The sequence below is a fragment of the Rhinolophus sinicus genome, chromosome 12 (assembly GCF_057876585.1).
Source record: "Rhinolophus sinicus isolate RSI-liver-muscle chromosome 12, RSI-T2T, whole genome shotgun sequence".
Taxonomy (NCBI): Eukaryota; Metazoa; Chordata; class Mammalia; order Chiroptera; family Rhinolophidae; genus Rhinolophus; species Rhinolophus sinicus.
In genome coordinates this window covers 334,884-456,779 of record NC_142512.1, presented here as the reverse complement: position 1 = coordinate 456,779, position 121,896 = coordinate 334,884, and the positions used below count along the sequence as shown (strand labels likewise).

At 61.0% G+C, this 121,896-nt stretch overlaps 1 long non-coding RNA gene, 1 other non-coding gene and 26 pseudogenes across 2 annotated transcripts; 26 read left to right on the top strand and 2 right to left on the bottom strand.

Moving 5' to 3' along the window:
• Window positions 1-1,592: 1,592 nt before the first annotated feature.
• Window positions 1,593-1,712, top strand: LOC148756134 (5S ribosomal RNA; annotated as a pseudogene).
• Window positions 1,713-3,135: 1,423 nt separating this feature from the next.
• Window positions 3,136-3,255, top strand: LOC148756133 (5S ribosomal RNA; annotated as a pseudogene).
• Window positions 3,256-8,002: 4,747 nt separating this feature from the next.
• On the top strand, window positions 8,003-8,122 carry LOC148756132 (5S ribosomal RNA; annotated as a pseudogene).
• A 1,422-nt stretch (window positions 8,123-9,544) lies between these two features.
• Window positions 9,545-9,664, top strand: LOC148756131 (5S ribosomal RNA; annotated as a pseudogene).
• A 4,706-nt stretch (window positions 9,665-14,370) lies between these two features.
• Window positions 14,371-14,490, top strand: LOC148756130 (5S ribosomal RNA; annotated as a pseudogene).
• A 1,429-nt stretch (window positions 14,491-15,919) lies between these two features.
• Window positions 15,920-16,039, top strand: LOC148756129 (5S ribosomal RNA; annotated as a pseudogene).
• Window positions 16,040-21,638: 5,599 nt separating this feature from the next.
• LOC148756128 (5S ribosomal RNA) lies at window positions 21,639-21,758 on the top strand (annotated as a pseudogene).
• A 1,422-nt stretch (window positions 21,759-23,180) lies between these two features.
• LOC148756127 (5S ribosomal RNA) lies at window positions 23,181-23,300 on the top strand (annotated as a pseudogene).
• Window positions 23,301-27,656: 4,356 nt separating this feature from the next.
• On the top strand, window positions 27,657-27,776 carry LOC148756126 (5S ribosomal RNA; annotated as a pseudogene).
• Window positions 27,777-29,197: 1,421 nt separating this feature from the next.
• LOC148756125 (5S ribosomal RNA) lies at window positions 29,198-29,317 on the top strand (annotated as a pseudogene).
• A 4,702-nt stretch (window positions 29,318-34,019) lies between these two features.
• Window positions 34,020-34,139, top strand: LOC148756124 (5S ribosomal RNA; annotated as a pseudogene).
• Window positions 34,140-35,563: 1,424 nt separating this feature from the next.
• On the top strand, window positions 35,564-35,683 carry LOC148756123 (5S ribosomal RNA; annotated as a pseudogene).
• Window positions 35,684-40,386: 4,703 nt separating this feature from the next.
• LOC148756122 (5S ribosomal RNA) lies at window positions 40,387-40,506 on the top strand (annotated as a pseudogene).
• Window positions 40,507-41,740: 1,234 nt separating this feature from the next.
• LOC148756121 (5S ribosomal RNA) lies at window positions 41,741-41,860 on the top strand (annotated as a pseudogene).
• Window positions 41,861-46,566: 4,706 nt separating this feature from the next.
• LOC148756120 (5S ribosomal RNA) lies at window positions 46,567-46,686 on the top strand (annotated as a pseudogene).
• A 1,225-nt stretch (window positions 46,687-47,911) lies between these two features.
• On the top strand, window positions 47,912-48,031 carry LOC148756119 (5S ribosomal RNA; annotated as a pseudogene).
• A 4,706-nt stretch (window positions 48,032-52,737) lies between these two features.
• Window positions 52,738-52,857, top strand: LOC148756118 (5S ribosomal RNA; annotated as a pseudogene).
• Window positions 52,858-54,091: 1,234 nt separating this feature from the next.
• On the top strand, window positions 54,092-54,211 carry LOC148756117 (5S ribosomal RNA; annotated as a pseudogene).
• Window positions 54,212-58,895: 4,684 nt separating this feature from the next.
• On the top strand, window positions 58,896-59,015 carry LOC148756116 (5S ribosomal RNA; annotated as a pseudogene).
• A 1,390-nt stretch (window positions 59,016-60,405) lies between these two features.
• LOC148756115 (5S ribosomal RNA) lies at window positions 60,406-60,525 on the top strand (annotated as a pseudogene).
• Window positions 60,526-66,374: 5,849 nt separating this feature from the next.
• On the top strand, window positions 66,375-66,494 carry LOC148756114 (5S ribosomal RNA; annotated as a pseudogene).
• Window positions 66,495-67,723: 1,229 nt separating this feature from the next.
• LOC148756113 (5S ribosomal RNA) lies at window positions 67,724-67,843 on the top strand (annotated as a pseudogene).
• A 4,703-nt stretch (window positions 67,844-72,546) lies between these two features.
• Window positions 72,547-72,666, top strand: LOC148756112 (5S ribosomal RNA; annotated as a pseudogene).
• A 1,235-nt stretch (window positions 72,667-73,901) lies between these two features.
• LOC148756111 (5S ribosomal RNA) lies at window positions 73,902-74,021 on the top strand (annotated as a pseudogene).
• A 4,697-nt stretch (window positions 74,022-78,718) lies between these two features.
• Window positions 78,719-78,838, top strand: LOC148756110 (5S ribosomal RNA; annotated as a pseudogene).
• A 5,515-nt stretch (window positions 78,839-84,353) lies between these two features.
• LOC141569869 (U5 spliceosomal RNA) lies at window positions 84,354-84,475 on the bottom strand. Its single transcript, XR_016018104.1, has one exon. It is a non-coding gene; the product is annotated as a U5 spliceosomal RNA (small nuclear RNA).
• Window positions 84,476-84,578: 103 nt separating this feature from the next.
• Window positions 84,579-95,450, bottom strand: LOC148756109 (uncharacterized). The gene is made up of 3 exons (XR_016018069.1): window positions 95,315-95,450; window positions 87,055-87,234; window positions 84,579-85,844 (listed from the first exon to the last, which is right to left on the bottom strand). It is a non-coding gene; the product is annotated as an uncharacterized LOC148756109 (long non-coding RNA).
• A 14,433-nt stretch (window positions 95,451-109,883) lies between these two features.
• Window positions 109,884-110,003, top strand: LOC148756108 (5S ribosomal RNA; annotated as a pseudogene).
• Window positions 110,004-121,896: the final 11,893 nt, after the last annotated feature.

The following is a 121,896-nucleotide window of genomic DNA, read 5'->3' as shown; positions in this document are numbered from 1 at the left end:
CCAATCCCCCAGTCCCCCAGTCTCCCTGTCCCCCAATTCCCCGGTCTCCCTTTCCCCTGGTACCGTGTCCCCCCATCTCCCGGTCCCCCCGTCCCCTGGTCCCACTGTCTCCCAGTACCCAGTCCCCCTGTCCCCCCGGTCCCCCGGTCCCCTTGTCCCCCCATCCCCCAGTCCCCCCGTCCCCCCGGCCCTCTCGTACTCCCGTCCCCCCATCTTCCGGTCACCCCTTCCCCCCGTCCCACATGCCCCCGTCTCCCAGACCCCCCGTCCCCCGGTTCTCCCAGTTCCAACGGTCTCCCTGTCCCCCTGCCCCCCTTCCCCCATCTCCTGGTACCCCGTCCCCCGGTACCCCCGCCCCGGGTTCCTACAGTCCCACCGTTCTCCCTGTCCCCCCCCTTACACCCGTCTCCTGGTCCCCTGTCCCCCGGTCCTCCCGTCCCCCGGTCCCCCTGTCCCCCCGTTCTGTCTGTCGGTCCCTGTCCTGCGGGGACTCTAGTCCCTCTGCCCGCACAAGAACCCAGGATTTGGCGAGGCCAAGAAGGAACACCAACAGAGCCACGGATAGGGGGCTCATAGCACCATGTCTCACGGGCGGCTGGCTTGGAGACACGGCAAGCCGGAGCCGCCCGATTCCCAACCTGCCTGCCGATTCTCTGCCAACCAACAGACCCACCAAGCCGGCCCACTGCAGTCCGCGCCCCTCTGCAATTTGCAGTCCACCATCCGCGCTTCCTAGCTTGGCCACCGCAGCTCTGCCAGTGGCCAATGGCCAACTGGCAACAGCTGATGGCCAAGCGGTAACAGCTGATGTCCGTGCAGCCCCCACGCAGCACCCCTCCACGCGAGGCCCAGAGCCTGGAAAGTGCTCTCTGCAAGTCTGTCCCCACAGTCCCCGTCTGTCTCTCTCCGCCTACCTCTTGCTCCGTCTCTGGCCTTCTCTCATCCTCTCTCTCAACACCCTGGGTCAGGAGAGGTGATGTGTAGCCAGTGAAGTGACCAGTGATCGGGCGGGACGCCGGTCGCTGATGAGGGGCGAGGGCCCAGACAGAAGGCTGTGTGACGAAGGGTGGCGGCAGTCTGGAGGTGCTGCCCCCTGGTCGCGGGTGGCTCTCCCTGGCTTTGGGCCAGTGGGTGGGGCCGGCCAGGGCCAGGGCCTGGGTTGCACGTCCCTAGGGTGGAGGGGACTGAGAGGACCCTGCGACCCCCTCGGTGGCCCTGAGTGGTGGGGACAGCACAGCAGCAAGGGGGGTGTGCGGTTGTGGGGCTGGGGGGGGATGAGAGGGGTTGGGGTAGGGGGGCGTGGTAAAAGCCATTCCGGGCGTGGGGAGTCCCAGGATGCCAGGGCGCCCAGACATATGTCACAGTCAGGGAAGTGACAGAGGCCTGTGGAGCCACTGGGGGGCGCGAAGGGGCCTCGCTGCGGGCCAGGAGTAGCCCGTCGCCCACACCAGCGGCGACCGGAGGAGGCGGGGAGCGGGCGGGAGTCACTCGGGCAGACATGCTCGCCACCCGAGCGGCCCAGCAGCATGGCGCGTGCGCTCAGGAGGCAAGTCGGGAGCAGGCTCTTGGAGTGCCGGGAGCCGGGTCCCAGTGCCTAAGGCCATACCACCCTGAACGCAGCAGATCTCGTCTGATCTCGGAAGCGAAGCAGGGTCTGTCCTGGTTAGTACTTGGATGGGAGACCGCCTGGGAATACCTGTTGGCTTTTGCTAGCGTCTCCTTTTGCATCGCCGCTCCGGCGTGGATCCCTCCGAACCCCTGCCGCCCCTTGCCCCTCTGCAGCCTCCCAGCCAGCCGCAGGTCCCCCTGACCAGCAGAGGGTCAGCCGCCCGGCACTACAAGCTGGCAGCCCCGGCAGCACACCAGGCCCGTGGGCCAGGGCTCCCCCCCCACACCCTCCTCTCAGTCCTCTTCGGTCCCGCAGGCCGTCATCGCGAATCCTTCGCCGACGCGCGGTCGCCGCCACCGCCGCCTGCGCCAAAGCCACCGCCACCACCGGGCTCCCCACACCCCCCCCCCAGCGCTGCCCTCGCCCCCGCCCCTGTCCCCGCCCCCGCCGCCGCCACCGCCAAACTCCCTCAAACTCCCTCCTGTGCTCTCCCCACCTCGGCCGCCAGCACCGCGCTCCCCATCTCCGCCACCAGTGCTGCCCTCTCCCCCACCCCCGACCCTGCCGCCGCCATATCCGTACTCCCTTAATTCCCTCCTCCGCTCTCCCCGCCTCCAGCACCGCCATCTCCCCCGCCCCCGCCCCAGACCCCCGCATCCACCATCGCCATACTCCCTCAGTCTCCCGCCTCTGCTCTCCCGGCCTCCGCCGCCAGCACCGCCCTCACGCCCTCCCCCGCCCCCGCTGCCGCCATTGCCGCACTCCCTCAATTCCCTCCTCTGCTCTCCCCGCCTCCAGCACCGCCATCTTCCCCGACCCCGCCCCAGCCCCCGCCACCACCAATGCCATACTCGCTCAGTCTCCCGCCTCTGTTCTCCCGGCCTCCGCCGCCAGCACCGCCCTCACGCCCTCCCCAGCCCCCGCCGCCACCGCCGCCGCCATCGGCCCCCGTGTCCCAGCGCCCACCGTCAAAGCCCCATTGTCGCCGCCGCCATCGCCGCCCTGGCGCCATCCACGCGGTTGCCATCGCCTACCTCGCCACCCTCCCCTGCCTCCGCCGCCGCCGCCGCCGCCGCCGCCGCCGCCGCCGCAGCCGCCCCCGCCGCCGCCGCGGGGTCCTCCCACAACTCCCAGGCCCAGGGTTGCCTGCTGGTGCAGGCCTCCACCAGCCTTGGGGCTGCGGTTGGGGGTAAACCTGGTGGCGGTAGGGGGGCGGGTTGTATGCCGGTCTGGGTGCGGGGAGTCCCAGGATGCCAGAGTTCCACGACTTCTGGCACCATCAGGGAAGTGGCAGTGTCCCATGGAGCCCCGGGTGGCGCGAAGGGGCCTCGCTGTCGGCCAGGAGTAGCCCGCCGCCCACGCCAGGGGCATTAGGAAGAGGCGGGGAGCCGGACTGGGGGGGGACGCGGTGCTGGCAGAGCCGGCCCGCGGGTCGATGCTCGCCACCGGAGCGGCTCATCTGCATGGCGGGCGCTCACGAGACAGGCCGGGAGCAGGCTCTTGGGGCGCGGGAGCCGGGTCCCAGCGTCTACGGCCATACCACCCTGAACGCGCCCGATCTCCTCTGATCTCGGGAGCTAAGCAGGGAGGGGCCTGGTTAGTACTTGCATGGGAGACCGCCTGGGAATACCTGTAGGCTTTTGCTCGCCTCTCCTTTTGCGCCGCCGCCCCGGCGTGCCTCCCTCCGAATCCCTGCCGCCCCTTGCCCCTCTGCAACCCCTGCAGCCGCCCAGCCAGCCGAAGGTCCCCCTGGCCAGAGGAGGGACAGCCGCCCAGCACTACAAGCTCGCATCCCCGGCCGCACACCAGGCCTGTCGGCCAGGGCTCCCCCCCTCTCCCTCTTCTTAGTGCTCTTCGCCGAGGCAGGCCGTCAGCCTGCAGCAGCCAGCCGCGTCTAGGTCGCCGCCGCCGCCACCGCCATCGCAGGGCTCCCTCTCGCTCCCCGACCCTGCCGCCGCCGCAACCCCCAACGCCCAAGCCCAGGGCTGCCTGCCGGCGCAGGCTTCCACCAGGCTCTCTCCATCCCAGGACGTGCCGGTCCTTTGCACCTCGGCCCGAGCCCAGGGGACGCCCATCCCTGCGCCTGCCCCTGGGCCCCGAGACACAGGATCGGCGTGTCCTCGGGCAAACGGGACGCCCACCCGCCCCGCCCCACCGGAGTCTTCTGTCTCCGCGGGCAGGCACCTCTCCCCACACCCCCGCGCGTCCCCTCCCGTCTCCCACAAGAGCCAGGAGCCCTCCCTTCCCGCCGGCCACGGTGTCCCCGACACAAAGGTCACAAAGAGCCGGGACAAACCAGGGGACGGCGGGAGCAGCACCCCAACACACCACGCGCCATCGACTCCAGGGGAGACCGCCACAAGGGAAGAGCAGGCACGCAGGCACACAATCCTCACAACCAGGGTGCCTGGGGGCTGCCACTCTCCTCCCGCGGGCGGGTCCCTGGGCGGGGCTCAGAGCCCACTGGCCCTCCGGAGACCCTGGCGGCCCGCCCCGGGGGCTTCAATGGTGACTGCCAACGCCAGGGCAATGCCTCCTTGGCGGAGCCCAGCCCCGGGCACGACCACACTCCGGTGGAGAAGCCACCACTTCAACACAGCCTCAGTGCGTCTGTCCCAGTCCGTGTGCCCGAATGTGCGTCCCTCCCACCCTCCCCCACCCCATGTCTGTCTGGCTCTGTGACGTGCCTGTTGGGTTCTGGCTCTGGCTCAGGAGCTCTCTCCCCGCGTGCCTGCCCCCTCTTTCTCTGTCTCTGTCCATGTCTCTCTGTATGTCTAGACACATACACGTACATATACGTGTATATTTCCATCTCGCTCCCTCTTACTCCTCCTCCCGTTCTGTCTGTCTGTCCCTGTCCTGCGGGGACTCTAGTCCCTCTGCCCGCACAAGAACGCAGGATTTGGCGAGGCCAAGAAGGAACACCCACAGAGCCACGGATAGGGGGCTCATAGCACCATGTCTCACGGGCGGCTGGCTTGGAGACACGGCAAGCCGGAGCCGCCCGATCCCCCACCTGCTGGCCGATTCTCTGCCAACCAACAGACCCACCAAGCCGGCCCACTGCAGTCCGCGCCCCTCTGCAATTTGCAGTCCACCATCCGCGCTTCCTAGCTTGGCCACCGCAGCTCTGCCGGTGTCCAATGGCCAACTGGCAACAGCTGAAGGCCAAGCGGTAACAGCTGATGTCAGTGCAGCCCCACGCAGTACCCCCGTCCCCCGGTACCCCCGTCTCCCCGTCACCCCTTTCTCCGTTCCCCCGGTTCCCCGTCTTCCTGTCCCCCGTCTCCCGGGTCCCCCGTCCCCACGTTCCACCATCCCCCCTATTCCGGTCCCCCCCGTCCCCTGTTCCCCCCGTCCCCTGATCCCCCTGTTCCCCCGTACCCCCATCCACCCTCTCCCAGTCCACCCGTCCCCCGGTGCCCCCGTCCCCCCAGTGCCCCATCCCCCGTCCCCCGCTCCCCCGTCCCCCCAGTCCCCCCACGCCCCTGGTCCACCCGTCCCCCATTCCCTCGTCTCCCGGTCCCCCCCTCCCCGGGTCCCCCGACCCCCGTTCCCCCGTCTCCCGGTCCTCCGTCTCGCGGTCCACCTGTCCCCCGGTCCCCCAGTCCCAACGTCTCCCCGTCCCCCCGTCCCTCCTTCGCCTGGTCCCCCCGTCCCCCCATACCCCCGGTCTCCCGTTCCCCGGTCCCCCGTCGCCTCCTGGTCCCCCGGTCCCCCGGTTCCCCCGGCGCCCAGGCGCCCTTCTACCGGTCCCCCCGTTCCCCGGTCGCCCCGTCTCCCGGTCCCCAGTCTCCCGGTCCCCTGTCTCCCGGTCGCCCGGTCTTCCGGTCCCCCGGTCCTCCGTCCAGTGTTACCCCCTTCCCCCGGTCCCCCGGTCCCCCCATCTCCCTGTCCCTCTGTCTCCCGGTCCGGCCGCACACCCATCCCCCCGTCTCCCGGTCCCCCGTCTCCCGGTCGCCCGGTCCCCAGGTCCCCCGTCTCCCGGTCCCCTCATCCCCTGGACCCCCAACCCCCGGTCCCTGGTCCCCCGGTCCCCCAGTCCCCCGGTTCCCCCATCGCCCTGGCCCCCGTCTACCGATCCCCCAGTTCTCCGTTCGCCCCGTCTTCCGGTCCTCCCGTCCCACAGTCTCCCGTCTCCCGGTGTCCCATCTCGCGGTCACCCCGACCCCGGTCCCCCGTCTCGCGGTCCCCCGTCTCCTAGTCGCCCCGTTCCCCGGTACCCGATCTCCCGGTCCCCTCATCCCCCAGTCCCCCAACCCCCGGTCCCCCGTTCCCCCCGTCCCCCGGTCCCCGGTCCCCCGGTCCCCCCATCTCCCGGTCCACTGGTACCCCCGTCCCCCCAGTCCATTCATGCCCCTGGTCACCCCGTCGCCCGGTCCCCTATCCCCCGGTCCCCCCAACCTCCGGTCCCCCGGTCCGCGGGTCCCCTGGTCCCCCCATCCGCCGTTCCCCCGGTCCCCCCCGTCTCCGTTGCCCCGGTCCCCCCGTCCCCCAGTCCCCCCGTCCCCCGGTCGCCCCGACCCTCCAGTCCCCCTGTCCCTCTGTCTCCCGGTCCCCCCGTCACCCCGTCCCCCCGGCCCCAGGTCCCCCATCTCCCGGTCCCCCGTCACCCCGTCCCCCCGGCCCCAGGTCCCCCATCTCCCGGTCCCCCCGTCTCACGGTCCCCCGTTCCCCCGTTTCCCGGTCCCCCCCTCCCCATGTCCCTCGTCCCCCAGTACCCTCGTACTCCTGTCCCTCCATCCACCGGTCTCCTGGTCCCTCCGTCCCACCGTCCGCCAGTCCCACCGTCCTCTCATTCCCCCAATCCCCCAGTCCCCAGTCTCCCTGTCCCCCAATTCCCCGGTCTCCCTTTCCCCTGGTACCGTGTCCCCCCATCTCCCGGTCCCCCGTCCCCTGGTCCCACTGTCTCCCAGTACCCAGTCCCCCTGTCCCCCCGGTCCCCCGGTCCCCTTGTCCCCCCATCCCCCAGTCCCCCCGTCACCCCGGCCCTCTCGTACTCCCGTCCCCCCATCTTCCGGTCACCCCTTCCCCCCGTCCCACATGCCCCCGTCTCCCAGACCCCCCGTCCCCCGGTTCTCCCAGTTCCAACGGTCTCCCTGTCCCCCTGCCCCCCTTCCCCCATCTCCTGGTACCCCGTCCCCCGGTACCCCCGCCCCGGGTTCCTACAGTCCCACCGTTCTCCCTGTCCCACCCCTTACACCCGTCTCCCGGTCCCCTGTCCCCCGGTCCTCCCGTCCCCAGGTCCCCCTGTCCCCCCGTTCTGTCTGTCGGTCCCTGTCCTGCGGGGACTCTAGTCCCTCTGCCCGCACAAGAACCCAGGATTTGGCGAGGCCAAGAAGGAACACCAACAGAGCCACGGATAAGGGGCTCATAGCACCATGTCTCACGGGCAGCTGGCTTGGAGACACGGCAAGCCGGAGCCGCCCGATCCCCAACCTGCCGGCCGATTCTCTGCCAACCAACAGACCCACCAAGCCGGCCCACTGCAGTCCACGCCCCTCTGCAATTTGCAGTCCACCATCCGTGCTTCCTAGCTTGGCCACCGCAGCTCTGCCAGTGGCCAATGGCCAACTGGCAACAGCTGATGGCCAAGCGGTAACAGCTGATGTCCGTGCAGCCCCCACGCAGCACCCCTCCACGCGAGGCCCAGAGCCTGGAAAGTGCTCTCTGCAAGTCTGTCCCCACAGTCCCCGTCTGTCTCTCTCCGCCTACCTCTTGCTCCGTCTCTGTCCTTCTCTCATCCTCTCTCTCAACACCCTGGGTCAGGAGAGGTGATGTGTAGCCAGTGAAGTGACCAGTGATCGGGCGGGACGCCGGTCGCTGATGAGGGGCGAGGGCCCAGACAGAAGGCTGTGTGACGAAGGGTGGCGGCAGTCTGGAGGTGCTGCCCCCTGGTCGCGGGTGGCTCTCCCTGGCTTTGGGCCAGTGGGTGGGGCCGGCCAGGGCCAGGGCCTGGGTTGCACGTCCCTAGGGTGGAGGGGACTGAGAGGACCCTGCGACCCCCTCGGTGGCCCTGAGTGGTGGGGACAGCACAGCAGCAAGGGGGGTGTGCGGTTGTGGGGCTGGGGGGGGATGAGAGGGGTTGGGGTAGGGGGGCGTGGTAAAAGCCATTCCGGGCGTGGGGAGTCCCAGGATGCCAGGGCGCCCAGACATATGTCACAGTCAGGGAAGTGACAGAGGCCTGTGGAGCCACTGGGGGGCGCGAAGGGGCCTCGCTGCGGGCCAGGAGTAGCCCGTCGCCCACACCAGCGGCGATCGGAGGAGGCGGGGAGCGGGCGGGAGGCACTCGGGCAGACATGCTCGCCACCCGAGCGGCCCAGCAGCATGGCGCGTGCGCTCAGGAGGCAAGTCGGGAGCAGGCTCTTGGAGTGCCGGGAGCCGGGTCCCAGTGCCTAAGGCCATACCACCCTGAACGCAGCAGATCTCGTCTGATCTCGGAAGCGAAGCAGGGTCTGTCCTGGTTAGTACTTGGATGGGAGACCGCCTGGGAATACCTGTTGGCTTTTGCTAGCGTCTCCTTTTGCATCGCCGCTCCGGCGTGGCTCCCTCCGAACCCCTGCCGCCCCTTGCCCCTCTGCAGCCTCCCAGCCAGCCGCAGGTCCCCCTGACCAGCAGAGGGTCAGCCGCCCGGCACTACAAGCTGGCAGCCCCGGCCGCACACCAGGCCCGTGGGCCAGGGCTCCCCCCCCACACCCTCCTCTCAGTCCTCTTCGGTCCCGCAGGCCGTCATCGCGAATCCTTCGCCGACGCGCGGTCGCCGCCACCGCCGCCTGCGCCAAAGCCACCGCCACCACCGGGCTCCCCACCCCCCCCCCCCCCCCCGCCAGCGCTGCCCTCGCCCCCGCCCCTGTCCCCGCCCCCGCCGCCGCCACCGCCAAACTCCCTCAAACTCCCTCCTGTGCTCTCCCCACCTCGGCCGCCAGCACCGCGCTCCCCATCTCCGCCACCAGTGCTGCCCTCTCCCCCACCCCCGCCCCCGCCGCCGCCATATCCGTACTCCCTCAATTCCCTCCTCCGCTCTCCCCGCCTCCAGCACCGCCATCTCCCCCGCCCCCGCCCCAGACCCCCGCATCCACCATCGCCATACTCCCTCAGTCTCCCGCCTCTGCTCTCCCGGCCTCCGCCGCCAGCACCGCCCTCACGCCCTCCCCCGCCCCCGCTGCCGCCATTGCCGCACTCCCTCAATTCCCTCCTCTGCTCTCCCCGCCTCCAGCACCGCCATCTTCCCCGCCCCCGCCCCAGCCCCCGCCACCACCAATGCCATACTCGCTCAGTCTCCCGCCTCTGCTCTCCTGGCCTCCGCCGCCAGAACCGCCCTCACGCCCTCCCCAGCCCCCGCCGCCACCGCCGCCGCCATCGGCCCCCGTGTCCCAGCGCCCACCGTCAAAGCCCCCATTGTCGCCGCCGCCATCGCCGCCCTGGCGCCATCCACGCGGTTGCCATCGCCTACCTCGCCACCCTCCCCTGCCTCCGCCGCCGCCGCCGCCGCCGCCGCCGCAGCCGCCCCCGCCGCCGCCGCGGGGTCCTCCCACAACTCCCAGGCCCAGGGTTGCCTGCTGGTGCAGGCCTCCACCAGCCTTGGGGCTGCGGTTGGGGGTAAACCTGGTGGCGGTAGGGGGGCGGGTTGTATGCCGGTCTGGGTGCGGGGAGTCCCAGGATGCCAGAGTTCCACGACTTCTGGCACCATCAGGGAAGTGGCAGTGTCCCATGGAGCCCCGGGTGGCGCGAAGGGGCCTCGCTGTCGGCCAGGAGTAGCCCGCCGCCCACGCCAGGGGCATTAGGAAGAGGCGGGGAGCCGGACTGGGGGGGACGCGGTGCTGGCAGAGCCGGCCCGCGGGTCGATGCTCGCCACCGGAGCGGCTCATCTGCATGGCGGGCGCTCACGAGACAGGCCGGGAGCAGGCTCTTGGGGCGCGGGAGCCGGGTCCCAGCGTCTACGGCCATACCACCCTGAACGCACCCGATCTCCTCTGATCTCGGGAGCTAAGCAGGGAGGGGCCTGGTTAGTACTTGCATGGGAGACCGCCTGGGAATACCTGTAGGCTTTTGCTCGCCTCTCCTTTTGCGCCGCCGCCCCGGCGTGCCTCCCTCCGAATCCCTGCCGCCCCTTGCCCCTCTGCAACCCCTGCAGCCGCCCAGCCAGCCGAAGGTCCCCCTGGCCAGAGGAGGGACAGCCGCCCAGCACTACAAGCTCGCATCCCCAGCCGCACACCAGGCCTGTCGGCCAGGGCTCCCCCCCTCTCCCTCTTCTTAGTGCTCTTCGCCGAGGCAGGCCGTCAGCCTGCAGCAGCCAGCCGCGTCTAGGTCGCCGCCGCCGCCACCGCCATCGCAGGGCTCCCTCTCGCTCCCCGACCCTGCCGCCGCCGCAACCCCCAACGCCCAAGCCCAGGGCTGCCTGCCGGCGCAGGCTTCCACCAGGCTCTCTCCATCCCAGGACGTGCCGGTCCTTTGCACCTCGGCCCGAGCCCAGGGGACGCCCATCCCTGCGCCTGCCCCTGGGCCCCGAGACACAGATTCGGCGTGTCCTCGGGCAAACGGGACGCCCACCCGCCCCGCCCCACCGGAGTCTTCTGTCTCCGCGGGCAGGCACCTCTCCCCACACCCCCGCGCGTCCCCTCCCGTCTCCCACAAGAGCCAGGAGCCCTCCCTTCCCGCCGGCCACGGTGTCCCCGACACAAAGGGCACAAAGAGCCGGGACAAACCAGGGGACGGCGGGAGCAGCACCCCAACACACCACGCGCCATCGACTCCAGGGGAGACCGCCACAAGGGAAGAGCAGGCACGCAGGCACACAATCCTCACAACCAGGGTGCCTGGGGGCTGCCACTCTCCTCCCGCGGGCGGGTCCCTGGGCGGGGCTCAGAGCCCACTGGCCCTCCGGAGACCCTGGCGGCCCGCCCCGGGGGCTTCAATGGTGACTGCCAACGCCAGGGCAATGCCTCCTTGGCGGAGCCCAGCCCCGGGCACGACCACACTCCGGTGGAGAAGCCACCACTTCAACACAGCCTCAGTGCGTCTGTCCCAGTCCGTGTGCCCGAATGTGCGTCCCTCCCACCCTCCCCCACCCCATGTCTGTCTGGCTCTGTGACGTGCCTGTTGGGTTCTGGCTCTGGCTCAGGAGCTCTCTCCCCGCGTGCCAGCCCCCTCTTTCTCTGTCTCTGTCCATGTCTCTCTGTATGTCTAGACACATACACGTACATATACGTGTATATTTCCATCTCGCTCCCTCTTACTCCTCCTCCCGTTCTGTCTGTCTGTCCCTGTCCTGCGGGGACTCTAGTCCCTCTGCCCGCACAAGAACGCAGGATTTGGCGAGGCCAAGAAGGAACACCCACAGAGCCACGGATAGGGGGCTCATAGCACCATGTCTCACGGGCGGCTGGCTTGGAGACACGGCAAGCCGGAGCCGCCCGATCCCCCACCTGCTGGCCGATTCTCTGCCAACCAACAGACCCACCAAGCCGGCCCACTGCAGTCCGCGCCCCTCTGCAATTTGCAGTCCACCATCCGCGCTTCCTAGCTTGGCCACCGCAGCTCTGCCGGTGTCCAATGGCCAACTGGCAACAGCTGAAGGCCAAGCGGTAACAGCTGATGTCAGTGCAGCCCCACGCAGTACCCCCGTCCCCCGGTACCCCCGTCTCCCCGTCACCCCTGTCTCCGTTCCCCCGGTTCCCCGTCTTCCTGTCCCCCGTCTCCCGGGTCCCCCGTCCCCACGTTCCACCATCCCCCCTATTCCGGTCCCCCCCGTCCCCTGTTCCCCCCGTCCCCTGATCCCCCTGTTCCCCCGTACCCCCATCCACCCTCTCCCAGTCCACCCGTCCCCCGGTGCCCCCGTCCCCCCAGTGCCCCATCCCCCGTCCCCCGCTCCCCCGTCCCCCCAGTCCCCCCACGCCCCTGGTCCACCCGTCCCCCATTCCCTCGTCTCCCGGTCCCCCCCTCCCCGGGTCCCCCGACCCCCGTTCCCCCGTCTCCCGGTCCTCCGTCTCGCGGTCCACCTGTCCCCCGGTCCCCCAGTCCCAACGTCTCCCCGTCCCCCCATCCCTCCTTCGCCTGGTCCCCCCGTCCCCCCATACCCCCGGTCTGCCGTTCCCCGGTCCCCCGTCGCCTCCTGGTCCCCCGGTCCCCCGGTTCCCCCGGCGCCCAGGCGCCCTTCTACCGGTCCCCCCGTTCCCCGGTCGCCCCGTCTCCCGGTCCCCAGTCTCCCGGTCCCCTGTCTCCCGGTCGCCCGGTCTTCCGGTCCCCCGGTCCTCCGTCCAGTGTTACCCCCTTCCCCCGGTCCCCCGGTCCCCCCATCTCCCTGTCCCTCTGTCTCCCGGTCCGGCCGCACACCCATCCCCCCGTCTCCCGGTCCCCCGTCTCCCGGTCGCCCGGTCCCCAGGTCCCCCGTCTCCCGGTCCCCTCATCCCCTGGACCCCCAACCCCCGGTCCCTGGTCCCCCGGTCCCCCAGTCCCCCGGTTCCCCCATCGCCCTGGCCCCCGTCTACCGATCCCCCAGTTCTCCGTTCGCCCCGTCTTCCGGTCCTCCCGTCCCACAGTCTCCCGTCTCCCGGTGTCCCATCTCCCGGTCACCCCGTCCCCGGTCCCCCGTCTCGCGGTCCCCCGTCTCCTAGTCGCCCCGTTCCCCGGTACCCGATCTCCCGGTCCCCTCATCCCCCAGTCCCCCAACCCCCGGTCCCCCGTTCCCCCCGTCCCCCGGTCCCCGGTCCCCCGGTCCCCCCATCTCCCGGTCCACTGGTACCCCCGTCCCCCCAGTCCATTCATGCCCCTGGTCACCCCGTCGCCCGGTCCCCTATCCCCCGGTCCCCCCAACCTCCGGTCCCCCGGTCCGCGGGTCCCCTGGTCCCCCCATCCGCCGTTCCCCCGGTCCCCCCCTCCGTCTCCGTTACCCCGGTCCCCCCGTCCCCCGGTCCCCCCGTCCCCCGGTCCCCCCGACCCTCCAGTCCCCCTGTCCCTCTGTCTCCCGGTCCCCCCGTCACCCCGTCCCCCCGGCCCCAGGTCCCCCATCTCCCGGTCCCCCCGTCTCACGGTCCCCCGTTCCCCCGTTTCCCGGTCCCCCCCTCCCCATGTCCCTCGTCCCCCAGTACCCTCGTACTCCTGTCCCTCCATCCACCGGTCTCCTGGTCCCTCCGTCCCACCGTCCGCCAGTCCCACCGTCCTCTCATTCCCCCAATCCCCCAGTCCCCCAGTCTCCCTGTCCCCCAATTCCCCGGTCTCCCTTTCCCCTGGTACCGTGTCCCCCCATCTCCCGGTCCCCCCGTCCCCTGGTCCCACTGTCTCCCAGTACCCAGTCCCCCTGTCCCCCCGGTCCCCCGGTCCCCTTGTCCCCCCATCCCCCAGTCCCCCCGTCCCCCCGGCCCTCTCGTACTCCCGTCCCCCCATCTTCCGGTCACCCCTTCCCCCCGTCCCACATGCCCCCGTCTCCCAGACCCCCCGTCCCCCGGTTCTCCCAGTTCCAACGGTCTCCCTGTCCCCCTGCCCCCCTTCCCCCATCTCCTGGTACCCCGTCCCCCGGTACCCCCGCCCCGGGTTCCTACAGTCCCACCGTTCTCCCTGTCCCCCCCCTTACACCCGTCTCCCGGTCCCCTGTCCCCCGGTCCTCCCGTCCCCCGGTCCCCCTGTCCCCCCGTTCTGTCTGTCGGTCCCTGTCCTGCGGGGACTCTAGTCCCTCTGCCCGCACAAGAACCCAGGATTTGGCGAGGCCAAGAAGGAACACCAACAGAGCCACGGATAGGGGGCTCATAGCACCATGTCTCACGGGCGGCTGGCTTGGAGACACGGCAAGCCGGAGCCGCCCGATCCCCAACCTGCCTGCCGATTCTCTGCCAACCAACAGACCCACCAAGCCGGCCCACTGCAGTCCGCGCCCCTCTGCAATTTGCAGTCCACCATCCGCGCTTCCTAGCTTGGCCACCGCAGCTCTGCCAGTGGCCAATGGCCAACTGGCAACAGCTGATGGCCAAGCGGTAACAGCTGATGTCCGTGCAGCCCCCACGCAGCACCCCTCCACGCGAGGCCCAGAGCCTGGAAAGTGCTCTCTGCAAGTCTGTCCCCACAGTCCCCGTCTGTCTCTCTCCGCCTACCTCTTGCTCCGTCTCTGGCCTTCTCTCATCCTCTCTCTCAACACCCTGGGTCAGGAGAGGTGATGTGTAGCCAGTGAAGTGACCAGTGATCGGGCGGGACGCCGGTCGCTGATGAGGGGCGAGGGCCCAGACAGAAGGCTGTGTGACGAAGGGTGGCGGCAGTCTGGAGGTGCTGCCCCCTGGTCGCGGTTGGCTCTCCCTGGCTTTGGGCCAGTGGGTGGGGCCGGCCAGGGCCAGGGCCTGGGTTGCACGTCCCTAGGGTGGAGGGGACTGAGAGGACCCTGCGACCCCCTCGGTGGCCCTGAGTGGTGGGGACAGCACAGCAGCAAGGGGGGTGTGCGGTTGTGGGGCTGGGGGGGGATGAGAGGGGTTGGGGTAGGGGGGCGTGGTAAAAGCCATTCCGGGCGTGGGGAGTCCCAGGATGCCAGGGCGCCCAGACATATGTCACAGTCAGGGAAGTGACAGAGGCCTGTGGAGCCACTGGGGGGCGCGAAGGGGCCTCGCTGCGGGCCAGGAGTAGCCCGTCGCCCACACCAGCGGCGACCGGAGGAGGCGGGGAGCGGGCGGGAGGCACTCGGGCAGACATGCTCGCCACCCGAGCGGCCCAGCAGCATGGCGCGTGCGCTCAGGAGGCAAGTCGGGAGCAGGCTCTTGGAGTGCCGGGAGCCGGGTCCCAGTGCCTAAGGCCATACCACCCTGAACGCAGCAGATCTCGTCTGATCTCGGAAGCGAAGCAGGGTCTGTCCTGGTTAGTACTTGGATGGGAGACCGCCTGGGAATACCTGTTGGCTTTTGCTAGCGTCTCCTTTTGCATCGCCGCTCCGGCGTGGATCCCTCCGAACCCCTGCCGCCCCTTGCCCCTCTGCAGCCTCCCAGCCAGCCGCAGGTCCCCCTGACCAGCAGAGGGTCAGCCGCCCGGCACTACAAGCTGGCAGCCCCGGCCGCACACCAGGCCCGTGGGCCAGGGCTCCCCCCCCACACCCTCCTCTCAGTCCTCTTCGGTCCCGCAGGCCGTCATCGCGAATCCTTCGCCGACGCGCGGTCGCCGCCACCGCCGCCTGCGCCAAAGCCACCGCCACCACCGGGCTCCCCACACCCCCCCCCCCCCCCCCCCCCCGCCAGCGCTGCCCTCGCCCCCGCCCCTGTCCCCGCCCCCGCCGCCGCCACCGCCAAACTCCCTCAAACTCCCTCCTGTGCTCTCCCCACCTCGGCCGCCAGCACCGCGCTCCCCATCTCCGCCACCAGTGCTGCCCTCTCCCCCACCCCCGCCCCCGCCGCCGCCATATCCGTACTCCCTCAATTCCCTCCTCCGCTCTCCCCGCCTCCAGCACCGCCATCTCCCCCGCCCCCGCCCCAGACCCCCGCATCCACCATCGCCATACTCCCTCAGTCTCCCGCCTCTGCTCTCCCGGCCTCCGCCGCCAGCACCGCCCTCACGCCCTCCCCCGCCCCCGCTGCCGCCATTGCCGCACTCCCTCAATTCCCTCCTCTGCTCTCCCCGCCTCCAGCACCGCCATCTTCCCCGCCCCCGCCCCAGCCCCCGCCACCACCAATGCCATACTCGCTCAGTCTCCCGCCTCTGCTCTCCTGGCCTCCGCCGCCAGAACCGCCCTCACGCCCTCCCCAGCCCCCGCCGCCACCGCCGCCGCCATCGGCCCCCGTGTCCCAGCGCCCACCGTCAAAGCCCCCATTGTCGCCGCCGCCATCGCCGCCCTGGCGCCATCCACGCGGTTGCCATCGCCTACCTCGCCACCCTCCCCTGCCTCCGCCGCCGCCGCCGCCGCCGCCGCCGCAGCCGCCCCCGCCGCCGCCGCGGGGTCCTCCCACAACTCCCAGGCCCAGGGTTGCCTGCTGGTGCAGGCCTCCACCAGCCTTGGGGCTGCGGTTGGGGGTAAACCTGGTGGCGGTAGGGGGGCGGGTTGTATGCCGGTCTGGGTGCGGGGAGTCCCAGGATGCCAGAGTTCCACGACTTCTGGCACCATCAGGGAAGTGGCAGTGTCCCATGGAGCCCCGGGTGGCGCGAAGGGGCCTCGCTGTCGGCCAGGAGTAGCCCGCCGCCCACGCCAGGGGCATTAGGAAGAGGCGGGGAGCCGGACTGGGGGGGACGCGGTGCTGGCAGAGCCGGCCCGCGGGTCGATGCTCGCCACCGGAGCGGCTCATCTGCATGGCGGGCGCTCACGAGACAGGCCGGGAGCAGGCTCTTGGGGCGCGGGAGCCGGGTCCCAGCGTCTACGGCCATACCACCCTGAACGCGCCCGATCTCCTCTGATCTCGGGAGCTAAGCAGGGAGGGGCCTGGTTAGTACTTGCATGGGAGACCGCCTGGGAATACCTGTAGGCTTTTGCTCGCCTCTCCTTTTGCGCCGCCGCCCCGGCGTGCCTCCCTCCGAATCCCTGCCGCCCCTTGCCCCTCTGCAACCCCTGCAGCCGCCCAGCCAGCCGAAGGTCCCCCTGGCCAGAGGAGGGACAGCCGCCCAGCACTACAAGCTCGCATCCCCGGCCGCACACCAGGCCTGTCGGCCAGGGCTCCCCCCCTCTCCCTCTTCTTAGTGCTCTTCGCCGAGGCAGGCCGTCAGCCTGCAGCAGCCAGCCGCGTCTAGGTCGCCGCCGCCGCCACCGCCATCGCAGGGCTCCCTCTCGCTCCCCGACCCTGCCGCCGCCGCAACCCCCAACGCCCAAGCCCAGGGCTGCCTGCCGGCGCAGGCTTCCACCAGGCTCTCTCCATCCCAGGACGTGCCGGTCCTTTGCACCTCGGCCCGAGCCCAGGGGACGCCCATCCCTGCGCCTGCCCCTGGGCCCCGAGACACAGGATCCGCGTGTCCTCGGGCAAACGGGACGCCCACCCGCCCCGCCCCACCGGAGTCTTCTGTCTCCGCGGGCAGGCACCTCTCCCCACACCCCCGCGCGTCCCCTCCCGTCTCCCACAAGAGCCAGGAGCCCTCCCTTCCCGCCGGCCACGGTGTCCCCGACACAAAGGGCACAAAGAGCCGGGACAAACCAGGGGACGGCGGGAGCAGCACCCCAACACACCACGCGCCATCGACTCCAGGGGAGACCGCCACAAGGGAAGAGCAGGCACGCAGGCACACAATCCTCACAACCAGGGTGCCTGGGGGCTGCCACTCTCCTCCCGCGGGCGGGTCCCTGGGCGGGGCTCAGAGCCCACTGGCCCTCCGGAGACCCTGGCGGCCCGCCCCGGGGGCTTCAATGGTGACTGCCAACGCCAGGGCAATGCCTCCTTGGCGGAGCCCAGCCCCGGGCACGACCACACTCCGGTGGAGAAGCCACCACTTCAACACAGCCTCAGTGCGTCTGTCCCAGTCCGTGTGCCCGAATGTGCGTCCCTCCCACCCTCCCCCACCCCATGTCTGTCTGGCTCTGTGACGTGCCTGTTGGGTTCTGGCTCTGGCTCAGGAGCTCTCTCCCCGCGTGCCTGCCCCCTCTTTCTCTGTCTCTGTCCATGTCTCTCTGTATGTCTAGACACATACACGTACATATACGTGTATATTTCCATCTCGCTCCCTCTTACTCCTCCTCCCGTTCTGTCTGTCTGTCCCTGTCCTGCGGGGACTCTAGTCCCTCTGCCCGCACAAGAACGCAGGATTTGGCGAGGCCAAGAAGGAACACCCACAGAGCCACGGATAGGGGGCTCATAGCACCATGTCTCACGGGCGGCTGGCTTGGAGACACGGCAAGCCGGAGCCGCCCGATCCCCCACCTGCTGGCCGATTCTCTGCCAACCAACAGACCCACCAAGCCGGCCCACTGCAGTCCGCGCCCCTCTGCAATTTGCAGTCCACCATCCGCGCTTCCTAGCTTGGCCACCGCAGCTCTGCCGGTGTCCAATGGCCAACTGGCAACAGCTGAAGGCCAAGCGGTAACAGCTGATGTCAGTGCAGCCCCACGCAGTACCCCCGTCCCCCGGTACCCCCGTCTCCCCGTCACCCCTGTCTCCGTTCCCCCGGTTCCCCGTCTTCCTGTCCCCCGTCTCCCGGGTCCCCCGTCCCCACGTTCCACCATCCCCCCTATTCCGGTCCCCCCCGTCCCCTGTTCCCCCCGTCCCCTGATCCCCCTGTTCCCCCGTACCCCCATCCACCCTCTCCCAGTCCACCCGTCCCCCGGTGCCCCGGTCCCCCCAGTGCCCCATCCCCCGTCCCCCGCTCCCCCGTCCCCCCAGTCCCCCCACGCCCCTGGTCCACCCGTCCCCCATTCCCTCGTCTCCCGGTCCCCCCCTCCCCGGGTCCCCCGACCCCCGTTCCCCCGTCTCCCGGTCCTCCGTCTCGCGGTCCACCTGTCCCCCGGTCCCCCAGTCCCAACGTCTCCCCGTCCCCCTGTCCCTCCTTCGCCTGGTCCCCCCGTCCCCCCATACCCCCGGTCTCCCGTTCCCCGGTCCCCCGTCGCCTCCTGGTCCCCCGGTCCCCCGGTTCCCCCGGCGCCCAGGCGCCCTTCTACCGGTCCCCCCGTTCCCCGGTCGCCCCGTCTCCCGGTCCCCAGTCTCCCGGTCCCCTGTCTCCCGGTCGCCCGGTCTTCCGGTCCCACGGTCCTCCGTCCAGTGTTACCCCCTTCCCCCGGTCCCCCGGTCCCCCCATCTCCCTGTCCCTCTGTCTCCCTGTCCGGCCGCACACCCATCCCCCCGTCTCCCGGTCCCCCGTCTCCCGGTCCCCTCATCCCCTGGACCCCCAACCCCCGGTCCCTGGTCCCCCGGTCCCCCAGTCCCCCGGTTCCCCCATCGCCCTGGCCCCCGTCTACCGATCCCCCAGTTCTCCGTTCGCCCCGTCTTCCGGTCCTCCCGTCCCACAGTCTCCCGTCTCCCGGTGTCCCATCTCCCGGTCACCCCGTCCCCGGTCCCCCGTCTCGCGGTCCCCCGTCTCCTAGTCGCCCCGTTCCCCGGTACCCGATCTCCCGGTCCCCTCATCCCCCAGTCCCCCAACCCCCGGTCCCCCGGTCCCCCCGTCCCCCGGTCCCCGGTCCCCCGGTCCCCCCATCTCCCGGTCCACTGGTACCCCCGTCCCCCCAGTCCATTCATGCCCCTGGTCACCCCGTCGCCCGGTCCCCTATCCCCCGGTCCCCCCAACCTCCGGTCCCCCGGTCCGCGGGTCCCCTGGTCCCCCCATCCGCCGTTCCCCCGGTCCCCCCCGTCTGCGTTGCCCCGGTCCCCCCGTCCCCCGGTCCCCCCGTCCCCCGGTCCCCCCGACCCTCCAGTCCCCCTGTCCCTCTGTCTCCCGGTCCCCCCGTCACCCCGTCACCCCGGCCCCAGGTCCCCCATCTCCCGGTCCCCCCATCTCACGGTCCCCCGTTCCCCCGTTTCCCGGTCCCCCCCTCCCCATGTCCCTCGTCCCCCAGTACCCTCGTACTCCTGTCCCTCCATCCACCGGTCTCCTGGTCCCTCCGTCCCACCGTCCGCCAGTCCCACCGTCCTCTCATTCCCCCAATCCCCCAGTCCCCCAGTCTCCCTGTCCCCCAATTCCCCGGTCTCCCTTTCCCCTGGTACCGTGTCCCCCCATCTCCCGGTCCCCCCGTCCCCTGGTCCCACTGTCTCCCAGTACCCAGTCCCCCTGTCCCCCCGGTCCCCCGGTCCCCTTGTCCCCCCATCCCCCAGTCCCCCCGTCCCCCCGGCCCTCTCGTACTCCCGTCCCCCCATCTTCCGGTCACCCCTTCCTCCCGTCCCACATGCCCCCGTCTCCCAGATCCCCCGTCCCCCGGTTCTCCCAGTTCCAACGGTCTCCCTGTCCCCCTGCCCCCCTTCCCCCATCTCTTGGTACCCCGTCCCCCGGTACCCCCGCCCCGGGTTCCTACAGTCCCACCGTTCTCCCTGTCCCCCCCCTTACACCCATCTCCCGGTCCCCTCATCCCCCAGTCCCCCAACCCCCGGTCCCCCCGTCCCCCGGTCCCCGGTCCCCCGGTCCCCCCATCTCCCGGTCCACTGGTACCCCCGTCCCCCCAGTCCATTCATGCCCCTGGTCACCCCGTCGCCCGGTCCCCTATCCCCCGGTCCCCCCAACCTCCGGTCCCCCGGTCCGCGGGTCCCCTGGTCCCCCCATCCGCCGTTCCCCCGGTCCCCCCCGTCTCCGTTGCCCCGGTCCCCCCGTCCCCAGGTCCCCCCGTCCCCCGGTCCCCCCGACCCTCCAGTCCCCCTGTCCCTCTGTCTCCTGGTCCCCCCGTCACCCCGTCCCCCCGGCCCCAGGTCCCCCATCTCCCGGTCCCCCCGTCTCACGGTCCCCCGTTCCCCCGTTTCCCGGTCCCCCCCTCCCCATGTCCCTCGTCCCCCAGTACCCTCGTACTCCTGTCCCTCCATCCACCGGTCTCCTGGTCCCTCCGTCCCACCGTCCGCCAGTCCCACCGTCCTCTCATTCCCCCAATCCCCCAGTCCCCCAGTCTCCCTGTCCCCCAATTCCCCGGTCTCCCTTTCCCCTGGTACCGTGTCCCCCCATCTCCCGGTCCCCCCGTCCCCTGGTCCCACTGTCTCCCAGTACCCAGTCCCCCTGTCCCCCCGGTCCCCCGGTCCCCTTGTCCCCCCATCCCCCAGTCCCCCCGTCCCCCCGGCCCTCTCGTACTCCCGTCCCCCCATCTTCCGGTCACCCCTTCCCCCCGTCCCACATGCCCCCATCTCCCAGACCCCCCGTCCCCCGGTTCTCCCAGTTCCAACGGTCTCCCTGTCCCCTTGCCCCCCTTCCGCCATCTCCTGGTACCCCGTCCCCCGGTACCCCCGCCCCGGGTTCCTACAGTCCCACCGTTCTCCCTGTCCCCCCCCTTACACCCGTCTCCCGGTCCCCTGTCCCCCGGTCCTCCCGTCCCCCGGTCCCCCTGTCCCCCCGTTCTGTCTGTCGGTCCCTGTCCTGCGGGGACTCTAGTCCCTCTGCCCGCACAAGAACCCAGGATTTGGCGAGGCCAAGAAGGAACACCAACAGAGCCACGGATAGGGGGCTCATAGCACCATGTCTCACGGGCAGCTGGCTTGGAGACACGGCAAGCCGGAGCCGCCCGATCCCCAACCTGCCGGCCGATTCTCTGCCAACCAACAGACCCACCAAGCCGGCCCACTGCAGTCCGCGCCCCTCTGCAATTTGCAGTCCACCATCCGCGCTTCCTAGCTTGGCCACCGCAGCTCTGCCAGTGGCCAATGGCCAACTGGCAACAGCTGATGGCCAAGCGGTAACAGCTGATGTCCGTGCAGCCCCCACGCAGCACCCCTCCACGCGAGGCCCAGAGCCTGGAAAGTGCTCTCTGCAAGTCTGTCCCCACAGTCCCCGTCTGTCTCTCTCCGCCTACCTCTTGCTCCGTCTCTGGCCTTCTCTCATCCTCTCTCTCAACACCCTGGGTCAGGAGAGGTGATGTGTAGCCAGTGAAGTGACCAGTGATCGGGCGGGACGCCGGTCGCTGATGAGGGGCGAGGGCCCAGACAGAAGGCTGTGTGACGAAGGGTGGCGGCAGTCTGGAGGTGCTGCCCCCTGGTCGCGGGTGGCTCTCCCTGGCTTTGGGCCAGTGGGTGGGGCCGGCCAGGGCCAGGGCCTGGGTTGCACGTCCCTAGGGTGGAGGGGACTGAGAGGACCCTGCGACCCCCTCGGTGGCCCTGAGTGGTGGGGACAGCACAGCAGCAAGGGGGGTGTGCGGTTGTGGGGCTGGGGGGGGATGAGAGGGGTTGGGGTAGGGGGGCGTGGTAAAAGCCATTCCGGGCATGGGGAGTCCCAGGATGCCAGGGCGCCCAGACATATGTCACAGTCAGGGAAGTGACAGAGGCCTGTGGAGCCACTGGGGGGCGCGAAGGGGCCTCGCTGCGGGCCAGGAGTAGCCCGTCGCCCACACCAGCGGCGATCGGAGGAGGCGGGGAGCGGGCGGGAGGCACTCGGGCAGACATGCTCGCCACCCGAGCGGCCCAGCAGCATGGCGCGTGCGCTCAGGAGGCAAGTCGGGAGCAGGCTCTTGGAGTGCCGGGAGCCGGGTCCCAGTGCCTAAGGCCATACCACCCTGAACGCAGCAGATCTCGTCTGATCTCGGAAGCGAAGCAGGGTCTGTCCTGGTTAGTACTTGGATGGGAGACCGCCTGGGAATACCTGTTGGCTTTTGCTAGCGTCTCCTTTTGCATCGCCGCTCCGGCGTGGCTCCCTCCGAACCCCTGCCGCCCCTTGCCCCTCTGCAGCCTCCCAGCCAGCCGCAGGTCCCCCTGACCAGCAGAGGGTCAGCCGCCCGGCACTACAAGCTGGCAGCCCCGGCCGCACACCAGGCCCGTGGGCCAGGGCTCCCCCCCCACACCCTCCTCTCAGTCCTCTTCGGTCCCGCAGGCCGTCATCGCGAATCCTTCGCCGACGCGCGGTCGCCGCCACCGCCGCCTGCGCCAAAGCCACCGCCACCACCGGGCTCCCCACCCCCCCCCCCCCCCCCGCCAGCGCTGCCCTCGCCCCCGCCCCTGTCCCCGCCCCCGCCGCCGCCACCGCCAAACTCCCTCAAACTCCCTCCTGTGCTCTCCCCACCTCGGCCGCCAGCACCGCGCTCCCCATCTCCGCCACCAGTGCTGCCCTCTCCCCCACCCCCGCCCCCGCCGCCGCCATATCCGTACTCCCTCAATTCCCTCCTCCGCTCTCCCCGCCTCCAGCACCGCCATCTCCCCCGCCCCCGCCCCAGACCCCCGCATCCACCATCGCCATACTCCCTCAGTCTCCCGCCTCTGCTCTCCCGGCCTCCGCCGCCAGCACCGCCCTCACGCCCTCCCCCGCCCCCGCTGCCGCCATTGCCGCACTCCCTCAATTCCCTCCTCTGCTCTCCCCGCCTCCAGCACCGCCATCTTCCCCGCCCCCGCCCCAGCCCCCGCCACCACCAATGCCATACTCGCTCAGTCTCCCGCCTCTGCTCTCCTGGCCTCCGCCGCCAGAACCGCCCTCACGCCCTCCCCAGCCCCCGCCGCCACCGCCGCCGCCATCGGCCCCCGTGTCCCAGCGCCCACCGTCAAAGCCCCCATTGTCGCCGCCGCCATCGCCGCCCTGGCGCCATCCACGCGGTTGCCATCGCCTACCTCGCCACCCTCCCCTGCCTCCGCCGCCGCCGCCGCCGCCGCCGCCGCAGCCGCCCCCGCCGCCGCCGCGGGGTCCTCCCACAACTCCCAGGCCCAGGGTTGCCTGCTGGTGCAGGCCTCCACCAGCCTTGGGGCTGCGGTTGGGGGTAAACCTGGTGGCGGTAGGGGGGCGGGTTGTATGCCGGTCTGGGTGCGGGGAGTCCCAGGATGCCAGAGTTCCACGACTTCTGGCACCATCAGGGAAGTGGCAGTGTCCCATGGAGCCCCGGGTGGCGCGAAGGGGCCTCGCTGTCGGCCAGGAGTAGCCCGCCGCCCACGCCAGGGGCATTAGGAAGAGGCGGGGAGCCGGACTGGGGGGGACGCGGTGCTGGCAGAGCCGGCCCGCGGGTCGATGCTCGCCACCGGAGCGGCTCATCTGCATGGCGGGCGCTCACGAGACAGGCCGGGAGCAGGCTCTTGGGGCGCGGGAGCCGGGTCCCAGCGTCTACGGCCATACCACCCTGAACGCACCCGATCTCCTCTGATCTCGGGAGCTAAGCAGGGAGGGGCCTGGTTAGTACTTGCATGGGAGACCGCCTGGGAATACCTGTAGGCTTTTGCTCGCCTCTCCTTTTGCGCCGCCGCCCCGGCGTGCCTCCCTCCGAATCCCTGCCGCCCCTTGCCCCTCTGCAACCCCTGCAGCCGCCCAGCCAGCCGAAGGTCCCCCTGGCCAGAGGAGGGACAGCCGCCCAGCACTACAAGCTCGCATCCCCGGCCGCACACCAGGCCTGTCGGCCAGGGCTCCCCCCCTCTCCCTCTTCTTAGTGCTCTTCGCCGAGGCAGGCCGTCAGCCTGCAGCAGCCAGCCGCGTCTAGGTCGCCGCCGCCGCCACCGCCATCGCAGGGCTCCCTCTCGCTCCCCGACCCTGCCGCCGCCGCAACCCCCAACGCCCAAGCCCAGGGCTGCCTGCCGGCGCAGGCTTCCACCAGGCTCTCTCCATCCCAGGACGTGCCGGTCCTTTGCACCTCGGCCCGAGCCCAGGGGACGCCCATCCCTGCGCCTGCCCCTGGGCCCCGAGACACAGATTCGGCGTGTCCTCGGGCAAACGGGACGCCCACCCGCCCCGCCCCACCGGAGTCTTCTGTCTCCGCGGGCAGGCACCTCTCCCCACACCCCCGCGCGTCCCCTCCCGTCTCCCACAAGAGCCAGGAGCCCTCCCTTCCCGCCGGCCACGGTGTCCCCGACACAAAGGGCACAAAGAGCCGGGACAAACCAGGGGACGGCGGGAGCAGCACCCCAACACACCACGCGCCATCGACTCCAGGGGAGACCGCCACAAGGGAAGAGCAGGCACGCAGGCACACAATCCTCACAACCAGGGTGCCTGGGGGCTGCCACTCTCCTCCCGCGGGCGGGTCCCTGGGCGGGGCTCAGAGCCCACTGGCCCTCCGGAGACCCTGGCGGCCCGCCCCGGGGGCTTCAATGGTGACTGCCAACGCCAGGGCAATGCCTCCTTGGCGGAGCCCAGCCCCGGGCACGACCACACTCCGGTGGAGAAGCCACCACTTCAACACAGCCTCAGAGCGTCTGTCCCAGTCCGTGTGCCCGAATGTGCGTCCCTCCCACCCTCCCCCACCCCATGTCTGTCTGGCTCTGTGACGTGCCTGTTGGGTTCTGGCTCTGGCTCAGGAGCTCTCTCCCCGCGTGCCAGCCCCCTCTTTCTCTGTCTCTGTCCATGTCTCTCTCTATGTCTAGACACATACACGTACATATACGTGTATATTTCCATCTCGCTCCCTCTTACTCCTCCTCCCGTTCTGTCTGTCTGTCCCTGTCCTGCGGGGACTCTAGTCCCTCTGCCCGCACAAGAACGCAGGATTTGGCGAGGCCAAGAAGGAACACCCACAGAGCCACGGATAGGGGGCTCATAGCACCATGTCTCACGGGCGGCTGGCTTGGAGACACGGCAAGCCGGAGCCGCCCGATCCCCCACCTGCTGGCCGATTCTCTGCCAACCAACAGACCCACCAAGCCGGCCCACTGCAGTCCGCGCCCCTCTGCAATTTGCAGTCCACCATCCGCGCTTCCTAGCTTGGCCACCGCAGCTCTGCCGGTGTCCAATGGCCAACTGGCAACAGCTGAAGGCCAAGCGGTAACAGCTGATGTCAGTGCAGCCCCACGCAGTACCCCCGTCCCCCGGTACCCCCGTCTCCCCGTCACCCCTGTCTCCGTTCCCCCGGTTCCCCGTCTTCCTGTCCCCCGTCTCCCGGGTCCCCCGTCCCCACGTTCCACCATCCCCCCTATTCCGGTCCCCCCCGTCCCCTGTTCCCCCCGTCCCCTGATCCCCCTGTTCCCCCGTACCCCCATCCACCCTCTCCCAGTCCACCCGTCCCCCGGTGCCCCCGTCCCCCCAGTGCCCCATCCCCCGTCCCCCGCTCCCCCGTCCCCCCAGTCCCCCCACGCCCCTGGTCCACCCGTCCCCCATTCCCTCGTCTCCCGGTCCCCCCCTCCCCGGGTCCCCCGACCCCCGTTCCCCCGTCTCCCGGTCCTCCGTGCAGTGTTACCCCCTTCCCCCGGTCCCCCGGTCCCCCCATCTCCCTGTCCCTCTGTCTCCCGGTCCGGCCGCACACCCATCCCCCCCTCTCCCGGTCCCCCGTCTCCCGGTCGCCCGATCCCCAGGTCCCCCGTCTCCCGGTCCCCTCATCCCCTGGACCCCCAACCCCCGGTCCCTGGTCCCCCGGTCCCCCAGTCCCCCGGTTCCCCCATCGCCCTGGCCCCCGTCTACCGATCCCCCAGTTCTCCGTTCGCCCCGTCTTCCGGTCCTCCCGTCCCACAGTCTCCCGTCTCCCGGTGTCCCATCTCCCGGTCACCCCGTCCCCGGTCCCCCGTCTCGCGGTCCCCCGTCTCCTAGTCGCCCCGTCCCCCGGTCCCCGGTCCCCCGGTCCCCCCATCTCCCGGTCCACTGGTACCCCCGTCCCCCCAGTCCATTCATGCCCCTGGTCACCCCGTCGCCCGGTCCCCTATCCCCCGGTCCCCCCAACCTCCGGTCCCCCGGTCCGCGGGTCCCCTGGTCCCCCCATCCGCCGTTCCCCCGGTCCCCCCCGTCTCCGTTGCCCCGGTCCCCCCGTCCCCCGGTCCCCCCGTCCCCCGGTCCCCCCGACCCTCCAGTCCCCCTGTCCCTCTGTCTCCCGGTCCCCCCGTCACCCCGTCCCCCCGGCCCCAGGTCCCCCATCTCCCGGTCCCCCCGTCTCACGGTCCCCCGTTCCCCCGTTTCCCGGTCCCCCCCTCCCCATGTCCCTCGTCCCCCAGTACCCTCGTACTCCTGTCCCTCCATCCACCGGTCTCCTGGTCCCTCCGTCCCACCGTCCGCCAGTCCCACCGTCCTCTCATTCCCCCAATCCCCCAGTCTCCCTGTCCCCCAATTCCCCGGTCTCCCTTTCCCCTGGTACCGTGTCCCCCCATCTCCCGGTCCCCCCGTCCCCTGGTCCCCACTGTCTCCCAGTACCCAGTCCCCCTGTCCCCCCGGTCCCCCGGTCCCCTTGTCCCCCCATCCCCCAGTCCCCCCGTCCCCCCGGCCCTCTCGTACTCCCGTCCCCCCATCTTCCGGTCACCCCTTCCCCCCGTCCCACATGCCCCCGTCTCCCAGACCCCCCGTCCCCCGGTTCTCCCAGTTCCAACGGTCTCCCTGTCCCCCTGCCCCCCTTCCCCCATCTCCTGGTACCCCGTCCCCCGGTACCCCCGCCCCGGGTTCCTACAGTCCCACCGTTCTCCCTGTCCCACCCCTTACAACCGTCTCCCGGTCCCCTGTCCCCCGGTCCTCCCGTCCCCCGGTCCCCCTGTCCCCCCGTTCTGTCTGTCGGTCCCTGTCCTGCGGGGACTCTAGTCCCTCTGCCCGCACAAGAACCCAGGATTTGGCGAGGCCAAGAAGGAACACCAACAGAGCCACGGATAGGGGGCTCATAGCACCATGTCTCACGGGCAGCTGGCTTGGAGACACGGCAAGCCGGAGCCGCCCGATCCCCAACCTGCCGGCCGATTCTCTGCCAACCAACAGACCCACCAAGCCGGCCCACTGCAGTCCGCGCCCCTCTGCAATTTGCAGTCCACCATCCGCGCTTCCTAGCTTGGCCACCGCAGCTCTGCCAGTGGCCAATGGCCAACTGGCAACAGCTGATGGCCAAGCGGTAACAGCTGATGTCCGTGCAGCCCCCACGCAGCACCCCTCCACGCGAGGCCCAGAGCCTGGAAAGTGCTCTCTGCAAGTCTGTCCCCACAGTCCCCGTCTGTCTCTCTCCGCCTACCTCTTGCTCCGTCTCTGGCCTTCTCTCATCCTCTCTCTCAACACCCTGGGTCAGGAGAGGTGATGTGTAGCCAGTGAAGTGACCAGTGATCGGGCGGGACGCCGGTCGCTGATGAGGGGCGAGGGCCCAGACAGAAGGCTGTGTGACGAAGGGTGGCGGCAGTCTGGAGGTGCTGCCCCCTGGTCGCGGGTGGCTCTCCCTGGCTTTGGGCCAGTGGGTGGGGCCGGCCAGGGCCAGGGCCTGGGTTGCACGTCCCTAGGGTGGAGGGGACTGAGAGGACCCTGCGACCCCCTCGGTGGCCCTGAGTGGTGGGGACAGCACAGCAGCAAGGGGGGTGTGCGGTTGTGGGGCTGGGGGGGGATGAGAGGGGTTGGGGTAGGGGGGCGTGGTAAAAGCCATTCCGGGCGTGGGGAGTCCCAGGATGCCAGGGCGCCCAGACATATGTCACAGTCAGGGAAGTGACAGAGGCCTGTGGAGCCACTGGGGGGCGCGAAGGGGCCTCGCTGCGGGCCAGGAGTAGCCCGTCGCCCACACCAGCGGCGATCGGAGGAGGCGGGGAGCGGGCGGGAGGCACTCGGGCAGACATGCTCGCCACCCGAGCGGCCCAGCAGCATGGCGCGTGCGCTCAGGAGGCAAGTCGGGAGCAGGCTCTTGGAGTGCCGGGAGCCGGGTCCCAGTGCCTAAGGCCATACCACCCTGAACGCAGCAGATCTCGTCTGATCTCGGAAGCGAAGCAGGGTCTGTCCTGGTTAGTACTTGGATGGGAGACCGCCTGGGAATACCTGTTGGCTTTTGCTAGCGTCTCCTTTTGCATCGCCGCTCCGGCGTGGCTCCCTCCGAACCCCTGCCGCCCCTTGCCCCTCTGCAGCCTCCCAGCCAGCCGCAGGTCCCCCTGACCAGCAGAGGGTCAGCCGCCCGGCACTACAAGCTGGCAGCCCCGGCCGCACACCAGGCCCGTGGGCCAGGGCTCCCCCCCACACCCTCCTCTCAGTCCTCTTCGGTCCCGCAGGCCGTCATCGCGAATCCTTCGCCGACGCGCGGTCGCCGCCACCGCCGCCTGCGCCAAAGCCACCGCCACCACCGGGCTCCCCACCCCCCCCCCCCCCCCCGCCAGCGCTGCCCTCGCCCCCGCCCCTGTCCCCGCCCCCGCCGCCGCCACCGCCAAACTCCCTCAAACTCCCTCCTGTGCTCTCCCCACCTCGGCCGCCAGCACCGCGCTCCCCATCTCCGCCACCAGTGCTGCCCTCTCCCCCACCCCCGCCCCCGCCGCCGCCATATCCGTACTCCCTCAATTCCCTCCTCCGCTCTCCCCGCCTCCAGCACCGCCATCTCCCCCGCCCCCGCCCCAGACCCCCGCATCCACCATCGCCATACTCCCTCAGTCTCCCGCCTCTGCTCTCCCGGCCTCCGCCGCCAGCACCGCCCTCACGCCCACCCCCGCCCCCGCTGCCGCCATTGCCGCACTCCCTCAATTCCCTCCTCTGCTCTCCCCGCCTCCAGCACCGCCATCTTCCCCGCCCCCGCCCCAGCCCCCGCCACCACCAATGCCATACTCGCTCAGTCTCCCGCCTCTGCTCTCCTGGCCTCCGCCGCCAGAACCGCCCTCACGCCCTCCCCAGCCCCCGCCGCCACCGCCGCCGCCATCGGCCCCCGTGTCCCAGCGCCCACCGTCAAAGCCCCCATTGTCGCCGCCGCCATCGCCGCCCTGGCGCCATCCACGCGGTTGCCATCGCCTACCTCGCCACCCTCCCCTGCCTCCGCCGCCGCCGCCGCCGCCGCCGCCGCAGCCGCCCCCGCCGCCGCCGCGGGGTCCTCCCACAACTCCCAGGCCCAGGGTTGCCTGCTGGTGCAGGCCTCCACCAGCCTTGGGGCTGCGGTTGGGGGTAAACCTGGTGGCGGTAGGGGGGCGGGTTGTATGCCGGTCTGGGTGCGGGGAGTCCCAGGATGCCAGAGTTCCACGACTTCTGGCACCATCAGGGAAGTGGCAGTGTCCCATGGAGCCCCGGGTGGCGCGAAGGGGCCTCGCTGTCGGCCAGGAGTAGCCCGCCGCCCACGCCAGGGGCATTAGGAAGAGGCGGGGAGCCGGACTGGGGGGGACGCGGTGCTGGCAGAGCCGGCCCGCGGGTCGATGCTCGCCACCGGAGCGGCTCATCTGCATGGCGGGCGCTCACGAGACAGGCCGGGAGCAGGCTCTTGGGGCGCGGGAGCCGGGTCCCAGCGTCTACGGCCATACCACCCTGAACGCACCCGATCTCCTCTGATCTCGGGAGCTAAGCAGGGAGGGGCCTGGTTAGTACTTGCATGGGAGACCGCCTGGGAATACCTGTAGGCTTTTGCTCGCCTCTCCTTTTGCGCCGCCGCCCCGGCGTGCCTCCCTCCGAATCCCTGCCGCCCCTTGCCCCTCTGCAACCCCTGCAGCCGCCCAGCCAGCCGAAGGTCCCCCTGGCCAGAGGAGGGACAGCCGCCCAGCACTACAAGCTCGCATCCCCGGCCGCACACCAGGCCTGTCGGCCAGGGCTCCCCCCCTCTCCCTCTTCTTAGTGCTCTTCGCCGAGGCAGGCCGTCAGCCTGCAGCAGCCAGCCGCGTCTAGGTCGCCGCCGCCGCCACCGCCATCGCAGGGCTCCCTCTCGCTCCCCGACCCTGCCGCCGCCGCAACCCCCAACGCCCAAGCCCAGGGCTGCCTGCCGGCGCAGGCTTCCACCAGGCTCTCTCCATCCCAGGACGTGCCGGTCCTTTGCACCTCGGCCCGAGCCCAGGGGACGCCCATCCCTGCGCCTGCCCCTGGGCCCCGAGACACAGATTCGGCGTGTCCTCGGGCAAACGGGACGCCCACCCGCCCCGCCCCACCGGAGTCTTCTGTCTCCGCGGGCAGGCACCTCTCCCCACACCCCCGCGCGTCCCCTCCCGTCTCCCACAAGAGCCAGGAGCCCTCCCTTCCCGCCGGCCACGGTGTCCCCGACACAAAGGGCACAAAGAGCCGGGACAAACCAGGGGACGGCGGGAGCAGCACCCCAACACACCACGCGCCATCGACTCCAGGGGAGACCGCCACAAGGGAAGAGCAGGCACGCAGGCACACAATCCTCACAACCAGGGTGCCTGGGGGCTGCCACTCTCCTCCCGCGGGCGGGTCCCTGGGCGGGGCTCAGAGCCCACTGGCCCTCCGGAGACCCTGGCGGCCCGCCCCGGGGGCTTCAATGGTGACTGCCAACGCCAGGGCAATGCCTCCTTGGCGGAGCCCAGCCCCGGGCACGACCACACTCCGGTGGAGAAGCCACCACTTCAACACAGCCTCAGAGCGTCTGTCCCAGTCCGTGTGCCCGAATGTGCGTCCCTCCCACCCTCCCCCACCCCATGTCTGTCTGGCTCTGTGACGTGCCTGTTGGGTTCTGGCTCTGGCTCAGGAGCTCTCTCCCCGCGTGCCAGCCCCCTCTTTCTCTGTCTCTGTCCATGTCTCTCTGTATGTCTAGACACATACACGTACATATACGTGTATATTTCCATCTCGCTCCCTCTTACTCCTCCTCCCGTTCTGTCTGTCTGTCCCTGTCCTGCGGGGACTCTAGTCCCTCTGCCCGCACAAGAACGCAGGATTTGGCGAGGCCAAGAAGGAACACCCACAGAGCCACGGATAGGGGGCTCATAGCACCATGTCTCACGGGCGGCTGGCTTGGAGACACGGCAAGCCGGAGCCGCCCGATCCCCCACCTGCTGGCCGATTCTCTGCCAACCAACAGACCCACCAAGCCGGCCCACTGCAGTCCGCGCCCCTCTGCAATTTGCAGTCCACCATCCGCGCTTCCTAGCTTGGCCACCGCAGCTCTGCCGGTGTCCAATGGCCAACTGGCAACAGCTGAAGGCCAAGCGGTAACAGCTGATGTCAGTGCAGCCCCACGCAGTACCCCCGTCCCCCGGTACCCCCGTCTCCCCGTCACCCCTGTCTCCGTTCCCCCGGTTCCCCGTCTTCCTGTCCCCCGTCTCCCGGGTCCCCCGTCCCCACGTTCCACCATCCCCCCTATTCCGGTCCCCCCCGTCCCCTGTTCCCCCCGTCCCCTGATCCCCCTGTTCCCCCGTACCCCCATCCACCCTCTCCCAGTCCACCCGTCCCCCGGTGCCCCCGTCCCCCCAGTGCCCCATCCCCCGTCCCCCGCTCCCCCGTCCCCCCAGTCCCCCCACGCCCCTGGTCCACCCGTCCCCCATTCCCTCGTCTCCCGGTCCCCCCCTCCCCGGGTCCCCCGACCCCCGTTCCCCCGTCTCCCGGTCCTCCGTCTCGCGGTCCACCTGTCCCCCGGTCCCCCAGTCCCAACGTCTCCCCGTCCCCCCATCCCTCCTTCGCCTGGTCCCCCCGTCCCCCCATACCCCCGGTCTCCCGTTCCCCGGTCCCCCGTCGCCTCCTGGTCCCCCGGTCCCCCGGTTCCCCCGGCGCCCAGGCGCCCTTCTACCGGTCCCCCCGTTCCCCGGTCGCCCCGTCTCCCGGTCCCCAGTCTCCCGGTCCCCTGTCTCCCGGTCGCCCGGTCTTCCGGTCCCCCGGTCCTCCGTCCAGTGTTACCCCCTTCCCCCGGTCCCCCGGTCCCCCCATCTCCCTGTCCCTCTGTCTCCCGGTCCGGCCGCACACCCATCCCCCCCTCTCCCGGTCCCCCGTCTCCCGGTCGCCCGGTCCCCAGGTCCCCCGTCTCCCGGTCCCCTCATCCCCTGGACCCCCAACCCCCGGTCCCTGGTCCCCCGGTCCCCCAGTCCCCCGGTTCCCCCATCGCCCTGGCCCCCGTCTACCGATCCCCCAGTTCTCCGTTCGCCCCGTCTTCCGGTCCTCCCGTCCCACAGTCTCCCGTCTCCCGGTGTCCCATCTCCCGGTCACCCCGTCCCCGGTCCCCCGTCTCGCGGTCCCCCGTCTCCTAGTCGCCCCGTTCCCCGGTACCCGATCTCCCGGTCCCCTCATCCCCCAGTCCCCCAACCCCCGGTCCCCCGGTCCCCCCGTCCCCCGGTCCCCGGTCCCCCGGTCCCCCCATCTCCCGGTCCACTGGTACCCCCGTCCCCCCAGTCCATTCATGCCCCTGGTCACCCCGTCGCCCGGTCCCCTATCCCCCGGTCCCCCCAACCTCCGGTCCCCCGGTCCGCGGGTCCCCTGGTCCCCCATCCGCCGTTCCCCCGGTCCCCCCCGTCTCCGTTGCCCCGGTCCCCCCGTCCCCCGGTCCCCCCGTCCCCCAGTCCCCCCGACCCTCCAGTCCCCCTGTCCCTCTGTCTCCCGGTCCCCCCGTCACCCCGTCCCCCCGGCCCCAGGTCCCCCATCTCCCGGTCCCCCCGTCTCACGGTCCCCCGTTCCCCCGTTTCCCGGTCCCCCCCTCCCCATGTCCCTCGTCCCCCAGTACCCTCGTACTCCTGTCCCTCCATCCACCGGTCTCCTGGTCCCTCCGTCCCACCGTCCGCCAGTCCCACCGTCCTCTCATTCCCCCAATCCCCCAGTCCCCCAGTCTCCCTGTCCCCCAATTCCCCGGTCTCCCTTTCCCCTGGTACCGTGTCCCCCCATCTCCCGGTCCCCCCGTCCCCTGGTCCCACTGTCTCCCAGTACCCAGTCCCCCTGTCCCCCCGGTACCCCGGTCCCCTTGTCCCCCCATCCCCCAGTCCCCCCGTCCCCCCGGCCCTCTCGTACTCCCGTCCCCCCATCTTCCGGTCACCCCTTCCCCCCGTCCCACATGCCCCCGTCTCCCAGACCCCCCGTCCCCCGGTTCTCCCAGTTCCAACGGTCTCCCTGTCCCCCTGCCCCCCTTCCCCCATCTCCTGGTACCCCGTCCCCCGGTACCCCCGCCCCGGGTTCCTACAGTCCCACCGTTCTCCCTGTCCCACCCCTTACACCCGTCTCCCGGTCCCCTGTCCCCCGGTCCTCCCGTCCCCCGGTCCCCCTGTCCCCCCGTTCTGTCTGTCGGTCCCTGTCCTGCGGGGACTCTAGTCCCTCTGCCCGCACAAGAACCCAGGATTTGGCGAGGCCAAGAAGGAACACCAACAGAGCCACGGATAGGGGGCTCATAGCACCATGTCTCACGGGCAGCTGGCTTGGAGACACGGCAAGCCGGAGCCGCCCGATCCCCAACCTGCCGGCCGATTCTCTGCCAACCAACAGACCCACCAAGCCGGCCCACTGCAGTCCGCGCCCCTCTGCAATTTGCAGTCCACCATCCGCGCTTCCTAGCTTGGCCACCGCAGCTCTGCCAGTGGCCAATGGCCAACTGGCAACAGCTGATGGCCAAGCGGTAACAGCTGATGTCCGTGCAGCCCCCACGCAGCACCCCTCCACGCGAGGCCCAGAGCCTGGAAAGTGCTCTCTGCAAGTCTGTCCCCACAGTCCCCGTCTGTCTCTCTCCGCCTACCTCTTGCTCCGTCTCTGGCCTTCTCTCATCCTCTCTCTCAACACCCTGGGTCAGGAGAGGTGATGTGTAGCCAGTGAAGTGACCAGTGATCGGGCGGGACGCCGGTCGCTGATGAGGGGCGAGGGCCCAGACAGAAGGCTGTGTGACGAAGGGTGGCGGCAGTCTGGAGGTGCTGCCCCCTGGTCGCGGGTGGCTCTCCCTGGCTTTGGGCCAGTGGGTGGGGCCGGCCAGGGCCAGGGCCTGGGTTGCACGTCCCTAGGGTGGAGGGGACTGAGAGGACCCTGCGACCCCCTCGGTGGCCCTGAGTGGTGGGGACAGCACAGCAGCAAGGGGGGTGTGCGGTTGTGGGGCTGGGGGGGGATGAGAGGGGTTGGGGTAGGGGGGCGTGGTAAAAGCCATTCCGGGCGTGGGGAGTCCCAGGATGCCAGGGCGCCCAGACATATGTCACAGTCAGGGAAGTGACAGAGGCCTGTGGAGCCACTGGGGGGCGCGAAGGGGCCTCGCTGCGGGCCAGGAGTAGCCCGTCGCCCACACCAGCGGCGATCGGAGGAGGCGGGGAGCGGGCGGGAGGCACTCGGGCAGACATGCTCGCCACCCGAGCGGCCCAGCAGCATGGCGCGTGCGCTCAGGAGGCAAGTCGGGAGCAGGCTCTTGGAGTGCCGGGAGCCGGGTCCCAGTGCCTAAGGCCATACCACCCTGAACGCAGCAGATCTCGTCTGATCTCGGAAGCGAAGCAGGGTCTGTCCTGGTTAGTACTTGGATGGGAGACCGCCTGGGAATACCTGTTGGCTTTTGCTAGCGTCTCCTTTTGCATCGCCGCTCCGGCGTGGCTCCCTCCGAACCCCTGCCGCCCCTTGCCCCTCTGCAGCCTCCCAGCCAGCCGCAGGTCCCCCTGACCAGCAGAGGGTCAGCCGCCCGGCACTACAAGCTGGCAGCCCCGGCCGCACACCAGGCCCGTGGGCCAGGGCTCCCCCCCCACACCCTCCTCTCAGTCCTCTTCGGTCCCGCAGGCCGTCATCGCGAATCCTTCGCCGACGCGCGGTCGCCGCCACCGCCGCCTGCGCCAAAGCCACCGCCACCACCGGGCTCCCCACCCCCCCCCCCCCCCCCCCGCCAGCGCTGCCCTCGCCCCCGCCCCTGTCCCCGCCCCCGCCGCCGCCACCGCCAAACTCCCTCAAACTCCCTCCTGTGCTCTCCCCACCTCGGCCGCCAGCACCGCGCTCCCCATCTCCGCCACCAGTGCTGCCCTCACCCCCACCCCCGCCCCCGCCGCCGCCATATCCGTACTCCCTCAATTCCCTCCTCCGCTCTCCCCGCCTCCAGCACCGCCATCTCCCCCGCCCCCGCCCCAGACCCCCGCATCCACCATCGCCATACTCCCTCAGTCTCCCGCCTCTGCTCTCCCGGCCTCCGCCGCCAGCACCGCCCTCACGCCCTCCCCCGCCCCCGCTGCCGCCATTGCCGCACTCCCTCAATTCCCTCCTCTGCTCTCCCCGCCTCCAGCACCGCCATCTTCCCCGCCCCCGCCCCAGCCCCCGCCACCACCAATGCCATACTCGCTCAGTCTCCCGCCTCTGCTCTCCTGGCCTCCGCCGCCAGAACCGCCCTCACGCCCTCCCCAGCCCCCGCCGCCACCGCCGCCGCCATCGGCCCCCGTGTCCCAGCGCCCACCGTCAAAGCCCCCATTGTCGCCGCCGCCATCGCCGCCCTGGCGCCATCCACGCGGTTGCCATCGCCTACCTCGCCACCCTCCCCTGCCTCCGCCGCCGCCGCCGCCGCCGCCGCCGCAGCCGCCCCCGCCGCCGCCGCGGGGTCCTCCCACAACTCCCAGGCCCAGGGTTGCCTGCTGGTGCAGGCCTCCACCAGCCTTGGGGCTGCGGTTGGGGGTAAACCTGGTGGCGGTAGGGGGGCGGGTTGTATGCCGGTCTGGGTGCGGGGAGTCCCAGGATGCCAGAGTTCCACGACTTCTGGCACCATCAGGGAAGTGGCAGTGTCCCATGGAGCCCCGGGTGGCGCGAAGGGGCCTCGCTGTCGGCCAGGAGTAGCCCGCCGCCCACGCCAGGGGCATTAGGAAGAGGCGGGGAGCCGGACTGGGGGGGACGCGGTGCTGGCAGAGCCGGCCCGCGGGTCGATGCTCGCCACCGGAGCGGCTCATCTGCATGGCGGGCGCTCACGAGACAGGCCGGGAGCAGGCTCTTGGGGCGCGGGAGCCGGGTCCCAGCGTCTACGGCCATACCACCCTGAACGCACCCGATCTCCTCTGATCTCGGGAGCTAAGCAGGGAGGGGCCTGGTTAGTACTTGCATGGGAGACCGCCTGGGAATACCTGTAGGCTTTTGCTCGCCTCTCCTTTTGCGCCGCCGCCCCGGCGTGCCTCCCTCCGAATCCCTGCCGCCCCTTGCCCCTCTGCAACCCCTGCAGCCGCCCAGCCAGCCGAAGGTCCCCCTGGCCAGAGGAGGGACAGCCGCCCAGCACTACAAGCTCGCATCCCCGGCCGCACACCAGGCCTGTCGGCCAGGGCTCCCCCCTTCTCCCTCTTCTTAGTGCTCTTCGCCGAGGCAGGCCGTCAGCCTGCAGCAGCCAGCCGCGTCTAGGTCGCCGCCGCCGCCACCGCCATCGCAGGGCTCCCTCTCGCTCCCCGACCCTGCCGCCGCCGCAACCCCCAACGCCCAAGCCCAGGGCTGCCTGCCGGCGCAGGCTTCCACCAGGCTCTCTCCATCCCAGGACGTGCCGGTCCTTTGCACCTCGGCCCGAGCCCAGGGGACGCCCATCCCTGCGCCTGCCCCTGGGCCCCGAGACACAGATTCGGCGTGTCCTCGGGCAAACGGGACGCCCACCCGCCCCGCCCCACCGGAGTCTTCTGTCTCCGCGGGCAGGCACCTCTCCCCACACCCCCGCGCGTCCCCTCCCGTCTCCCACAAGAGCCAGGAGCCCTCCCTTCCCGCCGGCCACGGTGTCCCCGACACAAAGGGCACAAAGAGCCGGGACAAACCAGGGGACGGCGGGAGCAGCACCCCAACACACCACGCGCCATCGACTCCAGGGGAGACCGCCACAAGGGAAGAGCAGGCACGCAGGCACACAATCCTCACAACCAGGGTGCCTGGGGGCTGCCACTCTCCTCCCGCGGGCGGGTCCCTGGGCGGGGCTCAGAGCCCACTGGCCCTCCGGAGACCCTGGCGGCCCGCCCCGGGGGCTTCAATGGTGACTGCCAACGCCAGGGCAATGCCTCCTTGGCGGAGCCCAGCCCCGGGCACGACCACACTCCGGTGGAGAAGCCACCACTTCAACACAGCCTCAGTGCGTCTGTCCCAGTCCGTGTGCCCGAATGTGCGTCCCTCCCACCCTCCCCCACCCCATGTCTGTCTGGCTCTGTGACGTGCCTGTTGGGTTCTGGCTCTGGCTCAGGAGCTCTCTCCCCGCGTGCCAGCCCCCTCTTTCTCTGTCTCTGTCCATGTCTCTCTGTATGTCTAGACACATACACGTACATATACGTGTATATTTCCATCTCGCTCCCTCTTACTCCTCCTCCCGTTCTGTCTGTCTGTCCCTGTCCTGCGGGGACTCTAGTCCCTCTGCCCGCACAAGAACGCAGGATTTGGCGAGGCCAAGAAGGAACACCCACAGAGCCACGGATAGGGGGCTCATAGCACCATGTCTCACGGGCGGCTGGCTTGGAGACACGGCAAGCCGGAGCCGCCCGATCCCCCACCTGCTGGCCGATTCTCTGCCAACCAACAGACCCACCAAGCCGGCCCACTGCAGTCCGCGCCCCTCTGCAATTTGCAGTCCACCATCCGCGCTTCCTAGCTTGGCCACCGCAGCTCTGCCGGTGTCCAATGGCCAACTGGCAACAGCTGAAGGCCAAGCGGTAACAGCTGATGTCAGTGCAGCCCCACGCAGTACCCCCGTCCCCCGGTACCCCCGTCTCCCCGTCACCCCTGTCTCCGTTCCCCCGGTTCCCCGTCTTCCTGTCCCCCGTCTCCCGGGTCCCCCGTCCCCACGTTCCACCATCCCCCCTATTCCGGTCCCCCCCGTCCCCTGTTCCCCCCGTCCCCTGATCCCCCTGTTCCCCCGTACCCCCATCCACCCTCTCCCAGTCCACCCGTCCCCCGGTGCCCCCGTCCCCCCAGTGCCCCATCCCCCGTCCCCCGCTCCCCCGTCCCCCCAGTCCCCCCACGCCCCTGGTCCACCCGTCCCCCATTCCCTCGTCTCCCGGTCCCCCCCTCCCCGGGTCCCCCGACCCCCGTTCCCCCGTCTCCCGGTCCTCCGTCTCGCGGTCCACCTGTCCCCCGGTCCCCCAGTCCCAACGTCTCCCCGTCCCCCCATCCCTCCTTCGCCTGGTCCCCCCGTCCCCCCATACCCCCGGTCTCCCGTTCCCCGGTCCCCCGTCGCCTCCTGGTCCCCCGGTCCCCCGGTTCCCCCGGCGCCCAGGCGCCCTTCTACCGGTCCCCCCGTTCCCCGGTCGCCCCGTCTCCCGGTCCCCAGTCTCCCGGTCCCCTGTCTCCCGGTCGCCCGGTCTTCCGGTCCCCCGGTCCTCCGTCCAGTGTTACCCCCTTCCCCCGGTCCCCCGGTCCCCCCATCTCCCTGTCCCTCTGTCTCCCGGTCCGGCCGCACACCCATCCCCCCCTCTCCCGGTCCCCCGTCTCCCGGTCGCCCGGTCCCCAGGTCCCCCGTCTCCCGGTCCCCTCATCCCCTGGACCCCCAACCCCCGGTCCCTGGTCCCCCGGTCCCCCAGTCCCCCGGTTCCCCCATCGCCCTGGCCCCCGTCTACCGATCCCCCAGTTCTCCGTTCGCCCCGTCTTCCGGTCCTCCCGTCCCACAGTCTCCCGTCTCCCGGTGTCCCATCTCCCGGTCACCCCGTCCCCGGTCCCCCGTCTCGCGGTCCCCCGTCTCCTAGTCGCCCCGTTCCCCGGTACCCGATCTCCCGGTCCCCTCATCCCCCAGTCCCCCAACCCCCGGTCCCCCGGTCCCCCCGTCCCCCGGTCCCCGGTCCCCCGGTCCCCCCATCTCCCGGTCCACTGGTACCCCCGTCCCCCCAGTCCATTCATGCCCCTGGTCACCCCGTCGCCTGGTCCCCTATCCCCCGGTCCCCCCAACCTCCGGTCCCCCGGTCCGCGGGTCCCCTGGTCCCCCCATCCGCCGTTCCCCCGGTCCCCCCCGTCTCCGTTGCCCCGGTCCCCCCGTCCCCCGGTCCCCCCGTCCCCCAGTCCCCCCGACCCTCCAGTCCCCCTGTCCCTCTGTCTCCCGGTCCCCCCGTCACCCCGTCCCCCCGGCCCCAGGTCCCCCATCTCCCGGTCCCCCCGTCTCACGGTCCCCCGTTCCCCCGTTTCCCGGTCCCCCCCTCCCCATGTCCCTCGTCCCCCAGTACCCTCGTACTCCTGTCCCTCCATCCACCGGTCTCCTGGTCCCTCCGTCCCACCGTCCGCCAGTCCCACCGTCCTCTCATTCCCCCAATCCCCCAGTCCCCCAGTCTCCCTGTCCCCCAATTCCCCGGTCTCCCTTTCCCCTGGTACCGTGTCCCCCCATCTCCCGGTCCCCCCGTCCCCTGGTCCCACTGTCTCCCAGTACCCAGTCCCCCTGTCCCCCCGGTCCCCCGGTCCCCTTGTCCCCCCATCCCCCAGTCCCCCCGTCCCCCCGGCCCTCTCGTACTCCCGTCCCCCCATCTTCCGGTCACCCCTTCCCCCCGTCCCACATGCCCCCGTCTCCCAGACCCCCCGTCCCCCGGTTCTCCCAGTTCCAACGGTCTCCCTGTCCCCCTGCCCCCCTTCCCCCATCTCCTGGTACCCCGTCCCCCGGTACCCCCGCCCCGGGTTCCTACAGTCCCACCGTTCTCCCTGTCCCACCCCTTACACCCGTCTCCCGGTCCCCTGTCCCCCGGTCCTCCCGTCCCCCGGTCCCCCTGTCCCCCCGTTCTGTCTGTCGGTCCCTGTCCTGCGGGGACTCTAGTCCCTCTGCCCGCACAAGAACCCAGGATTTGGCGAGGCCAAGAAGGAACACCAACAGAGCCACGGATAGGGGGCTCATAGCACCATGTCTCACGGGCAGCTGGCTTGGAGACACGGCAAGCCGGAGCCGCCCGATCCCCAACCTGCCGGCCGATTCTCTGCCAACCAACAGACCCACCAAGCCGGCCCACTGCAGTCCGCGCCCCTCTGCAATTTGCAGTCCACCATCCGCGCTTCCTAGCTTGGCCACCGCAGCTCTGCCAGTGGCCAATGGCCAACTGGCAACAGCTGATGGCCAAGCGGTAACAGCTGATGTCCGTGCAGCCCCCACGCAGCACCCCTCCACGCGAGGCCCAGAGCCTGGAAAGTGCTCTCTGCAAGTCTGTCCCCACAGTCCCCGTCTGTCTCTCTCCGCCTACCTCTTGCTCCGTCTCTGGCCTTCTCTCATCCTCTCTCTCAACACCCTGGGTCAGGAGAGGTGATGTGTAGCCAGTGAAGTGACCAGTGATCGGGCGGGACGCCGGTCGCTGATGAGGGGCGAGGGCCCAGACAGAAGGCTGTGTGACGAAGGGTGGCGGCAGTCTGGAGGTGCTGCCCCCTGGTCGCGGGTGGCTCTCCCTGGCTTTGGGCCAGTGGGTGGGGCCGGCCAGGGCCAGGGCCTGGGTTGCACGTCCCTAGGGTGGAGGGGACTGAGAGGACCCTGCGACCCCCTCGGTGGCCCTGAGTGGTGGGGACAGCACAGCAGCAAGGGGGGTGTGCGGTTGTGGGGCTGGGGGGGGATGAGAGGGGTTGGGGTAGGGGGGCGTGGTAAAAGCCATTCCGGGCGTGGGGAGTCCCAGGATGCCAGGGCGCCCAGACATATGTCACAGTCAGGGAAGTGACAGAGGCCTGTGGAGCCACTGGGGGGCGCGAAGGGGCCTCGCTGCGGGCCAGGAGTAGCCCGTCGCCCACACCAGCGGCGACCGGAGGAGGCGGGGAGCGGGCGGGAGGCACTCAGGCAGACATGCTCGCCACCCGAGCGGCCCAGCAGCATGGCGCGTGCGCTCAGGAGGCAAGTCGGGAGCAGGCTCTTGGAGTGCCGGGAGCCGGGTCCCAGTGCCTAAGGCCATACCACCCTGAACGCAGCAGATCTCGTCTGATCTCGGAAGCGAAGCAGGGTCTGTCCTGGTTAGTACTTGGATGGGAGACCGCCTGGGAATACCTGTTGGCTTTTGCTAGCGTCTCCTTTTGCATCGCCGCTCCGGCGTGGCTCCCTCCGAACCCCTGCCGCCCCTTGCCCCTCTGCAGCCTCCCAGCCAGCCGCAGGTCCCCCTGACCAGCAGAGGGTCAGCCGCCCGGCACTACAAGCTGGCAGCCCCGGCCGCACACCAGGCCCGTGGGCCAGGGCTCCCCCCCCACACCCTCCTCTCAGTCCTCTTCGGTCCCGCAGGCCGTCATCGCGAATCCTTCGCCGACGCGCGGTCGCCGCCACCGCCGCCTGCGCCAAAGCCACCGCCACCACCGGGCTCCCCACACCCCCCCCCCAGCGCTGCCCTCGCCCCCGCCCCTGTCCCCGCCCCCGCCGCCGCCACCGCCAAACTCCCTCAAACTCCCTCCTGTGCTCTCCCCACCTCGGCCGCCAGCACCGCGCTCCCCATCTCCGCCACCAGTGCTGCCCTCTCCCCCTCCCCCGCCCCCGCTGCCGCCATTGCCGCACTCCCTCAATTCCCTCCTCTGCTCTCCCCGCCTCCAGCACCGCCATCTTCCCCGCCCCCGCCCCAGCCCCCGCCACCACCAATGCCATACTCGCTCAGTCTCCCGCCTCTGCTCTCCCGGCCTCCGCCGCCAGCACCGCCCTCACGCCCTCCCCAGCCCCCGCCGCCACCGCCGCCGCCATCGGCCCCGTGTCCCAGCGCCCACCGTCAAAGCCCCCATTGTCGCCGCCGCCATCGCCGCCCTGGCGCCATCCACGCGGTTGCCATCGCCTACCTCGCCACCCTCCCGTGCCTCCGCCGCCGCCGCCGCAGCCGGCGCCGCAGCCACCCCCGCCGCCGCCGCGGGGTCCTCCCACAACTCCCAGGCCCAGGGTTGCCTGCTGGTGCAGGCCTCCACCAGCCTTGGGGCTGCGGTTGGGGGTAAACCTGGTGGCGGTAGGGGGGCGGGTTGTATGCCGGTCTGGGTGCGGGGAGTCCCAGGATGCCAGAGTTCCACGACTTCAGGCACCATCAGGGAAGTGGCAGTGTCCCATGGAGCCCCGGGTGGCGCGAAGGGGCCTCGCTGTCGGCCAGGAGTAGCCCGCCGCCCACGCCAGGGGCATTAGGAAGAGGCGGGGAGCCGGACTGGGGGGGGACGCGGTGCTGGCAGAGCCGGCCCGCGGGTCGATGCTCGCCACCGGAGCGGCTCATCTGCATGGCGGGCGCTCACGAGACAGGCCGGGAGCAGGCTCTTGGGGCGCGGGAGCCGGGTCCCTGCGTCTACGGCCATACCACCCTGAACGCGCCCGATCTCCTCTGATCTCGGGAGCTAAGCAGGGAGGGGCCTGGTTAGTACTTGCATGGGAGACCGCCTGGGAATACCTGTAGGCTTTTGCTCGCCTCTCCTTTTGCGCCGCCGCCCCGGCGTGCCTCCCTCCGAATCCCTGCCGCCCCTTGCCCCTCTGCAACCCCTGCAGCCGCCCAGCCAGCCGAAGGTCCCCCTGGCCAGAGGAGGGACAGCCGCCCAGCACTACAAGCTCGCATCCCCGGCCGCACACCAAGCCTGTCGGCCAGGGCTCCCCCCCTCTCCCTCTTCTTAGTGCTCTTCGCCGAGGCAGGCCGTCAGCCTGCAGCAGCCAGCCGCGTCTAGGTCGCCGCCGCCGCCACCGCCATCGCAGGGCTCCCTGTCGCTCCCCGACCCTGCCGCCGCCGCAACCCCCAACGCCCAAGCCCAGGGCTGCCTGCCGGCGCAGGCTTCCACCAGGCTCTCTCCATCCCAGGACGTGCCGGTCCTTTGCACCTCGGCCCGAGCCCAGGGGACGCCCATCCCTGCGCCTGCCCCTGGGCCCCGAGACACAGGATCGGCGTGTCCTCGGGCAAACGGGACGCCCACCCGCCCCGCCCCACCGGAGTCTTCTGTCTCCGCGGGCAGGCACCTCTCCCCACACCCCCGCGCGTCCCCTCCCGTCTCCCACAAGAGCCAGGAGCCCTCCCTTCCCGCCGGCCACGGTGTCCCCGACACAAAGGGCACAAAGAGCCGGGACAAACCAGGGGACGGCGGGAGCAGCACCCCAACACACCACGCGCCATCGACTCCAGGGGAGACCGCCACAAGGGAAGAGCAGGCACGCAGGCACACAATCCTCACAACCAGGGTGCCTGGGGGCTGCCACTCTCCTCCCGCGGGCGGGTCCCTGGGCGGGGCTCAGAGCCCACTGGCCCTCCGGAGACCCTGGCGGCCCGCCCCGGGGGCTTCAATGGTGACTGCCAACGCCAGGGCAATGCCTCCTTGGCGGAGCCCAGCCCCGGGCACGACCACACTCCGGTGGAGAAGCCACCACTTCAACACAGCCTCAGTGCGTCTGTCCCAGTCCGTGTGCCCGAATGTGCGTCCCTCCCACCCTCCCCCACCCCATGTCTGTCTGGCTCTGTGACGTGCCTGTTGGGTTCTGGCTCTGGCTCAGGAGCTCTCTCCCCGCGTGCCTGCCCCCTCTTTCTCTGTCTCTGTCCATGTCTCTCTGTATGTCTAGACACATACACGTACATATACGTGTATATTTCCATCTCGCTCCCTCTTACTCCTCCTCCCGTTCTGTCTGTCTGTCCCTGTCGTGCGGGGACTCTAGTCCCTCTGCCCGCACAAGAACGCAGGATTTGGCGAGGCCAAGAAGGAACACCCACAGAGCCACGGATAGGGGGCTCATAGCACCATGTCTCACGGGCGGCTGGCTTGGAGACACGGCAAGCCGGAGCCGCCCGATCCCCCACCTGCTGGCCGATTCTCTGCCAACCAACAGACCCACCAAGCCGGCCCACTGCAGTCCGCGCCCCTCTGCAATTTGCAGTCCACCATCCGCGCTTCCTAGCTTGGCCACCGCAGCTCTGCCGGTGTCCAATGGCCAACTGGCAACAGCTGAAGGCCAAGCGGTAACAGCTGATGTCAGTGCAGCCCCACGCAGTACCCCCGTCCCCCGGTACCCCCGTCTCCCCGTCACCCCTGTCTCCGTTCCCCCGGTTCCCCGTCTTCCTGTCCCCCGTCTCCCGGGTCCCCCGTCCCCACGTTCCACCATCCCCCCTATTCCGGTCCCCCCCGTCCCCTGTTCCCCCCGTCCCCTGATCCCCCTGTTCCCCCGTACCCCCATCCACCCTCTCCCAGTCCACCCGTCCCCCGGTGCCCCCGTCCCCCCAGTGCCCCATCCCCCGTCCCCCGCTCCCCCGTCCCCCCAGTCCCCCCACGCCCCTGGTCCACCCGTCCCCCATTCCCTCGTCTCCCGGTCCCCCCCTCCCCGGGTCCCCCGACCCCCGTTCCCCCGTCTCCCGGTCCTCCGTCTCGCGGTCCACCTGTCCCCCGGTCCCCCAGTCCCAACGTCTCCCCGTCCCCCCGTCCCTCCTTCGCCTGGTCCCCCCGTCCCCCCATACCCCCGGTCTCCCGTTCCCCGGTCCCCCGTCGCCTCCTGGTCCCCCGGTCCCCCGGTTCCCCCGGCGCCCAGGCGCCCTTCTACCGGTCCCCCCGTTCCCCGGTCGCCCCGTCTCCCGGTCCCCAGTCTCCCGGTCCCCTGTCTCCCGGTCGCCCGGTCTTCCGGTCCCCCGGTCCTCCGTCCAGTGTTACCCCCTTCCCCCGGTCCCCCGGTCCCCCCATCTCCCTGTCCCTCTGTCTCCCGGTCCGGCCGCACACCCATCCCCCCGTCTCCCGGTCCCCCGTCTCCCGGTCGCCCGGTCCCCAGGTCCCCCGTCTCCCGGTCCCCTCATCCCCTGGACCCCCAACCCCCGGTCCCTGGTCCCCCGGTCCCCCAGTCCCCCGGTTCCCCCATCGCCCTGGCCCCCGTCTACCGATCCCCCAGTTCTCCGTTCGCCCCGTCTTCCGGTCCTCCCGTCCCACAGTCTCCCGTCTCCCGGTGTCCCATCTCCCGGTCACCCCGTCCCCGGTCCCCCGTCTCGCGGTCCCCCGTCTCCTAGTCGCCCCGTTCCCCGGTACCCGATCTCCCGGTCCCCTCATCCCCCAGTCCCCCAACCCCCGGTCCCCCGTTCCCCCCGTCCCCCGGTCCCCGGTCCCCCGGTCCCCCCATCTCCCGGTCCACTGGTACCCCCGTCCCCCCAGTCCATTCATGCCCCTGGTCACCCCGTCGCCCGGTCCCCTATCCCCCGGTCCCCCCAACCTCCGGTCCCCCGGTCCGCGGGTCCCCTGGTCCCCCCATCCGCCGTTCCCCCGGTCCCCCCCTCCGTCTCCGTTGCCCCGGTCCCCCCGTCCCCCGGTCCCCCCGTCCCCCGGTCCCCCCGACCCTCCAGTCCCCCTGTCCCTCTGTCTCCCGGTCCCCCCGTCACCCCGTCCCCCCGGCCCCAGGTCCCCCATCTCCCGGTCCCCCCGTCTCACGGTCCCCCGTTCCCCCGTTTCCCGGTCCCCCCCTCCCCATGTCCCTCGTCCCCCAGTACCCTCGTACTCCTGTCCCTCCATCCACCGGTCTCCTGGTCCCTCCGTCCCACCGTCCGCCAGTCCCACCGTCCTCTCATTCCCCCAATCCCCCAGTCCCCCAGTCTCCCTGTCCCCCAATTCCCCGGTCTCCCTTTCCCCTGGTACCGTGTCCCCCCATCTCCCGGTCCCCCCGTCCCCTGGTCCCACTGTCTCCCAGTACCCAGTCCCCCTGTCCCCCCGGTCCCCCGGTCCCCTTGTCCCCCCATCCCCCAGTCCCCCCGTCCCCCCGGCCCTCTCGTACTCCCGTCCCCCCATCTTCCGGTCACCCCTTCCCCCCGTCCCACATGCCCCCGTCTCCCAGACCCCCCGTCCCCCGGTTCTCCCAGTTCCAACGGTCTCCCTGTCCCCCTGCCCCCCTTCCCCCATCTCCTGGTACCCCGTCCCCCGGTACCCCCGCCCCGGGTTCCTACAGTCCCACCGTTCTCCCTGTCCCCCCCCTTACACCCGTCTCCCGGTCCCCTGTCCCCCGGTCCTCCCGTCCCCCGGTCCCCCTGTCCCCCCGTTCTGTCTGTCGGTCCTTGTCCTGCGGGGACTCTAGTCCCTCTGCCCGCACAAGAACCCAGGATTTGGCGAGGCCAAGAAGGAACACCAACAGAGCCACGGATAGGGGGCTCATAGCACCATGTCTCACGGGCGGCTGGCTTGGAGACACGGCAAGCCGGAGCCGCCCGATCCCCAACCTGCCTGCCGATTCTCTGCCAACCAACAGACCCACCAAGCCGGCCCACTGCAGTCCGCGCCCCTCTGCAATTTGCAGTCCACCATCCGCGCTTCCTAGCTTGGCCACCGCAGCTCTGCCAGTGGCCAATGGCCAACTGGCAACAGCTGATGGCCAAGCGGTAACAGCTGATGTCCGTGCAGCCCCCACGCAGCACCCCTCCACGCGAGGCCCAGAGCCTGGAAAGTGCTCTCTGCAAGTCTGTCCCCACAGTCCCCGTCTGTCTCTCTCCGCCTACCTCTTGCTCCGTCTCTGGCCTTCTCTCATCCTCTCTCTCAACACCCTGGGTCAGGAGAGGTGATGTGTAGCCAGTGAAGTGACCAGTGATCGGGCGGGACGCCGGTCGCTGATGAGGGGCGAGGGCCCAGACAGAAGGCTGTGTGACGAAGGGTGGCGGCAGTCTGGAGGTGCTGCCCCCTGGTCGCGGGTGGCTCTCCCTGGCTTTGGGCCAGTGGGTGGGGCCGGCCAGGGCCAGGGCCTGGGTTGCACGTCCCTAGGGTGGAGGGGACTGAGAGGACCCTGCGACCCCCTCGGTGGCCCTGAGTGGTGGGGACAGCACAGCAGCAAGGGGGGTGTGCGGTTGTGGGGCTGGGGGGGGATGAGAGGGGTTGGGGTAGGGGGGCGTGGTAAAAGCCATTCCGGGCGTGGGGAGTCCCAGGATGCCAGGGCGCCCAGACATATGTCACAGTCAGGGAAGTGACAGAGGCCTGTGGAGCCACTGGGGGGCGCGAAGGGGCCTCGCTGCGGGCCAGGAGTAGCCCGTCGCCCACACCAGCGGCGACCGGAGGAGGCGGGGAGCGGGCGGGAGGCACTCGGGCAGACATGCTCGCCACCCGAGCGGCCCAGCAGCATGGCGCGTGCGCTCAGGAGGCAAGTCGGGAGCAGGCTCTTGGAGTGCCGGGAGCCGGGTCCCAGTGCCTAAGGCCATACCACCCTGAACGCAGCAGATCTCGTCTGATCTCGGAAGCGAAGCAGGGTCTGTCCTGGTTAGTACTTGGATGGGAGACCGCCTGGGAATACCTGTTGGCTTTTGCTAGCGTCTCCTTTTGCATCGCCGCTCCGGCGTGGATCCCTCCGAACCCCTGCCGCCCCTTGCCCCTCTGCAGCCTCCCAGCCAGCCGCAGGTCCCCCTGACCAGCAGAGGGTCAGCCGCCCGGCACTACAAGCTGGCAGCCCCGGCCGCACACCAGGCCCGTGGGCCAGGGCTCCCCCCCCACACCCTCCTCTCAGTCCTCTTCGGTCCCGCAGGCCGTCATCGCGAATCCTTCGCCGACGCGCGGTCGCCGCCACCGCCGCCTGCGCCAAAGCCACCGCCACCACCGGGCTCCCCACACCCCCCCCCCAGCGCTGCCCTCGCCCCCGCCCCTGTCCCCGCCCCCGCCGCCGCCACCGCCAAACTCCCTCAAACTCCCTCCTGTGCTCTCCCCACCTCGGCCGCCAGCACCGCGCTCCCCATCTCCGCCACCAGTGCTGCCCTCTCCCCCTCCCCCGCCCCCGTTGCCTCCATTGCCACACTCCCTCAATTCCCTCCTCTGCTCTCCCCGCCTCCAGCACCGCCATCTTCCCCGCCCCCGCCCCAGCCCCCGCCGCCACCAATGCCATACTCCCTCAGTCTCCCGCCTCTGCTCTCCCGGCCTCCGCCGCCAGCACCGCCCTCACGCCCTCCCCAGCCCCCGCCGCCACCGCCGCCGCCATCGGCCCCCGTGTCCCAGCGCCCACCGTCAAAGCCCCCATTGTCGCCGCCGCCATCGCCGCCCTGGCGCCATCCACGCGGTTGCCATCGCCTACCTCGCCACCCTCCCCTGCCTCCGCCGCCGCCGCCGCAGCCGCCCCCGCCGCCGCCGCCGCGGGGTCCTCCCACAACTCCCAAGCCCAGGGTTGCCTGCTGGTGCAGGCCTCCACCAGCCTTGGGGCTGCGGTTGGGGGTAAACCTGGTGGCGGTAGGGGGGCGGGTTGTATGCCGGTCTGGGTGCGGGGAGTCCCAGGATGCCAGAGTTCCACGACTTCTGGCACCATCAGGGAAGTGGCAGTGTCCCATGGAGCCCCGGGTGGCGCGAAGGGGCCTCGCTGTCGGCCAGGAGTAGCCCGCCGCCCACGCCAGGGGCATTAGGAAGAGGCGGGGAGCCGGACTGGGGGGGGACGCGGTGCTGGCAGAGCCGGCCCGCGGGTCGATGCTCGCCACCGGAGCGGCTCATCTGCATGGCGGGCGCTCACGAGACAGGCCGGGAGCAGGCTTTGGGGCGCGGGAGCCGGGTCCCAGCGTCTACGGCCATACCACCCTGAACGCGCCCGATCTCCTCTGATCTCGGGAGCTAAGCAGGGAGGGGCCTGGTTAGTACTTGCATGGGAGACCGCCTGGGAATACCTGTAGGCTTTTGCTCGCCTCTCCTTTTGCGCCGCCGCCCCGGCGTGCCTCCCTCCGAATCCCTGCCGCCCCTTGCCCCTCTGCAACCCCTGCAGCCGCCCAGCCAGCCGAAGGTCCCCCTGGCCAGAGGAGGGACAGCCGCCCAGCACTACAAGCTCGCATCCCCGGCCGCACACCAGGCCTGTCGGCCAGGGCTCCCCCCCTCTCCCTCTTCTTAGTGCTCTTCGCCGAGGCAGGCCGTCAGCCTGCAGCAGCCAGCCGCGTCTAGGTCGCCGCCGCCGCCACCGCCATCGCAGGGCTCCCTCTCGCTCCCCGACCCTGCCGCCGCCGCAACCCCCAACGCCCAAGCCCAGGGCTGCCTGCCGGCGCAGGCTTCCACCAGGCTCTCTCCATCCCAGGACGTGCCGGTCCTTTGCACCTCGGCCCGAGCCCAGGGGACGCCCATCCCTGCGCCTGCCCCTGGGCCCCGAGACACAGGATCGGCGTGTCCTCGGGCAAACGGGACGCCCACCCGCCCCGCCCCACCGGAGTCTTCTGTCTCCGCGGGCAGGCACCTCTCCCCACACCCCCGCGCGTCCCCTCCCGTCTCCCACAAGAGCCAGGAGCCCTCCCTTCCCGCCGGCCACGGTGTCCCCGACACAAAGGGCACAAAGAGCCGGGACAAACCAGGGGACGGCGGGAGCAGCACCCCAACACACCACGCGCCATCGACTCCAGGGGAGACCGCCACAAGGGAAGAGCAGGCACGCAGGCACACAATCCTCACAACCAGGGTGCCTGGGGGCTGCCACTCTCCTCCCGCGGGCGGGTCCCTGGGCGGGGCTCAGAGCCCACTGGCCCTCCGGAGACCCTGGCGGCCCGCCCCGGGGGCTTCAATGGTGACTGCCAACGCCAGGGCAATGCCTCCTTGGCGGAGCCCAGCCCCGGGCACGACCACACTCCGGTGGAGAAGCCACCACTTCAACACAGCCTCAGTGCGTCTGTCCCAGTCCGTGTGCCCGAATGTGCGTCCCTCCCACCCTCCCCCACCCCATGTCTGTCTGGCTCTGTGACGTGCCTGTTGGGTTCTGGCTCTGGCTCAGGAGCTCTCTCCCCGCGTGCCTGCCCCCTCTTTCTCTGTCTCTGTCCATGTCTCTCTGTATGTCTAGACACATACATGTACATATACGTGTATATTTCCATCTCGCTCCCTCTTACTCCTCCTCCCGTTCTGTCTGTCTGTCCCTGTCCTGCGGGGACTCTAGTCCCTCTGCCCGCACAAGAACGCAGGATTTGGCGAGGCCAAGAAGGAACACCCACAGAGCCACGGATAGGGGGCTCATAGCACCATGTCTCACGGGCGGCTGGCTTGGAGACACGGCAAGCCGGAGCCGCCCGATCCCCCACCTGCTGGCCGATTCTCTGCCAACCAACAGACCCACCAAGCCGGCCCACTGCAGTCCGCGCCCCTCTGCAATTTGCAGTCCACCATCCGCGCTTCCTAGCTTGGCCACCGCAGCTCTGCCGGTGTCCAATGGCCAACTGGCAACAGCTGAAGGCCAAGCGGTAACAGCTGATGTCAGTGCAGCCCCACGCAGTACCCCCGTCCCCCGGTACCCCCGTCTCCCCGTCACCCCTGTCTCCGTTCCCCCGGTTCCCCGTCTTCCTGTCCCCCGTCTCCCGGGTCCCCCGTCCCCACGTTCCACCATCCCCCCTATTCCGGTCCCCCCCGTCCCCTGTTCCCCCCGTCCCCTGATCCCCCTGTTCCCCCGTACCCCCATCCACCCTCTCCCAGTCCACCCGTCCCCCGGTGCCCCCGTCCCCCCAGTGCCCCATCCCCCGTCCCCCGCTCCCCCGTCCCCCCAGTCCCCCCACGCCCCTGGTCCACCCGTCCCCCATTCCCTCGTCTCCCGGTCCCCCCCTCCCCGGGTCCCCCGACCCCCGTTCCCCCGTCTCCCGGTCCTCCGTCTCGCGGTCCACCTGTCCCCCGGTCCCCCAGTCCCAACGTCTCCCCGTCCCCCCATCCCTCCTTCGCCTGGTCCCCCCGTCCCCCCATACCCCCGGTCTGCCGTTCCCCGGTCCCCCGTCGCCTCCTGGTCCCCCGGTCCCCCGGTTCCCCCGGCGCCCAGGCGCCCTTCTACCGGTCCCCCCGTTCCCCGGTCGCCCCGTCTCCCGGTCCCCAGTCTCCCGGTCCCCTGTCTCCCGGTCGCCCGGTCTTCCGGTCCCCCGGTCCTCCGTCCAGTGTTACCCCCTTCCCCCGGTCCCCCGGTCCCCCCATCTCCCTGTCCCTCTGTCTCCCGGTCCGGCCGCACACCCATCCCCCCGTCTCCCGGTCCCCCGTCTCCCGGTCGCCCGGTCCCCAGGTCCCCCGTCTCCCGGTCCCCTCATCCCCTGGACCCCCAACCCCCGGTCCCTGGTCCCCCGGTCCCCCAGTCCCCCGGTTCCCCCATCGCCCTGGCCCCCGTCTACCGATCCCCCAGTTCTCCGTTCGCCCCGTCTTCCGGTCCTCCCGTCCCACAGTCTCCCGTCTCCCGGTGTCCCATCTCCCGGTCACCCCGTCCCCGGTCCCCCGTCTCGCGGTCCCCCGTCTCCTAGTCGCCCCGTTCCCCGGTACCCGATCTCCCGGTCCCCTCATCCCCCAGTCCCCCAACCCCCGGTCCCCCGTTCCCCCCGTCCCCCGGTCCCCGGTCCCCCGGTCCCCCCATCTCCCGGTCCACTGGTACCCCCGTCCCCCCAGTCCATTCATGCCCCTGGTCACCCCGTCGCCCGGTCCCCTATCCCCCGGTCCCCCCAACCTCCGGTCCCCCGGTCCGCGGGTCCCCTGGTCCCCCCATCCGCCGTTCCCCCGGTCCCCCCCTCCGTCTCCGTTGCCCCGGTCCCCCCGTCCCCCGGTCCCCCCGTCCCCCGGTCCCCCCGACCCTCCAGTCCCCCTGTCCCTCTGTCTCCCGGTCCCCCCGTCACCCCGTCCCCCCGGCCCCAGGTCCCCCATCTCCCGGTCCCCCCGTCTCACGGTCCCCCGTTCCCCCGTTTCCCGGTCCCCCCCTCCCCATGTCCCTCGTCCCCCAGTACCCTCGTACTCCTGTCCCTCCATCCACCGGTCTCCTGGTCCCTCCGTCCCACCGTCCGCCAGTCCCACCGTCCTCTCATTCCCCCAATCCCCCAGTCCCCCAGTCTCCCTGTCCCCCAATTCCCCGGTCTCCCTTTCCCCTGGTACCGTGTCCCCCCATCTCCCGGTCCCCCCGTCCCCTGGTCCCACTGTCTCCCAGTACCCAGTCCCCCTGTCCCCCCGGTCCCCCGGTCCCCTTGTCCCCCCATCCCCCAGTCCCCCCGTCCCCCCGGCCCTCTCGTACTCCCGTCCCCCCATCTTCCGGTCACCCCTTCCCCCCGTCCCACATGCCCCCGTCTCCCAGACCCCCCGTCCCCCGGTTCTCCCAGTTCCAACGGTCTCCCTGTCCCCCTGCCCCCCTTCCCCCATCTCCTGGTACCCCGTCCCCCGGTACCCCCGCCCCGGGTTCCTACAGTCCCACCGTTCTCCCTGTCCCCCCCCTTACACCCGTCTCCCGGTCCCCTGTCCCCCGGTCCTCCCGTCCCCCGGTCCCCCTGTCCCCCCGTTCTGTCTGTCGGTCCCTGTCCTGCGGGGACTCTAGTCCCTCTGCCCGCACAAGAACCCAGGATTTGGCGAGGCCAAGAAGGAACACCAACAGAGCCATGGATAGGGGGCTCATAGCACCATGTCTCACGGGCGGCTGGCTTGGAGACACGGCAAGCCGGAGCCGCCCGATCCCCAACCTGCCTGCCGATTCTCTGCCAACCAACAGACCCACCAAGCCGGCCCACTGCAGTCCGCGCCCCTCTGCAATTTGCAGTCCACCATCCGCGCTTCCTAGCTTGGCCACCGCAGCTCTGCCAGTGGCCAATGGCCAACTGGCAACAGCTGATGGCCAAGCGGTAACAGCTGATGTCCGTGCAGCCCCCACGCAGCACCCCTCCACGCGAGGCCCAGAGCCTGGAAAGTGCTCTCTGCAAGTCTGTCCCCACAGTCCCCGTCTGTCTCTCTCCGCCTACCTCTTGCTCCGTCTCTGGCCTTCTCTCATCCTCTCTCTCAACACCCTGGGTCAGGAGAGGTGATGTGTAGCCAGTGAAGTGACCAGTGATCGGGCGGGACGCCGGTCGCTGATGAGGGGCGAGGGCCCAGACAGAAGGCTGTGTGACGAAGGGTGGCGGCAGTCTGGAGGTGCTGCCCCCTGGTCGCGGTTGGCTCTCCCTGGCTTTGGGCCAGTGGGTGGGGCCGGCCAGGGCCAGGGCCTGGGTTGCACGTCCCTAGGGTGGAGGGGACTGAGAGGACCCTGCGACCCCCTCGGTGGCCCTGAGTGGTGGGGACAGCACAGCAGCAAGGGGGGTGTGCGGTTGTGGGGCTGGGGGGGGATGAGAGGGGTTGGGGTAGGGGGGCGTGGTAAAAGCCATTCCGGGCGTGGGGAGTCCCAGGATGCCAGGGCGCCCAGACATATGTCACAGTCAGGGAAGTGACAGAGGCCTGTGGAGCCACTGGGGGGCGCGAAGGGGCCTCGCTGCGGGCCAGGAGTAGCCCGTCGCCCACACCAGCGGCGACCGGAGGAGGCGGGGAGCGGGCGGGAGGCACTCGGGCAGACATGCTCGCCACCCGAGCGGCCCAGCAGCATGGCGCGTGCGCTCAGGAGGCAAGTCGGGAGCAGGCTCTTGGAGTGCCGGGAGCCGGGTCCCAGTGCCTAAGGCCATACCACCCTGAACGCAGCAGATCTCGTCTGATCTCGGAAGCGAAGCAGGGTCTGTCCTGGTTAGTACTTGGATGGGAGACCGCCTGGGAATACCTGTTGGCTTTTGCTAGCGTCTCCTTTTGCATCGCCGCTCCGGCGTGGATCCCTCCGAACCCCTGCCGCCCCTTGCCCCTCTGCAGCCTCCCAGCCAGCCGCAGGTCCCCCTGACCAGCAGAGGGTCAGCCGCCCGGCACTACAAGCTGGCAGCCCCGGCCGCACACCAGGCCCGTGGGCCAGGGCTCCCCCCCCACACCCTCCTCTCAGTCCTCTTCGGTCCCGCAGGCCGTCATCGCGAATCCTTCGCCGACGCGCGGTCGCCGCCACCGCCGCCTGCGCCAAAGCCACCGCCACCACCGGGCTCCCCACACCCCCCCCCCAGCGCTGCCCTCGCCCCCGCCCCTGTCCCCGCCCCCGCCGCCGCCACCGCCAAACTCCCTCAAACTCCCTCCTGTGCTCTCCCCACCTCGGCCGCCAGCACCGCGCTCCCCATCTCCGCCACCAGTGCTGCCCTCTCCCCCTCCCCCGCCCCCGTTGCCTCCATTGCCGCACTCCCTCAATTCCCTCCTCTGCTCTCCCCGCCTCCAGCACCGCCATCTTCCCCGCCCCCGCCCCAGCCCCCGCCGCCACCAATGCCATACTCCCTCAGTCTCCCGCCTCTGCTCTCCCGGCCTCCGCCGCCAGCACCGCCCTCACGCCCTCCCCAGCCCCCGCCGCCACCGCCGCCGCCATCGGCCCCGTGTCCCAGCGCCCACCGTCAAAGCCCCCATTGTCGCCGCCGCCATCGCCGCCCTGGCGCCATCCACGCGGTTGCCATCGCCTACCTCGCCACCCTCCCGTGCCTCCGCCGCCGCCGCCGCAGCCGGCGCCGCAGCCGCCCCCGCCGCCGCCGCGGGGTCCTCCCACAACTCCCAGGCCCAGGGTTGCCTGCTGGTGCAGGCCTCCACCAGCCTTGGGGCTGCGGTTGGGGGTAAACCTGGTGGCGGTAGGGGGGCGGGTTGTATGCCGGTCTGGGTGCGGGGAGTCCCAGGATGCCAGAGTTCCACGACTTCAGGCACCATCAGGGAAGTGGCAGTGTCCCATGGAGCCCCGGGTGGCGCGAAGGGGCCTCGCTGTCGGCCAGGAGTAGCCCGCCGCCCACGCCAGGGGCATTAGGAAGAGGCGGGGAGCCGGACTGGGGGGGGACGCGGTGCTGGCAGAGCCGGCCCGCGGGTCGATGCTCGCCACCGGAGCGGCTCATCTGCATGGCGGGCGCTCACGAGACAGGCCGGGAGCAGGCTCTTGGGGCGCGGGAGCCGGGTCCCAGCGTCTACGGCCATACCACCCTGAACGCGCCCGATCTCCTCTGATCTCGGGAGCTAAGCAGGGAGGGGCCTGGTTAGTACTTGGATGGGAGACCGCCTGGGAATAGCTGCAGGCTTTTGCTCGCCTCTCCTTTTGCGCCGCCGCCCCGGCGTGCCTCCCTCCGAATCCCTGCCGCCCCTTGCCCCTCTGCAACCCCTGCAGCCGCCCAGCCAGCCGAAGGTCCCCCTGGCCAGAGGAGGGACAGCCGCCCAGCACTACAAGCTCGCATCCCCGGCCGCACACCAGGCCTGTCGGCCAGGGCTCCCCCCCTCTCCCTCTTCTTAGTGCTCTTCGCCGAGGCAGGCCGTCAGCCTGCAGCAGCCAGCCGCGTCTAGGTCGCCGCCGCCGCCACCGCCATCGCAGGGCTCCCTCTCGCTCCCCGACCCTGCCGCCGCCGCAACCCCCAACGCCCAAGCCCAGGGCTGCCTGCCGGCGCAGGCTTCCACCAGGCTCTCTCCATCCCAGGACGTGCCGGTCCTTTGCACCTCGGCCCGAGCCCAGGGGACGCCCATCCCTGCGCCTGCCCCTGGGCCCCGAGACACAGGATCGGCGTGTCCTCGGGCAAACGGGACGCCCACCCGCCCCGCCCCACCGGAGTCTTCTGTCTCCGCGGGCAGGCACCTCTCCCCACACCCCCGCGCGTCCCCTCCCGTCTCCCACAAGAGCCAGGAGCCCTCCCTTCCCGCCGGCCACGGTGTCCCCGACACAAAGGGCACAAAGAGCCGGGACAAACCAGGGGACGGCGGGAGCAGCACCCCAACACACCACGCGCCATCGACTCCAGGGGAGACCGCCACAAGGGAAGAGCAGGCACGCAGGCACACAATCCTCACAACCAGGGTGCCTGGGGGCTGCCACTCTCCTCCCGCGGGCGGGTCCCTGGGCGGGGCTCAGAGCCCACTGGCCCTCCGGAGACCCTGGCGGCCCGCCCCGGGGGCTTCAATGGTGACTGCCAACGCCAGGGCAATGCCTCCTTGGCGGAGCCCAGCCCCGGGCACGACCACACTCCGGTGGAGAAGCCACCACTTCAACACAGCCTCAGTGCGTCTGTCCCAGTCCGTGTGCCCGAATGTGCGTCCCTCCCACCCTCCCCCACCCCATGTCTGTCTGGCTCTGTGACGTGCCTGTTGGGTTCTGGCTCTGGCTCAGGAGCTCTCTCCCCGCGTGCCTGCCCCCTCTTTCTCTGTCTCTGTCCATGTCTCTCTGTATGTCTAGACACATACATGTACATATACGTGTATATTTCCATCTCGCTCCCTCTTACTCCTCCTCCCGTTCTGTCTGTCTGTCCCTGTCCTGCGGGGACTCTAGTCCCTCTGCCCGCACAAGAACGCAGGATTTGGCGAGGCCAAGAAGGAACACCCACAGAGCCACGGATAGGGGGCTCATAGCACCATGTCTCACGGGCGGCTGGCTTGGAGACACGGCAAGCCGGAGCCGCCCGATCCCCCACCTGCTGGCCGATTCTCTGCCAACCAACAGACCCACCAAGCCGGCCCACTGCAGTCCGCGCCCCTCTGCAATTTGCAGTCCACCATCCGCGCTTCCTAGCTTGGCCACCGCAGCTCTGCCGGTGTCCAATGGCCAACTGGCAACAGCTGAAGGCCAAGCGGTAACAGCTGATGTCAGTGCAGCCCCACGCAGTACCCCCGTCCCCCGGTACCCCCGTCTCCCCGTCACCCCTGTCTCCGTTCCCCCGGTTCCCCGTCTTCCTGTCCCCCGTCTCCCGGGTCCCCCGTCCCCACGTTCCACCATCCCCCCTATTCCGGTCCCCCCCGTCCCCTGTTCCCCCCGTCCCCTGATCCCCCTGTTCCCCCGTACCCCCATCCACCCTCTCCCAGTCCACCCGTCCCCCGGTGCCCCCGTCCCCCCAGTGCCCCATCCCCCGTCCCCCGCTCCCCCGTCCCCCCAGTCCCCCCACGCCCCTGGTCCACCCGTCCCCCATTCCCTCGTCTCCCGGTCCCCCCCTCCCCGGGTCCCCCGACCCCCGTTCCCCCGTCTCCCGGTCCTCCGTCTCGCGGTCCACCTGTCCCCCGGTCCCCCAGTCCCAACGTCTCCCCGTCCCCCCATCCCTCCTTCGCCTGGTCCCCCCGTCCCCCCATACCCCCGGTCTGCCGTTCCCCGGTCCCCCGTCGCCTCCTGGTCCCCCGGTCCCCCGGTTCCCCCGGCGCCCAGGCGCCCTTCTACCGGTCCCCCCGTTCCCCGGTCGCCCCGTCTCCCGGTCCCCAGTCTCCCGGTCCCCTGTCTCCCGGTCGCCCGGTCTTCCGGTCCCCCGGTCCTCCGTCCAGTGTTACCCCCTTCCCCCGGTCCCCCGGTCCCCCCATCTCCCTGTCCCTCTGTCTCCCGGTCCGGCCGCACACCCATCCCCCCGTCTCCCGGTCCCCCGTCTCCCGGTCGCCCGGTCCCCAGGTCCCCCGTCTCCCGGTCCCCTCATCCCCTGGACCCCCAACCCCCGGTCCCTGGTCCCCCGGTCCCCCAGTCCCCCGGTTCCCCCATCGCCCTGGCCCCCGTCTACCGATCCCCCAGTTCTCCGTTCGCCCCGTCTTCCGGTCCTCCCGTCCCACAGTCTCCCGTCTCCCGGTGTCCCATCTCCCGGTCACCCCGTCCCCGGTCCCCCGTCTCGCGGTCCCCCGTCTCCTAGTCGCCCCGTTCCCCGGTACCCGATCTCCCGGTCCCCTCATCCCCCAGTCCCCCAACCCCCGGTCCCCCGTTCCCCCCGTCCCCCGGTCCCCGGTCCCCCGGTCCCCCCATCTCCCGGTCCACTGGTACCCCCGTCCCCCCAGTCCATTCATGCCCCTGGTCACCCCGTCGCCCGGTCCCCTATCCCCCGGTCCCCCCAACCTCCGGTCCCCCGGTCCGCGGGTCCCCTGGTCCCCCCATCCGCCGTTCCCCCGGTCCCCCCCCCCCCGTCTCCGTTGCCCCGGTCCCCCCGTCCCCCGGTCCCCCCGTCCCCCGGTCCCCCCGACCCTCCAGTCCCCCTGTCCCTCTGTCTCCCGGTCCCCCCGTCACCCCGTCCCCCCGGCCCCAGGTCCCCCATCTCCCGGTCCCCCCGTCTCACGGTCCCCCGTTCCCCCGTTTCCCGGTCCCCCCCTCCCCATGTCCCTCGTCCCCCAGTACCCTCGTACTCCTGTCCCTCCATCCACCGGTCTCCTGGTCCCTCCGTCCCACCGTCCGCCAGTCCCACCGTCCTCTCATTCCCCCAATCCCCCAGTCCCCCAGTCTCCCTGTCCCCCAATTCCCCGGTCTCCCTTTCCCCTGGTACCGTGTCCCCCCATCTCCCGGTCCCCCCGTCCCCTGGTCCCACTGTCTCCCAGTACCCAGTCCCCCTGTCCCCCCGGTCCCCCGGTCCCCTTGTCCCCCCATCCCCCAGTCCCCCCGTCCCCCCGGCCCTCTCGTACTCCCGTCCCCCCATCTTCCGGTCACCCCTTCCCCCCGTCCCACATGCCCCCGTCTCCCAGACCCCCCGTCCCCCGGTTCTCCCAGTTCCAACGGTCTCCCTGTCCCCCTGCCCCCCTTCCCCCATCTCCTGGTACCCCGTCCCCCGGTACCCCCGCCCCGGGTTCCTACAGTCCCACCGTTCTCCCTGTCCCCCCCCTTACACCCGTCTCCCGGTCCCCTGTCCCCCTGTCCCCCCGTTCTGTCTGTCGGTCCCTGTCCTGCGGGGACTCTAGTCCCTCTGCCCGCACAAGAACCCAGGATTTGGCGAGGCCAAGAAGGAACACCAACAGAGCCACGGATAGGGGCCTCATAGCACCATGTCTCACGGGCAGCTGGCTTGGAGACACGGCAAGCCGGAGCCGCCCGATCCCCAACCTGCCGGCCGATTCTCTGCCAACCAACAGACCCACCAAGCCAGCCCACTGCAGTCCGCGCCCCTCTGCAATTTGCAGTCCACCATCCGCGCTTCCTAGCTTGGCCACCGCAGCTCTGCCAGTGGCCAATGGCCAACTGGCAACAGCTGATGGCCAAGCGGTAACAGCTGATGTCCGTGCAGCCCCCACGCAGCACCCCTCCACGCGAGGCCCAGAGCCTGGAAAGTGCTCTCTGCAAGTCTGTCCCCACAGTCCCCGTCTGTCTCTCTCCGCCTACCTCTTGCTCCGTCTCTGGCCTTCTCTCATCCTCTCTCTCAACACCCTGGGTCAGGAGAGGTGATGTGTAGCCAGTGAAGTGACCAGTGATCGGGCGGGACGCCGGTCGCTGATGAGGGGCGAGGGCCCAGACAGAAGGCTGTGTGACGAAGGGTGGCGGCAGTCTGGAGGTGCTGCCCCCTGGTCGCGGGTGGCTCTCCCTGGCTTTGGGCCAGTGGGTGGGGCCGGCCAGGGCCAGGGCCTGGGTTGCACGTCCCTAGGGTGGAGGGGACTGAGAGGACCCTGCGACCCCCTCGGTGGCCCTGAGTGGTGGGGACAGCACAGCAGCAAGGGGGGTGTGCGGTTGTGGGGCTGGGGGGGGATGAGAGGGGTTGGGGTAGGGGGGCGTGGTAAAAGCCATTCCGGGCGTGGGGAGTCCCAGGATGCCAGGGCGCCCAGACATATGTCACAGTCAGGGAAGTGACAGAGGCCTGTGGAGCCACTGGGGGGCGCGAAGGGGCCTCGCTGCGGGCCAGGAGTAGCCCGTCGCCCACACCAGCGGCGACCGGAGGAGGCGGGGAGCGGGCGGGAGTCACTCGGGCAGACATGCTCGCCACCCGAGCGGCCCAGCAGCATGGCGCGTGCGCTCAGGAGGCAAGTCGGGAGCAGGCTCTTGGAGTGCCGGGAGCCGGGTCCCAGTGCCTAAGGCCATACCACCCTGAACGCAGCAGATCTCGTCTGATCTCGGAAGCGAAGCAGGGTCTGTCCTGGTTAGTACTTGGATGGGAGACCGCCTGGGAATACCTGTTGGCTTTTGCTAGCGTCTCCTTTTGCATCGCCGCTCCGGCGTGGATCCCTCCGAACCCCTGCCGCCCCTTGCCCCTCTGCAGCCTCCCAGCCAGCCGCAGGTCCCCCTGACCAGCAGAGGGTCAGCCGCCCGGCACTACAAGCTGGCAGCCCCGGCCGCACACCAGGCCCGTGGGCCAGGGCTCCCCCCCCACACCCTCCTCTCAGTCCTCTTCGGTCCCGCAGGCCGTCATCGCGAATCCTTCGCCGACGCGCGGTCGCCGCCACCGCCGCCTGCGCCAAAGCCACCGCCACCACCGGGCTCCCCACACCCCCCCACACCCCCCCGCCAGCGCTGCCCTCGCCCCCGCCCCTGTCCCCGCCCCCGCCGCCGCCACCGCCAAACTCCCTCAAACTCCCTCCTGTGCTCTCCCCACCTCGGCCGCCAGCACCGCGCTCCCCATCTCCGCCACCAGTGCTGCCCTCTCCCCCACCCCGCCCCCGCCGCCGCCATATCCGTACTCCCTCAATTCCCTCCTCCGATCTCCCCGCCTCCAGCACCGCCATCTCCCCGCCCCCGCCCCAGACCCCCGCAGCCACCATCGCCATACTCCCTCAGTCTCCCGCCTCTGCTCTCCCGGCCTCCGCAGCCAGCACCGCCCTCACGCCCTCCCCCGCCCCCGGTGCCGCCATTGCTGCACTCCCTCAATTCCCTCCTCTGCTCTCCCCGCCTCCAGCACCGCCATCTTCCCCGCCCCCGCCCCAGCCCCCGCCGCCACCAATGCCATACTCGCTCAGTCTCCTGCCTCTGCTCTCCCGGCCTCCGCCGCCAGCACCGCCCTCATGCCCTCCCCAGGCCCCGCCGCCACCGCCGCCGCCATCGGCCCCCGTGTCCCAGCGCCCACCGTCAAAGCCCCCATTGTCGCCGCCGCCATCGCCGCCCTGGCGCCATCCACGCGGTTGCCATCGCCTACCTTGCCACCCTCCCCTGCCTCCGCCGCCGCCGCCGCGGGGTCCTCCCACAACTCCCAGGCCCAGGGTTGCCTGCTGGTGCAGGCCTCCACCAGCCTTGGGGCTGCGGTTGGGGGTAAACCTGGTGGCGGTAGGGGGGCGGGTTGTATGCCGGTCTGGGTGCGGGGAGTCCCAGGATGCCAGAGTTCCACGACTTCTGGCACCATCAGGGAAGTGGCAGTGTCCCATGGAGCCCCGGGTGGCGCGAAGGGGCCTCGCTGTCGGCCAGGAGTAGCCCGCCGCCCACGCCAGGGGCATTAGGAAGAGGCGGGGAGCCGGACTGGGGGGGGACGCGGTGCTGGCAGAGCCGGCCCGCGGGTCGATGCTCGCCACCGGAGCGGCTCATCTGCATGGCGGGCGCTCACGAGACAGGCCGGGAGCAGGCTCTTGGGGCGCGGGAGCCGGGTCCCAGCGTCTACGGCCATACCACCCTGAACGCGCCCGATCTCCTCTGATCTCGGGAGCTAAGCAGGGAGGGGCCTGGTTAGTACTTGCATGGGAGACCGCCTGGGAATACCTGTAGGCTTTTGCTCGCCTCTCCTTTTGCGCCGCCGCCCCGGCGTGCCTCCCTCCGAATCCCTGCCGCCCCTTGCCCCTCTGCAACCCCTGCAGCCGCCCAGCCAGCCGAAGGTCCCCCTGGCCAGAGGAGGGACAGCCGCCCAGCACTACAAGCTCGCATCCCCGGCCGCACACCAGGCCTGTCGGCCAGGGCTCCCCCCCTCTCCCTCTTCTTAGTGCTCTTCGCCGAGGCAGGCCGTCAGCCTGCAGCAGTCAGCCGCGTCTAGGTCGCCGCCGCCGCCACCGCCATCGCAGGGCTCCCTGTCGCTCCCCGACCCTGCCGCCGCCGCAACCCCCAACGCCCAAGCCCAGGGCTGCCTGCCGGCGCAGGCTTCCACCAGGCTCTCTCCATCCCAGGACGTGCCGGTCCTTTGCACCTCGGCCCGAGCCCAGGGGACGCCCATCCCTGCGCCTGCCCCTGGGCCCCGAGACACAGGATCGGCGTGTCCTCGGGCAAACGGGACGCCCACCCGCCCCGCCCCACCGGAGTCTTCTGTCTCCGCGGGCAGGCACCTCTCCCCACACCCCCGCGCGTCCCCTCCCGTCTCCCACAAGAGCCAGGAGCCCTCCCTTCCCGCCGGCCACGGTGTCCCCGACACAAAGGGCACAAAGAGCCGGGACAAACCAGGGGACGGCGGGAGCAGCACCCCAACACACCACGCGCCATCGACTCCAGGGGAGACCGCCACAAGGGAAGAGCAGGCACGCAGGCACACAATCCTCACAACCAGGGTGCCTGGGGGCTGCCACTCTCCTCCCGCGGGCGGGTCCCTGGGCGGGGCTCAGAGCCCACTGGCCCTCCGGAGACCCTGGCGGCCCGCCCCGGGGGCTTCAATGGTGACTGCCAACGCCAGGGCAATGCCTCCTTGGCGGAGCCCAGCCCCGGGCACGACCACACTCCGGTGGAGAAGCCACCACTTCAACACAGCCTCAGTGCGTCTGTCCCAGTCCGTGTGCCCGAATGTGCGTCCCTCCCACCCTCCCCCACCCCATGTCTGTCTGGCTCTGTGACGTGCCTGTTGGGTTCTGGCTCTGGCTCAGGAGCTCTCTCCCCGCGTGCCTGCCCCCTCTTTCTCTGTCTCTGTCCATGTCTCTCTGTATGTCTAGACACATACATGTACATATACGTGTATATTTCCATCTCGCTCCCTCTTACTCCTCCTCCCGTTCTGTCTGTCTGTCCCTGTCCTGCGGGGACTCTAGTCCCTCTGCCCGCACAAGAACGCAGGATTTGGCGAGGCCAAGAAGGAACACCCACAGAGCCACGGATAGGGGGCTCATAGCACCATGTCTCACGGGCGGCTGGCTTGGAGACACGGCAAGCCGGAGCCGCCCGATCCCCCACCTGCTGGCCGATTCTCTGCCAACCAACAGACCCACCAAGCCGGCCCACTGCAGTCCGCGCCCCTCTGCAATTTGCAGTCCACCATCCGCGCTTCCTAGCTTGGCCACCGCAGCTCTGCCGGTGTCCAATGGCCAACTGGCAACAGCTGAAGGCCAAGCGGTAACAGCTGATGTCAGTGCAGCCCCACGCAGTACCCCCGTCCCCCGGTACCCCCGTCTCCCCGTCACCCCTGTCTCCGTTCCCCCGGTTCCCCGTCTTCCTGTCCCCCGTCTCCCGGGTCCCCCGTCCCCACGTTCCACCATCCCCACTATTCCGGTCCCCCCCGTCCCCTGTTCCCCCCGTCCCCTGATCCCCCTGTTCCCCCGTACCCCCATCCACCCTCTCCCAGTCCACCCATCCCCCGGTGCCCCCGTCCCCCCAGTGCCCCATCCCCCATCCCCCGCTCCCCCGTCCCCCCAGTCCCCCCACGCCCCTGGTCCACCCGTCCCCCATTCCCTCGTCTCCCGGTCCCCCCCTCCCCGGGTCCCCCGACCCCCGTTCCCCCGTCTCCCGGTCCTCCGTCTCGCGGTCCTCCTGTCCCCCGGTCCCCCAGTCCCAACGTCTCCCCGTCCCCCCGTCCCTCCTTCGCCTGGTCCCCCCGTCCCCCCATACCCCCGGTCTCCCGTTCCCCGGTCCCCCGTCTCCTGGTCCCCCGTTCCCCCGGTTTCCCCGGCGCCCAGGCGCCCTTCTACCGGTCCCCCCGTTCCCCGGTCGCCCCGTCTCCCGGTCCCCACTCTCCCGGTCCCCTGTCTCCCGGTCGCCCGGTCTTCCGGTCCCCCGGTCCTCCGTCCAGTGTTACCCCCTTCCCCCGGTCCCCCGGTCCCCCCATCTCCCTGTCCCTCTGTCTCCCGGTCCGGCCGCACACCCATCCCCCCGTCTCCCGGTCCCCCGTCTCCCGGTCGCCCGGTTTCCAGGTCCCCCGTCTCCCGGTCCCCTCATCCCCTGGACCCCCAACCCCGGTCCCTGGTCCCCCGGTCCCCCAGTCCCCCGGTTCCCCCATCGCCCTGGCCCCCGTCTACCGATCCCCCAGTTCTCCGTTCGCCCCGTCTTCCGGTCCTCCCGTCCCACAGTCTCCCGTCTCCCGGTGTCCCATCTCCCGGTCACCCCGTCCCCGGTCCCCCGTCTCGCGGTCCCCCGTCTCCTAGTCGCCCCGTTCCCCGGTACCCGATCTCCCGGTCCCCTCATCCCCCAGTCCCCCAACCCCCGGTCCCCCGGTCCCCCCGTCCCCCGGTCCCCAGTCCCCCGGTCCCCCCATCTCCCGGTCCACTGGTACCCCCGTCCCCCCAGTCCATTCATGCCCCTGGTCACCCCGTCGCCCGGTCCCCTATCCCCCGGTCCCCCCAACCTCCGGTCCCCCGGTCCGCGGGTCCCCTGGTCCCCCCATCCGCCGTTCCCCCGGTCCCCCCCGTCTCCTTTGCCCCGGTCCCCCCGTCCCCCGGTCCCCCCGTCCCCTGATCCCCCTGTTCCCCCGTACCCCCATCCACCCTCTCCCAGTCCACCCGTCCCCCGGTGCCCCCGTCCCCCCAGTGCCCCATCCCCCATCCCCCGCTCCCCCGTCCCCCCAGTCCCCCCACGCCCCTGGTCCACCCGTCCCCCATTCCCTCGTCTCCCGGTCCCCCCCTCCCCGGGTCCCCCGACCCCCGTTCCCCCCTCTCCCGGTCCTCCGTCTCGCGGTCCACCTGTCCCACGGTCCCCCAGTCCCAACGTCTCCCCGTCCCCCCGTCCCTCCTTCGCCTGGTCCCCCCGTCCCCCCATACCCCCGGTCTCCCGTTCCCCGGTCCCCCGTCGCCTCCTGGTCCCCCGGTTCCCCCGGTTCCCCCGGCGCCCAGGCGCCCTTCTACCGGTCCCCCCCGTTCCCCGGTCGCCCTGTCTCCCGGTCCCCAGTCTCCCGGTCCCCTGTCTCCCGGTCGCCCGGTCTTCGGGTCCCCCGGTCCTCCGTCCAGTGTTACCCCCTTCCCCCGGTCCCCCGGTCCCCCATCTCCCTGTCCCTCTGACTCCCGGTCCGGCCGCACACCCATCCCCCCGTCTCCCGGTCCCCCGTCTCCCGGTTGCCCGGTCCCCAGGTCCCCCGTCTCCCGGTCCCCTCATCCCCTGGACCCCCAACCCCCGGTCCCTGGTCCCCCGGTCCCCCAGTCCCCCGGTTCCCCCATCGCCCTGGCCCCCGTCTACCGATCCCCCAGTTCTCCGTTCGCCCCGTCTTCCGGTCCTCCCGTCCCACAGTCTCCCGTCTCCCGGTGTCCCATCTCCCGGTCACCCCGTCCCCGGTCCCCCGTCTCGCGGTCCCCCGTCTCCTAGTCGCCCCGTTCCCCGGTACCCGATCTCCCGGTCCCCTCATCCCCCAGTCCCCCAACCCCCGGTCCCCCGGTCCCCCCGTCCCCCGGTCCCCGGTCCCCCGGTCCCCCCATCTCCCGGTCCACTGGTACTCCCGTCCCCCCAGTCCATTCATGCCCCTGGTCACCCCGTCGCCCGGTCCCCTATCCCCCGGTCCCCCCAACCTCCGGTCCCCCGGTCCGCGGGTCCCCTGGTCCCCCCATCCGCCGTTCCCCCGGTCCCCCCCGTCTCCGTTGCCCCGGTCCCCCCGTCCCCCGGTCCCCCCGTCCCCCGGTCCCCCCGACCCTCCAGTCCCCCTGTCCCTCTGTCTCCCAGTCCCCCCGTCACCCCGTCCCCCCGGCCCCAGGTCCCCCATCTCCCGGTCCCCCCGTCTCACGGTCCCCCGTTCCCCCGTTTCCCGGTCCCCCCCTCCCCATGTCCCTCGTCCCCCAGTACCCTCGTACTCCTGTCCCTCCATCCACCGGTCTCCTGGTCCCTCCGTCCCACCGTCCGCCAGTCCCACCGTCCTCTCATTCCCCCAATCCCCCAGTCCCCCAGTCTCCCTGTCCCCCAATTCCCCGGTCTCCCTTTCCCCTGGTACCGTGTCCCCCCATCTCCCGGTCCCCCCGTCCCCTGGTCCCACTGTCTCCCAGTACCCAGTCCCCCTGTCCCCCCGGTCCCCCGGTCCCCTTGTCCCCCCATCCCCCAGTCCCCCCGTCCCCCCGGCCCTCTCGTACTCCCGTCCCCCCATCTTCCGGTCACCCCTTCCCCCCGTCCCACATGCCCCCGTCTCCCAGACCCCCCGTCCCCCGGTTCTCCCAGTTCCAACGGTCTCCCTGTCCCCCTGCCCCCCTTCCCCCATCTCCTGGTACCCCGTCCCCCGGTACCCCCGCCCCGGGTTCCTACAGTCCCACCGTTCTCCATGTCCCCCCCCTTACACCCGTCTCCTGGTCCCCTGTCCCCCGGTCCTCCCGTCCCCCGGTCCCCCTGTCCCCCCGTTCTGTCTGTCGGTCCCTGTCCTGCGGGGACTCTAGTCCCTCTGCCCGCACAAGAACCCAGGATTTGGCGAGGCCAAGAAGGAACACCAACAGAGCCACGGATAGGGGGCTCATAGCACCATGTCTCACGGGCGGCTGGCTTGGAGACACGGCAAGCCGGAGCCGCCCGATCCCCAACCTGCCTGCCGATTCTCTGCCAACCAACAGACCCACCAAGCCGGCCCACTGCAGTCCGCGCCCCTCTGCAATTTGCAGTCCACCATCCGCGCTTCCTAGCTTGGCCACCGCAGCTCTGCCAGTGGCCAATGGCCAACTGGCAACAGCTGATGGCCAAGCGGTAACAGCTGATGTCCGTGCAGCCCCCACGCAGCACCCCTCCACGCGAGGCCCAGAGCCTGGAAAGTGCTCTCTGCAAGTCTGTCCCCACAGTCCCCGTCTGTCTCTCTCCGCCTACCTCTTGCTCCGTCTCTGGCCTTCTCTCATCCTCTCTCTCAACACCCTGGGTCAGGAGAGGTGATGTGTAGCCAGTGAAGTGACCAGTGATCGGGCGGGACGCCGGTCGCTGATGAGGGGCGAGGGCCCAGACAGAAGGCTGTGTGACGAAGGGTGGCGGCAGTCTGGAGGTGCTGCCCCCTGGTCGCGGGTGGCTCTCCCTGGCTTTGGGCCAGTGGGTGGGGCCGGCCAGGGCCAGGGCCTGGGTTGCACGTCCCTAGGGTGGAGGGGACTGAGAGGACCCTGCGACCCCCTCGGTGGCCCTGAGTGGTGGGGACAGCACAGCAGCAAGGGGGGTGTGCGGTTGTGGGGCTGGGGGGGGATGAGAGGGGTTGGGGTAGGGGGGCGTGGTAAAAGCCATTCCGGGCGTGGGGAGTCCCAGGATGCCAGGGCGCCCAGACATATGTCACAGTCAGGGAAGTGACAGAGGCCTGTGGAGCCACTGGGGGGCGCGAAGGGGCCTCGCTGCGGGCCAGGAGTAGCCCGTCGCCCACACCAGCGGCGACCGGAGGAGGCGGGGAGCGGGCGGGAGTCACTCGGGCAGACATGCTCGCCACCCGAGCGGCCCAGCAGCATGGCGCGTGCGCTCAGGAGGCAAGTCGGGAGCAGGCTCTTGGAGTGCCGGGAGCCGGGTCCCAGTGCCTAAGGCCATACCACCCTGAACGCAGCAGATCTCGTCTGATCTCGGAAGCGAAGCAGGGTCTGTCCTGGTTAGTACTTGGATGGGAGACCGCCTGGGAATACCTGTTGGCTTTTGCTAGCGTCTCCTTTTGCATCGCCGCTCCGGCGTGGCTCCCTCCGAACCCCTGCCGCCCCTTGCCCCTCTGCAGCCTCCCAGCCAGCCGCAGGTCCCCCTGACCAGCAGAGGGTCAGCCGCCCGGCACTACAAGCTGGCAGCCCCGGCAGCACACCAGGCCCGTGGGCCAGGGCTCCCCCCCCACACCCTCCTCTCAGTCCTCTTCGGTCCCGCAGGCCGTCATCGCGAATCCTTCGCCGACGCGCGGTCGCCGCCACCGCCGCCTGCGCCAAAGCCACCGCCACCACCGGGCTCCCCACACCCCCCCCCCAGCGCTGCCCTCGCCCCCGCCCCTGTCCCCGCCCCCGCCGCCGCCACCGCCAAACTCCCTCAAACTCCCTCCTGTGCTCTCCCCACCTCGGCCGCCAGCACCGCGCTCCCCATCTCCGCCACCAGTGCTGCCCTCTCCCCCTCCCCCGCCCCCGTTGCCTCCATTGCCGCACTCCCTCAATTCCCTCCTCTGCTCTCCCCGCCTCCAGCACCGCCATCTTCCCCGCCCCCGCCCCAGCCCCCGCCGCCACCAATGCCATACTCCCTCAGTCTCCCGCCTCTGCTCTCCCGGCCTCCGCCGCCAGCACCGCCCTCACGCCCTCCCCAGCCCCCGCCGCCACCGCCGCCGCCATCGGCCCCCGTGTCCCAGCGCCCACCGTCAAAGCCCCCATTGTCGCCGCCGCCATCGCCGCCCTGGCGCCATCCACGCGGTTGCCATCGCCTACCTCGCCACCCTCCCCTGCCTCCGCCGCCGCCGCCTCCGCAGCCGCCCCCGCCGCCGCCGCCGCGGGGTCCTCCCACAACTCCCAAGCCCAGGGTTGCCTGCTGGTGCAGGCCTCCACCAGCCTTGGGGCTGCGGTTGGGGGTAAACCTGGTGGCGGTAGGGGGGCGGGTTGTATGCCGGTCTGGGTGCGGGGAGTCCCAGGATGCCAGAGTTCCACGACTTCTGGCACCATCAGGGAAGTGGCAGTGTCCCATGGAGCCCCGGGTGGCGCGAAGGGGCCTCGCTGTCGGCCAGGAGTAGCCCGCCGCCCACGCCAGGGGCATTAGGAAGAGGCGGGGAGCCGGACTGGGGGGGGACGCGGTGCTGGCAGAGCCGGCCCGCGGGTCGATGCTCGCCACCGGAGCGGCTCATCTGCATGGCGGGCGCTCACGAGACAGGCCGGGAGCAGGCTCTTGGGGCGCGGGAGCCGGGTCCCAGCGTCTACGGCCATACCACCCTGAACGCGCCCGATCTCCTCTGATCTCGGGAGCTAAGCAGGGAGGGGCCTGGTTAGTACTTGCATGGGAGACCGCCTGGGAATACCTGTAGGCTTTTGCTCGCCTCTCCTTTTGCGCCGCCGCCCCGGCGTGCCTCCCTCCGAATCCCTGCCGCCCCTTGCCCCTCTGCAACCCCTGCAGCCGCCCAGCCAGCCGAAGGTCCCCCTGGCCAGAGGAGGGACAGCCGCCCAGCACTACAAGCTCGCATCCCCGGCCGCACACCAGGCCTGTCGGCCAGGGCTCCCCCCCTCTCCCTCTTCTTAGTGCTCTTCGCCGAGGCAGGCCGTCAGCCTGCAGCAGCCAGCCGCGTCTAGGTCGCCGCCGCCGCCACCGCCATCGCAGGGCTCCCTGTCGCTCCCCGACCCTGCCGCCGCCGCAACCCCCAACGCCCAAGCCCAGGGCTGCCTGCCGGCGCAGGCTTCCACCAGGCTCTCTCCATCCCAGGACGTGCCGGTCCTTTGCACCTCGGCCCGAGCCCAGGGGACGCCCATCCCTGCGCCTGCCCCTGGGCCCCGAGACACAGGATCGGCGTGTCCTCGGGCAAACGGGACGCCCACCCGCCCCGCCCCACCGGAGTCTTCTGTCTCCGCGGGCAGGCACCTCTCCCCACACCCCCGCGCGTCCCCTCCCGTCTCCCACAAGAGCCAGGAGCCCTCCCTTCCCGCCGGCCACGGTGTCCCCGACACAAAGGGCACAAAGAGCCGGGACAAACCAGGGGACGGCGGGAGCAGCACCCCAACACACCACGCGCCATCGACTCCAGGGGAGACCGCCACAAGGGAAGAGCAGGCACGCAGGCACACAATCCTCACAACCAGGGTGCCTGGGGGCTGCCACTCTCCTCCCGCGGGCGGGTCCCTGGGCGGGGCTCAGAGCCCACTGGCCCTCCGGAGACCCTGGCGGCCCGCCCCGGGGGCTTCAATGGTGACTGCCAACGCCAGGGCAATGCCTCCTTGGCGGAGCCCAGCCCCGGGCACGACCACACTCCGGTGGAGAAGCCACCACTTCAACACAGCCTCAGTGCGTCTGTCCCAGTCCGTGTGCCCGAATGTGCGTCCCTCCCACCCTCCCCCACCCCATGTCTGTCTGGCTCTGTGACGTGCCTGTTGGGTTCTGGCTCTGGCTCAGGAGCTCTCTCCCCGCGTGCCTGCCCCCTCTTTCTCTGTCTCTGTCCATGTCTCTCTGTATGTCTAGACACATACATGTACATATACGTGTATATTTCCATCTCGCTCCCTCTTACTCCTCCTCCCGTTCTGTCTGTCTGTCCCTGTCCTGCGGGGACTCTAGTCCCTCTGCCCGCACAAGAACGCAGGATTTGGCGAGGCCAAGAAGGAACACCCACAGAGCCACGGATAGGGGGCTCATAGCACCATGTCTCACGGGCGGCTGGCTTGGAGACACGGCAAGCCGGAGCCGCCCGATCCCCCACCTGCTGGCCGATTCTCTGCCAACCAACAGACCCACCAAGCCGGCCGACTGCAGTCCGCGCCCCTCTGCAATTTGCAGTCCACCATCCGCGCTTCCTAGCTTGGCCACCGCAGCTCTGCCGGTGTCCAATGGCCAACTGGCAACAGCTGAAGGCCAAGCGGTAACAGCTGATGTCAGTGCAGCCCCACGCAGTACCCCCGTCCCCCGGTACCCCCGTCTCCCCGTCACCCCTGTCTCCGTTCCCCCGGTTCCCCGTCTTCCTGTCCCCCGTCTCCCGGGTCCCCCGTCCCCACGTTCCACCATCCCCCCTATTCCGGTCCCCCCCGTCCCCTGTTCCCCCCGTCCCCTGATCCCCCTGTTCCCCCGTACCCCCATCCACCCTCTCCCAGTCCACCCGTCCCCCGGTGCCCCCGTCCCCCCAGTGCCCCATCCCCCGTCCCCCGCTCCCCCGTCCCCCCAGTCCCCCCACGCCCCTGGTCCACCCGTCCCCCATTCCCTCGTCTCCCGGTCCCCCCCTCCCCGGGTCCCCCGACCCCCGTTCCCCCGTCTCCCGGTCCTCCGTCTCGCGGTCCACCTGTCCCCCGGTCCCCCAGTCCCAACGTCTCCCCGTCCCCCCATCCCTCCTTCGCCTGGTCCCCCCGTCCCCCCATACCCCCGGTCTCCCGTTCCCCGGTCCCCCGTCGCCTCCTGGTCCCCCGGTCCCCCGGTTCCCCCGGCGCCCAGGCGCCCTTCTACCGGTCCCCCCGTTCCCCGGTCGCCCCGTCTCCCGGTCCCCAGTCTCCCGGTCCCCTGTCTCCCGGTCGCCCGGTCTTCCGGTCCCCCGGTCCTCCGTCCAGTGTTACCCCCTTCCCCCGGTCCCCCGGTCCCCCCATCTCCCTGTCCCTCTGTCTCCCGGTCCGGCCGCACACCCATCCCCCCGTCTCCCGGTCCCCCGTCTCCCGGTCGCCCGGTCCCCAGGTCCCCCGTCTCCCGGTCCCCTCATCCCCTGGACCCCCAACCCCCGGTCCCTGGTCCCCCGGTCCCCCAGTCCCCCGGTTCCCCCATCGCCCTGGCCCCCGTCTACCGATCCCCCAGTTCTCCGTTCGCCCCGTCTTCCGGTCCTCCCGTCCCACAGTCTCCCGTCTCCCGGTGTCCCATCTCCCGGTCACCCCGTCCCCGGTCCCCCGTCTCGCGGTCCCCCGTCTCCTAGTCGCCCCGTTCCCCGGTACCCGATCGCCCGGTCCCCTCATCCCCCAGTCCCCCAACCCCCGGTCCCCCGTTCCCCCCGTACCCCGGTCCCCGGTCCCCCGGTCCCCCCATCTCCCGGTCCACTGGTACCCCCGTCCCCCCAGTCCATTCATGCCCCTGGTCACCCCGTCGCCCGGTCCCCTATCCCCCGGTCTCCCCAACCTCCGGTCCCCCGGTCCGCGGGTGCCCTGGTCCCCCCATCCGCCGTTCCCCCGGTCCCCCCCGTCTCCGTTGCCCCGGTCCCCCCGTCCCCCGGTCCCCCCGTCCCCCGGTCCCCCCGACCCTCCAGTCCCCCTGTCCCTCTGTCTCCCGGTCCCCCCGTCACCCCGTCCCCCCGGCCCCAGGTCCCCCATCTCCCGGTCCCCCCGTCTCACGGTCCCCCGTTCCCCCGTTTCCCGGTCCCCCCCTCCCCATGTCCCTCGTCCCCCAGTACCCTCGTACTCCTGTCCCTCCATCCACCGGTCTCCTGGTCCCTCCGTCCCACCGTCCGCCAGTCCCACCGTCCTCTCATTCCCCCAATCCCCCAGTCCCCCAGTCTCCCTGTCCCCCAATTCCCCGGTCTCCCTTTCCCCTGGTACCGTGTCCCCCCATCTCCCGGTCCCCCCGTCCCCTGGTCCCACTGTCTCCCAGTACCCAGTCCCCCTGTCCCCCCGGTCCCCCGGTCCCCTTGTCCCCCCATCCCCCAGTCCCCCCGTCCCCCCGGCCCTCTCGTACTCCCGTCCCCCCATCTTCCGGTCACCCCTTCCCCCCGTCCCACATGCCCCCGTCTCCCAGACCCCCCGTCCCCCGGTTCTCCCAGTTCCAACGGTCTCCCTGTCCCCCTGCCCCCCTTCCCCCATCTCCTGGTACCCCGTCCCCCGGTACCCCCGCCCCGGGTTCCTACAGTCCCACCGTTCTCCCTGTCCCACCCCTTACACCCGTCTCCCGGTCCCCTGTCCCCCGGTCCTCCCGTCCCCCGGTCCCCCTGTCCCCCCGTTCTGTCTGTCGGTCCCTGTCCTGCGGGGACTCTAGTCCCTCTGCCCGCACAAGAACCCAGGATTTGGCGAGGTCAAGAAGGAACACCAACAGAGCCACGGATAGGGAGTTCATAGCACCATGTCTCACGGGCGGCTGGCTTGGAGACACGGCAAGCCGGAGCCGCCCGATCCCCAACCTGCCGGCCGATTCTCTGCCAACCAACAGACCCACCAAGCCGGCCCACTGCAGTCCGCGCCCCTCTGCAATTTGCAGTCCACCATCCGCGCTTCCTAGCTTGGCCACCGCAGCTCTGCCAGTGGCCAATGGCCAACTGGCAGCAGCTGATGGCCAAGCGGTAACAGCTGATGTCCGTGCAGCCCCCACGCAGCACCCCTCCACGCGAGGCCCAGAGCCTGGAAAGTGCTCTCTGCAAGTCTGTCCCCACAGTCCCCGTCTGTCTCTCTCCACCTTCCTCTTGCTCCGTCTCTGGCCTTCTCTCATCCTCTCTCTCAACACCCTGGGTCAGGAGAGGTGATGTGTAGCCAGTGAAGTGACCAGTGATCGGGCGGGACGCCGGTCGCTGATGAGGGGCGAGGGCCCAGACAGAAGGCTGTGTGACGAAGGGTGGCGGCAGTCTGGAGGTGCTGCCCCCTGGTCGCGGGTGGCTCTCCCTGGCTTTGGGCCAGTGGGTGGGGCCGGCCAGGGCCAGGGCCTGGGTTGCACGTCCCTAGGGTGGAGGGGACTGAGAGGACCCTGCGACCCCCTCGGTGGCCCTGAGTGGTGGGGACAGCACAGCAGCAAGGGGGGTGTGCGGTTGTGGGGCTGGGGGGGGATGAGAGGGGTTGGGGTAGGGGGGCGTGGTAAAAGCCATTCCGGGCGTGGGGAGTCCCAGGATGCCAGGGCGCCCAGACATATGTCACAGTCAGGGAAGTGACAGAGGCCTGTGGAGCCACTGGGGGGCGCGAAGGGGCCTCTCTGCGGGCCAGGAGTAGCCCGTCGCCCACACCAGCGGCGATCGGAGGAGGCGGGGAGCGGGCGGGAGGCACTCGGGCAGACATGCTCGCCACCCGAGCGGCCCAGCAGCATGGCGCGTGCGCTCAGGAGGCAAGTCGGGAGCAGGCTCTTGGAGTGCCGGGAGCCGGGTCCCAGTGCCTAAGGCCATACCACCCTGAACGCAGCAGATCTCGTCTGATCTCGGAAGCGAAGCAGGGTCTGTCCTGGTTAGTACTTGGATGGGAGACCGCCTGGGAATACCTGTTGGCTTTTGCTAGCGTCTCCTTTTGCATCGCCGCTCCGGCGTGGCTCCCTCCGAACCCCTGCCGCCCCTTGCCCCTCTGCAGCCTCCCAGCCAGCCGCAGGTCCCCCTGACCAGCAGAGGGTCAGCCGCCCGGCACTACAAGCTGGCAGCCCCGGCCGCACACCAGGCCCGTGGGCCAGGGCTCCCCCCCCACACCCTCCTCTCAGTCCTCTTCGGTCCCGCAGGCCGTCATCGCGAATCCTTCGCCGACGCGCGGTCGCCGCCACCGCCGCCTGCGCCAAAGCCACCGCCACCACCGGGCTCCCCACACCCCCCCCCCCAGCGCTGCCCTCGCCCCCGCCCCTGTCCCCGCCCCCGCCGCCGCCACCGCCAAACTCCCTCAAACTCCCTCCTGTGCTCTCCCCACCTCGGCCGCCAGCACCGCGCTCCCCATCTCCGCCACCAGTGCTGCCCTCTCCCCCTCCCCCGCCCCCGCTGCCGCCATTGCCGCACTCCCTCAATTCCCTCCTCTGCTCTCCCCGCCTCCAGCACCGCCATCTTCCCCGCCCCCGCCCCAGCCCCCGCCGCCACCAATGCCATACTCGCTCAGTCTCCCGCCTCTGCTCTCCCGGCCTCCGCCGCCAGCACCGCCCTCACGCCCTCCCCAGCCCCCGCCGCCACCGCCGCCGCCATCGGCCCCGTGTCCCAGCGCCCACCGTCAAAGCCCCCATTGTCGCCGCCGCCATCGCCGCCCTGGCGCCATCCACGCGGTTGCCATCGCCTACCTCGCCACCCTCCCGTGCCTCCGCCGCCGCCGCCGCAGCCGGCGCCGCAGCCGCCCCCGCCGCCGCCGCGGGGTCCTCCCACAACTCCCAGGCCCAGGGTTGCCTGCTGGTGCAGGCCTCCACCAGCCTTGGGGCTGCGGTTGGGGGTAAACCTGGTGGCGGTAGGGGGGCGGGTTGTATGCCGGTCTGGGTGCGGGGAGTCCCAGGATGCCAGAGTTCCACGACTTCAGGCACCATCAGGGAAGTGGCAGTGTCCCATGGAGCCCCGGGTGGCGCGAAGGGGCCTCGCTGTCGGCCAGGAGTAGCCCGCCGCCCACGCCAGGGGCATTAGGAAGAGGCGGGGAGCCGGACTGGGGGGGGACGCGGTGCTGGCAGAGCCGGCCCGCGGGTCGATGCTCGCCACCGGAGCGGCTCATCTGCATGGCGGGCGCTCACGAGACAGGCCGGGAGCAGGCTCTTGGGGCGCGGGAGCCGGGTCCCAGCGTCTACGGCCATACCACCCTGAACGCGCCCGATCTCCTCTGATCTCGGGAGCTAAGCAGGGAGGGGCCTGGTTAGTACTTGCATGGGAGACCGCCTGGGAATACCTGTAGGCTTTTGCTCGCCTCTCCTTTTGCGCCGCCGCCCCGGCGTGCCTCCCTCCGAATCCCTGCCGCCCCTTGCCCCTCTGCAACCCCTGCAGCCGCCCAGCCAGCCGAAGGTCCCCCTGGCCAGAGGAGGGACAGCCGCCCAGCACTACAAGCTCGCATCCCCGGCCGCACACCAGGCCTGTCGGCCAGGGCTCCCCCCCTCTCCCTCTTCTTAGTGCTCTTCGCCGAGGCAGGCCGTCAGCCTGCAGCAGCCAGCCGCGTCTAGGTCGCCGCCGCCGCCACCGCCATCGCAGGGCTCCCTGTCGCTCCCCGACCCTGCCGCCGCCGCAACCCCCAACGCCCAAGCCCAGGGCTGCCTGCCGGCGCAGGCTTCCACCAGGCTCTCTCCATCCCAGGACGTGCCGGTCCTTTGCACCTCGGCCCGAGCCCAGGGGACGCCCATCCCTGCGCCTGCCCCTGGGCCCCGAGACACAGGATCGGCGTGTCCTCGGGCAAACGGGACGCCCACCCGCCCCGCCCCACCGGAGTCTTCTGTCTCCGCGGGCAGGCACCTCTCCCCACACCCCCGCGCGTCCCCTCCCGTCTCCCACAAGAGCCAGGAGCCCTCCCTTCCCGCCGGCCACGGTGTCCCCGACACAAAGGGCACAAAGAGCCGGGACAAACCAGGGGACGGCGGGAGCAGCACCCCAACACACCACGCGCCATCGACTCCAGGGGAGACCGCCACAAGGGAAGAGCAGGCACGCAGGCACACAATCCTCACAACCAGGGTGCCTGGGGGCTGCCACTCTCCTCCCGCGGGCGGGTCCCTGGGCGGGGCTCAGAGCCCACTGGCCCTCCGGAGACCCTGGCGGCCCGCCCCGGGGGCTTCAATGGTGACTGCCAACGCCAGGGCAATGCCTCCTTGGCGGAGCCCAGCCCCGGGCACGACCACACTCCGGTGGAGAAGCCACCACTTCAACACAGCCTCAGTGCGTCTGTCCCAGTCCGTGTGCCCGAATGTGCGTCCCTCCCACCCTCCCCCACCCCATGTCTGTCTGGCTCTGTGACGTGCCTGTTGGGTTCTGGCTCTGGCTCAGGAGCTCTCTCCCCGCGTGCCTGCCCCCTCTTTCTCTGTCTCTGTCCATGTCTCTCTGTATGTCTAGACACATACATGTACATATACGTGTATATTTCCATCTCGCTCCCTCTTACTCCTCCTCCCGTTCTGTCTGTCTGTCCCTGTCCTGCGGGGACTCTAGTCCCTCTGCCCGCACAAGAACGCAGGATTTGGCGAGGCCAAGAAGGAACACCCACAGAGCCACGGATAGGGGGCTCATAGCACCATGTCTCACGGGCGGCTGGCTTGGAGACACGGCAAGCCGGAGCCGCCCGATCCCCCACCTGCTGGCCGATTCTCTGCCAACCAACAGACCCACCAAGCCGGCCGACTGCAGTCCGCGCCCCTCTGCAATTTGCAGTCCACCATCCGCGCTTCCTAGCTTGGCCACCGCAGCTCTGCCGGTGTCCAATGGCCAACTGGCAACAGCTGAAGGCCAAGCGGTAACAGCTGATGTCAGTGCAGCCCCACGCAGTACCCCCGTCCCCCGGTACCCCCGTCTCCCCGTCACCCCTGTCTCCGTTCCCCCGGTTCCCCGTCTTCCTGTCCCCCGTCTCCCGGGTCCCCCGTCCCCACGTTCCACCATCCCCCCTATTCCGGTCCCCCCCGTCCCCTGTTCCCCCCGTCCCCTGATCCCCCTGTTCCCCCGTACCCCCATCCACCCTCTCCCAGTCCACCCGTCCCCCGGTGCCCCCGTCCCCCCAGTGCCCCATCCCCCGTCCCCCGCTCCCCCGTCCCCCCAGTCCCCCCACGCCCCTGGTCCACCCGTCCCCCATTCCCTCGTCTCCCGGTCCCCCCCTCCCCGGGTCCCCCGACCCCCGTTCCCCCGTCTCCCGGTCCTCCGTCTCGCGGTCCACCTGTCCCCCGGTCCCCCAGTCCCAACGTCTCCCCGTCCCCCCATCCCTCCTTCGCCTGGTCCCCCCGTCCCCCCATACCCCCGGTCTCCCGTTCCCCGGTCCCCCGTCGCCTCCTGGTCCCCCGGTCCCCCGGTTCCCCCGGCGCCCAGGCGCCCTTCTACCGGTCCCCCCGTTCCCCGGTCGCCCCGTCTCCCGGTCCCCAGTCTCCCGGTCCCCTGTCTCCCGGTCGCCCGGTCTTCCGGTCCCCCGGTCCTCCGTCCAGTGTTACCCCCTTCCCCCGGTCCCCCGGTCCCCCCATCTCCCTGTCCCTCTGTCTCCCGGTCCGGCCGCACACCCATCCCCCCGTCTCCCGGTCCCCCGTCTCCCGGTCGCCCGGTCCCCAGGTCCCCCGTCTCCCGGTCCCCTCATCCCCTGGACCCCCAACCCCCGGTCCCTGGTCCCCCGGTCCCCCAGTCCCCCGGTTCCCCCATCGCCCTGGCCCCCGTCTACCGATCCCCCAGTTCTCCGTTCGCCCCGTCTTCCGGTCCTCCCGTCCCACAGTCTCCCGTCTCCCGGTGTCCCATCTCCCGGTCACCCCGTCCCCGGTCCCCCGTCTCGCGGTCCCCCGTCTCCTAGTCGCCCCGTTCCCCGGTACCCGATCTCCCGGTCCCCTCATCCCCCAGTCCCCCAACCCCCGGTCCCCCGTTCCCCCCGTCCCCCGGTCCCCCGGTCCCCCCATCTCCCGGTCCACTGGTACCCCCGTCCCCCCAGTCCATTCATGCCCCTGGTCACCCCGTCGCCCGGTCCCCTATCCCCCGGTCCCCCCAACCTCCGGTCCCCCGGTCCGCGGGTCCCCTGGTCCCCCCATCCGCCGTTCCCCCGGTCCCCCCCGTCTCCGTTGCCCCGGTCCCCCCGTCCCCCGGTCCCCCCGTCCCCCGGTCCCCCCGACCCTCCAGTCCCCCTGTCCCTCTGTCTCCCGGTCCCCCCGTCACCCCGTCCCCCCGGCCCCAGGTCCCCCATCTCCCGGTCCCCCCGTCTCACGGTCCCCCGTTCCCCCGTTTCCCGGTCCCCCCCTCCCCATGTCCCTCGTCCCCCAGTACCCTCGTACTCCTGTCCCTCCATCCACCGGTCTCCTGGTCCCTCCGTCCCACCGTCCGCCAGTCCCACCGTCCTCTCATTCCCCCAATCCCCCAGTCCCCCAGTCTCCCTGTCCCCCAATTCCCCGGTCTCCCTTTCCCCTGGTACCGTGTCCCCCCATCTCCCGGTCCCCCCGTCCCCTGGTCCCACTGTCTCCCAGTACCCAGTCCCCCTGTCCCCCCGGTCCCCCGGTCCCCTTGTCCCCCCATCCCCCAGTCCCCCCGTCCCCCCGGCCCTCTCGTACTCCCGTCCCCCCATCTTCCGGTCACCCCTTCCCCCCGTCCCACATGCCCCCGTCTCCCAGACCCCCCGTCCCCCGGTTCTCCCAGTTCCAACGGTCTCCCTGTCCCCCTGCCCCCCTTCCCCCATCTCCTGGTACCCCGTCCCCCGGTACCCCCGCCCCGGGTTCCTACAGTCCCACCGTTCTCCCTGTCCCCCCCCTTACACCCGTCTCCCGGTCCCCTGTCCCCCGGTCCTCCCGTCCCCCGGTCCCCCTGTCCCCCCGTTCAGTCTGTGGGTCCCTGTCCTGCGGGGACTCTAGTCCCTCTGCCCGCACAAGAACCCAGGATTTGGCGAGGCCAAGAAGGAACACCAACAGAGCCACGGATAGGGGGCTCATAGCACCATGTCTCACGGGCGGCTGGCTTGGAGACACGGCAAGCCGGAGCCGCCCGATCCCCAACCTGCCGGCCGATTCTCTGCCAACCAACAGACCCACCAAGCCGGCCCACTGCAGTCCGCGCCCCTCTGCAATTTGCAGTCCACCATCCGCGCTTCCTAGCTTGGCCACCGCAGCTCTGCCAGTGGCCAATGGCCAACTGGCAACAGCTGATGGCCAAGCGGTAACAGCTGATGTCCGTGCAGCCCCCACGCAGCACCCCTCCACGCGAGGCCCAGAGCCTGGAAAGTGCTCTCTGCAAGTCTGTCCCCTCAGTCCCCGTCTGTCTCTCTCCGCCTACCTCTTGCTCCGTCTCTGGCCTTCTCTCATCCTCTCTCTCAACACCCTGGGTCAGGAGAGGTGATGTGTAGCCAGTGAAGTGACCAGTGATCGGGCGGGACGCCGGTCGCTGATGAGGGGCGAGGGCCCAGACAGAAGGCTGTGTGACGAAGGGTGGCGGCAGTCTGGAGGTGCTGCCCCCTGGTCGCGGGTGGCTCTCCCTGGCTTTGGGCCAGTGGGTGGGGCCGGCCAGGGCCAGGGCCTGGGTTGCACGTCCCTAGGGTGGAGGGGACTGAGAGGACCCTGCGACCCCCTCGGTGGCCCTGAGTGGTGGGGACAGCACAGCAGCAAGGGGGGTGTGCGGTTGTGGGGCTGGGGGGGGGATGAGAGGGGTTGGGGTCGGGGGGCGTGGTAAAAGCCATTCCGGGCGTGGGGAGTCCCAGGATGCCAGGGCGCCCAGACATATGTCACAGTCAGGGAAGTGACAGAGGCCTGTGGAGCCACTGGGGGGCGCGAAGGGGCCTCGCTGCGGGCCAGGAGTAGCCCGTCGCCCACACCAGCGGCGACCGGAGGAGGCGGGGAGCGGGCGGGAGGCACTCGGGCAGACATGCTCGCCACCCGAGCGGCCCAGCAGCATGGCGCGTGCGCTCAGGAGGCAAGTCGGGAGCAGGCTCTTGGAGTGCCGGGAGCCGGGTCCCAGTGCCTAAGGCCATACCACCCTGAACGCAGCAGATCTCGTCTGATCTCGGAAGCGAAGCAGGGTCTGTCCTGGTTAGTACTTGGATGGGAGACCGCCTGGGAATACCTGTTGGCTTTTGCTAGCGTCTCCTTTTGCATCGCCGCTCCGGCGTGGCTCCCTCCGAACCCCTGCCGCCCCTTGCCCCTCTGCAGCCTCCCAGCCAGCCGCAGGTCCCCCTGACCAGCAGAGGGTCAGCCGCCCGGCACTACAAGCTGGCAGCCCCGGCCGCACACCAGGCCCGTGGGCCAGGGCTCCCCCCCCACACCCTCCTCTCAGTCCTCTTCGGTCCCGCAGGCCGTCATCGCGAATCCTTCGCCGACGCGCGGTCGCCGCCACCGCCGCCTGCGCCAAAGCCACCGCCACCACCGGGCTCCCCCCCCCCTCCCCCCCCCCCCCCCCCCCCGCCAGCGCTGCCCTCGCCCCCGCCCCTGTCCCCGCCCCCGACGCCGCCACCGCCAAACTCCCTCAAACTCCCTCCTGTGCTCTCCCCACCTCGGCCGCCAGCACCGCGCTCCCCATCTCCGCCACCAGTGCTGCCCTCTCCCCCACCCCCGCCCCCGCTGCCGCCATTGCCGCACTCCCTCAATTCCCTCCTCTGCTCTCCCCGCCTCCAGCACCGCCATCTTCCCCGCCCCCGCCCCAGCCCCCGCCGCCACCAATGCCATACTCGCTCAGTCTCCCGCCTCTGCTCTCCCGGCCTCCGCCGCCAGCACCGCCCTCACGCCCTCCCCAGCCCCCGCCGCCACCGCCGCCGCCATCGGCCCCCGTGTCCCAGCGCCCACCGTCAAAGCCCCCATTGTCGCCGCCACCATCGCCGCCCTGGCGCCATCCACGCGGTTGCCATCGCCTACCTCGCCACCCTCCCCTGCCTCCGCCGCCGCCGCCGCCGCCGCCCCCGCCGCCGCCGCGGGGTCCTCCCACAACTCCCAGGCCCAGGGTTGCCTGCTGGTGCAGGCCTCCCCCAGCCTTGGGGGTGCGGTTGTTGGTAAACCTGGTGGCGTTAGGGGGGCGGGGTGTATGGCGGTCTGGGTCCGGGGAGTCCCAGGATGCCAGAGTTCCACGACTTCTGGCACCATCAGGGAAGTGGCAGTGTCCCATGGAGCCCCGGGTGGCGCGAAGGGGCCTCGCTGTCGGCCAGGAGTAGCCCGCCGCCCACGCCAGGGGCATTAGGAAGAGGCGGGGAGCCGGACTGGGGGGGGACGCGGTGCTGGCAGAGCCGGCCCGCGGGTCGATGCTCGCCACCGGAGCGGCTCATCTGCATGGCGGGCGCTCACGAGACAGGCCGGGAGCAGGCTCTTGGGGCGCGGGAGCCGGGTCCCAGCGTCTAAGGCCATACCACCATGAACGCTCCTAATCTCGGAAGCTAAGCAGGGTTGGACCCAGTTAGTACTTGGATGGGAGACCGCCTGGGAATACCTGTAGGCTTTTGCTTGCCTCTCCTTTTGCTCCGCCGCCCTGGCGTGGCTCCCTCCAAAACCCGGCCGCCCCTTGCCCCTCTGCAGCCGCCCAGCCAGCCAAAGGTCCCCCTGGTCAGGGGCCCGTCAGCCCCCCGGCACGACAAGCTGGCAGCCCCGGCCGCACAGCAGGCCGTCGGCCAGGGCTCCCCCCCACATCCTCTTCTTAGTCCTCCTCACTGAGGCAGGCCGTCAGCCAGCAGCAGTTAGCCGAGCCTGTGTCTCTGCCGGCAGGCACCTCTCCCCACACCCCCACGTGCTCCCTTCCGTCGCCCACAAGTGCCAGCAGCCCTCCCTTTCCGCCGTTCGCTGTAGCCCCAACACATAGGGCACAAAGAGCCGGGTAAACCAGGGGACCGAGGGAGCAGCACCTCAACCCACCGCAGGCCCTCGGACTCCAGGAGAGACCACCACAAGGGGAAGTGCAGGCACACAACCCTCACAACCAGGGTGCCTGTGTGCTGCCACTCTCCTCCTGCGGGGGGGTCCCAGGGCTGTGCTCAGAGCCCACTGGCCCTCCGGCCCTGCCCGTGGGCTTCAAGGTTGACTGCCAACGCCCGGGCACTGCCTACTTAGTGGAGCCCAGTCCCGGGCATGACCACACTTCAGTTTAGAAGCTGGCACTTTAAAACAGCCTCAGTGCGTCTGTCCCAGTCCGTGTGCCCGCTTGTGCGTCCCTCCCTCCTCCCCCACCCCATGTCTCTCTGGCTCCGTGACGTGCCTGGGGGGCTCTGGCTCTAGCTCAGGAGCTCTCTCCCCGCGTGCCAGCCCCCTCTTTCTCTGTCTCTGTCCATGTCTCTCTGTATGTCTAGGTACATACAGGTACATATAGGTGTATATTTCGATCTCGCTCCCTCTTACTCCTCCTCCCGTTCTGTCTGTCGGTCCCTGTCCTGCGGGGACTCTAGTCCCTCTGCCCGCACAAGAACGCAGGATATGGCGAGGCCAAGAAGGAACACCAAAGCAGCCACGGATAGGGGGCTCATAGCACGATTTCTCACGGGGGGCTTGCTTGGAGACACGGCAAGCCGGAGCCGCCCGATCCCCAACCTGCCGGCCGATTCTCTGCCAACCAACAGACCCACCAACCTACCGACCCACCAAGCCGGCCAAGTGCAATCCGCGCCCCTCTGCAATTTGCAGTCCACCATCCGCGCTTCCTAGCTTCGGCACCGCAGCTCCTCCGGTGGCCAATTGCCAACTGGCAACAGCTGATGGCCAAGCGGTCACAGCTGCTGACCCTGCAGTCCCCACGCAGCACCCCTCCATGCGAGGTCCAGAGCCTGGAAACTGTTCTCTGGGAGTCTGTCTCCACAGTCCCCGTCTGTCTCTCTCCACCTCTCTCTTGCTCCGTCTCTGGCCTTCTCTCATCCTCTCTCTCACCTCCCGGGGTCAGGAGAGGTGACGTGTAACCAGTGAAGGGACCGGAGATCGGGCAGGTCTCCGGTCGCTGACTAGGGGTGAGGGCCACAACTAAAGTCTTGTGACGAAGAGTGGCTGTAGACTGGAGCTGCTGTACCCTGGTGGCAGGGGTGGCTCTCCCTGGCTTTGGGCCAGTGGGTGGGGCCGGCCAGGGCATGGGACTGGGTTGCACGTCCCTAGGGCTGGAGGACACTGAGAGGACCCTGCGACCCCCTCGGTTGCCCTGAGCGGGGGCTATATATTTGTAGTCTATATATTTTTAATATTCACCTACATTTAACATTTCACCATCATCAAATATCTGAACATTGAATTTTGTTTCAGGTAATTTGAAAACTATGTTTCTTTCTGGATACTTACTTCTCTTTCTGCTTTCATGTTTTCATGATGATACAGTCTTTCATTTAAATGAGTCCATTCATTGAGTAACACCTTATTTCTCTCCTCCAGCATACAATCTAGTTTCTCAGTTTGAGGTGAAATATTTTTATGATAATCTGAAACTGGTCTTGGATACTAATTACTCGCTTTTCATTGTGACTTTTGTTGCGAGCATCATCCCGTTGCTGTCGAAGCAATGTATTTTCACTTTGTAGGTGAGAACACCTCTCCTCTAGGGATTCCAGCTTTCCAATGTATGTGTTCACTTTTTCTCGATCACTTTGATACATGTGTTCAATTTTCTTTTTTTGACACTGTGTTTGGCTTAGGTCTCTGTGAACACGTTCTAAAACCAAAGTCGTTTCTCTAAGAGCAACTCCTGTGTGATGGCACTTAGTTTCTAGACTACTGAATTTACTTTCAGCTTTAGAAAGTTGTTGAGAAAGAATCTCATTGTTATCTTTTAGGCTAGACACATCAAAATTCACTTTGTCCCGTAAAACAAACCATTCCTCTCTTGCTCTCTGGAAAGCAAGCTGTACACCTCTTTTAGATTTCCGACTTTGCTCAAGACCGTGGATAGCGGTAGCCAGTCTAGAATGGCAGGATTCAACTTCTGTTTGCAGTCTTTCTCTGTTTCGTTTTCCACTCCGCGTTTCAGAGGTTAGTCTTTTATTCTCAGCTGTCAGAACATCCAGCTGTCCATTACATTGAAATATTGTTTTCATTAGTGTTTCCTCATAGAGTTTTATTGTCTTTTGAAGATGGTCATTCTTTTCTTTTACAATTGCAATGTCCTCAAAATACTTTTTTTCCATTTCCTGATACGCATTTTTAACCCTATCTGTTTCCAGTCTTAGTATGGCAATTTCATGCAACAGATCTTTTTGTTTTTCATGACTCTCAGAAACCTAGGTAAAAGAAAAAAAGACTTGTAACTAGCCCTCAGTGAAATGACGTATTGTGATATCCTCTGAAATTAAAGAAGAACCTATATGTTTATATAATGAAAGGTTGCAATAAATGGATATCCCACTGATTGAAATAAATGGATATCCCAAACCTCCAACTTTGTACAAGCATAAATTCTCCAAAGTTCAAAAATTTAGTACAAGAGGCTGAATCCATGAGAGTGGAAAACAGAATTTTAAAATCATAAGAGAATTTTAAGAGTCTCTGATTTGGAAAAGATACAAAATGAGAAGGCATAAATGATTAAGAAATCTCACTTTAAAAAAGAGTTTCCAGTCGGAAAATACAGCAAATCCAGAGTAAGAGTATTAACTCTGCCTATATTCAGACAGATTAAATTTCCTAAAATTCTTTTTTCTGATATATTCCATAGATATTCTAATTTTCCAGTATTTTCAGTCAGTTATGAAAATTACATCTACTAATAGCTGATAAATCTAGGCATTGCACTAAGCTCTTCTCGTTTGTTATCACAATCTAAAACAGAGAAATTGAAAAGATCAGTGAGTTTAGGGTTTTCCCCAGGACTTCTGACTCTACAATAGTGCTCTCACACCAAACCACAGCGATTCCTCTAGTGTAAATATATAAATTGAAGAGGCCTTAGAAATTCATGAGAATATTTGCTGCTGCAGTAATTTTATTTCCTCTTTATAATGTTTAAAGTAGCCATAATTATAAAATGGGAAAATACACTGACCTATTTGACTAGGAATAAAATACTCATCAGTAAATTATCACTTGGTATATATATACACACACACACACACACACACACACATATATATATATATATCACACACACATATACACACACACACACACACACACACACACACACACACACACACCATGGCATACAATCTTCTTCAAAAGTTCATTGTACTGAAATAGGATACTACTTGGAGCAAATTGTTCCTTTTCTCAAAAGGAGGAGAATGAATGTAAAATATGGTCTGACCTGGCTGTACATTAGCCTCAATGGAAATGAAAACTAACCTCTCTATTGATACAGCAAGGGGATGAAATCACTGCCGAAAACTGGAACATCTGTTGATAGTAGCAATCGTTTTGAGATTATAGAAAGCTCATAGATTCCTGCAAAAAGTGTTAAAGCCTTCACTATGGATGAGGCCACTGTGAATGTCACCACTTGTCTGTTGGACATAGACGGATTTGAATCAAGAATATCATTTACTGCAATGGACCAAAAACGTCACTCCGCATAAAACACACACACACACACACACACACTTTCACACATGCACACAGAGATGCACACAGACTCACAAACACATACACACATACATATGCTTTCAAAATCCTCAATATTTCCCATATGTACAGTGTTGGTTTTTAAATATATATACACACAATTACACATGTGTTTGAAAATGAGTAAACAAAATACCTCAGAGTTCTTTTTCTTTCCACGGAAATCTTTAGTAAAAGGCGAAAGATTTATACGATTTGGAGAGAAACCAGAGTATAAAGAGTTCATTTTCTTAAAATCTATTTATTTCTCCTTTTGTTTGCAAAGGTCATTAGTCAGAATTGCATCTTGTAATATTCTGTCATTGTGCCCTGGAGAACGTCTCCTCTGAGTGTCACGTTGCTCTACTGCCACCTAGCGCATCGTGTATGAACAAAGAAAAATTAGAACGTAATTAAAATTTAAGTGTTAAACTTCTTAATCGATGTTTACTTACTCCCAAATTACTGGACTACAACTAGGAAGTGGCAGATAAAGTGCCTCAGTCTAAATTAAGAGAAAAACATGAACCCACCAATCGAATTTTGTCCCTGTTTGAACTAAACAATTCGTTAGATGTTAAATCCACCCAAAAATGAATTAGTAGATGATTGCTAAATGTTATAGAGGCTTCCTCCCTTAAAATATGTCACCCCACCATATCTTAATTAGTGAGTACCTACCGTGAACCTAACAACATTTTTAAAGATTAATAGCTGGAGAAGAGGCAAACTTTAAACTATTAGGACACAAAAACATTTACATGAAGCAGAAAGAGAAGCCAATTTCTAAATTTTTATTCAGATTATATACTATGAAAGGGTTATGCATTCATAGAGTTACCTGTTGCATTCAGTTCCAATTGATTCTCATACCCACTGAGGTGAGCAGATAAAAGCAATGAGTAACACTGACCAATTTCCTACACCAAAATGAAAAACTAGAAAGTGCTTGTACCCTAACAACAGAAGGTCTCATCGTGCAGGATGTGGTTCTCTTAATAGGCAGGTGAGTTGATTTCATGACCCCATCCTCTACCTCAATGTAGACTCGGAAGTCAATTACACAGAGGTCCCAAGGCAGAGTCCATCTCTCACCTCGGCCTTAGTGAGCAGCCATACAAAACTCCAAATTTTGAACCACTGAGAATGATGAGTCCTTTCACACGAGTCCGACTCAGTGGTCAGCATTTGCACTGTGTTCATAATTTCAACTGTTTAATTGTCTGATTCAATAATTGATGGTACCTTCTTTATCATGTAAGGAAGTTAAAACAACGAGGAAGAAAACAATATTCAGGACTTTTTTTTTTCTTTTGCCTCAGTTCCAAGAATAAAATTGACTTACAAGTAACTATAGATTCTAACCATATTTAAAGTTTTGTAAGCAGTTCAAATGTGATGAAAATAATATTCAATTATGACCTAGTGACTCTTAAAAAGCTAGCTTGAAAGTTAATTTCAATGGGCCATGTTACGTTATTGATGCATTAAAAACGACATTATTCTAGAAATTTAAAAGTAAATTTTCACATACATGACAGTGGTTCTTTTCACTTCCATCAAGCCCCACTTGCTCTTTCTCTGATTTCATGCTTAAATGTAGTTCTGTGGATAAATCTATATATTAGATAAAATGAACTACTCAGGACATTTAGATAAAAACTATAATCTCTATGGAAACAAAATAACATGTTATCAATTGAGACTTTAAATTAAGCTTAATCTTTCACTGAACATTGACTTAAAAAATACTTGTGATTACCTAAAACTTCAACAAACCATTTGGGAAATAACAAATGTCACAAAGCTGAAGGCATATAAACATGTCAAAATCCATTCACAAATTCATTCACCCAACTTCAATGAAAACACAGTCAGAAACAGAACAAAACAAACAAATACTGGACAGACATATCTCGTCGTGATGTACTCTGTTGTCTACCTCCTAAGAGTACCTTTGAACAGCACCCTAAGATTCAACTGCAACATCGTTCACAGTTTCCAGAAGTTGTGTTACTGTTTACGCCTTTGTCAGTGTACACCTTTCCTCATATCTGAAGTGTTTTCCTCTACTATCCTGACAAATTTCCTTTAATCTTTGAGGATTCAGCAATGGGCTTTAAGGAAGAACTGAGATAAGAGGGGACAGACTATGTGGACACAGCTGCGAAGGAAGTACAATGCAGCAAATTCTCAACAAAATCCATTACGGCTGGAAAAGTCCACTCTGAGGTACATAAAGCCATAGAAAATGCAAGAAATATTTTAATATTTGGTTTCAGAAGGTGCTTTTTCAGTTACACTGAATAGAGTTATAACTGATACTTGGGAATTAACTCAGGGCTATAAAACTAAAGCTAAGAAACCACGTGTCCTCTCAGTAATCAATCTTTAGATCTCTTCCTATGTTTCCAATCTGCCTCCAACGTTCTACATATAATCCCCCTGCCCACTCCCCAGGGTAGGCTAAGTGTTACTCTAAAGGAAATCATGCTGTCAACTCATTGTCTTTCTTATTTACGTGTATGTGACTGGAGTTACCGGAAGAATGCAAATGTCTTGCTGAAAGGTATTCCGTTTGGATATCTGTTGAATAAATGGAGTGAATATAAAGTAGATTTTGCCACAAAATGACTTTTGGAAAGTCAGAAAACTATGGTGAAGCCACACAGAGGTGCTCTAGGGTTAAACTCTTTCTGTTTCTTTCTTTCTTTTTTTTCTTTTTTTTTTTTAAAATGTTCTTTGCTGTCTCTGTTTCCCGGTAGCTGTGATTCACACAAGTCACAGAGCCTATAATATCCTAATAGGAACACACCTCCAATATGAGTCTTTTCTTTATCTACTAAGATCATGTGTCCAAACTCTGTGGATGCTGACAGATTTTGCGTCATTGAGTGTGATGCAAATGGACATTGATCATCAACTTTCCAATCCCTGGATCTTTCACGAGTGTCATCACTGAAGCTCAAAGCAGTAGGATCCCATTCTGAAGAATCTGAAAAGAAGTTCTCATTGAGTAAAATGGAAATGATAACACAAATTTGACAATCGTGTAAAACTTCCTTCTTCAGTCCCATGTCCTCCCTTTCCCCAAACACGCTACTCCTTCATCGCACACGTTACTTTAGGTGTCCTATACCTGCCATTCACATAGATAAGTTCAATTAAGTGTTGCCACTCAGCGATTTCTGTTACATAATGTGTTTCAGGTCACAGCTTTGCTTCTTAATAGTTAAGATTGTTCACGGTATGAATTTCTTTGTTATTATCAAAAGTTATGTCCAGCCACCTATTTTAAGTTTAAATATGCATGTAAAACATGGGTTTAAAAAGCTTTTAATGAATGGTACCGCTTCAAATAAGAGACCACTTATTCCAAGGAAATGGTCTTTTCTAAATGCACAAATATCTTCAGAATTCATCCTTTAAGCCTCAAGTAAACAGAACTTCATATGACAGAGGACAGCCTTGGGTGATCTTACTGCTTCCAAGGAAATATAGGATCAGATTAGGTCCAAACTAGCTACCTCCAAAGGGTACAGAGTGTCACAAGACAGAAAGGGAATATATCACAAACTTATTTTCCTTTTAGAAAAAACAAAACTCTCAGATAAAGTTTTGAAGACAAGGGCAAGACAAAAGAAACAACTGTAGAGGTGAAGCTTTAAAGCCTGTCTCTTCATGAGGAGTAGCTTCATCATGTCACATCATGGGGCTTCCAAAGGTAGTTCTCAATGTCACGTGAGAGTCCCTGAAGTCCCAAGATGTATGAGTTCAGGGGCCTGAAGAGGTCAAAACTACCTTCTCAGGAATACTAAATGTCATTTGCCATTTTCACTCTCATTCTCTTGATCAGTGTCCCATAGAGTGTTCCACAGCCATGGTGACATCGTAGCTCTAGTGGTTACTGGGTCATCTCTCTAAGGGCGAATGGAATGTGCATGACGGGTGTGCTTGCACTTTAAATTTTTCTGTTATAATTTCTAATATTGTAAATATCGTGTTTCCCCGAAAATAACACCTAACTGGACAATCAGTTCTAATGCGTCTTTTGGAGCAAAAATCAATGTGAGACCTGGTCTTATTTTACTATATTATAAACCAGGTCTTATCGAACATAAAATAAGACCAGGTCTTACATTGATTTTTGCTCCAAAAGATGCAGTATAGCTGATTGTCTGGGTAGGCCTTATTTTGGGGGAAACAGGGTATCAACAGACACTCCCAACTTACACAAAATTCTTTGGGATTCTCAATAATTCTTTCTGTTTTTTGTTTTTTTAAATTCTTAATAGTATAAAAGGACCCTAAGGCCCAAAAGTTTCAGAATTACAGTTTTCGAAGATTGTGTCTACCAAATAGTCATTGTGATTACTTACTCCCACCGCTTGAAATAATCAAAGACACCATAAGCGTGCCTGCCCGCACACACACACATAGTCTGCTAATCAGAACATCAGGTTGGCTTAACGTCATTCGTGTAACAACACTAACATGACGTCAAGTTAAAACATAGTCGACATGTTAGCAACTTAGGTAAAGGGCAACGTTTAAATGAGCATTTCAGAATACTGGAAAATTCTCCGAGGGTGATAATTAATGTCTGGGAAAGCCGATTAAACAAGGAATTCCAAACTGGGAAATTTAGGGTGTCAAAACAGAAGTAGAAACATCTCAATTAAAGCACACATTTTTTGAATGTCTTTTTCTTATTCTTGTAAACATCTTTTTTTCTCAAATATGGATACAAACAATGACATCTGTACCATTTACATCAAATCCATCAATTACATTTGTAAAATGCAAAAAACACACACAAAGGAATGAGTAAGAAGACTGTGAGCACGTCAGAGATCATATTTTTTATCTGAAGAATGGATTGATGGGAAACCTGAGGATAGAATCAACAGCATATCTTGACTGCAATCCATCAGAAACATTTATACCATCACGCTACAAGGATTTATCATGTTCTTCAATTTTTCCTGTAATTCAGCAAGTACACAGTTGTGAGGAGAGTTCTGTTGAATGCATAATGCATTTGTCAACAGATGAAGTGTTATGAATCGATCAGCTGGGATATGCAATGACAGAATATCAATTCATAAAAAATTCATTACTTTCCACACCAATGTGGCTACGAGTGTGCCTACACTTCTCGTATCCTCTACTTTACAAACATCACGAAGTTTCTCGATCTGCTCATGCAAGAAGCTGTATCAAAATCCTCTAAGAAATGATGTAGAATGAACCTTCAACATGAAATATGATACTAAACAGAAAAAATTAATTTAACAGCCACAGAAATATTAGATATAAAAAATAATTTATATTTCAAATTCCATGTCACATTTACTGAAAACAACAATTTTAGAACTTAGGGAATGAATTCTCTAACTTCTTTTGTTTCCAAACTTAGTTTCCTTTGGTATCTCATGCTAGACTTTAAAGAACTTTTATGAAATGGCCATCTTATCACAGACAAATGGCGCAGCGAGCAGGGTCTCCCGCACAACACCCTGCATGACAGTAATGTCAGGGTGACCATCATAGTTGAGCCAAAGATGCTTATTTTGTAACACGCTCAGCTACAATATTGACTCCGCCTCTCACCTTCCCAGGCAGTGAAACTCTCCATGTCATCTTAAGAGCTCACATTTACTTAACTATAATTTGCCACATTCTCCTGCTTCCTGTTCTCAGGAGCTGCGTTTTTCTCTATTCAGCCTTGATTCACACTCCACAACCTGGAAATTTTTTTCCTATAAAATATTCATTACGTTGTGGCAGAAAATCATCTCTTACGGTTTTATTACCTCAAATACAATGGAGAGAAGCTTCTTCACCCTGGAGGATTAAATCACCTTTCCTCTAGAGTTACATAGCTTGGGAATTTCTGGTCAAAAGAGCGGAGCAGGTAAACACTGTGCTCACCTCTCAGGACCACATCAATTACAGCTAAACCAAGAAAAACACTGTTCAGAATCATCTGAATTCCAGCTGTACCGAAAGCCCTGCCCCTACAAGCATACACAAGAAGCCAACTTGAGACTCGTTAAAGAGGTAGAAACCAGAAACATGGAATGGGCTGTTCCAACACCTGCATGTGACCATTAAAAATCCGGAGGTATATCTCAACTGCAGTTTCCCTCCCCAGAGGTGGGAGGTGTCCCAGCTGCTCCCCATCCCAGGGCTCCAATGCTGGGGAGAGAAGTCCCCAGACTTCTGGCTGTGAATACCAGGGGAGATTGTGACTGAGTGTGACAGAGGGCGGCTGCACTGCCAGGCACGCCTCTTAAAGGGAACACATATGGACTTACCCACCAATGGAATCACTGGCTCTGAGCTCCAGCACTGGAATAGCAGCTCAGAAGGTACCAGGAACGTATGGGGAGGAACCGAGTTTTCTGGCTTCAGATTGAAGGCTGAAGGGGCTGCTTGCTTCTGGACCGATGAGCAGGTGAAAGCCATTATGAGTTTGTTGAGCCCTCCCCCTCCCTGCATGCAGACGCACACAGACGTCTCACCTGAGTCTCATCAAACTGGCTAATGCCGTTCATTTGCCCTGGTGATTGTGAAACCCTGCTCTACCCAAATTTCAGGCACACCCAAGCTGCTTTTCCATTAAAATGGTCTACTTTCACTCATGCTGGGACATTCCTAAAATCTCTCAGAGGTTCACAAAACCCAAACAAGCAACATCTGGCTTCAGCATGACCCTTATCAGTGGCTGAGCGGCCCTAAGCCCCCGGCATTGGTGGCAGCTGGCTTCAGGTCGGAGCTTGGCCTCTCAAGGCAACTCCAAGTACAGTGCAGGTGGCAGCCATCTGCGGATTAACGGGAGGCTCATGCCCGGTGCCGTCAGGCAGGGCACAGACTGCAGCTGAACTTGGTCTGCAGTGAGGCCTCCTTCAGAAGACCCTGGGGCTGGCAGGCCCAGTTACCAGCTTTAAACAGAGCCAAAGCATTACACAGCCATCTCCAAGGATGACAAATCTAAAGGGCTGATCTGACAGGCAGCTGAACCCCCACTAAACTGAATTGTGCTCTGTAGGGTCAGCCCCCCCACACCACAGCTCCTGTACTGTAGTCCCAGCCAGTCCTCACAGGCAGTCAATCTTTCTCATTGACACGTAAGCAGTGATCAAGTCTCAACTACAAGAGGTAGGTACACGCATGGCACACAGGGGACACACCTGAAACACCCAGCTCTGGTGACCAAGGAGTCTGCACCACTGGGTCCCACAGGACACCTACTACGTAAGCCTACTCTGCTAAGACTGGGAGGCATAGCAGCCTTACATAGAAACAAACATAGGGGGGGCAACCAAAATGGGAAGACAAAGAAATATTTGGTAAATGAAAGAACAGACAAAGGTCCAGAAAAAGACTTAAACGAAACGAACACAAGAAATCTACCAGATGTAGAAGTCAAATCACTGTTTATAAGGATGCTCAATGTTCTCAGGGAGAAATTCAACAAAGAGGTAGAAAACATAAAAACGCAGAGAGAAAACATAAAAAAGAACTTATCATAAATAATGACTATAATAACTGAAATGAAAAATACATCAGAGGGAATCAACAGTAGATTAGATGAAGTAGTGGATCGAGATAGTGATTTAGAAGATGAGGGAGCAGAGACACTGTTCTATCCATTATCCATGTTAGTAAGACTCTATTAATATTTTCAGTTTGAACAAGTATTTTTTTTGAGTAAAATGATCCCTATCGGTTCAACCCTTGCATCGTGACTTTCCGATGAATTCCTAGGTGACAGTGGTCTCTCAATCAAGAGAGCAGGAAGCTATCACCTAGTTATCTTTATAAGACTATTTCATTTCTGATTTACTCATCGTGAAAGTCATCGTTTAATATCCTTCTTCAGTAACTAAATGAGTGTCTCAGAATAATGGTGTGTGTACCTGTTAAAATTGTCTACTTATTACATCTCTGTATATGGTATGGAAGAGGACAGGTTTTTCCTTTACGGTATTTGGTCACTTTCTTTCCCTGTGAAGTTTACTGAATTTAAAAAGTGTTGACAATAAACACTTTTGCCGTCAGTCCTTTAAGAAGGCCAAAGGGGGGAAGATAGATACGTGTGTGTGTGTGTGTGTGTGTGTGTGTGTGTATGTTGATATGGATATATGGAGATATATATGTTTATACATATATATCTACATATAGACATATATGTCTACATATATACATATATGTGTGTGTGTATATATATATATTTACAAGTGACAAGTGTTATCTACCTTCTGCACATCATGGCACACATAGAAAATATTTGTATTCATACAGCGAACACTGGGGTAAATAGAAAAGGCTACAACTGATCCCCTGACAGCTCAGTAGTATGCAATGGATCACCTGATGGGTGGGAAGCTCTGCTTAGGTCATTTTATTCAAAGTAGTGGGCAACACATTGTTCTTTGTGTATGCATTTACTGGAGGTTTATTTAAATTTTTCAAGAAAAACAAACTAAAAGAAAATTCCTTTGTCCTCTAAATTCAGTGTTCTCTTATTTAACAGCATCATCTGAATATCTATTAATAACATATCATAGATGAATAGCTTGATATAATGTTTTTACCATTGTTTTCTCTTATAGCTTGCTGTATTCCATCACAGTCAGGAGAAAGAAAAGAGAATATTTGGGACTATATCAAACTGAAAAGTTTTTTCACGGGAATCTTAACCATAAATAAAACAAAAACGCATCCTACTGAGTGGGACAAGGTATTTTCCAATGATATATCTCATAAGGGGTTAATGCCATAATTAACTTAAAAACTCAACTCAATACCAAAAAACTCGATTAAAAAATGGGCAGAGGACATCAAGAAATATTTCTCTAGAGTGGACATATACCATGTGTCAGTGAAACCATATGTTTCTCTACTTTTTCTGTCTGGCTTATTTCGCTTCGCATTATAATCTCAAATTCCATCCATGTTGTCACAAATGGTTCTATTTCATCTTTTCTCTTACCACCAAATAGTATTCCATTGTGGATATATACCACAACTTCTATCTCCGTTCATGTATCGAAGGACATTTTGGTTGTTTCCTTGTCTTGGCCACTATAAATACAGCTGCAATGAACATTGGAGCACACACGTCTTTATGGATAAATGTTTTCAGAATTTTGGGGTAGATACCCAGGAGAGGGATTGCCAAAAACAGACGAACAAGACAAACAAATGAGAAACAAAAACTCATAGACACAGACAACAGCTTAGTGGTTACCAGAGGGCAAGGGGGAGAAGGGGATGGTAGATGAGGTTAAAGGGGATCAAATATATGGTGATGGAAGGAGAACTGACTCTCCGTGGTGAACACACAATGTGATTTATAGATGATGTAATACAGAATTGTTCACCTGAATTCTATGTAACTTTACTAACAATTGTCACCCCAAAAAACTTTAATTAAAAAAAGAACAAAAAGAAAAGATCAAAACATTTTCAAGTAAAAAAAAAAAGTGGACATAAAGATGGCAAACAGACAGACATAAGAAAACATGCTCAACATCACTATCATTAGATACATGCAAATAAAAACCACAATGAGATACCACCTCACACCTATCAGAATAGCTATCATCAATAAATCAACAAACAACAAGTGTTGGCAAGGATTTGGAGAAAAGAGAACACTGTGCATTGTTAATGGGGTTGCAGATTGGTGCAGCCACTATGGAAAACAGTATGGAAGGACCTCAAAAAATTGAAAATGGCACTGCTTTATGACCGAGCAATTACATTCCTGAGTATCTGTCCTAAAAACTACAAAACTCTAATTTAAAAAAAATATGCACCCCTATGTTCAGTGCAGCACTATTTACATCAGCCAAGATACGGAAAAAACTGATATGCCAATCAATATATGGTTGGATAAAGAAACTGTTGTACATTTGTACTATGGATTATTATTTGGCTATAAAATAGAATTAAATATTACCATTTGCAACAACATGAATGGACCTTGTAAATATTGTGCTAAGTTAAATAACTCAGACTTAGAAAAAACACATACCATATGATCTCAATTACATGTGGAACCTAAAGAACAGAATAAATGAGCAAACAAAACAGAAATAGACTCAGAGATATAGGGGAAAAAATGTTGGTTGCTCAATGGTGGGGAGGAGAGAATGGCAAGAAGGTGAAGGAATCAGAAAGAACAAATTAGGAGACTCAATATAGTCGTGAGTATATGAAACAAGAGTATGAGGAATATAATCAACAATGTTGTCAAGATTACGTAAGGTGCCAGGTGGGCACTGGCCTTCTCAGTGGGATCACTGGGAGCCTGTGCCGATGCCTGACCACTACGGTGGACACTGAAGCTGAGGTAGAATGATTAGTGGACATCTCACCTATAATTAAATACATATACATATACATACATATATGTTGTGACAGAGGGAGAAGTGCAGCATAAGGAAGACAGCGAATGGTATAGTAACAGCTATATAAGCTGTCAGAGTGGTAGTAGCTTGGGGAAGGGAGGCTATCGCTTTGTGAGGGGTGTAAATGTCTAACTGTTACATTTCTTTGTACACCTGAAACTAATAAAAATAATGATTTTTGTAAAAAAGAGGACCACAATAAATAAGATCTTCATTTTTCTCCACACATGATACAGGATGAAGTAGCAAATCCCTGGCAGTATTAAAATCTTGCCTAATAGTAACGTATACTGCAAATCAATCTTGCATCAAAGTCATAAATCCTGACAATGTAGCTAATATAAGAATGGCCCAAAACGGTTACAAAATGCTCATTCCAAGTACTTGTGGTAAAAACTAAGTGAATTAATTTATTCTGCACTTATTGCAACCAAAGTTCCTAACATCTTTACATTTGCTTTAGGAAATTGTAGAAATTAACCTTCAATCTTTGCTAATGAGAACAATTTTATTTAATGGATTGCTGTTCTAGTTGGTTGGCACAGAAGGAAAAGTAAAGGGAGTTAAGGACGTAGAGTCAGTATATAAAAATGTCTCTTAAAAAACACAAAAAACTGTGCTATTACGGAGAGCAGAGGAAAGGGCAAGTACCTGGTGGGGACTGTGAGGCCTGAGTATTGTTTCTGCAGCTGAATAGAAAGGAACAGTCATGGACGATCAACAGAACACAGAGCTTCAGCCAACACATCTTTGGTATTAACTTGACAGGGAGAAGCTGAGAAAAGGGAATACTGAAAAACAAACAAACAAACAAACAAACAAATTGAGGTCCATCATGAGAAATGAGGTTATAAGAGAGAATGCAGCATCTCTAAATAACTTCAAGTCCCCAGGGACACCATATTTCAGAGTGCCACAAGAACTTAAAATGAAATTCCGTATTGCTGACATCAATCCTGAAAACAGTATAGATGCCTCAAAAGGGAATATGTCCATTGTCCAAACATGGGCATAGATGGATTCTGTCCACCAGTGAGCTCAGCATCGACAACATGCAAAACGCTAACTGCATTGCTGGAGGCGGGGTGTGTAAATGTTCAGGAAAAGAACCCAACGTCACCAGGCCCCAGGTTGTGGTCACTTAGTACAAATTGTGTACATTCTGCTTTAATTCCTTTTTTTGAGAGAGCTCTAGATCAGCAAGTCAAAGAGCTGGGATTCAAGCAGAGAAGAGGTCACAAACTATGCCCCAAAGGCCAAATCTAGCTAGATAGGTTGTTTTTTGTTTTTGTTTTTTTAAATAAAGTAGTATTGGAATAGAGCCATCCTCATTTATTTATCATTATTGAAGACAATGCTGTTCCTCTCTCTCTCTTCCTCATCTCTTGGGAAGGCCAGCTGTACTGCTGTTAGAAGAGGTCCATGTGGTAAAAACTAAGGAAATAAGCCTTCTGTCAACATCCAATTAGAAACAGAGACCTCCAATCATAAGATGTGTGCATGAGCCTTCTTCAAAATTGATTCTCCAGAACTGGTCAGGACTTACCATGACTGAAGCTCTGCCCAACGTTTTACCTGCAACTTCAAAAAGACCCTGAGCCATATCCCTCCTGCTAAGTCTCTCTAATATCCCTGACCTTCAGATATTATTTATTAGAAGTTTTCTGTATTTTCAGCTACTATGTCAAAGTTTTTATTTTTTATGAATCATGTTCACCATCCTTACAAATGAATAAAAGGTGACTTATTTCCATGTCCAATCTTTTCCCCAAATCACTGATTATTTCTCAAGTTGATGAGAATAAAACAAGTTAAGACATAAATCGAAGTTCCTTCAGACCCCTTTTTCCTTTACTTTATCTTCCACACTCAGATAAATTATGTTATTATAGTATGAGTTTTGTCTAACTTCATTCCTTCTGAAAAATCATTTCATAGCTCTCTGTTGTGTGTATATGAAAATTCAGCCTCCATGCCAGGTCCATCTGTGGTTTGACTCCATCCCTTTCCCCATTTATCATTCTCCCTAACCACAGCATTCCCAGGTTACATTTTTGCTTGATTGTAAACTCCCTGAGTAAATGTACATAATGTCATTCATCACTATAGTTTTCAGGACTCAGTACAGAACCTGAATAATGGTTGGTGCTCAATAAATTCTGTCTGCTTGCCAAAAATACTCCATCTTGATCCTGCCAAATTTTGTCCCTATCTACCTTAAACAACTATTATCTGATCACCACTTTCAAGTCACCTCTTTCCCGATCTAATCTTATTGTAACAATATTAGGTGCTCCTTACATAATTTTTATAACACTTATAGCATGTTATAATATTTACCTTTAAGTCTTTCCTACTGCATCTAGGATGGAGGTCGGATTCAATTTGTTGACTTTAATAATTACTGAATCAAAGTGAGATCCTTTGCCCCATACTCTAAGAATTTGGATCTAAAGAGCAAAGTCATATTGTGTCCTGGGTCTCCTTATGCCAGTCCTTACCCCCTCACTTAGGAGCAACGCTCCACTTTATCTGTCTTCACTCTTTGCTTCTGAGTTGAGCCAGGCTACAGAATAGTGTTTCTCCCTATGGCATAACTTCTTAGTTTTGACTGGTGACCTTCTGTGCACCTCTGTAAGACCATATCTCTGTCATAACCACGAACATAGGAAACAAACCCACTTACATTTTCACTCACACCATCATCACAGGTTAGAGAACTCTATAGAGAATCAAAGTTGTCTCAGCCCATGCCCCTGACTCCCAAGAACTGATCTCTGCTTGGGTTCATCTCAGTCCCTGTGCTTCACTGACCTGCTTTAATGATAGATGTGTAGCTGCATTAAAGATGAGCTGGTTAGTTCCTTGGACAATAGGCTGTTCGGGCTTGCTCGTTGCAGGAGTCAGCAACATAGAAGAGCTTATGTTTAACCATACAGAGGAGGAACAGAACCACTTTCTCATGTCCTTTATCCTCTTGACCCATCTGTTCTGAGCTGTGTCAAGCACAGAACATCATGCCTCACCATTAAGTTATTTCAAAATTTGACTAACAAGTCTTCAGCAAGGCATTTTTTTTAATTTATTGGGGTGACAATTGTTAGTAAAATTACATAGATTTCAGATGTACAATTCTGTATTACATCATCTATAAATCCCATTGTGTGTTCACCACCCAGAGTCAGTTCTCCTTCCATCACCATATATTTGATCCCCCTTACCCTCATCTCCCACCCCCCACACCCCACACCCCTTACCCTCTGGCAACCACTAAACTATTGTCTGTGTCTATGAGTTTTTGTTTCTCATTTGTTTGTCTTGTTCTTTTGTTGTTTTTGGTTTATATACCTCATATCAGTGAAATCATACGGTTCTCTGCTTTTTCTGTCTGACTTATTTCGCTTAGCATCATACTCTCAAGATCCATCCATGTTGTCACAAATGTTCCTATATCAGCTTTTCTTACCGCCAAATAGTATTCCATTATGTATGTATACCACATCTTCTTTATCCATTCATCTATCGAAGGACATCTTGGTTGTTTCCATGTCTTGGCCACCGTAAACAAAGCTGCAATGAACATTGGAGCACACGTGTCTTTATGTATAAATGTGTGTCAGGTCTTATGCTTAAGTCTTTGATCCATTTTGAATTAATTTTGGTACATGGTGACAGATAGCAGTCAAGTATCACTCTTTTGCATGTGGCTATCCAATTCACCCAGCACCATTTATTGAAGAGGCTGTCTTTTCTCCAATGTATGTGTAAATGTAATTCTTAATTTTTGGACTTCCTAATCAGTAGAAAATTGTGGAAAGAAAAACAAAATGCTGTGAAGGAAATGCATAGACTCTCCTATCAAAAACTGTAGCTCGGGAGACGTCATCAAAATGGCAGCGTGAGGTGAGCCTCTGTAAAGCTCCCCTGGAATTTACAACAAATCGAACAACAATAACTTCACAAAGGACTCCCTGCACAGCAGACAGGCAAGATGAAGAGGCGCACTACCGAAGTCACCTACAGGAGTAAACAGAACTGCTGAAACACACGGGCTCTGAATCTGGAGCTGGAAGAGCTTTGGAACATCAAAAGCTCTCCACATACCCACCGGGACACAGCGCCCTGTGACCTAGACGAACTATTAACAGAGGAGAAGCCCGTCTCCCAGGGAATCCCCCCATTGTGTGAGAAGCTGGAATAGTGCAGAGCAAACATAGCACTACTGTGTGGGAGAAGAAAAATAGGCTGCAGTCGGAGAAAAAATAAACCATTCTACCAACAATACTGGAAAACAAAAGAAAGACATCTTCCTATCAAGCTGTTGCAGAAGCCACTCCTGTAGATATCTAGGAAGAGCAATAGTAAATCAGAAATTGCCATGAGTAACCAAGGCAACAAGATAGCTCAGAAAGAAAGTGAAAAGTCTACCGAAAAGGCACTTAAAGATACAGAAATATGTGACTTAAATGACAGAGAATTCAAGAGTGCAGTTCTGAAAAAACTAAACGAGATGCAAGAAAACACAGATAGGCAGTTAAATGAACTCAGAAACACAATCAAAGAACAGCATGAGCATTTTATGAAACAGATTGATTTTAAAAAAGAACCAGTAGAATTTCTGGAGATTAAGAACTCAATAGAAGAAATTAAGAGTGAAATAACCAGCTTAGGTAGTAGAGTTGACCAGATGGAGGAAAGAATCAGTGACATCGCAGATAGAAATCTGGAAACGACACAGATGGAAGAAGAAAGAGACTTGAGACTTAAAAGAAATGAAAGAACTCTACAAGAACTTTCTGACTCCATCAGAAAGAGCAATATAAGAATAATGGGCATACCAGAAGGAGAAGAAAGAGAGAAGGGAACAGAGAATATATTCAAACAAATTGTCGATGAGAACTTCCCAAACTTGTGGACAGAACTGGACTCTCAAATCCAAGAAACACATAGAACAACTAATTACCTCAATCCCAACAGGCCTTCTCCAAGGCACATTGTATTGAAGCAGTCTAAAATCAATGACAAAGAAAGAATCCTCAAGGCAGCCAGAGAAAAGAAGACAGTAACTTACAAAGGAAAGCCCATTAGATTATCATCAGATTTTTTCAGCAGAAACTCTACAAGCCAGAAGGGAGTGGAACCAAATATTCAAACTATTGAAAGAGAGAAATCATGAGCCAAGAATAGTATATCCAGCAAAGATATCCTTTAGATACGAAGGAGGAATAAAGACCTTTCCAGACATACAGAAGCTGAGGGGATTTTCTAATACACGACCTGCACTACAAGAAATACTAAAGGAGGCTATTCGACCAGCATCAAGAGTCACAATTTGTGTCAACCAAAACATAAAAAGGAGGAGAGTAAAGGCCTGAACCGGAATATGGGAATGGAGAAAGTAAGCGTGCAGAAAAAAACGGAATACTCTAAATATCAAACTATCTTTTGCATAAACTTAAGGGTAACCACTCAAAAAAATCCAGAACTGAAATATATACTGAAATAAAAGAAGAAACAGAGGGGAAAATCATAGAATACCACCACACAGAAATAATAGACAACAACAAAAAGGCAAAGAAACAATGGAGACACAGCCTTACCAGAAAACTAAAGATAGAACAATAGGAAATCCTCACATATCAATAACCACCCTAAATGTAAATGGACTGAACTCACCAATAAAAAGGCACAGAGTAGCAGATTGGATCAAAAAACTAAACCCAACCATATGCTGTCTCCAAGAGACAAATCTCAGCTACAAGGACAAGCATAGACTCAAAGTGAAAGGGTGGAAATTGACATTCCAAGCAAATGGTACCCAGAGAAAATCAGGTGTAGCCATAATGATATCAGATGAAACAGACTTCAAGGTGAAAAGATAACAAGAGACAAAGATGGACATTTCATAATGGTGAAGGGGACTGTACAACAAGAAGACATAACAGTCATCAATATTTATGCCCCCACGCAGGGACCACCGAAGTATACAAAGAAACTACTAACAGAACTAAAGGGAGAAATTGACCAAAACACGATTATAATAGGGGACTTACATACATCATTGACAGCACTGGAAAGATCATCCAAACAGAAAATAAATAACAAAATAGCAGCCCTAAATGACACATTAGATGAAATGGACATAATTGACATTTATAGAGCACTTCATCCTGAAACATCAGACTATACATTCTTTTCTAGTGTACATGGAACATTCTCAAGGATAGACCATACACTGGGATATAAAATCAATCAGCCTCAGGAAATTTAAGAAGATTGAAATCATACCAAGCATATTCTCTGATCACAAGGCTTTGAAATTGGATATCAACTGCAAAAAGAAAGCAGTAAGAAACACAAATACATGGAGATTAAACAACATACTTTTAAAGAACGACTGGGTCAAAGAAGAAATTAGAGGAGAGATCGAAAGATACATAGAAACAAATGACAATGAAAATACATCCTACCAAATCTTTGGGACACAGTGAAAGCAGTTTTAAGAGGGAAATTTATATCAGTACAGGCCTATCTCAAGAAACAAGAAAACTCCCAAATAAATAACCTCATGTTACACCTTAAAGAACTAGAAAAAGAAGAACAAGTAAAACCCAAGGTCAGCAGAAGAAAGGAAATAACAAAAACCAGAGCAGAACTAAATGAAATAGAGAACAAAAAGACAATAGAAAAAATTAATGTGACAAAGAGCTGGTTCTTTGAAAAGATTAACAAAATTGACAAACCCTTGGCTAGACTCACTAAGATAAAAAGAGAGAAGACACTAATTAACAAAATCAGAAACGAAACAGGGGACGTTATCATGGACACCACAGAAATACAAGGATCATCCAAGAATACTATGAAGGACTATATGCCACCAAATTCAATCACCTAGAAGAAATGGACAAGTTCTTAGAAACATATAGCCTTCCAAGGCTGAACCATAAAGAACTGGAAAATCTAAACAGGCTGATCACCAGTAATGAAATCGAATCAGTCATTCCAAACCTTCCCAAAAGTAAAAGTCCGGGACCAGATGGCTTCACTAGTGAATTCTACCAAACCTTCAAAGAGGATCTAATACCAATCCTGCACACACTCTTCCAAAAAATTGAAGAAGAGACAGTACTCCCTAACACATTTTATGAGGCCAACATTACCCTGATACCAAAACCTGGTAAGGACAGCACAAAAAAAGAGAACTACAGACCAATATCTCTAATGAATACCGATGCAAAAATCCTAAATAAAATTCTAGCAAATCGAATACAACAATGCATTAAAAAGATTATTCATCACGACCAAGTGGGGTTCATCCCCGGGGCACAAGGATGGTTCAACATACGCAAATCCATCAATGTGATACATCGTATAAACAAAATAAAGGACAAAAATCATATGATTACATCAATTGATGCAGAAAAAGCATTTGACAAGATACAACATCCATTTATGATTAAAACACTTAATAAAATAGGTATAGAAGGAAAATACCTTAACATAATAAAGGCCATAAATGACAAGCCCTCTGCTAATCTCATAATTAATGGAGAAAAACTGAAGCCCTTTGCTCTACGTTCAGGAACACGACAGGAATGTCCCCTGTCACCTCTGCTTTTCAACATCGTGTTGGAAGTCCTTGCCAGAGCAATCAGGCAAGAGAAAGAAATAAAAAGCATCCAAATTGGGAATGAAGAAGTTAAATTATCACTCTTTGCAGATGACATGATGCTATATATATATATAGAAAACCCTAAAGACTCCACCAAAAAGCTATTAGAAACAATCAACGAATACAGTAAAGTTGCTGGCTACAAAATCAACGCACAAAAGTCCATTGCCTTCCTATATACTAACAATGAAATCTCAGAAAAAGAAATACAAAAAACAATTCATTTTGCAATTGCAGCAAAAAGAATAAAATACCTAGGAACAAACTTAACCAAGGATGTGAAAGACCTATATCCTGAAAACTATAAGACTTTTTTGAAAGAAATCGAAGAAGACACAAAGGAATGGAAAGACATTCCGTGCTCATGGATTGGAAGAATCAACATAGTTAAAATGGTCATATTACCCAAAGCAGTATACAGATTTAATGCAATCCCCATCAAAATCCCAATGGCATTTTTTAAAGAAATAGAACAAAAAATCATCAGATTTGTTTGGAACCACAAAAGACCCCAAATAACCAAAGCAATCTTAAGAAAAAAGAACAATGATGGAGGTATCACACTCCCTGACTTTAGCTTTACTACAGGGCTACAATAATCAAAACAGCATGGTATTGGCAGAAAAACAGACACATAGACCAATGGAATAGAATTGAGAACCCATAAATAAAACCACATAAATATGGACAGATAATTTTTGACAAAGAAGCTAAAAACATACAATGGAGCAAAGACAGCCTCTTCAATAAATGGTGCTGGGAGAATTGGATAGCCACGTGCAAAAGAATGAAACTGGACTGCTATCTTTCACCATGTACCAAAATTAATTCAAAATGGATCAAAGACTTAAGCATAAGACCTGACACAATAAACTGCATAGAAGAAAACATAGGTACTAAACTTATGGACCTTGGGTTCAAAGAGCATTTTATGAATTTGACTCCAAAGGCAATGGAAGTTAAAGCTAAAATAAACGAATGGGACTGTATGAAACTTAAAAGCTTCTGCACAGCAAAAGAAAGCATTGACAAAATAAAGAGGCCACCAACTGAATGGGAGAAGATTTTTGCAAACAGTGCCTCTGATAAGGGGCTAGTATCCAGAATATACAAGGAACTCATGCAACTCAACAACAAAAAAACAAACAACCCAATTGAAAAATGGGCAGAGGATCTGAAGAGGCATTTCTCCAAAGAGGACATACAAATGGCAAACAGACATATGAAAAAATGTTCAGCATCACTAATTATCAGAGAAATGCAAATGAAAACCACAATGAGATATCACCTCACCCCAGTTAGAATGGCTACCATCAACAAGACAAATAGTAACAAGTGTTGGAGAGGCTGTAGAGAAAAAGGAACCCTCATACACTGTTGGTGGGAATGCAGACTGGTGCAGCTGCTATGGAAGGCAGTGTGGAGGTTCCTCAAAAATTTTTGAATAGAATTATCTTATCACTCAGCAATCCCTCTCCTGGGTATCTACCCCAAAATTCTGAAAACATTTATCCATAAAGACACGTGTGCTCCAATGTTCATTGCAGCTTTATTTATGGTGGCCAAGACATGGAAACAACCAAAATGTCCTTCGATAGATGAATGGATAAAGAAGTTGTGGTATATATACACAATGGAATACTATTTAGTGGTAAGAAGAGATGAAATAGAAACATTTGTGACAACATGGATGGATCTTGAGAGTATAATGCTAAGTGAAATAAGTCAGACAGAAAAAGCAGAGAACTGTATGATTTCACTGATATGTGGTATATAAACCAAAACAACAAAAGAACAAGACAAACAAATGAGAAACAAAAACTCATAGACACAGACAATAGTTTAGTGGTTACCAGAGGGTAAGGGGGTGGGGGGCAGGAGATGAGGGTAAGGGGGATCAAATATATGGTGATGGAAGGAGAACTGACTCTGGGTGGTGAACACACAATAGGATTTATAGATGATGTAATACAGAATTGTACACCTGAAACCTATGTAATTTTACTAACAATTGTCATCCCAATAAAATTTAATTTAAAAAAAGAAGGAAAGGAAGGAAGGAAGGAAGGAAGGAAGGAAGGAAGGAAGGAAGGAAGGAAGGAAGGAAGGAAGGAAGGAAGGAAGGAAGGAAGAAAACTGGGCTATTAAGGAGAGCAGAGGAAAGGGCCAGTAACTGGTGGGTGATGTGTTACCTGAGTCTTGTCTGTGCTGCTGAGAAGAGTGGAATACTGATGGATGAGCAACTGAACACAGAGCTTCACCCAACACATCTTTGAATATAAATTTGACAGGGAGATGGTGAGAAAAGAGAATACTGAAAAAAGTGAACTGATGTCCATGATGAGAACTGAGATTATAAGAGAGAATGTAGCATCTCTCAATGACTTCAAGTCCTCAGGGAGACAATATTCAGGGTGCCACAAGAATTTAAAACGAAATACCATATGGCTGACATGAATTCCAGAAAACAGTATAGATGCTCCAAAAGGAAATATGAGCAGAAATTGTGTCCATTGTCCAGAGAGGCAAAGATGGATTCTGTCCACCAGTGAGCTCAGCATCAACGATGTGCAAAATGCTAGACTGCATTACTGGAGGTGGGGTGTATAAATGTTCAGGAAAAGAAACCAAGGTTACCAGGCCCCAGCTTGTGGTCACCTATTGCAGATTGTGTACACTTTGCTTTAATTCCTTCTTTGAGAGAGCTCTAGATCAGCAAGTCAAAGAACTGGGATACAAGCAGAGAAGAGGTCACAAACTATGCCCCACAGGCCAAACCTAGCAGGATGGGTTGTTTTTTTAAAGAAAGTGTTATTGGAATAAAGTCATCCTCATTTATTTATCATTATTGAATGATAAATAAATTTATCACTCCTCTCTCTCTCTTCCTGATCTCTTGTGAAGGCCAGCTGTGCCACTGTTAGAAGTTGTCCATGTGGTAGAAACTAAGGAAATAAGCCTTCTGTCAACATCCAATTAGAAACTGAGGCCTCTAATTAAAAGATGTGTGCTTAATCCTTCTTCAAAATTGATTCTTCACCCCCAGTCAGGCCTTACCATGACTGAAGCTCTGGCCAACATTTTTCCTGCAACTTCACAAAGACCCTGACCCAGATCCCTCCAGCTAAGCCTCTCTCATATCCCTGACCTGCAGAAATTGTGTGAGATATTAGATTATTTGTTTGTTTATTTTAAGTTACTTTGTCAAAGATTTTATTTCTTATGAATCATGTTCACCATTCTTCCAAATGAATAAGAGCTGACTCATTTCCATGCCCAGTCTTTCCCCCAAATCACTGCTTATTTCTCAAATTGTTGAGAGTATAAGGTATAAGATATAAGTCAAAATTCCATCAGATCATTTTCCCCTTCACTTTATCTTCCGCAATATCAGTAATTATGTTTTTATAACATAAATTTTGTCCTATTCCACTCCTGTTAAAACAACTACTAGAAAAAGCCAATAAAAGCTTAAATTGCAGTAATAGAAATGGACAGACAATAGAACAAGAGAGAACACAGGCTTGTTTGCTCTTTCTGTAGCCCCAGCACAGCTGTGGTAGTACTATGTTCAGTTCTGAGCAACATACTTGAGAGAGTGTGTGTAAAGCGGAACTATTCAGAGGAAAGTTGCCAGAATGATGATACTCAAAAGCCAGCAGGAATCTCAGAAAATAGAGATGAGTGATCAGGGTTACTGTGTTTAAATGAACAAAACACCATTTGTGTGGGGGAAGGGTTACCTTAATTCTGGACGTTGTCCATGGGAGAACCAAAACAAGTGACAACAAGATTGTTGTCAATATAAAGGAAGATTTTCTATACCGGAAGGAAGGAAGACCTATCCAAAGATACCAGAAATGTCTTAAGAACTAAGTTCCTGCATTTTGAGGGGTGCAAGATAAGGTGATGGAGAACTGACTCTGGATGGTGAGCACACAATGGGATATAGAGATGATGTATCCCTGCTCTCATCATGGATATTCAACTTGTGATATTTTCAACTATAACTAAAATACCTTTCACTGGTCACTATAAATCATTTCCTGATCCAAATGAGGTATTGATGTAAGTAATGCCATGGGGTTCCTGCATATTACTTTTAGAAACATGCAGGGTATAAATCAGTCAGTAGGGTGTGGGAGACAAATATTAGTATCCACACTCACAGATAAGAAATGTAAAACTCAGAGACTGAATGACTCAGTGAAGGTCACACAGCCAATAAGGAACAGAAATGAGTCTAGAATTATCTGAATGTTGTGTGTTGTACTAGTCACTGCACCCTCTACCTTCCTGTACGTTTTCTATGATGTGTATCTGTAGTGTAATTTATAACAAACATGTTATTCATACACTAACATAGAATTAGAGTAGGAAATAGTTTAAACATATAATTATATAGTTTGTTTTTACCCTCCTGTGTACATATTTTAAATACCTGAACAACAGGTCTAGGGCTTCTCCAGTGCTTCCAAGCAATCAAGGTTTTTCTTACAATATTGAAAAAAAGGAAACTACCTTTAATTCAAACTGACAGGTATTTTTCTTTTGGGTCTACAATGATGAAAGTAGCATTTTATGCTAAGACTCTTGAGATTGTATACAAAATAAGAATTATGTGCTTGAACCAAAAATTATGAACTTTGGATGCAAAATGCATTAGCGTAGACCTAAAAGCCATTTAAAAGATTGAAAATGATAAGTTTTCACTAGCTTTTCAGTTCCTACCCAGGAGGGAATTGATGAGTCCATTAGAGCCATAATCTATGTCTGCAGAGCGAGTTAGGGCAGATTCCAGCCCAACAAACTGTGGCTGATGCCTGGGAGGCAAGAGGTGAGCCCTTGAACTGGAGAACCAGAAGAACATGATACGCATAATTTATACACCACCAAATGATCCTAGAAAATCAATTTTTCAAAAGCTCAGAGTCATCTGAGGTGTATTGTAAGTGCATCTACAATGATTTATTTTTTTAATTGCTGTGGTATATTGTGGGATGTCACAAAGTTAATTTGACAGAGACCCACCATCCCCTCGAATTCACTGACATTTCTGTACCAGGTTCCCGTGCAGCTTTAGGGAAAAAGAGGTGAAAAATCTCTCTTTTCCGCCTACTAATTATCTTTCAAATTTAGGGGCACTCTACTCAGTAATGTCAGGGTGACCATCATTGTCACGCAGGGCGGCCTGCAGGGTCTCTGCTCCCGCTCCACACATAAGAAAGCAGGATGTGGCTAGGCCTAAAAGGAACACCCACGGAGCCATAGGTAGGGGAGTCATACCACAATGGTCTCACTGGAGGCTGGGCCCACCGGACGCCGACAAGCCATCCGCCTTTCCGCCAACCGACCGACCGACAAATGGCGCAGCGAGCAGGGTCTCCCGCACGACAAATGGTGCAGCGAGTAGGGTACGGTGCCGGCCAAAACCTACCGAAGTATGGTGGAGCAGTTTGTGCGTGTGAGAGCCCAGCTTCGGGAGGCCCATGAGGAGTGACACCTGGAAAGGGAGGCGCGGTCTGCCTGGGAGACTCAAGCCTCCAGCTGGTACATCACCCTCTTGGCCATGGACGGCATTGTGTTCATTTCAGTAATCTGCTGCGGCCTTAAGCTCCGAGAGTTGTGGACATCTGCCGCGGAGGACTCCACCCACTCAGACACCTGGCACGGTGAGCTGGATGTTCCTCACGGCCTTGAGTCTCAACACGGAAAATGGGCTTAATGAAATGGCCCGGGTGCCGAACCAGGTGTCCTGGTTGGAAGCGCTGGAAGCCCGGGTCTGCCTGTTAGAACAGGGGCCTCAAGGTGGAGACTCTGAGGCAGAGGTGGAGGAAGCAAGTGGAGACAATGTAGCTCCCAACCCCCAAGCCCGGCCAATCTTGAAGCAAAGGGTAAAACGTGAGCAACCTTTGGGCCCTGGGGGCGTTGCTGCCGGCAACCCAGCTGTGACTGAGTTCACAACCTACACCCCATACACTCCCACTGAGTTGCAGGAGCTGGGGAGGCGGTACAGACAGCGCCCTGGAGAGCCAGTCTCGGCTTGGCTATTACGTTTATGGGATGAGGGAGCAGACAGCATTCTCTGCTCCCCAGGCGAGATGGAAAAGCTAGCCTTCGTGACAGTGCATCTGTCCCTGTGACAAAGGTTACAAAACTGCCATAGGTTGGCCAACAACCAGGGCAACCATTCTCTAATGGCGTGGCTCACTGCTGCGGTACACACCGTATGGGAACAGGCTGGCGAGCTGCCAGATACTGTGAGTCAATGGCAGTCATATACGGAACTTATGCAAATAATCCATGAAATGGGTATGAGACATGCTATTTTTGACCTCAACATGCAGGGCCCAGATGACGAGCTTTTTACTGCCAGCATGAGAGATCTGGTTTTGGATACTGCACCTGCGAGTGCTTTTGGATCCTTGGTTGCTATTCTTACACCGTATGTAGGGCGACGGATCCATGCAGTTACAACTGCCATGGCCACCCTAGGGGATGTTGAGAGCCGAGAGAGCGGAAGAGAGTCGAGGAGAGTGGAGGAGATTCGTCGGTCGGTCGGTTGGCAGAAAGGCGGACGGCAGGTCGCACATCCGATGAACCCAGCCTCCAGTGAGACCATAGTGGTATGACTCCCCTAACTATGGCTCCGTGGGTGTTCCTTTCAGGCCTCACCATATCCTGCGTTCTTATGTGGGGAGCGGGACCAGAGACCCCGCAGGCCGCTCCACACGACAAATGGCGGAGCGAGCAGGGTCTCCCGCACGACACCCCCACACCCTCTTCTTAGTCATCTTGGCTCCCCCAGGCCATCGGTCGACAGCCGTTCGCCGCCAGCGCAGCCGCGGCCGCCATGTCCGCGCTCCCTCCCGCTCCCAGCAGCCGCCGCCGCCCTCACCGCACCCCCTCCAGCTCCAGCCGCCGCGCTCCCTACCTCTGCCGCTGCCTCGGCCATCACCGCACTCCCTCCAGTTCCTGCCAACGCCTGTGCTGCCCTTTCCCCCGCCCCCACCGCCTCTGCCACCATCGCTGCACCCCCTCCAGTTCCAGCCGCAGGGCTCCCTGCCTCCGCCGCAAGCCCCGCCCTCTCCCACCGCCGCCGCCGCCGCCGCAGCCGCCGCAGCCGCCGCCGGCTCCTCCCACAACTCCCAAGCACAGGGCTGCCTGCAAGCGCAGGCCTCCACCAGCGTTGGGGATGCGGTTGGGGGTAAACCTGGTGGCGGTAGGGGGTCGGGGTGTATGCCGGTCTGGGTGCGGGGAGTCCCAGGATGCCAGAGTTCCACGACTTCTGGCACCATCAGGGAAGTGGCAGTGTCCCATGGAGCCTTGGGTGGCGCCAAGGGGCCTCGCTGACGGCCAGGAGTAGCCCGCCGCCCACGCCAGGGGCATTCGGAAGAGGCGGGGAGCCGGACTGGGGTGGGGGGACGCGGTGCTGGCAGAGTCGGCCAGCGGGTCGATGCTCGCCACCGGAGCCGCGCATCTGCATGGCGCGCGCTCACGAGGCAGGCCGGGAGCAGGCTCTTGGGGCACCGGGAGCCGGGTCCCAGCGCCCAAGGCCATACCACCATGAATGCGCCCGATCTCCTCTGATCTCGGGAGCTAAGCAGGGAGGGGGCTGGTTAGTGCTTGGATGGGAGACCGCCTGGGAATACCTGTAGGCTTTTGCTCGCCTCTCCTTTGGCGCCGCTGCCCCGGCGTGGCTCCCTCCGAACCCCTGCCGCCCCTTGCCCCTCTGCAGCCGCCCAGCCAGCCGAAGGTCCCCCTGGCCAGCGGCGGTTCAGTAGCCCGGCACTACAAGCTCGCAGCCCGGGCCGCACGCCAGGCCCGTCGGCCCCGGCTCCCCCCACACCCTCTTCTCAGTCCTCTTCGCTCCCGCAGGCCGACAGCCCGCAGGCCTTCTCCGAGACGCAGTCGCCGCCGCCGCCGCCGCCATTGCCGCGCTCCCTCCCGCTCCCGCACCAGCTGCCGTAGCCGCCAATGCTCATGACCATGGCTGCCTGTTGGCGCAGGCCTCCACCAGTCTTGCTCCATCTCAGGACGTGCAGGTCCTTTGCACCTCGACCCGAGCCCAGGGGACGACCATCCCTGTGCCTGCCCCTGGACCCCGAGACACAGGATCTGCGTGTCCTTGGGCAAACGGGACGCCCACCCGCCCCGCCCCACCGGAGGCCTCTGTCTCCGCTGGCAGGCACCTCGCCCCACACCCCCGCGTGCCCCTCCCGTATCCCACAAGAGCCAGTAGCCCCTCCGTTCCTGCCGGCCGCGGTGGCCCCTACACACAGGGGAAAAAGAGCCGGGACAAACAAGGGGACGGAGGGAAGAGCACCCCAATGCACTGCGTGCCCTCGGACTCCAGGAGAGACCACCACAAGGGGAAGAGCAGGCACGCAGGCACGCAACCCTCACAACCAGGGTGCCTGGGGGCTGCCACTCTCCTCCCGCGGGCAGGTTCCTGGGCGGGGCTCGGAGCCCACCGGCACTCCGGAGACCTTGGCTACCCGCCCCGGGGGCTTCAAGGGTGACTGCCAAAGCCCGGGCACTGCCTCCTTAGCTGAGCCCAGCCCCGGGCACGACCACACTTCGGTGGAGAAGCTGCCACCTCAGAACAGCCTCAGTGCGTCTGTCCCAGTCCGTGTCCCAGCCTGTGCGTCCCTCCCCCGCCCTGAACTCCCACCCCTTGTCTGTTTGGCTCTGTGACATGCCTGTTGGGCTCTGGCTCTCGTTCAGGAGATCTCTCCCCGTGTGCCAGCCCCCTCTTTCTCTGTCTCTGTCCATGTCTCTCTGTATGTCTAGATATATACATGCACATATACGTGCATATTTCCACCTCGCTCCTCCTACTCCTCCTCCCGTTCTGTCTGTTGGTCCCTGTCCTGCGGGGACTCTAGTCCCTCTGCCCGCCCAAGAACGCAGGTAGGATCTCCAGCAGAATGCACCAGCCTTTCCGGCAGCCACCGTGCTCCTCCATTATCCTGTGAATAAACACAAACATGTCCTCGTCCCCATATGAGGTCTGGATCTGGCCCATGCCAGTTATTGTCAAGAGGGTCCCTGCACTATACATATGCGTAATCATGTTGAGTTGTGGGATGCCACAAGCGATCTGCGGCAGATCTGCCCCGTGCATCCAAATTTAAAAAATTTAAAATAAATAAAGTATGATTTAAGATTGTATGTGGAGAGACAGGGTAGGTCTCCCCCTTTTTAATTTTTTTTACTTGGGCTTTTAGCATTCTATGAGCACGTTCACCAATTCCTTGTCCTTGTGGATTATAAGGAATACCCGTTTTGTGTGTGTTGTTAAATTGAGAGCAGAAGTGTTGAAACCCTTTACTGGTATATCCAGTACCATTATCTGTTTAATTCTTTCTGGAAGGCCCATAGCAGAGAAGCAATGCAAGCAGTGATTAATAATATGTTTCGTGGCTTCCCCTGTCTGGGCCGTAGCCATGAGAAATCCAGAGAAAGTATCTATAGTGACATGTACATATTGTAATTTTCCAAAACTAGGGACGTGTGTAATGTCCATCTGCCATGATTGATTAGGCGTGATACCCCGAGGGTTAACCCCTAAATGTGGCACAGAGTGATGTACAGGACAGATAGGTCATTGTTTTACAATTTGTCTGGCTGTTTCTTTTGTAAGCTGGAATTGTCTTTGTAGACTCCGACTGTTTTGGTGGTGTAACTTGTGTGATTGTTCAGCCAATTCAATGTTAGTTAGGGCCACCAATTTTGTGAGCTGATCTGCTGTGGTATTGCCTTCAGTGAGGGGGCCAGGTAGCCTGGAATGGGCCCGAATGTGTCGACAAAGCGAGGATTTGTACGTTGTCTGATAAGAGTTTGGATTTGAATGAACAGCCCCTGAATTTCATTATTTTGAGTTTTAATGGATGCTATAGTTTCAAGTTTATCTACGGATTGAGCTCCATAGTAGCTATCAGTATACAAGTTAAAAGGAACTGAGTGTAAGGTTTGAAATACAGCACTGACAGCCTGTAATTCAACTACTTGAGCTGATGCTGGAGGTGATGAAATTACATGTGGTTGATCACCAATAACATAGGTAGCACTTCCATTAGAGGAGCCATCAGTAAAAACAAGAACAGCATTTTTTTTTAATTTTTTTTATTTTATTAAATTTATTGGGGTGACAATTGTTAGTAAAATTACATAGATTTCAGGTGTACAATTCTGTATTACATCATGTATAAATCCCATTGTGTGTTCATCACCCAGAGTCAGTTCTCCTTCCATCACCATATATTCGATCCCCCTTACCCTCATCTCCCACCCCCCACACCCCACACCCCTTACCCTCTGGCAAGCACCAAACCATTGTCTGTGTCTATGAGTTTCTGTTTCTCATTTGTTTGTCTTGTTCTTTTGTTGCTTTTGGTTTATATACCACATATCAGTGAAATCACATGGTTCTCTGCTTTTTCTGTCTGACTTATTTTGCTCAGCATTACACTCTCAAGATCCATCCATGTTGTCACAAATGTTCCTATATCATCTTTTCTTACTGCCGAATAGTATTCCATTGTGTATATATACCACAAATTCTTTATCCATTCATCTATCGAAGGACATTTTGGTTGTTTCCATGTCTTGGCCACCATAAACAAAGCTGCAATGAACATTGGAGCACACGTGTCTTTATCTCTAAATGTTTTCAGATTTTTTGGGTAGATACCCAGGAGAGGGATTGCTGGGTCATATGGCAATTCTATTCGTAATTTTTGGAGGAACCTCCACACTGCCTTCCATAATGGCTGCACCAGTCTGCATTCCCACCAACAGTGTATGAGGGTTCCTTTTTCTCCACAACCTCTCCAACATTTGTTACTATTTGTCTTGTTGATGATTGCCATTCTGACTGGGGTGAGGTGATAGCTCATTGTGGTTTTGATTTGCATTTCTCTGATGATTAGTGATGCTGAACATTTTTTCATATGTCTATTTGCTATTTGTATGTCCTCTTTGGAGAAATGTCTCTTCAAGTCCTCTGCCCATTTTTCAATTGGGTTGTTTGTTTTTTTGTTGTTGAGTTGCATGAGTTCCTTGTATATTCTGGATACTAGCCCCTTATCAGAGGCACTGTTTGCAAAAATCTTCTCCCATTCAGTTGGTGGCCTCTTTATTTTGTCAATGCTTTCTTTTGCTGTGCAGAAGCTTTTAAGTTTCATACAGTCCCATTCGTTTATTTTAGCTTTAACTTCCATTGCCTTTGGAGTCAAATTCATAAAATGCTCTTTGAACCCAAGGTCCATAAGTTTAGTACCTATGTTTTCTTCTATGCAGTTTATTGTGTCAGGTCTTATGCTTAAGTCTTTGATCCATTTTGAATTAATTTTGGTACATGGTGAAAGATAGCAGTCCAGTTTCATTCTTTTGCACGTGGCTATCCAATTCTCCCAGCACCATTTATTGAAGAGGCTGTCTTTGCTCCATTGTATGTTTTTAGCTTCTTTGTCAAAAATTATCTGTCCATATTTATGTGGTTTTATTTATGGGTTCTCAATTCTATTCCATTGTTCTATGTGTCTGTTTTTCTGCCAATACCATGCTATTTTGATTATAGTAGCCCTGTAGTACAAGCTAAAGTCAGGGAGTGTGATACCTCCATCATTGTTCTTTTTTCTTAAGATTGCTTTGGTTATTCGGGGTCTTTTGTGGTTCCAAACAAATCTGATGATTTTTTGTTCTATTTCTTTAAAATATGCCTTTGGAATTTTGATGGGGATTGCATTGAATCTGTATATTGCTTTGGGTAATATGGCCATTTTAACTATGTTGATTCTTCCAATCCATGAGCACCGAATGTCTTTCCATTTCTTTGTGTCTTCTTCAATTTCTTTCAAAAAAGTCTTATAGTTTTCAGCATATAGATCTTTCACATCCTTGGTTAAGTTTATTCCTAGGTATTTTATTCTTTTTGTTGCAATTGCAAAATGAATTGTTTTTTGTATTTCTTTTTCTGAGATTTCATTGTTAGTATATAGGAAGGCAATGGACTTTTGTGCGTTGATTTTGTAGCCAGCAACTTTACTGTATTCGTTGATTGTTTCTAATAGCTTTTTGGTGGAGTCTTTAGGGTTTTCTATATATAGCATCATGTCATCTGCAAAGAGTGATAATTTAACTTCTTCATTCCCAATTTGGATGCTTTTTATTTCTTTCTCTTGCCTGATTGCTCTGGCAAGGACTTCCAACACGATGTTGAAAAGCAGAGGTGACAGGGGACATTCCTGTCGTGTTCCTGAACGTAGAGCAAAGGGCTTCAGTTTTTCTCCATTAATTATGAGATTAGCAGAGGGCTTGTCATTTATGGCCTTTATTATGTTAAGGTATTTTCCTTCTATACCTATTTTATTAAGTGTTTTAATCATAAATGGATGTTGTATCTTGTCAAATGCTTTTTCTGCATCAATTGATGTAATCATATGATTTTTGTCCTTTATTTTGTTTATACGATGTATCACATTGATGGATTTGCGTATGTTGAACCATCCTTGTGCCCCGGGGATGAACCCCACTTGGTCGTGATGAATAATCTTTTTAATGCATTGTTGTATTCGATTTGCTAGAATTTTATTTAGGATTTTTGCATCGGTATTCATCAGAGATATTGGTCTGTAGTTTTCTTTTTTTGTGCTGTCCTTACCAGGTTTTGGTATCAGGGTAATGTTGGCCTCATAAAATGAGTTAGGGAATACTGTCTCTTCTTCAATTTTTTGGAAGAGTGTGTGCAGGATTGGTATTAGATCCTCTTTGAAGGTTTGGTAGAATTCACTAGTGAAGCCATCTGGTCCCGGACTTTTGCTTTTGGGAAGGTTTTGGATGACTGATTCAATTTCGTTACTGGTGATCGGTCTGTTTAGATTTTCCAGTTCTTCATGGTTCAGCCTTGGAAGGCTATGTGTTTCTAAGAACTTATCCATTTCTTCTAGGTTTTTGAATTTGGTGGCATATAGTCCTTCATAGTATTCTTGGATGATCCTTTGTATTTCTGTGGTGTCCATGATAACGTCCCCTTTTACGTTTCTGATTTTGTTAATCAGTGTCTTCTCTCTTTTTATCTTAGTAAGTCTAGCCAAGGGTTTGTCAATTTTGTTAATCTTTTCAAAGAACCAGCTCTTTGTCACATTAATTTTTTCTATTGTCTGTTCTCTATTTCATTTAGTTCTGCTCTAATTTTTGGTATTTCCTTTCTTCTGCTGACCTTGGGTTTTACTTGTTCTTCTTTTTCTAGTTCTTTAAAGTGTAACATGAGGTTATTTATTTGGGAGTTTTCTTGTTTCTTGAGATAGGCCTGTAGTGAGATAAATTTCCCTCTTAAAACTGCTTTCGCTGCATCCCAAATATTTTGGTAGGATGTATTTTCATTGTCATTTGTTTCTATGTATCTTTTCATCTCTCCTCTAATTTCTTCTTGACCCAGTCCTTCTTTAAAAGTATGTTGTTTAGTCTCCATGTATTTGTGTTTTTTCCCACTTTCTTTTTACAGTTGATATCCAATTTCAAAGCCTTGTGATCAGAGAATATGCATGGTATGATTTCAATCTTCTTAAATTTGTTGAGACTGATTTTATGTCCCAATATATGGTCTATCCTTGAGAATGTTCCGTGTACACTAGAAAAGAATGTATAGTCTGATGTCTTTGGATGAAGTGCTCTATATATGTCAATTATGTCCATTTTATCTAATGTGTCATTTAGGACTACTATTTCGTTATATATTTTCTGTTTGGATGATCTATCCGTAGCTGTCAATGATGTATTAAATCCCCTAGTATAATTGTGTTTTGGTCCATTTCTCCCTTTAGTTCTGTTAGTAGTTGCTTGGTGTATTTCGGTGTTCCCTGATTGGGGGCATAAATATTGATGACTGCTATGTCTTCTTGTTTTACAGTCCCCTTCACCATTATGAAATGTCCATCTTTGTCCCTTGTTATCTTTTTCACCTTGAAGTCTGTTTCATCTGATATCATTATGGCTACACCTGATTTTCTCTGGGTACCATTTGCTTGGAGTGTCAATTTCCACCCTTTCACTTTGAGTCTATGTTTGTCCTTGTAGCTGAGATGTGTCTCTTGGAGACAGCATATGGTTAGGTTTAGTTTTTTTTATCCAATCTGCTACTCTGTGCCTTTTTATTGGTGAGTTCAGTCCATTTACATTTAGGGTGATTATTGATATGTGAGGATTTCCTGTCATTCTATCTTTAGTTTTCTGGTAAGGCTGTGTCTCCATTGTTTCTTTGACTTTTTGTTGTTGTCTATTATTTCTGTGTGGTGGTATTCTATGATGTTTCCCTCTGTTTCTTCTTTTATTTCAGTATATATTTCAGTTCTGGATTTTTTTTGAGTGGTTACCCTTAAGTTTATGTAAAAGAAAGTTTGACATTTAGAGTATTCCATTTTCTTCAGCACGCTTACTTTCTCCATTCCCATATTCCGGTTCAGGCCTTTACTTTCCCCCTTTTTGAGTTGGTTGCCACAAATTGTCCCTGTTGATGGTGGTCGAATAGCCTCCTTTAGTATTTCTTGTAGTGCAGGTCGTGTATTAGAAAATCCCCTCAGGTTCTGTATGTCTGGAAAGGTCTTTATTCCTCCTTCATATCTAAAGGATATCTTTGCTGGATATATTATTCTTGGCTCATGATTTCTCTCTTTCAATAGTTTGAATATTTGGTTCCACTCCCTCCTGGCTTGTAGAGTTTCTGCTGAAAAATCTGATGATAATCTAATGGGCTTTCCTTTGTAAGTTACCGTCTTCTTTTCCCTGGCTGCCTTGAGGATTCTTTCTTTGTCGTTGATTTTAGACAGCTTCAATACAATGTGCCTTGGAGAAGGCCTGTTGGGATTGAGGTAACTAGGTGTTCTATTTGCTTCTTGGATTTGAGGGTCCAGTTCTGTCCACAAGTTTGGGAAGTTCTCATCGACAATTTGTTTGAATATATTCTCTGTTCCCTTCTCTCTTTCTTCTCCTTCTGGTATGCCCATTATTCTTATACTGTTCTTTCTGATGGAGTCAGAAAGTTCTTGTAGAGTTCTTTCATTTCTTTTAAGTCTCAAGTCTCTTTTTTCTTCTATCTGTGTCATTTCCAAGTTTCTATCTTCGATGTCACCGATTCTTTCCTCCATCTGGTCAACTCTACTACCTAAGCTGGTTATTTCATTCTTAATTTCTTCTATTGAGTTCTTAATCTCCAGAAATTCTATTTGGTTCTTTTTTAAAATTTCAATCTCTTTCGTAAAATGCTCATGCTGTTCTTTGATTGTGTTTCTGAGTTCATTTAACTGCCTGTCTGTGTTTTCTTGTATCTCGTTGAGTTTTTTCAGAACTGCAATCTTGAATTCTCTGTCATTTAAGTCACATATTTCTGTATCTTTAAGTTCCTTCTCTGGAGATTTTTCACTTTCTTTCTGAGCTATCTTGTTGCCTTGGTTATTCCTGGTGATTACTGGTTTACTATTTCTCTTCCTAGACATCTACAGGAGTGACTTTTGCAACAGGTTTATAGGACGAGGTCTTTCTTTTGTTTTCCAGTACTTGTTGGTAGAATGTTTTATTATTTCTCCAACTGCAATTTATTTTTCTTCTCCCACATGGTAGTGCTGTTTTCTCTGCACTATTCCTGCTTCTCACACAATGGGGGGAATCCCTGGGAGACGGGCTTCTCCTCTGTTAATAGTTTGTCTAGGTCACAGGGCGCAGTGTCCCGGTGGGTATGCGGAGAGCTTTTGATGTTCCAAAGCTCTTCCAGCTCCTGATTCAGAGCCCGTATGTTTTAGCAGTTCTGTTTACTCCTGCAGGGATCTGTCGAGATAGGTGGGGTCAGGGGTGGGGTAAGTTGTGAGAGGTGGCCCAGAGCAATGTCGGCGACCACCACCACAGCCGGTCCTGCTTCCACAGCTCTCTCCCCTTTGCCGGAACTACTTGGGCTGTGAATTTGTTTCTGAGTTCCACAGTTCTCAAAACAGCAAATTTTCTGTTGTTTTGATCTGACACTGCTACTGTTTCGCTTCTAGCACAGGGCAGGTGGGTGCGGGGCGAGATCTGGGAGGGGTGGGATGGGGCAGCTAGTCAGTGCCTAAGGCTCCGTTCTCTGCTCCGCAGTGAGGGCTTAAACCACCGCTTTCAGCCTTTTTCCCTCAGTCTTTTCTCCGAGGTCACTGCCATGAGCGTTGGGTTCAGCCGTGGTATATGCTGTCCCCTCAGCCCTGTGGAGCCCAGGCGGAGCCCTAGCAGTCCGAGTTCTTCCCTCACTGGCAGCTTCGGTAGTTTCGGGAAGCAGCGAGCTCGGAGCACTGAGCTAGGTCTGTTCCTGCGCCCGCGCGGCTCCATCTCCGCACACTTCTCCCTTTCCTCCTCCCTCCTGTTGCGCGAATTCCCACCTGTGGGTGATTTCAGTTGATAGTGGGCCTTTTCGTCTTGCCTGTCTGCTGTGCAGGGAGTCCTTTGTGGGGTTTTTGTTGTTCGATTCTTTGTAAATTCCAGGGGAGCTTTACAGAGGCTCACCTCATGCTGCCATTTTTCCGGAACAGTCCCCTGTTTGTTTTTTATGCTTATCAGAGTTCCCCACAGCGATCCTCCCAACCTCTGCTTGAAGTTACATTTTCTTAACCCTTAATGCTCCAGCTCCCTACATATCCCCCTTTTTTATTTTTTTGAGATCGTGTCTGGCTTAGGTAGTCAGTACAGACACCTTTACTTACCCAACATGGGATATCGATCATCACAACGATCGATTCCTGTCTTAGGTTGTAAAAACGCTTACTGGTTACCCGTCATTGGCTACCGATCTCCTTTGGGGTTAGACAGGGGCAGTGGCTTTTGGTTTATTAGCCATGTGGAGCCTTGTTTTGTGAATTTCTCCATAAATATCTGTGACTGTCCCGATCACAGCTTTTGTGATGCAGGGGAGGAAACATAGTATCAGGAGGATCACAACAAGCGGAATTACAAGGGGTGCCATAAATTGAAGCATTGAAGAGTACGATGGAAATACATTGTGAAAGCTAGAGACAAGGTTGTTGAGCGTCTCAGCTATATCAGTATTTAAAGGAGAGGTCTCTTGCAGTGTCAAGACCTCTTTATGAAATTGGATAAGGTCAAGAGTAACATTTTCATGATGCCAGATGCCTAATAAGTGTTTTTTCACCTTATCTCAAGGTGTCTCAGATTGATTATATTGTTTTGCTGTCACACAGATCCAAGTGTACTCTGCATGACAAGATAAACTTGTCTTAATTTTTAGGGCTTGTACCTCCTCACCCATCCAAAATATCATCTTGTATAAGGCATCGATTTTTGCGCTTAATTTTTGATCTATGAGTTCTTGCGTACCTAAAGCAGTGGATACATTTTTAGACAATGAGTTTACATGAGCAGCTGTTTTAACTGTCTGGGATAGAGAAACTGCCACCGTTACAGAGGAGGCTATGAGCACAATTAAAGCAGTTATCCCAGCTGTAATAAGCCCTGCGGCTCGAATTGGTCTTGAAAGAGCCACTTCTAACTTTACTATTACTTGATATCCTTTGTCAGAATGCCATTCTTCAGACATGTTAACAGGTAACATCACAAAGGAAGATTGATGTAATACCATGACTCTCTGTTTTTTGGGGGAGCCATGTGACACAGCTATTAAGTTTACAGTTTATACAAGAAACATTGAACTGAGAATTATCTATAACATGAATGGTGACATTGCCTATCAAAAGTACATGTGGGGGTCTGACACAGGCAGTAACATTTTCTTGTCTAATAGTAACTTTACTGGAGGGGGTTTTAGCTGCCAATTCCATGGCATCTAATGCTCCGGCTATTTTCCAAATATGATGTTGGGGATAGGAATCAGCCCACCATAGGCCTGCAACTATTCCCAATTGTCCGGGGTTTTGATGTGTCCCATTTCCTCCGGACCAGTCTATGAAGGATCTATTAAACTTTGGGATGGGATACCTCCAGTGTTCAATGTAACAGTCTCTCCATAATGCAGTTTTGCTGCTTGTGCGCTTCTCTTTTTCACAAGGATCTACAGTCTGGGGGTCCTTCCCATATGGTGGGATGCAAGGGGGGGGATCAGGGATGTAAGCCCAATACGTGGTTCCATCAGCTGAGGTCAGGACCGTCAAGACTCCGAGTAGGATCTGCAGCAGAACGCACCAGCCTTTCCGGCAGCCACCGTGCTCCTCCATTATCCTGTGAATAAACACAAACATGTCCTCATCCCCATATGAGGACTGGATCTGGCCCATGCCAGTTATTGTCAAGAGGGTCCCTCCACTTTACATATGCGTAATCATGTTGAGTAGTGGGATGCCACAAGCGATCTGCGGCAGATCTGCCCCGTGCATCCAAATTTAAAAAATTTAAAATAAATAAGAGAATAATCAAACTTATAAGAGAGTACTGTTGGTTCCGGAAAAATGGCGGTGTGAGGTGAGCCTCTGTAAAGCTACCCTGGAATTTACAAAGAATCGAACAACAAAAACTCCACAAAGGACTCCCTGCACAGCAGACAGGCAAGACGAAGAGGCCCACTACTGACTGAAATCACCTACAGGTGGGAGATTTGCGCGAGTGGGGGGAGGAGGAAATGGAGAAGTTCGTGGAGATGGAGCCGCGCGGGCGCAGGACTCAGACCCAGCTCAGTGCGCAGAGCTCGCTGCTTCCCGGAACTACCGCAGCTGTGGGAGATAGGACTGCTAGGGCTCCACCAGGGCTCCACAGGGCTGAGGGGACAGCATATACCACGGCTGAACCCAACGCTCACGGCAGAGACCTCGGAGAAAAGACTGAGGAAAAAAGGCTGAAAACGGTGGTTTAAGCCCGCACTGCCGAGCAGAGAACGGAGCCTTAGGCACTGAGACTAGTTGCCCCCTCCCTCCCCTCCCAGAGCTCGCCCCGCCCCCACCTCACGGTGCTAGAAGCGAAACAGTAGCAGTGTCAGATCAAAACAACAGAAAATTTGCTATATTTGAGAACTGTGGCCCACAGACACAAATTCACAGCCCAACTAGTTCCGGCAAAGGGGAGAGAGCTGTGGAAGCAGGACCGGCTGTGGTGGTGATCGCCGCCTTTGCTCTGGGCCACCTCTCACAGCTCACCCCGCCCCTGACCCCACCTATCTGGGCAGATCCCTGCAGGAGTAAACAGAACTGCTGAAACATACGGGCTCTGAATCAGGAGCTGGAAGAGCTTTGGAACATCAAAAACTCTCCGCATACCCACCGGGACACTGCGCCCTGTGACCTGGATGAACTATTAACAGAGGAGAAGCCCGTCTCCCAGGGAATCCCCCCAGTGTGTGAGAAGCAGGAATAGTGCAGAGAAAACATAGCACTACCTTGTGAGAGAGGGGAAAAAAAGCCTGCAGTCAGAGAAAAAGTAAAACATTCTACCAACAAGTACTGGAAAACAAAAGAAAGACCTCTTCCTAGCAACTTGTTGCAGAAGTCACTCCTGTAGATGTCTAGGAAGAGAAATAGTAAACCAGTAATCACCAGGAATAACCAAGGCAACAAGATAGCTCAGAAAGAAAGTGAAA